The sequence below is a fragment of the Phoca vitulina genome, unplaced genomic scaffold (genome assembly GCF_004348235.1).
Source record: "Phoca vitulina isolate PV1807 unplaced genomic scaffold, GSC_HSeal_1.0 scaffold108, whole genome shotgun sequence".
Lineage (NCBI taxonomy): Eukaryota > Metazoa > Chordata > Mammalia > Carnivora > Phocidae > Phoca > Phoca vitulina.
The window spans coordinates 1,378,517-1,498,072 of record NW_022589811.1 but is presented as its reverse complement, the minus strand read 5'-3'; the positions used below and the strand labels follow the sequence as shown (position 1 = coordinate 1,498,072).

At 54.2% G+C, this 119,556-nt stretch overlaps 2 protein-coding genes across 2 annotated transcripts in view; one reads left to right on the top strand and one right to left on the bottom strand.

The window, feature by feature from the left end:
• The window catches only part of TRPV4 (transient receptor potential cation channel subfamily V member 4), a 27,738-nt gene extending 10,032 nt beyond the window's left edge, over nt 1–17,706 (top strand). The window contains exons 3-16 of the mRNA XM_032398004.1: nt 349–521; nt 4,611–4,763; nt 5,473–5,613; nt 6,176–6,474; nt 7,821–8,000; nt 9,259–9,417; nt 9,687–9,779; nt 10,205–10,278; nt 10,993–11,158; nt 11,413–11,479; nt 13,739–14,055; nt 15,093–15,220; nt 16,483–16,604; nt 17,058–17,706. Coding sequence (XP_032253895.1) covers nt 349–521; nt 4,611–4,763; nt 5,473–5,613; nt 6,176–6,474; nt 7,821–8,000; nt 9,259–9,417; nt 9,687–9,779; nt 10,205–10,278; nt 10,993–11,158; nt 11,413–11,479; nt 13,739–14,055; nt 15,093–15,220; nt 16,483–16,604; nt 17,058–17,215 — 2,230 coding nt within the window. The 3' untranslated portion in view covers nt 17,216–17,706. The remainder of the gene's footprint in view (nt 1–348; nt 522–4,610; nt 4,764–5,472; nt 5,614–6,175; nt 6,475–7,820; nt 8,001–9,258; nt 9,418–9,686; nt 9,780–10,204; nt 10,279–10,992; nt 11,159–11,412; nt 11,480–13,738; nt 14,056–15,092; nt 15,221–16,482; nt 16,605–17,057) is intronic.
• Nucleotides 17,707–25,279: 7,573 nt separating this feature from the next.
• Nucleotides 25,280–80,015, bottom strand: FAM222A (family with sequence similarity 222 member A). The gene is made up of 3 exons (XM_032398011.1): nt 79,134–80,015; nt 49,657–49,784; nt 25,280–27,962 (listed from the first exon to the last, which is right to left on the bottom strand). Exons 2-3 carry the CDS (start codon nt 49,736–49,738, stop codon nt 26,686–26,688), a joined length of 1,359 nt encoding a protein of 452 aa, XP_032253902.1. The 5' UTR covers nt 49,739–49,784; nt 79,134–80,015; the 3' UTR covers nt 25,280–26,685.
• Between the last annotated feature and the right edge of the window lie 39,541 nt (nt 80,016–119,556).

The following is a 119,556-nucleotide window of genomic DNA, read 5'->3' as shown; positions in this document are numbered from 1 at the left end:
GGATGGATGGGTGGATGGGTGGGTGGATGGGCCAGTGGTAGATGGGTAGCTGGGTAGGTGGATGGATAGGTGAGTGGGTGTGTGGATGCGTGGGTGGATGGATAGGCAAGCTTGTCTGTTTCTTTTTGTCTATTTGTTTCTACCCAACATACAGTAGGTACTAGGTAGAGTTTGTTGGGATAAAATATTCCTTTGTTTCTCCAGCTATCCCTCCCCTCTCCGTCTGGTCCCTCCTTAGGGCTCCAGCTCCCTTCACCTCCCCGCCACAACCCCTGGGCCCCTCAGGACAGAGATGTTGGGGGGGAGGGGGATGAGCCCTCCCATCACCCTGCCTTCCCCCACTTCCAGGAAGCAGCCGCAGAGTCCCAAAGCTCCTGCACCCCAGCCACCCCCCATCCTTAAAGTCTTCAACCGGCCTATCCTCTTTGACATCGTGTCCCGGGGCTCTACTACCGACCTGGATGGGCTACTTCCCTTCTTGCTGACCCACAAGAAGCGGCTGACTGACGAGGAGTTCCGGGGTGAGCCACTTAGGTGGGGATAGTGGGCGGGTCAGCCAGGGGGGGAGGGAGGCCTGGCATTGGGGGCCCCCTTTCCTCTCAGCATTGTCCCCTGAGTCGGTGGGCTGCGTTGGCCATGAAGAACACTGGATAGGGAGTGTGGTCCTGTGTGTCCTTTGCCATATTACTTAACCCCTCTGGGCTTTTGCTACCATCATTCATTCATTCATTCATTCTTTCAGCCTTTATTTATGGAAAGGTCAGTGTTGTAGGTAAGCAGACTCCACTCACATGGGTTCAAATCCCACCTCTACCACTTAAGGGATGTATGGCCTCCTTGAGGCCCAATTTTCCCACCTGTCAACTAAGGAATAATAATAGCATAGTCCTGGCAGGGTATTTCTGCTTCTGCTCCCGGGCTCTGCCCCACCCCCACACAGCTCTCGGGCTCCCCTCCCTAGGCTGAAGCCCAAGTCACCACCGCCCCGACTTCTCCCAGCCCAGAGAGCTTACCCCCCCAGCCTTGTCTGGCTCCAACCTGCACCTCAGAGCATCAGCTTCCTCCACCGCACCAGGCCTTCCCTGCAAATTGGCAAAGTTGGCCTCTGAGCCCCTTGGCCCGAGTCAGTCACCTGCTATGTGCCAGGTACCAGGGTCAGGAGCCATAATTAACTGGCCAAACGACCCCACAAATCAACATAAAATGTTAAGAACTGCGGCACCTGTTACAGAGGAGAGCCTGTCTCGAGGAGGCCGGCGGCAGCCTACCGCTCGGGGCTGACGAAGCTTCGGGGAGGTCGGGGGTGGGAGGGGTGTTTTTGAGACTTCAAGTATTTCAGCCAAATTCAGTGCTAAAGCAGGGGGACCTGGCCAGCGGTATATTTTTCACCTGTACCTTTACCAACCAGATCCTTTGAACACCAACACAATACAGTGCAGTGTCGTGACTGTCAGAAGAGAATTCCTGGGTTTAGCAAAAATATTCCTTCACGGCGTGCAGCCGGACGGTGTGGCTTGTTGGCGGCACGAGCTTAGAGTTGTGGCCCCTCGGGGCTCCTCCCTGCCCTCGGAGGGTCTCAGTGACTACGGGAGCCATTTCATTTGGAGGTGACCCACATTCAAGCCCTTGGCCAAACGGCCCCTCCTGACCCCCAAGGGCAGTCGGCACAGATGGGGACAAGTGTGGGGTTAGAGCGAACCCCTCCCCTGTGTCTTCAGCTCCGGGCTGGGCTTCCAAGGCTCCAGCTTCTCCTGGGTTTACGACCGAGTCAGGGGCTTTTCGCCTAGGCCAGGAGCCCCCAGGCGAGCGTATCCGTGTGCATGAGCAGAGGCGGCGGGCTGGGGGTGGGGGTCCCTGAAACTGCAGAGAATTGTGCATATTATTGGGGGATTAACCAAGAGGCCCATAAGGCTAAGTAAGCTGTAGGGCTGCTCACTTGCTCTGGCCCCTTCTAAGGTCCTGCAACTAATTTTGAATTCATAATTGCATATTTGATTTCATAAACAGTACCCCGAAATCGTGTAAGTCTGAGGCCCCTGAAAAACCTGGATCCACCCCTGTGTGTTGTTCTAGCCAGAGGCTCATGAGCTCATCTGATTCTCAGGGGAGTCTGTGACCACCACCCCTCAAAGTTTGACACCCTCCAATTTGGCATTCATTTAGGGCGCTTCCCCCCCCCCAGCAGCTCCCGTGGGCAGAGCCACTTCGCCACCTGGTGGCCGAGTCCTGGAACTGCGTGTCCCTCCCCGGTTCTGGGAAGATGCTGCTCTTGGCATTTCATCCCAGGACCCAGGCTGGCAGCCTCCCACCCCGCTACAGCCTGGGTCTGGGGGTGTGGAAGTCCAAATTCAAGGTCTGGTTCCACACCCCACACAAACCACTTTGGGTTATCTGTGGTTTGGAATTACCTGTGGTGACCAGCTCATCAGGTGCTGTGCTGGGCATGGGGTGAGCAACGGTGAATGAAGCAGACACAACCCTGTCCTCAAGTTGCTCGCAGTTTCCTGGGTGAGATCAACATTCATCAAGCAATCACAGAAATAAAAACAGTTATAAACTGTAATGTGTGCCAACAAGCGGCTGTGTTGGAGGATTTGATCTAGTCAGGAAAATCTGGGAGAGCTTCCTGGAAGAGGTGACACTTGAGCTGAATCGGAATGAGTTGCAGTTAACCAGTTAAAAGAAAAGGAGGAAGGACCGGGGGGAGGGTGAAGGGACAGCATGTGCAAAGGCCCTGTGACTCACTGCAACAGCGTACTCTGCGGTCACCACTCCAGCTGCTATGTGGATTGAAGGAAACCCAGAGAGACTGTTGGAAACCAGGCAGGTGTCTTGGGCCAGGGTGGTGGCAGTGGAGATGGGGAGTGGTGGAGGGACTGAATAGGACATGCTGGTGGGAGAGGGATGTGGGGGAGAAGAGAGGCCAAGGCCAAGGGTGACACAAAGGTTTCTGGCTGGAGGGGGACACCATCCTCTGAGGAGGGGGACACCATCCTCTGAGGAGGGGACATATGCGGGCTGGGAGTGGGCTTTGGGAGGGAGCAAGAAGAGTTGCAAGCTGCCTGAATTAGGAAATGGACTGACACCTCCTCGAGGCTAGAGCCGAGTGTGGGTGTGTCTGGAGAGAATCTCCAGGGCCGTTGGCCGGCATTCGGGGCACCCCCACCCCGCACTTACGCAGATGAGGAACTGGAGTCCGCTTTTCCTTCAATTCAAGGTACAGCTCCTGGGTGACTCTGGGCTGGGCGCCAGGGGTACAGCAGGAAGCGGCTCGTCGGGGACCAGGCTTGTCCAAGAGACCTCAGTCCTGGGGGCACCGGGACTGGAATTCAGGTCTCTGTGAGTCTTTCTTGTTCTCCCCACTGACTCCTGGCATCTAGGGAGAAATTCCTAAAGCACCTCTTGTGGAATAATAACTGCAACAGAATATTTACTGAGGACTTTTACCTGCCTGGCGCTGGGCTCATCAACAAACATCTATTAGCTCTTCGATTTCCTCTGTGGCCTCAATTTAGCGAGAAAGGAAACTGAGGCAGAGGAAGGGTCACACAGGAATCGGGAGTAAGGCCAGGATTCGAACCCCAAGGTGCCTGGCTCCAGAGCAGGCGTCTTCACTCACACCTGCGTCTCCCACCTGCCTCTCCTGATCCTGATCCCATTCCTGCTCTGCTGTTCCTGAGCCCCCAGCATGATTTTGCCCTGTGCCTGATTCACAGGGGTGTTCTCTTTCCGTTGACTCGTACTTTTTTTTTTTTTTAAGATTTTTTAATTTTTTGGGGGGGGGGAGGGGGGGAGGGGTAGGGGCAGAGGGAGGGAGAGAATCTCAAGCAGACTCCCTGCTGAGTGTGGGGCTCGACCTCAGGACCCTGAGGTCATGACCTGAGCCCAAACCAGAGTCAAACGCTGAACCGACTGAGCCATCCAGCCGCCCCTCATTGACTCGTTCTTTTAAGATATAAATCAAGTCGTGTAACCATAAAAATTAACATAAGGGAAAGAAAATTGCACAGGGACGTTAGTGAGCGTCCGTGGGCAGCGTTAAGGACCCGTTTGTGCCACACGGAGACTGGCTTCATGAGAGAGATCTGACATCGAGATGAAAAGGCTCATGGCGGGCCTTCAGTGCCATTCCTGCTGCATCTGTGGGGCCCCCAAAGCCCTCTCCCGCCCCTCCTAAGGTAATTTTACTGGTGTAAATGCTTCATGGGAAGGAGATCCTCTGTTCAAGTAGATGGCAAACGCTGCCTGCTGTGTCTGACTTCTAGAGCTTCCCAGTCACCATTAGCATATTAAAGGCTCTGATAAGTCCTGTAATAAATAAATAAATATGGTTGGCTTTGTTTAACCCAGGCTTCCCCACCATTTATTTGATTTTTAAAATTCCCTTCAAATTATGCTTTGGTCAATCCCAATCTCTGTAGGCTGTGGCTTCCCCACAGTTTGAAGAACTGCCCCCCTGAGTTTGTTGGACCCCCTCAGCACCATAGGGGCAGGTAGGGAATGGGCTCAGAGGGGAGGTGTGACATGGCCCCAGGGCCCTGTCCCCTGCTGCCCAGTGGTTCCATACCATGGGTTGAACGCCCCTCATCCTGATTGTGTGTCCCCCCCAGAGCCGTCCACGGGGAAGACCTGCCTGCCCAAGGCCCTGCTGAATCTGAGCAATGGACGCAATGACACCATTCCTGTGCTCCTGGACATCGCTGAGCGGACGGGCAACATGCGGGAGTTCATCAACTCGCCCTTCCGGGACATCTACTACCGAGGTGGGGCCCCACGCCGGGGCAGGGGTGACGCAGGGTGGCGGTGGGGCGCTGTCCTTGCTCGTCTGACCCCCACGCCACCCCAAGAGCTTCCACCTATGCCTCAGGTGCCGGCACACGTCCAGGGACTGATCGTTGAATGACTCCCCCTTCCAATGGTTCTAATGATCCGTGAACTTGGCATTAGGGACCTGAGATGCCATGGCTCCGGATACTCTAAGGCTCTATGATGATAGTCGTATGGGCCAACAGTGCTAAGAGACAAGCGTATCACCAGCCCCACCTCCCCGGGTCTAAATTCCGAGATTCTATGACTCAGACTTGACCTTTCCGATTCCCAGATATGAAGATTCAAAGTCTGTGAATTTTATACTTGAGTCCAAAATTCTGTGGGGCCACAATGCCTTTGTCTCCTCCTGGATTAAAGCCTCCTGTGAGTCGGACAGGTTCCCACACTTGGGATCTGACATGTGGGATCTCCTCTGAGTCCGCATCCTGCCTGCATGAGGCAGCTCGTCAGGCCCTCGTGCAGCAGAGCTCCCACACCCGGGCGGCGTCTGGAGCTCCGTTGCTGCCCTTGGAGGGAGCCGGCCAAGGCCTGGGGCTGCAGCCCCCACCTGACTTCCACACTCCGCAGCCCCCCAGCCCCTGCCCTCAAGCCTCGTCCAGCCTCTGCCCCCGCCCCTGTGACAGTCCCTCACCCCCTCCCCAGGTCAGACCGCCCTGCACATCGCCATCGAGCGGCGCTGCAAACACTACGTGGAGCTCCTGGTGGCCCAAGGAGCTGATGTCCATGCCCAGGCCCGGGGGCGCTTCTTCCAGCCCAAGGACGAGGGAGGCTACTTCTACTTCGGTGAGGAGAGGACGGTGGGGGCTGGGGGGACGTGGTGGTGTCCACAGCCCCGGCCCCTCCCCAGATACCTAGAGCTCTGCTCGCATGTCGGTGTTGGTCCCCGAGGTCTTGCTTATGAGGAGTAGAGCATCACCTGGCCTCCTGGAGCCTCAACTTTCCCATCTGTACTGTGGGGATCGTGAGAGCCCCCGGGGCTGTGATGGGTGGTCCGCCTCTGGTGCACCCGGCACCTTGTCATGCTCGTCCTTTAGTCCCACTGAAGCTGGGGCCAGGGGTCTGATTGCAGAGCCCCACCCCCCCATCACCACCATGTCCCAGCTGAACTTCACCCCTGCTTAAAGGCACACGTTATTTGAAGTTGAGGGACGAAGTCCCTCAAAGAATCCCTCACGGCCTCCACATTGCAAGGCCACACCCCACCTCTGGCACGTCACCCACAGAAATGTGTGGACTGTGTCCGGCGTCCCCGGGTCTGTCCCCTGAGCATCCGCGGGCAGAGCCCCTCCCCATCCTGGGCGCCCCCCCTTCACTGGCCTCCCCCTGCCTCCCCCCTGGCCTGCAGGCGAGCTGCCCCTGTCGCTGGCGGCCTGCACCAACCAGCCCCACATCGTCAACTACCTGACGGAGAACCCGCACAAGAAGGCCGACATGCGGCGGCAGGACTCCCGCGGCAACACGGTGCTGCACGCGCTGGTGGCCATCGCCGACAACACCCGCGAGAACACCAAGTTCGTCACCAAGATGTACGACCTCCTGCTGCTCAAGTGTGCCCGCCTCTTCCCCGGCAGCAACCTGGAGGCCGTGCTCAACAATGACGGGCTCTCGCCCCTCATGATGGCGGCCAAGACGGGCAAGATTGGGGTGCGTGCAGGCTGGGGGGGGGCACGGCCAGCCCGCCCCCCCACTCTTGCCCCTCCGCGTGCGCACACACACACACACACACATACACACACACACACACACTGGAGGGGCGACTGCTAGCATTCATTATTATTAATATGCACACCACCTCCTATCATGCCAACCACATTGTCCTGCCCCAAGAACCTTCTGTGGCTCCCTATTGTCCAGCCAGGCTACTCAACTTCATCCCAGAGCCTCTGTCCTCATCCCATGCCACCGGATGATCATGCCCCACTCCCGCCAGCTAGGACAAGCCACTGATAGAAATCCGAGTCCCAGGGCCCTACCCCTGTATACTCCCCTATCATCCACTATCAGGGTCCTAGCTTAGCCCCTAACCTGCCGAGCAGCCCTGTGCAGGTTCTCTCCATCCCTGACCTCAAACCCTGAGAGACCAGTGGCACCCCCTGCCACTGTGACAACCCCAAAAGTCTCCAGACGTTGCGGGATTATCCCCTGGGGGCCACCATGGCCCTGATTGAGAACCAAGCTTGCAGTGCTCCCGAGTCAGGAGTACCTGGGTCCAAAGCCTGGCTCAGCCGCTTCCCAGTGTGTGACTGCAGGCATCTCCCCTCGCCCCTCTGTGCCTCAGTGTCCTCGACTGCAAAATGGGGATGAAAACAGCACCCCGTGGTACCACGTGACAACTAGATAGGGTGATCCACGTCAAGCTCTTTAATGAAGGCCCTGGGATGGGTAGTACGTGCTCAGTAAATGGCAGGGATTATTATTGTTCTATTAAAAACATAGCAAAAGCTACTAAAATCGCAATTTATGAAAGAGTCTTGAGGTAATGGAAAAAGCCCGGGTTTAAATTTTGGCTTTTTGCCCTACTAACCTGTGTGGCTTTGGGCAATGCCCACCCCCTCTCTGTTCCTCAGTATCCCCTGGGGGTAAGCTGCAGATAGAGGCATCAGGAAGGACTGGATCTAACAATTATTCCTAGATTTAACATGTTAAGAAGATCCATTCACTGTTGTTTTAATTACATAAAAAAGATACTCATTCCGATTCTGATTTTTGAGGCTGGCCTGGTTCAGTCCGGCTTCAGCTGATTGTGTGGCCCTAGGGAGCACCCTTCTTTTCCCTGAGCCTCTCTTTGCTCCTCTGAAAACCAAGACGGTAAGAGTAAGAACAAGATGATGTGAGCACACAGGGCATGTTCCGTAAATATTTCCTCCCCGCTACGTCCTGCTCTCTTGGGAGGTTGCCCCGAGATGGGCTGTGATGGGCCCCTGGGGTCCCTCTGATGTGAGGGCCCTCCCCAGGGCCCCCTGACCCTCCCTTTTCCCGCTGCCGTGCAGATCTTTCAACATATCATCCGCCGGGAGGTGACACATGAGGATACGAGACACCTGTCCCGCAAGTTCAAGGACTGGGCCTACGGGCCGGTGTATTCCTCGCTGTATGACCTCTCCTCCCTGGACACGTGTGGGGAAGAGGCCTCTGTGCTGGAAATCCTGGTGTATAACAGCAAGATCGAGGTGAGCGCTAGGGCAGGAGACAGAGCCTAGGGAAGGATGGGGGTGGCTGAGAGCAGGGAAAGGACCCTGGCACGGGGAGGGGCTCTGCAACTTTTACATGCTGTGTGACTCAGGACAAGTGACCCAACCTCTCTGAGTCCCAGTTTCCTCTGTTGCACAATGGGGATAAGGATAGTTCATGTCCCGTAGGGTTGTTGGGAGGACCAAGTGAGTTCCTTTGAGAAAAGTCTGGCACCGAATAAACATTCTATGTCAGCTATTATCATTAGTAGTCGTTAGATGAAGTTTTGAAAGCTCCTTTTTTCACTTAGCAGTATTTCGCGAACATCGTTCTGCACCATTAAATATTCTTCTGCAATATCATCGCTGCGAGTAAATGTACCACATTCTAATTAACCACTCCTCTATTCTTGGTCATTTGGGTTCGTTTCTGCCTTTAACTATCAGGAATAACACTGCAATGGCATCTCTGTGGCTACATTGTTGCACAAATCCATGTTTATGAGGAAACTCAAGTCATTAACGGGACAGGATGCTGTACAAATGGGGCAGAAGATGCTGGGGGCGGGGTGTAGGTCTCCCTTCCCTCCCCGGCTCCGTGAGCTCGGAGAGATGCCTTCCCTTGCTGGAGCTCACTTCCCTCATCTTTGAAATTAGTGACTAACTTGATTTAGGTCAGGGGCGGTGGGAGGTTTAGCATCTCTGGTGCAAGCTTTGATTGATTGGTAGTGTCTGCCCGGGGATCTGCATAGAGAACTATTGTGCGGGGCTCAATTATTGATGGCTTCCCTCCCCCTCAAAGCCCCGGGGGAGAGTCGGAGAATTATGGTGAATCCAGTGTCTATCATCCTGGGGCTAAATTTCCCCATCCTGCTTCCTGACTCAGAACTTCTGAGGTTGAAGCCCAGGGATTTACATATTTTGACAAGCTACCTGGGTGATTTTGCCACCAGCAGCTTGGTACCTACCATCCGCAGGTTGGAGTGTGGGGACCATGAGAATAGCTTTCCAGCTCTGGGTCCTTCGAGTCCAGAATAGCCTGGAAAGGTCAGTCGGGGCAGAATTGGGCAGAGCCTCGAATCCTGAGCCCAGGAGTGTGGGGGTGATTCGGAATCCCCATCCAGTTCCCCGTGGATCCTTGAGTGTCGCTGAAGAGTGGGTTAGGAGGAGAAGGTGCTCTTGGGGCAGAGGGTGGGGGCTGGCGTGTTGCAGTCGGCCTGCCTGGATCCCACGTGGCCCCTGCTCGGGTCTCCCACAGAACCGCCACGAGATGCTGGCCGTGGAACCCATCAATGAGCTGCTGCGGGACAAGTGGCGCAAGTTTGGCGCTGTGTCCTTCTACATTAATGTGGTCTCCTATCTGTGCGCCATGGTCATCTTTACCCTAACCGCCTACTACCAGCCGCTGGAGGGCACCGTGAGTGGCCGGGAGCTGGACAGGAGCCGGGGCACAGCTGGGTCCTCCTCTGGGGGTGTCCCCTGTGGGAGGGACTAGAGAGAGCTTAGGAACGGGATGGGGAGGTGTCCCCCTCCCCGCCCCCCCCCCCCCGCCGCACCTAGGGGGGAAGAGAGTGAAGGAAGAGGATCCACAGGATCCAGATGTTTGGGGAGCATTGGGGATCATCTGGATCCAGGGCCGGATGTTGGAGGGGCTGGGTGAGGACCTGCGTGCCGTCTGCCCACCAGCCCCCGTACCCTTACCGCACCACTGTGGACTACCTGAGGCTGGCCGGCGAGATCATCACGCTCTTCACTGGGGTCCTGTTCTTCTTCACCAATGTGAGTGCCTGGCCCCCAACTGCACCCACCCTGCCCGTCTCCTTCCTCCCTTTATTTCCCCCTTCCACTCCCTTCCTCTGTCACCTCCTCCAGGCCTATACCCTCCTTCTCTGCTTTTTCCTCTTTCCCCAACAGAAAAGAGCCCATCATCTTGGGGTGCCTGGGTGGCTCAGTCGGTTAAGCGTCTGCCTTCGGCTCAGGTCATGATCTTGGGGTCTTGGAGTCTGCTCTCCCTCTGCCCGTCCCCCCTCACCCCGTCATGTTCTCTCTCTCTCAAGTAAATAAATAAAATCTTAAAAAAAAAAAAAAAGAGCCCATCATCTTGTCTCTGGACCACACTCTGCCTCCCTCTCTCCCCTTCCCTCCCCTCCCCTCTGCATTCCTGACAGCTCCACCCCTCTCACCTGCCTCCTCCCCTCTTCCAGATCAAAGACTTGTTCATGAAGAAATGCCCAGGAGTGAATTCTCTCTTCATTGATGGCTCCTTCCAGCTACTCTAGTGAGTAGAGGTCCCCTCTAATGAGTCGAGGTCCCCGGGCTGCCAGCTTCTGGGTGAGGAAGGTGGGATTGGGGTTGGGACGTCATCCAGATTTGGGGGCAGGGGTTGGGGGGAGGTGACTCTATTAGGAGTGGATTCACCCAGCCCTGATGGCTGTAGCCCAAAGTCAGGACAAGACCAATGTCAAGCAATAGAGTCTTCTGGTTAAAGCAAGATTCTGGTTGCCACAGAGTTATCGCCATATGCACCTTATATAGAAGTAATGTAACCTCTTATCCTGGTGATTGATTGCTAATGTCTGCCAGGAGTGCCATGAGAAGAGTGCTGCGCTTGATTAATGATGTCTGCCTGGGGCACGGGAGCAGTTGCTGCATGTGCACGACATCTTTTCCCTTTTTCTTAGAGAACGATGAGATCCACTTAGCCACAAAATCTCCCCTCAACACCACTTTCTCTAGCAATTCCAAAGGGCATCACTTTGGGATCTTTTAGGGCCTCAGGGCCATTGCACACACATTAGTGGCCAGCTAATTGAACATCATGGTTAATAGAATGCTGGGGCACCCAGTGAATCCACTTTGTTTCTCTTCTGGGGGGTCAAGAAGGCATTGGGATGTCCTGGTCCCCCAGAGGGCTTGGGGGCATGTCTCCCCCTCTGGTGCCTCATTGGCCTCTCTCCTCTCTGGGTCTTCTTGTGGTCTCTGCTGCCTGTAGCTTCATCTACTCCGTGCTAGTGATTGTCTCGGCGGCCCTCTACCTGGCGGGAATTGAAGCCTACCTGGCTGTCATGGTCTTTGCCTTGGTCCTGGGCTGGATGAACGCCCTCTACTTTACCCGCGGGCTGAAGCTGACGGGAACCTATAGCATCATGATCCAGAAGGTATGGGCTGTGGAACCCTCTGGACCATGTGTCCGTGGAGGGAGCCACACACAGGATGTGTGCAGATTATGTGTGTAGGTGGTACCCTCGGCCCTGAGGCCACGGGGCACCGTGGGGGCTGCAGGGAGGGTCTGGACATCGGTGGAGGTGGGAAGGGACAAGGGTGGAGGTGGGAACCCTGGGGATGGAGAAGTCAGGAAAATGAGAAACCATGTGTCTCATGTTTGTCTCCATATTCCCACTGGGGTCTTTAGATCCTCTTCAAAGACCTTTTCCGCTTCCTGCTGGTCTACTTGCTCTTCATGATTGGCTACGCTTCAGGTGAGCTCTGGGGAGCCAGGTGAGCTGGTAGGGGTGGAGCAAGGACCAGAAGGGCAGCCTGCTGCGGGGAGGACAATAACTAGCGTGTGCTAGGTTCTCTCTGCGCGCCAGGCGCTGGGCTGAGTCCTGTTCCATCCCTGCCTCATTAGTCCCCCCGACGGGTCTGCGAGGTCAGTGCCTTTGTTGTCCCCTTTACAGGTAAGAAAACTGAGACTTAGAAAAGTTAAATAAACTGCCCAAGTTCCAAAGCTAGGAAATGGTAAAAATAGCATAGTAGTGATTATTGCAAAAGAAGCCACCCGAACTTAGGGCCTTAAAACAACCACTGTTTATTATTGCTCACAAATCTTTGGGTCAGCTGGGCAGTGGTGCTAACCCGGGCCGGGTTCGGCCCATCTCCATGAGCTCCTGTGTCTGTGGCCGGCCATGGTTTGGCTGCCGGCTGGCCGGTCCAGCGAGGATGGCCTTGGTGGGGGTGACCTCGCTCTCTTCCCTGTGGCCATCCATCCTCCAGCCAGGTTGGGCGTGTTCCCATGGTGGTCTGAGGGTTCTGAGAATGTATGTGGAAGTGTTCAAGGTCACTGCCCGGCATCCCTTCTGCTTCACTCTGCTGTGAACGCAAGTGACAGGCCGGCCTTGATCAAAGGGTGGGGAAATAGATTCTACCTCTTGACGGAAAGACCCGCAAAGTCACGTTGAAGGGACATGGGTACAGGGAAGGGTGAATCTGAATACTTAATCTACCAGTTCAGGCCAATTCTGTCTGTCTCCAGTGTGCCTTCTCCATAATGTCATGATGCCCAGGGACCTCAGTGGCACAGGCCATGGGGGAAGGGCCAGGGATGGGGATACTGACGGAGCCATTGGGCAGGTCCCCAAGAGGTGGGTGAGCTGCCATCCAATGCCTGGTATCCAAAAGGGAGCGGCTACCTCAGACTTCACCAGGCCACATTCATGTCTGAGGAGGCTGTTCTGGGGATGAGCACTGAATCAGGATCTGATGGTGGTAATAGTTTAACCCAGATGGCTCCGAGGCTCTGCGTGGATTATTTGGGGGGAAGCAGAACGGTAGCCTCGGCTGGGGAGATAGGGACAGGACACAGCTGCCCCCTCCCAGGGTTAGGACTGGGAAGAACTAGACAGAGTGTCAGGGGATCTGCAATGGTCAAGAGTCCAGCCCTAGTGCGGTCCTAATTATAGAAACTGAGGCAGGAGCTTAGGGGTTAAATGAGCAACAGAGTGGTCAGCTTGGTTGCAGGGCTTCTCCTGATAGGGGACACTAGATCCCTTCTCTGAGGCTGACCTAACACAAACATGACACATGGGCCTTTTGTGCCCAGGGCAGACATTGCTAATGGATCACAGAGTGATTTTTCTCATAGGTCCAGATAAGGTCTCAGAATCCTTCTCGACACATGTGTGGGCAGCCGCTACACAACTGAACAGCGATAGCATATGGGTTGAAACGTGCTTGCTGTAATCCCAGGATGAAGGCCCTAGGAGGTTGTATGCCCCACTGACTGAGGGGCTCAGCCTCCTCATGCTTCCTGCCCTGGACGGTGTAGGGGCCGTTGTTGCTGCTAAACTGTGTTGAGAAGAATCTAGATGTTTCACCTGGGCTCAGCAGGAAGGGATGTGCGCCAGAATCAGTTTGAGGTGTCTGGAGGGGGGTCAAGGGCCTTAGCAGGCATGGCTCCTAGAACTATCAGGCCTGGCACCGGGTTTCAGCTTGCACCTTTCCTCTGTGAGCTGGTGTGGGCCGGGAAATGGGAGTGTGACCGAGGGCCTTCCCCCCAGGGATGCTGACCTTCCAGGCTCCCAAGACCTCTACCAGCAATAGGCTAGATTAGGGTTTCCCAGCCTTGGCCCCTTTGGCCTTTGGGGCCAGATGATGCTCTGTGGGGGCTGTCCTGTGCATGGCGGGATGTCTGGCAGCGTCCCCTGGGCCTCTCCCCACTAGGTACCAGTAGCGCTGCCTCTCTGGTTGTGACAGCCGAACATGGCCAGATGTCCCCGAGGGGAAACGTGGCCCCTGGCTGAGAACTCCTAGACTAGATCCCGGGACCTTCTTTGTTAGCAAGAGTCTGTGGAAAGAGCCAAGGCTTTGGACGCTTGGTTTGGCTCATACGCCAGGTGACCCTGGGCTGGTGTGCTCCCCTCACCAAGCCTCAGCTGTCCCCTCTGTTGAATGGGAACGCTGCTCTCCACCTGTCAATGCGTGTTGTCACTCAGCGAATGTCACCCCACCCCCTCCCACAGCCCTGGTGTCCCTTCTGAACCCATGTGCCAACATGAAGGTGTGCAGTGAGGACCACACCAACTGCACGGTGCCCACGTACCCCTCGTGCCGCGACAGTGAGACGTTCAGCACGTTCCTCCTGGACCTCTTCAAGCTGACCATCGGCATGGGCGACCTGGAGATGCTGAGCAGCACCAAGTACCCGGTGGTCTTCATCATCCTGCTGGTCACCTACATCATCCTCACCTTCGTGCTGCTCCTCAACATGCTCATCGCCCTCATGGGCGAGACGGTGGGCCAGGTCTCCAAGGAGAGCAAGCACATCTGGAAGCTGCAGGTGACACCCCGGGACCCCCGCGTCCCCAACCCTGCCGGCCACCGCCCCCTTCCAGAACGGGGAGACCTGGCCCACAGCATGCCCGCCTCGGCCTTCTGCTCAGGGCCAGCTCTGTCTTCTCATTCTGCCTCCGCTTCCCTGTCCGTAAGATGGAGCTTGGGGGCTGCCCAGGCTCCGCTGCCCCTGAGAAGCAAACGTGGCCGTGGGCCTCGTGGGCACAGGGGAGCTGCTGCCTTTGTTTCCCCCAAGTGTTCTATGCAGTTCTAGAAAGCAATGGCCCAGGGGGTCACAGCCCTCTCAGGCCACGTACAGCTCATAAACTGGGGGGCTCACAACAAACAGCGCGAGCACAAGGCCCAGGAATGGAGCAACCACATTTACGGTGCATTTCAAGGAAATGGGGCAGTGAGAAGAAAAAAAAAAACCCAAGGTCATCCTCCCAGTTCTGGGTCTCGGGGGTGGGGGGGGATGTCCGGCTGCTCTTAATCTTTATGCAGACCACTTCCTTCCCCAGGCCTCAGTTTCTCCATGGGGTGTAACTCATAAGAGGCAAAGTGGCAACCTGTGGACTGGGTTTGACCCACAAAGATTCATGTTTTCTGGATTGCCATATTTTAAAAAAAAATTCATGCAAAATTTTAAAATGAAGAGATTTCCCATAAAAATCCAAACTTCAGGCCTTTCTGGAAAGCTGGAAGCCTGGCAGGGTGGCCCACATCCCTTTCTGGGAGTGCCTGGGGGGATGGGAGGCAGGGGCCTGCTCCCCACAGGGCTTGCACTCCCGGGTGTGCCCCAGTCCCTACCCCTCCCTGGTGCTTCCCAGCACCGACTGGTGACATCGTGCATGTGTCACGGGGCTTCCTGCCTCTGATCCTGCTTCACCCATTTGTGCTCTTGCGTGGGTTTCTGAATGTATAACCCTGCTTCCGGGGCAGTAGGGATGCGCATCATTTCTGCCACGAGGGCAGTAGGTGCCGGGGGGGAGGGGGGGCAGGAGGAGGATCACCAATGGCCTGCCCACCCCTCCCCCGCTACAGTGGGCCACCACCATCCTGGACATCGAGCGCTCCTTCCCCGTGTTCCTGAGGAAGGCCTTCCGCTCTGGCGAGATGGTGACCGTGGGCAAGAGCTCGGACGGCACCCCAGACCGCAGGTGGTGCTTCAGGTGAGGTGGGGGCGGGCGGGGCCAAACCATCCTGAGCCGATCGAGCCTCCTTACCTTTCTACCCATTGCAACTTCCTGAGCCACTGAGGCCCGATGGGCCCGACCGGAGTTCAGTTCTCCCGGGTGATCTCGGACAAGTCAGTTTCCTTCCCAGCCTGGATCTCTTCCACGGATGACAGCACCACCCCCCGGGGCCAGCCGCACGGAATCGATGGACTTGGGCCATTACCCAGATGCACAGGGAATGCCCCCTTCTTAGGGGAACCCCGGGGTGAATCCTTTCTTTCAGGGTGAATCATTCTTCATAAAGTGATTGCCGGCATAGAGTACGACCGTCACCCTCACAGGGGCAGGCAAAGCCAGTTCCTCGTCGGTGAAGTGGGGACAATACCAGCACCCACCTCGTAGGCCGGCTGGGCAGTCCTGTTCAGTTGGAACCCGAAGTTCAAATCCTGACTCTCTAAGTGGTCAGCTTTGTGATCTTGTATGAACCGTGCAACAAGCCCGAGTTTCCTCATCTGTCAAAGGGGAACAGTGAATGTACCTTCCTTGCTGGGTCCTGACCTGTAGAAATGGCTCCGAATAGGGAGGTTGGATGAAAATGACAAAAAATAATTCTCCAAGGGGGAAATTAGATTGAGCCCGTTGGGGCCCCAGGGGCTGCCTGCTGCCTTGGCCAGGGCGTCCCATAAAGTGGAGGAGGGAGCGTCAAGAAGCAGGGTGTCCGCTGCAGATGAACGGATAAGCAAAACGCGGTGCACCCCTAGAAAAGATGATTCAGTTGCAAAATGGAGTGAAGTCCTGAGGCTCCAGCACGATGAACCTCGAAGACGTAATGCTGTGTGAAAACAGCCACAGTCAAGGGGCCACGCGGTGTAGGATTCCATTTATATGAAATGTCCCGAATAGGCAAATCTACAGGGACAGAAAGCAGAACACAGGTTACGGGGAGGTGGGGTAGTGAGACTTACAGCTTAATGGGTACAGAATTTCTGTTTGGAGGTGATGGGAAATACTGGGAATAGATAGCAGGGGTGGTGACCCAACACGGCGGGAGAGGGGGATATGTTTAATCCCCTGAATAGTATCCTTAAAAATGGTGAAAGTGGCAAATTGTATGTTACGTGTATTTTACCAGAATTTTTAGGGAACGGAGAGGATGTGCTGAGGGGCTGGAACAGGGAGGCTGCCTGGGGGTGGGGAAGGGATACGGTCGGGGTGGGGGCTCCCCCTGACCCTTCTGCCTGCTGTGGCCCCGCCAGGGTGGACGAGGTGAACTGGTCTCACTGGAACCAGAACTTGGGCATCATTAACGAGGACCCGGGCAAGAGTGAGAACTACCAGTACTATGGCTTCTCGCACACCGTGGGCCGCCTCCGGAGGGGTGAGTGCAAGGGGGTGGGGGGTTAAGTGGGAGAGATCCAGGGGTGCAGAGGGGAAGCCCTGGTCATCCTTGTCCCTGATTTGCTTTGAGCAGTCCTGTCCCCTTTTGGAGACTCACTGTTCACATCCGTAGAATGGGCCAGCCGCTGAGTTGTTGCCTTTGCTGCTCGTGAACGTCTGGGGCACCTCCCTTCCCCTACACTGGGTGCATGAGATGCAGGGACGTGGGCCCTCAGCCCTTCCGACCCGGGCTTGAATTCTGGCTCTTCTACTTACTCCTGTGTGGGTTTGGCGTCTTGACCTCTCTGAGCCCCAGTTTCCGCCTCCGTAAAACGGGGATGAGAATCCTCCCCCTTTAGCTGGCTGTGGAGTGCCCGGTGCACAGGAGCTGCTCAGTACCTGTGTGTGCATTCTCCACCCATCCTCATTCCTCCCTCCGCCGCGCTCTTGACAGATCGCTGGTCCTCAGTGGTGCCGCGCGTGGTGGAACTGAACAAGAACTCGAACCCAGACGAAGTGGTGGTGCCTCTGGACAACATGGGGAACCCCAGCTGCGACGGCCACCAGCAGAGTTACCCCCCCAAGTGGAGGACTGATGATGCTCCCCTCTAGGGGCTGTGGGCTGGGCAGGGTCTCTGGCCTGCAGCCCAAGCCCGTCCCTCCACCTGCCTGTTTCTACTCCACCTGCATTTCAGCGATGCCTCCCTGGGGCGTCCCCCACGTGCTCCTTTGACCTCCAGAGGCGAGGGCCGGGCGCAGATGAAGGGGAGGCCCCAGGACCCTCTGGCCCCCAGGCTCCTGCCCCCAGTTCCGCCTCCCCACCCGGGGCATGAGGCTCCTGACTGCCTGTCTCACTCCCATGGAGTCACATAAGCCAAGGCGAGGGCCTCTCTGCCCACGGGGGCTCAGTGCCCTGCCTCTCCATTATTTATTTGCTCTGTTCTCAGGAAAGTGGTATGATCCTCGACCCCAAAGGGATCTGGCAGAGGCCTCAGGATCCCATTCCAGGTCACCGCCGGCCAACCCCAGCCCCAGCCTGGGTCCTGGGCTGCACACGGCCCCCTGTGCAGCAGCGTGCTGCCTCTGCGATGGGGTGGGGCCATGCCTTCAGTGTGTTCTGTAAAAGGTCTGGGGTTTGTCGGTGCCCAATAAATGTTCATTCACTGATGGTGAAGATGGTAGGGATGATGATGGGGGGAGTGGTAATGGGCATGGGGATGACAGCAGTGAGACGGGGGAGCTCTGAAATGCTGGTGGGGGGGCAGGGATGAGAATGAGGAGCAGTGGTAGTGACCAAGGTGGTGTTTAGGGTGATGGCTGGAGGCTGGACTCAGGGCAGCGGTGGTGGTGTGAGCCTAAGAGATGTGAGTGAGATTGGAGTGGAGGGAGAAGATGGAGTCAAAGGGAATGGGGGAAGAGTAATGTTGGCTGGGGAGGGGAGCAATGCTGGGCAGAGTAATGTTAGTGGTGGGGAGAGAACATAGGTGTAGGGAGAGTCATGTTGGCAGGAAAGAGTAATGTTGGTAGGAGAGAGTAATGTTTGTGGGAAAGAGTAATACTGGTGGGGGAGAGTAATGTTGGCGCACCAGTAATATTGGTGAGGGGAAAGTAATGGTGGAGAAGAGTAATGCTGATGGGGAAGAGTAATTAATATTGGTGTGGGAGAGTAATGTTGGTGGGAAAGAGTAATGGTGGGAAGAGGAGTGTTAGTGGGAAAGAATAGTGGGGGGAGAGTAATGTTGATGGGAGGAGAGTGATGCTGGTGCAGATTAATGTTGGCAGGGGGATAGTAATGCTGGTGGATAGAATAATGGTGGGAGGAGAGTAATATTGGTGGAAAGAGTAATGGTCGGGAGAGTAATATTGATGGAAAGAGTAATACTGGTGGGAAGAGTAATATTGGTGTGAGAAGAGTAATGTTGGTGGGAAAGAGTAATGTTGGTGAGAATGAGTAATGTTGGGGAGAGTAATGTTGATGGAAAGGGTATTATTGGGGGGAAAGGGTATTATTGGAGGGAGAGAGTATTATTATTCCCCTGCAGGTGGGAATAATGCAGGTGGGAAGAGTAATGTTGGTTGGGAAAACTAATGGTGGGAGGAAAGCAATGCTGGGGCAGATTAATGTTGGTGGGGTGAGTAATGAGGGTGGGTGGAGTCATGGTGGGAGGAGAGTAATATTGGTAGAAAGGGTAATACTGGTGGGGGAGAGTAATGCAGGTGGGCAGAGTATTACTGGCAGGAAGGATTACGTTGGCGTGAGGAGCGTAATGGTGGTGTTTCTTCTCGTGTCTCTTTTTATGAGGGCGGAAACCTTTCCCGAATGACCTCCCCTCTTGTATTATTGGCCAGAATCGTGTCACGTGTCTCATGCTTCAGCCAATCAGCAGGCAGGAAGCCGCAGAGTCCTAAAGCCGAAGGACAAATGGAGAAAGGTAGTTTCTCCTGCCCGGAATCCCTAACGACTGGGCCCGCTGGTGGCTGCTGCAGGCCTTTTCCCAGATGCCCACCCTTCACCTCAACGGCCTTCCGACACCTGCTAATCTGTCGGGACCTCTGCGAGGCAGAGCTGGAGCCGGGGATGGCCCTGGCTTCCCCCGGGCCACAGGGACTGGAATGGGGGCACTTCCCGAGCAGACTGGCAACGTCAGTACCTGTGCCCTACCGTGTCAACGGCCCCCTCCCCCACTCTTCGCTCTGCCCGTGACTTTGCAAGAGAGCCTGACGGTGTTCTCCCACTGTGGGCAAAGCACAGTTTTGCATCCCTGGCTTGACTGTGAGATTTGTTTTAATCAATGGCATGTTAAGGGACATGCCTGGGCTAGTCCCTCCCCCCCCAAAGGAGGCTGAGAGCTCCACGGAGCGCAGCAAGCCTGGGTGACATCAGAGGAACCCCAAAGATGCATGAGAAAGAATCGTTCTCCCATGCCAATGAGTTTTTGCAGTGGTTATTTTTTTTTAAGGGCAGGCATAGATTTTGTGGCAATATCTGATGGATGCAGAATATCCGCTACACCCCATGTTTCAGATGAGGAAACCAGGGCTCAGAGAGGTGAAGACTCTTACCCAGGGCACCTGGCTGGGAAGTGGTAGAGGTGGGGTTTGAACGCTTGTACTCTGCCCTCAGAGCCCATTCTGGAGAGAAAACCCTCTGACCCCTGAGGGGTGACAGGTGAAAAGGCCAGGTCGCTCCTCTGCCCTGTAGACCCTCGCTGTCACCTGCCACTTACGCTGAGCCCCCCGAGATTGTCGGCTCCCATTTAGAACCCTCTCTCTCTTTGAACATACCCCTAACTTTATTCCAACCCGGATTTCTTATTATGTGCGTGTATGTGTATTTAATAATGATAAAGCACTTGTATGTCATATTTGACAGGAGGGCTTTTTTCATCTCAAGTTTAAAGTACTACTGGGAAATAATTAGCGCTACTAGAGTCAAAAACAATGGGACCCCATCAGAAAAGACAGTCTCAGAAACTCTCAGATCTTAATTGAACAATTACCTCTTATGCCTATGAATACTTCATTATTACATGCCCTGTTATTATTAGCTGTTATTATTGTTTTAGATGAATGCTGGGGATTTTTTAAAAATCAAAAGCCATTTTCAACCATACTGTTCATCTCCCCGGAACGCACACTCCTGACATTTCCGAATGTAATAACGTCGTAGCCGGCAGCCTCCACACCTCGCCTGCAAGATGTGTATTCTGATAATTTCGGTGGTTTGGACGGAGCCGTTAAAGACTCTGGGCCTCTGTTCATACTGTTATTAATTGTTGACTCCCTGGCGAAAGCATTGGCATGAGAATCAAGCACCCACTACCTTTTCATTTTTAGGAGCCCAAAGCCATCGTGGGCAATGGGGAGATCTTCGTTCACCCCAGGCTTATGAGATGAAGCAAAAGGAGGGGTGGTGGTGGAGGCAGAGGACAGGATGGAAAGGGCACTGGCCACAGAGACCCAAGCCCAGGGAAGGAGGATGGGCTGGGCATCTTCTCTTCTTGGAGGGAATCACGGAGAGGAGGAAGCAGGTGAACATGGAGTGGTAGGCACTGTGCTCAGTGTTTGGTGCTTGCGTCTCGGGAACCACATGTGGGGCCTGAAGGATGGGTGTTTGAGGCCTCTCCAGAAGCCATGTCCCCTCTTCCTTCTTCACAGCACCTGTTTTGTTCAGAGTTCTCCACTCTGCTCCACAGTCAGGGGCTTCCCTGAGCCAACCACTGTGACTCTATTTCCCTTACTAGGGATTGGTCGAGGAATTGCCATGTGAACCTGTGAGTTCTGACCTATGAGACAAAAGGGGAAGTCTGCTGAAGGAGGGGGGATTCTGGGAAAATAAGAGAAATCTAGGAAGACACTGTCTTTGCTGGGCACTGCCAGGTCTGTGATGTGATGCCTGGAACTGCAGCAGCCATTTTGTGACCATGAAGGCACTTGGTAGAATGGAAAGATGGAAAGGGGTCTTTGATGATACCATTGAGCTGTTGAATTAACTGACCCTGGGGCCACCCTACCTTAGGGCTTCTTATGATTGTTAGAGATAAAAATTTTTCTTTCTCATTTAAACCAATGAGTCAGGGTTTCCTGATACCTTGCCCAAATCGTGGAGATATAAGAATACATTTTGAACCCTATTTACAGATGGAGAAAGTGAGCCCCAGTGAAGTAAACACACTTGCCTAAGAACACACAGCCTAGATGCAGTGGAGTTAGGATTTCCCCCCTCTGTCTTAGGAGGAGAACCCTTCTAGAGATTTGGCAGGATTTTTTTTACCTAGTGTTTTGGCCTTTCCGAAGCGTGTGCACATCCATTTCTCCACCGTAACAGGCTGTAATGGGTTCTAACAGGTGACGACAGGGGAGGTTAGGTGGAGCTGGGACTGGAACCCAGGTACCCAGATTCCAGTAGAGAGTCTTCTCAGAATCTCTAGGTGCTCAGTGACATCAGAGAGTTCCGCTTGCTATTACCCCCCCACCCCCATCTCATTTGGGGATGCATCCATCTGATCTCACGGATCAGCCTTTGGCCTATGCAGGGTGGGACTGCTGATCCTGGAGATTGGCCACCAGGGGCCGCTGTAGTCACACCCAGAGGCCTCCTCAGAAGAGGAGAGAGGGAACCTGGAACCAGCCAACTTGGCCCGGGAAGAGCCCCTAGCTGAGCTCCCCATTAGGTGCACCCTGAGGCTCTAAGACTCAGGAATTCCCTCACCTCTCAACAAGGAGAGAAGGTGGCCCAGATCTGCCTCTGGAGAGGCTAGAACCTAGTTGCTGTGTGCCCTCAGGCAAGTTGCCTTCCCTCTCTGAACCTCATTTTTGTCATTTTCAAAATCAGGGTACACCCCCCCTTGTCAAATGAGGGCTTCCTTCTCTCTCCTCTAGGGTCTTTTCCCTCCTTCGGGCCTAGCACAACACCGTGAACAAAGACCAATTAGGATGTGGTGGCCCCAGAACTGAGGCCCTATGACTCCAGGTCAGGGTTGGATTCCAGTCCTTGCTCCGCCAAATGGGGAAACTGAGGGCCACACGTCACCAGAGAGAAGAAGGAACTTACTCAGTTTCCCTAATTGCAACACAAGAGGTAAGACTCGGTATTTCCTGAAGTATTTGTTCCTTGGGATGTTAATGGATAGAAACAAAAACTTAGGTGATCAAAAATATTAGGGAAACGCTGGGTTAAAGCTAAAAGGGTACCTTGCCTGCAGGACTTTTCAGAGCCTTTAATATGCTAATATAATTTGTGCGTCTCTAGGGTGGGGGGAGGGGGATACATCTGTTTCTCTAACTCTTTTAACCTGGAAACCCATTTTCCAAGGTGAAAAGCAGCTGGACCAGGTGATGACAGAAATAACACGCCTAACTTTTGGGGCATCTTCTCCCAAGCAGGCTCTGTTCCCTAGGGGACTTGACCACCTGTTTCCTATGTTCAATCCCACGTGGTTGTAATGTGCTTGTGATATCAGTCTGGCTGGGCCCCACCTTCCAGGCCCGCGCAGGGGGCAGGTGGGGCCCATGAGGGCCCTTGAAGGCAGCCCGGGTGGCGCAGGCGCGGTGTGATGTGGGACAGCGCGCACGTGGGACCCACGTGGGGGCGGAGTCCTGCCCAGCTGGCAGCCGGAGTGTAGGTTCCAAGCTGAGAAGTTGAAGTCGCTGGCTGTTGCCGGGCAAGTTCAGGGGTTGACCTTGCCTGCCTGCCCTCTCCAGGAGTGGGGAGGTGCTCTAACGGCCGGCGGGTAGGAAAGCAGAGTCAGGAAAGCACAGAGCTACCCCGGAAAGGTGAGTGTCCCCCGCACCGGCCCCTCCGCTCAGATATTTGCCCAAGCTTTCCCGCCCCTCTGATGTCTAAGATGGGGTGATGATCTTCTAGCAGTTGTTAATGACAGGAGGTGTCACCTAGGGGAGGTTATGTGGCAGCCACACGTGGCGACCACGTCGGACAGCTCAGCTCTAAGCGGTGTGAGCCCAAGACGGCTAAAGGGAGATAAGGAGCTGTGTCCCCACAGGAGACCTAGAGAAAGGCTTGCGGCTCTGCCTGGGGTGGGGGGCAGACAGATGGCAGATTCTCCCCCTCGGCCCCTTCACCCAGCACGAAGTCCTGCCCCCGGGAGCGCGGGACCCCGGGCTGTAGCTCCGCGCTGGAGCCAAATTGGCCATATTTGGGGCTTGGGGCCGGGGGCGGGGGGGTGTTCCTGTGTTTTCTGCCAAGTGCAGCGGCGCCGAGGGCAGGCTCTGAGTCAGGCCCGGCTTCTGTCCCAGCTGCTTCGCCCTTCTCCACCCTCAGCTGACTTTGGGCAAAATGATTGCCCTTCCGGGGGCCTCACTGCCCTCACCTGCGCCGTGGGGACGTGCACCTGTGCCGTGTTGAGTGGTCAGGAGGGGACTAGGTACCGTTTAGCACTGAGCCTGGGGACCGGTCTGCCTGCGGTGACCGTGGACCGTTGTAGCATTGATGGCGATGTCGTTGTCACCCGCGCTGTCCCTCCAATGTGGCAGGTAGTCCAAGGTGATTATATACATGGAGGGCAGGGGTGCTGCCCGCTGGAGGGCCTGTTGAGATCAGCCAGCCCTGCTCCCGGGGAGGAGCCCGGCCAAGGCACCGGGAGGCTGGTGCTAGGACAGGGCGAGAGCCCCAGCGGGCCTGTCTGTACCACAGGCTCCCGCCGTCCTGCGTGTGGACCCGCCGACCCAGCCCACAGAGGGTGAGGTTTTCCCAGAGCGGAGGCGGGTCCGTCCTCAGCCCGCATCTCCAAATGAGGGGGACCTGGCCTAGAGGGTTGCTCCAATCTTGCCTCCTTGCGCTCCCCCGATGCCCCAGTGGGGGTGGGCCTGGCAGTGGGCCCGGGACATGGGGACCTGGGCTACCCGGAGACCACGTTGGTGGGAACAGCTGGGCCACAGGCCACCGCCCAGCCCTAAACCTGGCTCTAGACCCCGCTGCTCTGCCCCTCCCCCAAGTTCCTGCCCCGTGCTGTTATGTCCTCAAATTCCCTGCCTGGCTCAGGGTCACTCCAGGTAGCAAAGCCAGGATTCCCCCCTGCTTCTAGTTCACGCGGGAGGCCGCCTGCCTCCAGGGCCCTCCTGGGCTGCTACGGGGCCGCAGGCGGGCTTCAGCCCTGCGTGAGGATGGAGGCTGCGGGAGAGATCTGGGGGGTCTGGAGGCGGCCTGAGCCAGGGTGTGGGTCCTGATGCCAGAACCTGGCTCCCTCTTACCGTCCTTGTGGCCGCTCTCAGGTTCTGTGTTCTCATCTGTAAAATGGGGATGATTTTGTCACACATCTGATGGTGCAGGTGTGAGGCTGTTTTGGGAGGTCAGAAAAGCGCTTCGTCAGCTGCCGCTTACATACCACTTCTGGTCACCCCCGGCGGCCTTCTGTGCAGCGCTGACTTAGTCAGCTCATCACCCGGCACAACCCCTGGGCTGCTCCCCAGGGCGTGAGGCGTGCTATGCTTGGTTCATTGACCTAGTTCAGAAGGGCCTGGCACCTGGCACCCAGGTAGGGCTCTGTGCATGGGAGGGGAGGCCTGCAGCAAACTAGGGGCTCTCCAGGTCCCCCCAGGCCAGATGGCAGGCTCCCCTGCCAGGGGATAAGGCAGAGACAGGATGTGAAAAAGAGTCCACGCCGTGGGGCTCAAACCCCAATTTTTCAGACTTGCCGTGTGACCTTAGGCAGGTCACTTCACATCTCTGAGCCTCCGTTTCTTCCTGGAACACTTACTACCTTGCAAGGATGTGGTGAGGCTCCAGGGAGATGTGGTCTATATGAAAAGGCCCAGCACAAATGAAGTGCCTGCTAAATGCCGAGCATCCTGGGTGGTCTCCTGCAGATCCGCCCCCTCCCCGGCACCCAGGCCTGGGGTGGGTGTGTGCTGGGGCTGCCCAGCCACTTTGGCCTGCCTGCAGCCGCACTGCCCCCCACGGAAGCTTGGAGTATGTCAGGCACAGAGGAGAAGCTGGGAAGGAATGTAGTGATGCAGGGGGGACACCATCCCCAGACCACCTCCGCACCATTCAGGGAACGAGCCACGGGGCCCGGGCTTGGTTCTGCCTCAGCCACTCTGCAGACCCATCGCTGGCTGTGACCCAGCGGACACAAACAGGGTACATGACAGCGTCCACCCCTAAAGAGCTGGAGAAGTAAATGACCCACAGAATGCCCAGCGCTGTGGGTGCCAGGAGGCTCCTGGCCTGCTTCCTCAGGGCTCCGCGCCCGGTCAGCAGGGGAGGAGACGGCCCATTTTACTCCTGAGGGAGGGAGGGAAGAAAGAACAAAACAAGAGCTACAGAACAATTCCACAGCTGAAACACCATCTGTGTTTTCCTTCTTTTTTCTTTCTCTTCGTTTTTAAAACAATATAGTGCAGACTGCACTTCTCACAGTAGAATATAATGGTCAATTTTAGTATAAAAAAAAAAACATTCTCAGAGATTTGTAAATGCACTTAGTGCTTGAACAGGCCTTGGAGAGATACAGTACCGCTTCCGGAGTGCCAGAGGGGCCAGGGCTCGGGGAATTCGGGCCTTGGGGACGTAACGGGGAAGGGGGGATCCCTGCCTGCCTCCCCCCCTGGACCCCTGATGGTGCGCGGCAGGCCTTGGAGGGCAGCTTGCAGGAAGGGAGTTGGATTGGGTCTCCCAACTAAAACCAGTAGGTCGCCTTCTCGCTGGCTCCTAGGGAAACCCCTGAAGAAGGGAGGGTAGGGTCCTTCTGACTGGTGTCTAAGATGGTAGGCCCACTGTTAGCCCCGGTGGTGCCTTTGTGCGAATAGGGAAAATGGCGCCCCTTCCTCAAGATTCGGAAAATTGCCATAATAAATATACAAGTCTAGGATGCAAATGGTGTCTCCTTGGACGAGGTGCCCTTGTGCAGTGCACAGCCTGTACAACTGTGTCCAGCAGCCCTGTAAGATGTGGAGAGAAGGGGGAAGGTGGTAGTACAGGGTTTGGAGAGAGTGGGGATGGGGGTACAATTCTGTGTTGGGAAGGAACGGGAGGAGGGGAAGGAGAACCTAGAGGAGGAGGGAGGAGCAGGGGGGGCTGGTAGTCCTTGGAGCCTCTATTAGAGTGGTCTTCACCTGGATTGGCCAGTGGGGGACACTGTAGGCCCTGTGACTTCCTATGCCCCTTCTCTGCTCCTTTTCCAGGAGACCGGGGAGCTCATGGGGGGGTGGGGAGGAGATGTCTGACCCCCGGGGGGCTGCTCTGACCCCACCCTTACTCTAGACTGTCACATTTCCTCCTGTATCCCACCCTGGCCTGAGCTCCTCTCCTGGGAAAGCCAGAAAGAACCATTCCTGTTTTAAGGTGGTTTCTCTCTCCCTGCCTCTGCCAGCTTGGAGGGAGGACGGGGTGGCCGTCTGCGGCTGCCCTGGGCCCTCCCCGTGTCCTAGGGCAGCCGATGGTGGGGGGGGGGCCTGGGGGAGGCAGGTCGCCCTGCTACTCCCCATCAGGTGGCCGCACGGCAGCAGCCAGCCTGGCTTCCCTGTGGGCCTCCACGGGCACCGCCCACCCTGCTCCGCGGCCTGCCTCCCCGCCCGGCGCCCTGTCTGTCTGTCCGTCTGTCCGTGCGGCCGCCGCGCAGCCCTTATCTGTAGACCGGCAGGCGGATGTGGGCGTGCTGGTGGTCGAGCAGCCGGGGCACGGCCACTGTCTCATAGCCCTTGCCCAGCATCTGCTCCTTAATGCAGGGCGGCCGGATGTCATTGATGAGATACTCCAGCGACTGCAGGCTGCTGCTCAGCACCGCCGTGTTGCACACGCTCTTGCTGGGCAGGCCCGAGAGGGCCTCCACGGGGGGCCCCGCCAGCTCCCGGGCCGCCCCCGGCCCCAGCTCGGTGACTGCCGCCGCCGCCGGGTTGTAGCAGTCGCTGGTGGGGGTCACCAGCACGCTGTTCCAGGGGGCGGCGAAGTACTGGCCCACGGTGAAGCCGGTGGGCAGCCCCATGCCGCAGGTGAGGGGCGACCCGCCGGCCCGCTCATACACCCGCCCCCCGCACGCCTCGGGGGACTTGCTGGCCACCGTGCCGCCACTGTAGGCCCGCAGCGGCTGGGGTGGCGGTGGGGGCGGCTTCTGCGGCCACAGCAGGTAATCCAGGCCCCCGTCCGCGTACCCTGCAGGCTTGGTGGCCCCAGCCAACGTCAAGGCCGCCGTGCTCCCCTGGCCCAGCTCGGCGCCCTTCCTGCAGTCGGGCAGGCCGGCAGCGGCCGAGTAGGCCATGCCGGGGAAGCCGGGCACGGGGCCGTGCTTGGCCGGGCTGGGGCGGGGACCGGCTACGGCCTGGCAGGCGGCGGGCGCGGCGCCCGGGGCCTGGCACTGCTGGTTGAGCTGGTAGAGGATGCTGTGGATGGAGGGCAGGTTGGAAGGCGGCAGGGGCAGGCCGCGGCCGGGCAGGGGGATGACGGAGGCGGCGGGGGCGGCGGCCGCGGGCAGGCCGGGCGGCGGGGCGGGCGCCTCGGGGGGCTTGGGGTAGGCCAGGGGCCCCAGAGTGCTGGGTGCCGGGTAGGGCGCGATGCCCACCTGCACGGCGGCCGGCGACAGCTTGGTCCGCTTGCCCTCGGCGCTCTTGAGCACGCTTTTGGCGGGCCCGGCGGGGGCGGCGGCGCCCGAGGAGGAGACAGCGGCCTTGACGATGGCCAGCAGGCCCTGGTAGCCGGCGGCGTGCTGCGGGTACGGGCTGTAGCGCTGGCCGCTCGTGTCATAGCCGTTGACGGTGCGGCCGAGGTGCTTGTGCTGCGGCACCCGGATGTTGGTGGGGAAGATCTTGATGGACAGCGGGCTGTTGGCCACCTTCTCGGCGTAGGCGTCCAGCTCGGCCGGGCTCGGGTAGCGGGACGAATGCATGGAGCTGGCCGCCGTCTCGCCTGCGGGGACAGGTCGGAGAGGAAAGCACGGGTGAGCGCCGCCCCCGTGACCCGGGGAGGCCGCAGCCCCGCCGCCGCCAGCTGCGGGGGGGAGGGGGGGCTCACTCTGCCTCTCCCTCCGTCGGTTCCCCACCCATCCCCTGGCTCCTCCACTTTGTTCCTTCTACGCTCCGAAGCTCCGGATCTGGTGTCAAGTAGGGGAAGGAAGCCACACGTTTTGTAAGCTGAACTTTCACGGACGGAGCGCGCTCCTGTAACAGCCGTGCGCCCGAGCGAAGGGACGCTGCCTGTCCCCCAGAGCCCCCTGCGTCCCCGCCCGAGCGCACAGCTGTCCTGACTTCTGATGGCAGTGTCCGTACAGGGAGGATGGAATCCTGCCATGCGACCCCGCCGGCATCGGCCTCTGCCACCTAGGGTGGCTTGTGGGATCCCCCGCGGGGGCGGGGGGGCGTGGTTCGTGCTTTCTCGCTGCTCCGTGGTCCTCGTGTGGGACGCGACATCACAGTGTACTCATCCTTGCTACTGCTGATGGCGCTGGGGCCGATACACTTAGCACCACACGTCCTCATGCCCACGTTATCCAGCGACTTCTGTTGGGACTATGCCTAGCAGGGGATTCGGGGCAGGTGAAGATGCAGCTCTAGGAGAAGATACCCGCAGTTTGCCAAAGAGAATGTGCCAGGCTCTCCCCCCCCCCCCCCCCCCCCCCCCGCAGAGCACAGGAGTTCTGGGGGCTCCACATGCTCAGTGATGCTTGGTGTCACCTGCCTTAACACCACACCGCTGGGAGGCCATTCCTCCTATTTCTTCATCATCCTCTCTGTGCCTCCCTTTCCTCACCTATAAAATGGGGCGATGAGGGCCTGCCGAACTCTGGGACGGTTAAGCGTGCTGCTCTGTGAATGGAGCCCAAGGCCTGGAGCGGGGGACGTGGTGTAGGCAGGAGCTGCTCTGTTGGTTTCCACCGGCTGCTCCCATGCCCATGCTCGGGCCCCGGCTGCCCAGCCCCTCCCCGAGTCTGCCTGTCACCACTGCCTTTTCTGCACACTGTCAGCGTGGGGCTGAAGGGTGCACTTTGCGTGACAGGCTGACTGTCCCACTCTTGGTCGCACAACTGGCCCCTTCCATGGGGGAGGTGGGTTGCTGTGGGAGGACGCCCCGTCTCCCATCCCAAGCCCCTCCCTGGGCCTGAGACATTCCTCGGTGCTGCCCAGGACTGTCCCTGGGTGGGGAAGGGAGCAGGGGCCTCCATCAGCTAGCTGGGAAGACCCTGGGCTTTAGAACCAGCTGGCTGGGTAGAATCCTGTCTGCTTGTGGGGCTTTGTGGCTGTGGGCAAATGGCTTGCCTGGCTGAGCCTCAGTTTCCCCACCTGTGGAATGGGGATCATGATTGTACCAGTCCTGCAGGGTGGCTTGGAGGAATGACTGTGCCAAGGGGCTGAGCAGAGGGTGTGAGGCATGCAGTCGGTGCTGGGAGGGGGTGACCTCTCTGGGTCTGGGAGGGGGCGAGGGGACCCCTCAAGGTCTCCACGGCACACTGCCTTCCTCCTGCCCCATGAGCACCCCTGGGGCCCACCAGTGACTCTCGGGGGGTACTTGAGAATGAGGCTTCCTCACTCTGAGCCTCAGTTTCCGCATCTGTAAAATGGGGGTGATGCTGCCGGGGACACTGCCTCCCAGGGTGGCTGTGAGTTGTAATGAGTTGTGTGTGGTGGGGTGGCGTTAGCAGAAGCAGGTGCTCTCTACGCGGGAGTGGTAATACCCTCCGCATCTGCCTGGGATAAGGGCCTTCCTGGGGAGAAACGGGCAGGGGCTCGGGCTGCCCTTCCTCCTGACCAGCACAGGTGGGCCTGGCATGGTGGCTGGGGTGGAGTGCTGACCCCACCACCTTCCTCAGGCCTCCTCCCCAACCGTTGGAAGGCTTCACTCCACATCCCATCCTTCCCGAGGCTCACCCCCAATCCCCTTGTTGGGCTCACAGCCAATCTGAGCAAGGTATGTGCTGTGATAGGGAGGCAAGGCATTTTGGGATGCAGGGGGGCCTCACTCAGGCAGGCTTTGGAAAGCAAGACCGCTTTCTAGAAGAAAGAGCATCCCAGTTAAGGCAATGTTCTTGAAAGGGGTGAGGAGGGAGCAGAGAAACAGATTTCAGGCAGAAGAAACAGCACAGGCAAAGGTCCAGAGGTGAGGAAGCCTGTCCCGAGTGGGAAGTGTAAGTAATTCAGAATGAGAGCAGAAGCCCAGGGCAGACAATCGCGCGCGAGAGGCAGCCTGGGAGGGCATCGGGCTGGTGCAGAGGGGCCTCTTCACTGTAGGGCAGTGGTTCTCCGCCCCCCCCAACCCCAGGGCACATTGACCAGTCTGGTGATGCATTTGGTACTCACACTTGGGTTGGGGAAGCCTCCACCCCAGCGACTGGTGTCCAGTGGGTAGTGGTCAGGGATGCCCCAGGACATCCTACAGTGCACAGGACTGCCTCCTCCACAAGAGTGTTGGAGAGGCCCTGCCCCAGGTGTTACGCAGGGGAAGGGTAGGGGCAGGCATGCGTGTTAGAAAGGTCATCTCGCTCTGCCCTGAGGTGCAGGAATGTGGTCTGACCTGGGCAGGGCAGCAGGGAGGGAAGAGGTAGGCAGCCCTCAGCATCCCAAGGAGACTGGGCCAGTGCCCCTCCATCCCTCTGTCCTAATCCAGGCTGGGCAGGTGGAGCTGACCCCTGTCAGGCCACAGGCCTCCATCCTGACCCTGCCTGGGGCAGCCCCCCCCCAAGTGGCCTAAAATAAACTCGGTGTGGAGAATGGAAATGTCACTTTGGCCAACGGGGGAATCTTTCTCCGAGATTGGATTTAAACTACATTATACAAGCAATTTCATGGGCACTTAGCGCCGCTCGGAGAGTCCCGCAAAAAAGGGACCAGCTCTTCATTTACCAGCCATAAATCAGCAGTTGCTATAATGAGCACAAAAATGTCACTTTTATGCAATTTTACAGATGAACAAAACTGGTGAAATTAACTGTGGTAACCTACTATAGTCAGCAAAAGCAGCTGCCGGGGAAAAAAATTATATCTGTGTGTATTTTTGTTCCTCTTAAACCCTCTTCCCAAGCAGGTTTCTGCCATTGTGGTGTGAAAACTCATTTGTCCTCACCATTATACTTTCATTTGGAGTTTATCTTGAGTATCCAATGAGCCACCAACTGTGAAAATGATTAAATCTACAAAATCTATCTAATGGATGGAATAAATTAGGTGTTTAAAACCTTTAAGAAGGAGGAGGAGGAGGGGGCGGATAAAAAGAGTCCTGCCTGTTACTGGTTCCCATTCACTGAGAGGAGGAGCCCATCTGGGCCCCGGCCGGTCAGCAGCGCTCCACGAGGCTGGGTTGCGGCCTCCAGCATTTGTGGGAGCAGATGGGGGCAGCCCTTTGGCTGCGCTAAGTACGGGCTAGGCTCTGCGCCCACAGCTTTTCTCGACGTCTCTTGTTTGGAGCACCTGACCCCTCTGAGAGCTGGGAGGGGTCCCCGTTTTACAGAGGAGGAAGGAGACGAGTTGTGGCATTTGGCAGGCAGCCTCCAGGATCTACCATGCTCCCTGTGCAATCCTCCTCACCTCACCTGGTACTCACCCCTGGGTACAGTCTCCTCCCAGGCCAGGCGACCCGTGGGACCTCTGAGGTCCCAGGGAGGAGACACAGTGTGACTGTCATGGACGCACTGGGCTTCCTCCTCACCCACTCGAATCACTTGCTCTGGGAGCAGCCCATGGAGCAGCCCACAGCGAGATGAACTGGGGTCTCCTGCCCACAGCTACGTGAGGTGGCCTTCTGGAAGCAGGTCCTCCAGCCCCAGTCAGGCCTTTGGATGAGTGCAGCCCCAGCCGACACCCTGACTGCAGCCTCCGGGGAGACACAGAGCAGAGCTACCCAGCGAAGCCGCCCCTGAATCCCTGACTCACAGGAACCATGAGAGAGAATACATGTCTATCGATGTCTTAAGCCACTAAGTTCTGAAGCAACCAGTTAACACAGCAGTAGATAACTAGCACCAGGCCCTCGTTGGCAGACGACGAAGGGAGCTCCCAGCCTCGGAGGCCACACAACTGGGAGAGGCGCAGAGCTGAGCTGCAGACCCGGTCTGCCTTCCTTCCAAGTCCCCTCCACCCCACCTGCATCCCAAGGAAGGGCCTTTAAGTCAGCTTGGGGGCCCAGAGAGGCAGGAGGTGAGCCCCCAGAGGCCGCAGGCCAGGCAGCTGTCACCCCTGCCCTCGGCCCGCTCCTGGAGCCTGCCAGCTGGCAGCCCACAACAGACCTCACCTGGGCCTGTGCTGCGGGTTCTTTAGTGTTGTGACTGCGAGTGCCGGGGGGGGGGGGGGGGGGGGGGGCGTGGACCCGCCCCTGCACGTGACCAGAGTCCCTTGTCTCAAACCTGGCCTGGCTGCAGTGTCTCTGTGGCCCTGGGAGTCTACAGCTCCTACTCTACCCCTTGTTCCTGAGGGGCTTTCTCCTGAGCCACCCTAGGTGCCTCAGACCCAGCCTTTCCCGCCAAGGGATGGCAGCCATGGCTTGGGGGGTCTCTGGCCACTTGGGCCAGGCTGGGCCCCCTACCCTGGAGCTTGGTGAGGGCTCTAGACTCTCCCCTGGGGGGGGCAGCCACAAGTTCAGCCCAGCTGCACAGCCCCATGTGGTCAGGGTAATGACACAGGGCCTCACAGAAGGAGCCAGCTGAGCCAGCCGTCCCCAGTGGTGAGGACGGGTGGCAGGGCTCGCAGGGTTAACGTGTGGCAGGCGAGGGGGGCAGCCTGCTGGGGGGCCCCAGGGCCTCTCTTCGATGCTACTCCCTCCCTGCCTTCCCTGATACCTCCAGCTGGACTAGGGGACCCCCCTCCCGGAGGTCCCATCAGCACCTGGGCATGGCCGCCACGGGCACCACAGCAGATCCTGGTGGCCCTGGGCTTGTCCTTCTGCCCCAGCAGACTCGGGCTCCCTGAGCTGGCCTGTTCACTGCCGTGTCCCCAAGTGTCTACAGGACACAGAGTAGGTCTCCGGGAATGTCTTACTGGATGACGAGGCTGTGTCCGGACGGATCCCTCCGGCCTGGGGGCCCCTGTTTGTGGCCAGTCACGACACGTGGCAGAACGAGTCCCAGGAGGAACTAAGCCAAGGAGGCAGCCCTGTGGAGAGCTGCCTCTCCGAAGCCTCCCTCCAGCTCCCAGGCCTTGCCTATGCGGGCCGTGTACAGGGCCTCGGAGAAGCAGCGGCGGTGAGAGCAGAGTCCCTGCCCTCACGGAGCTGACAGTCTAGCAGGGGCGACAATCCTATATACCACGTCAGGCAGCTACAGGCCCTGGCAACAAGGACAAAGCGGGCGTGCTGGTTTTAAAACCTGTCCACGAATTCTTGGGCAACTCCTCCCACAAGTAGTGGAGGTCGCCCTTCCTGCGCTCGAACGGGAAGTAACTCAGCTCAGTTCTGCCGAGGGGAGCGTGGCAGGCGTGGTGCCGGGTGGCCGTCCTGGCTGGGCGGTTACAGGCAGCGTGACTTCGCACGGAGACCGAGGTGGCTCTGTGTCGGTCTGTCGGGGTGTCCATCCCTGGCTCCCAGCCACTGTGCTCGGGGAAGCCCAGGCCACATGGAGACCACGTGTGGGCGTTTGAGCGGACCGCCGGCATCCACCACCTGATAGGAAGCAAGCCTCCGGAAGAGTCCAGCCCGCAGCCCGGTCTTCCCAGGCCAGCAGAGGCCTTCCCGACCCCGCTGCCGGCAGCGTCACGGAGCTGACACGCCCTCCCCACTGTGCCCTGTCCGTGCTCCGAGCACACCAGATGGCTGTGGGAGGCCACCGAATCCGGGGGTGGTTTGTTATGCAAGCACAGTAAGCAAAACAGCAGGGCACGGGGGGCAGGGAGAGACCCGGGGAGGGGTGCCTAGTGTGGACTCGGTGATCAGCGAAGGAGGCGTCTCTGATCACATGGCCTTTGAGGGAAGGCTGTGAAGTGAGGGAGAGAGCCACGTGGCTCTCTGACGGAAGAGCGGTCTCCGCCGGGGGACAGCAAGTGCCAAGGCCAAGGGGACTGGGGAAGCAGAGTCTACAGGAGAGTGTCATAGAAGGTGGGCAGGGTTGGGCACTGTGAGGACCTGGGCTGTCGCTCCGCATTGGAGGGCGGGGACCAGAGCAGAGACATGACCTTCCTTGAGTTTTGATGGGATCCCTCAGGCTACTGGGTGGAAAATAGGGCAGATAAAGGGGCCTCACGAAGAAGTCCTGGGAGCATCCTCATTGTCCCCACGAGACAGTACCCAGCAGGTCCTCAGCAGAAATGTGCTTTGCTGGGCCTTAAAACTCGGGTTCTAGAAGGCTCTGACAAAGTGGGCAAAGGTGTGCAGTACAGGCCTGTGGAAAGGAGGTTACAGAGGGGCTGTACCCACGAGCCCTCGGTCTCTCTCCTTCCCTCTCGAAGGGGGCGTCAAGCCAAGACTTGAAGAGAAAAGTCCCAGATGCCAGCATGGCCCTGCCTGGTGAGGGGGGCGTTTTATTCTCTGCGCTTTCCTGCAGTCGCCAGGGGCTGGCCATGACCGTGTGCTGCGTTGGGGGGGGACAGGCCCGCAGCTCTCCTTCCTCCCAGGGCCCTGCCCTTGATGTCTGCGTCATGCAGCCTGCTTCAGAGCTGCCGCCTCTTCCCCTGGCCTTGAGCAGCCCGAGGCCCTCCCTGGCTCCCCCCTGGGCCCCCGCCACCGTCAGGCTGCCTCTACTCCTGAGCAGAGCGCGGAGGGCGCTTGGCAGCCTTGTGAGAAGGCAGCATGGCGCGGGGGGGAGAGGGGGAGGGGGCGAAACGTGGGCTGAGTCACAGACGTCTGGGTTCAAATCCCGGCTCTGCCGCTCACGGTGTGGCTTCAGGCAGGCCACTACCCCTCTCTGGGCCTCAGTTTTCTCTTGGGCAAAATGGGGACGCTGCTGCTGGTCTTGGGAGAGTTTTTATGAGGGCCATCAAGGGGCCTATCCTCGGGGTGCCATGGTGGCTGGTGGTGATGAATTCACTAAAGCCCCCAGGTGCGTCTCTGTAACACCCTCCGTTGAGCCCCGGTTTGTGTGAAGCCTGAACTGCTCAGGTTGGCATTCGAGGCCTCGGCCACGTGACCCTGACCTCTCTCTGCAGCCCTCCTTCCCCACAGACCCCCTGGACACACCCACGGTGTCCCTGGGCCCCCTCTCACGTGCCGACAGCCACCCTCGGGGGAGCGTTGCCCTGGCCAGGCATGCTGCCAGATCCTCCCAGCCCTGCCCTCTGACGTCTCCTGGGTTTCAGAAGAGGAGGGGAGACATTCAGGGAACAGGGTGTCAAGTGCGGATTGCAAATGCTACTCCCTGCATGTTGTTGCTGAGTACTGGAGGACGGGGGACTGGGAATGGGCCGGGCAGGGACTGCGGTGGGTGGGGAGGCTGTGCCCGGCCCAGAGGCACGCACCCCCGAAACAGTGCTCGGAACAGCGCGCAGGGCAAACCGTACACCTGCCGGGTGGGAGGTGGCCCGAGGAACCACCGGTTCAAGAGCTCTGGTGGCACAGAAAAGATTTGTGAGCCAGATTCTGAGCCCCCGTCATCTGTCCCCCGGGCCCCCGCTCTCAGTCGCTGCGCACCATGGACGCCCTGGCTCGGGACGGGTCTCTCACCCTGACATGCTTCCCCTTGGTAACCAAATTCCCACTGGTCCTTTAGAGCTCAGCTGGAATGATGCCCCCTTGTGCTCACAACCCGTGGACACCCTCCTCATCTGGTCTGTGTCCATCGGTTCCCCCACACCCTGGTGGGAAATCCCCTGTCTCTGTCCACCGCACCTCCCAGCTCCTGGTGGAGACTGGTGAGTCTGGGGTCGGGTGGAACCGTCCATATAGAGCCTGGCGTACGGGAGGAGTTACGCACTGTGAGAATGGAGTAAGAAGCTGCTGGCTCTGATGCTCCGGGTCTCCGCGGGGACGGGCTCTGCACCCCCTCCCCCGTCCCGGGGCCCCCATGCTGTAACTGTCCCTTGTCTCCTGGGTGAAATGCTGAGGGCAAGCCCGGCTCTTTCTCACCACCCCTGACCCTTGAAAAAAAAGTGTGGAACCACAGCAGGTGCTTGCAAGGTGCTGCGGAGTCCAGTGACGCCCCTGTTCCGAGGCCCCCGGGAGGCTGCGGGGTCAGCAGCCAGAGAGAACCGGGGCTCCCGTGCGCAGGAACCAAGGCACCCACCCTGCGAGCTGGGCCGCCCTGCCCCACGGCCCCCATTAGAGTCCTGTCGGGAGATTTAAAAGGCTGGCTGGAAGTGCGGATGAACTGTTCCTGCCATTAGTTTAATGTTATGGGCCTTTTACAGGTGCCTTAAAGAGACGTGGTTATTAATGAGTATATTAAGCCAATTAAAAGCAGCCCTTTGAGTGGGGTTTAATATTGCTACAGGGAGACAGGAGAGCGGGACTTGGTGGCCCCTGGCGGCCCCCCGCCAGGAGGGGAGAAGCTCGGGAGGACGGGTGGGGGCTCTGCAGGAGAGTAGGTGCAAAGCGCGGACTCCGGCTGGGGTGGGGCCGTGGCGGCGCGATGCGCAGCGTTACGGCTTTCGGGGGCTGACCTTGGGCAGGCCGCTTAACGGGACCCTCAGTTTCTCGTCTCTGAGGGGAGATGGGGTGGACAAATCACAGGTGGCCGAGGTCCGTGCGATACTCTGCCCTGTAAGGCCCGTGGTAGTCGCTCCCCGAGGGGCAGGTAGAGGAGGGCATGGTGGTGGATTCAGGGGTGGGGGTGGGGGCGGTGGGGAGACGCCAGCCCAGAATTCCTGCTCCAGGCTCCGGGGTTTTCCGTGGGCCCCCAGGCACCTCCCATGGCCACATGCCTGCCCTCCAGGTACTGTCCAGCTGATGGCAGGTTCCTGCCGGTCCACTGGACACACTCCTACAGAAGTTGTTCCCTTGGGGGACCTGGGATTTTTTTTTTTTTTTTTTTTGACTGTAAGATGGAGCTGACTGTGGCTTTCCCCGAGGAGGAGTGGGAGGACTAAAGGTGTGCCAGGCACACAGTAGGTGCTCAGCAAATGTCATTTCTTTCTCATGCGGTTGCACATTTTGCTTGTCCTTGCCTTCGGGCTCCGGAAGCCACCAAACTCGTTACCTTGCTGAAATGGGGGAGGGGTGTCCCGGGCAATCGAGGGCACAAGGGGTCCCTGAGCACAGGGCCTGGCCCAAGCCCACAGGGAGGAGCAGTCCACATCTGAATTCCCCTTTGCTGCCGACACTCTGCCCTTGGAGGTGGCAGCCTCCTGAATGCTCAATTAACGTGACACTAATTAGCTGGTGGCACCAGCAGAATCCCTAATGAGGCCGCCCAGGAAGTGGGGGAGGTGGGGAAGGCGGCTGGGCCGGGGCAGATGCAGCTGTCCTCTGGCCTGCACTGGGAGGACTGGGGGGGAGGGACGAGGGTGGCTGCCAAAAACCCTGACCTGCCCCCAGCCCGCTGACCGGGGTGTGAATCCAGGTGCCCCAGCCACCAGCAGGGTGCCTTCAGGGGGGTGACGCAGCTCCCTGGCCTCCACCTGCCCTAAGAGAACAGACTGGGGGTTCCGTGAGAATGCATGTCAGAAATCTTGGTACATGGGTGGGTGCTCAGAGAAGGCTGGCCGCCTGCCTTCTAGCTCTTTTTGGACCAGACTAGGCAGTGCGGGGTGGCGGTGATCACTGGGCACTGCAAGGAAGGATGCTCTCATTCTCCAACCATGTGTGTGCACATGCATGCAGGCTCACACGTACACATGCTCAGATGTTTAGGGGCACGCGTGTGGACTCACAGGTGCCCAGATATTGAGGGCTGTCCTGTACACAGAGATGGGGAGGTGCTCACAGGCTCATGCGTGCATCCACAACACGCCTTCCACACCCTGGAGTGCCCAAGGGGGCCCTGCAGGCTGGGCTGGGCAGACTTTAATCCCTCACCCAGCCTGACCTTCCTGCCCCTCACGTGTGTCTCAGTTTCCCTTACCTGCTCCCTGCCTGGCCTCTGAGAGCCTACTGCTCACGGTCTCCCTGTGCCCAGCTCGCTGACTGCTGCCTGCCTGGTGCCCTTTGGAACTGCTGCCTCATCTCCCCTCCTTGTGGCCACATACATACCCCCTCTGTCTCCATCCACAACCACGTGGGTTTGACTCATCTACCCTTCCCTCCCCATGCGCCCGGCCCCCTCCCACCCTCTGCCCCTCCGCATTGCTCTCTCGCTCTTGCTCTCTGCAGTCACACCCCTGGCTGGCTGTTCTGGATACTGGTCCATCATTCGTGCTGCAGACACCCCCTCTCAATCTTTGGCTAGTCTTGACTTTTTTTTTTATGGTGCCTTTTGCTGAGTGGCAGTTTTTAATTTTAATGTGTTCCAACTTGTTTCCTTTATTGGTGCTTTTTTCCCCTCTTTCCATTTGCAAATCCTTCCTGATGGATATTCCCCGTCATTTGCTCCAAAGAATGATATGGTTTTGCATCGCATGGTACCAGATTTTTAGTCTGTCTGGAAGTCCTCATTGTGTGTGGTGTGAGGTAGGGCTCCAATGTCATTCATTCCATGTGGATAACTGGGGTCCTAGCACTGTATGTCCATCTCCAGGGATCTGCAGCTTCTGCTTTGTCCCAAACTGAGCTCACATGCACACTGGTCCGTGTCTAGACGTTCTGCTCCATGCCCTGGCTCCCTCTGTCCCCGTGCTGATCCCACCACCTCAGCCTTAAGCCAGAGCAGTACTAGTCTGGTCCCCTACACTTACATTCTTTGTCAGAAGCGCCTTGCCCATTCTTGGCCTTTTGTTCTTATCAACTTCAAAGTCAGCTTTTCAAGTTACACACACACATACACAAATGGTCAGGATGTAAGGATTGGATTGATTTTCCCCCTATTGAAATCTCTGTCCATGTGCAGGGCGTATATCTACGTTTATTTAGGTCTTTAAAAAATATCACTGAATACGCTTTTCTCCACAAATGTCATTTACCTCTTTCACCAATTTATTTTAGTTTCTTAACATAATAATACCGTAACATGGATAAAATGGACAATTCCTAGAAAGACACAAACTACCTGTCTGACTTACGAAGAAACAAAATCCAAACAGACCTATAACCAACAAAGAGCTGGAATTAGTCATCAGAACACTCCCCCCCAAGTCAACACCACAGTGAGATCCCACTTCCCAGCCAGTGGGATGGCTGGGATCAGAAAGCTGGGTGGTTAAGTTTCGGTGAAGACGTGGAGGAACTGGTGCCTCACCTGCGGCCGGCGGGCACGCACAACAGCACAGCTGCTCCGGGGACTGTTCTGGGAGCTCCTCAAAGAGTCAGAGAATGGCCACGTGCCCAAGCAACACAACTCTTGGGTTTACCCGTGAGACCAATGAAAACCTATGTCCCCGCAAAGACTTGTACACGAACATTCACAGCAGCATTACTCAGGATCGCTCCCAAAGGTGGAGCAACCCACACCCCCATCCGTGGGCACATGGTAAAGAAAACATGTAGCCATGCAAGGGAAAATTACGCAGTGATGACGAGCAATGACGTATGGGCACGAGCTACTTGGGGGCTGAACCCCAAAAACATAGGAAATGAAAACAGCCAAACACAAAGGGCCGCACGTTGTAGGATTGCATTTATCAGAAATGTCCGAGACAGGCAAATGCAGAGACAGTGGGTGAGCAAGCTGAGTATCAGGAGTCCGGAAGAAATGGGGACTGACTGTTCATGGGTGTGGCCTTTCTGTTTTGGCAATGAGACAATGTTCTGAAACTTAACGGTGGTGGTGGTGGCACAACCCTGTGAATTCACACTACGAAGTATTCACCAGTACACTCTGAATGGATGGAGTGTGTGGTACGTGTTACCGTACACGGAAAGCTGTTTCCAAAAAAAAAAAAAATTGGTAATAGTATCTTTTTTTACAATGTAATTTCCAGCTCTTTGTAGCTGGTATACGGTAGGAGCCAGCAAACCACCACATCCAGGCCAAGCCTGGCCTGCTGCCTGCTTTTGTAAATAAAGTTTTATTGGAATACAGCCACGCCGATTCACTTCCACGCTACCACATGGCCGAGCTGAGTACGTTGCCATAGAGACTGTATGGCCTGCAGGGATGAAAATACCCGAAAAGTTACAGGAAATGTTTGCCAGCTCCGGGTGCAGGGGAACACGGCGCTGTTTGTATGTCGGCCTTATATCTGCACTCTTGCTGAATTCTTTTGGGGTTTCCATGCAGCTAGTTTCACTTCTTTCTAAGCCTTATAGTTTGTTGTTTATGTTCTCTGTCTCACTGAGCCGGCCACGACCTCTGTGCACGGGGGGAAGGCAGTGATTTGGATCTTTGTCTGGCTCTGATTTTAGCAACCCTCAGGTTGCTTTGTGGTGGGTTACTCGTGGATGCTCCGTCGCAGAGGAAGTTTGCCTTCCTTCCTAGTGTAAGAGCTGATTTTTATTTGTTAAATCATAGAAAGGGGACTGACCCCATCTGGCCCTCTCCCAGCCCTTCATCTCTGAGCTTCTGTCCCCTCCTAGGCATGGTTCCTCTGGTGGGGGTGGCACTGGACCTTCCTTCTGTCCCCAGGCTGCACTCAGCAACAGCTCCATAATTGAATCTGCTACTAGAGGTTTGTTTTTAATTTTATTGGAATTTTAAATTGCTTTGTTTCTTCCGTATTTTATTAGTGTCAGTGGAAGCAGCTGCACCTGCAGGAATGCTCGTGGGGCTGCCGTTCCAGCCTTTTGGGGTCAAGGTTGGTGCGTGAGGGGTGGGAACGGGGGAGAAGAGCCTCTCCCTGCCCCTCCGGGGTTAGCAAGCCCTTTCTCCCATGAAGATGAGGGAGTGGGCTGGAAACCTTTTGTCCCTTTGTTGAGTGCGGGGCGGGAGGCTCCCACTCTCTGGGGGGGGGGCAGGTGAAGTGTTTGGGTCTGCTACCAGGCCCTGGGGGTTCTCTCTTGTTCTTACCCTCCCATCACAGTGAACAGGCCCGGAGCCGGCCAGTCACTCGCTTGTCCAAGACCACACACATGCCCCATTTGGGGCACAGCCAGGATTTGACCCCCCGGACCATCTCCGTCTCCAAGCCTTTGCCCTGGGGGCTCATGGGAAGGAAGGCAGGGTGGGCCTGCTACTCTCACCTGCAGAAGGGCAGTCTGAGGCTCAGAGAGGCTGTGCCGCTTACCCGAGGCCTGGCAGAGCAAGGGTGGCAGCTCACATCAGTCTCCTGGGGTAGCTGCCTCAGCTCTTCCCTTCCTGGATGGCAGATCCCTGAATGCCACCCCCAAACCCTCACAGTGCCTCTCTGGGGCTCTCTGCACAGCCTATACTTAAAGCAGTGCGGACTCCAAGTTTACGTATCAACACCACGATGAGAAAGTCAAATATTTATTAGCAGGGAAGGTCCTGAGCAGCTGAGAAAAACATGCTTTTGTCCCAGGTATCAGCAGGTCCTGTTTGGGACCCAGGGACTCTGGCCAGCTGGGAGTGGCCCAAGAAGTTAGGCCTGAGGTAGGGGAGGGGAAATGGACCCCCACTGCGTGCGTACGCGCGCGCACACACATCTTTTTTTCCTTTTTTTTCTCTCCAGGCCACTTTCTCTGGTCACCTGTTCCAGCTGCCCAGGCTCCTGGACACAGGGCCACCCCCACTCCTGGCTCCTCCACCTGCCTGACTTTAGGCCCCAGAGAGGGACATTGCAGCCATTTCCGGTTTGCTGGCCATGTTCTGGGCCTGTGTGGTTGCCATGCCTTGTGTAGCCTTGTGTAGAGGCAGGATGCCCTGATGCCATTTTATAAGGAAGGGAGGGAGGGCATCTCAGACTGGGCCACATCTTCCCTCGACCAGGCTTTCAACATTATTGTCACAGGTGGTCAGAGCTGGATGGCTTCTTAGGTCCACCTGACCCGACCCCTTGCTTTACAGAAGTGAGAACACTGGCCCTAAAAAGCTGACCAACTTGTCCAAGGACAGTACACATGGCCCAGTTGAGACCTTTCTCCTGGGGTGAGAAATGCAGCACAGCCTATGGTCTGGTCAGAAAGCTCAGGGAGAGCCCTTTCCGTCTCAGTTCTGCCCAAAGGCCACAGGCACAGGAGGGTCTGCCTAAGGCCTGACTGCCCCAGCGTCATGCCCAGGAGGAAAGGGCAGGAGCCTCCTCTGCCAAGTGTCCAGGCCTTGACTGGCAGCCGGGCACCCAATTCAATTTGCTTATCTCCCTTCCTGCCTCCCTCTTTCCTGTGCTCTTCAATTACAGGCAGAGTCACTGTCTTTTCCAATAAGTGCAAAGATGTCAAAGGGCCTGACTGAGCTGGAGAAGCAGGACGTCCTTGGTGGCCCTCCACACTGTCTTGTTCAAGCCTTGGAGCAGGAAGGAAGGACTCATCCGGGCCATCGTGCCCAGCCCCTGCCTCTAGCCGGCGGCATAAGTTAAAACACACAGATCCTCTGAGCCAGTAAGTCCACCCTGGGAGAATTTTTTTTTGCACAAATACACATAGATGTACAAAGATTCAGTACAGCCCTGTTCCGAATAGCAAGAGACTAGAAACAACCTAAATGTCCAACAGAGGGATGGTTTAAAATGTTATTCTTTATCCATGTAATGGAATACAATGCAGCTGTCAAAAAGAATGAGGGCATTCTTTCTATCAGATGGTGAGTAATTGTTGGGAAATATTGGTAATGAAAAAGGGCAAGGAACGAAGAAGGTGGGGGGGGATGTGAATGTTTATACAATGTGAATGTTTATACAAAAGGTATTTATTGTTCCTCCTACATGTGTATTTTTCAGAAGGGTATTTAAGAAACTGCCAACATTGGTTTCCTCTGAGAAAGAGAGTTATTTTTCATTTTAAATTCTCAAGCTTTCTGAATTGGGTGCCATGGACAATCTATTCAGTGAAGTACTTAATTTAATAAAAGAGAATATGTTCTCCCTGAAGGTCATATAAAGGAATGAAGGGAACTGTGCATGAAAAACATATTCCTTAAAACCAAAGCCCCCCCCCCACCAAATTATCTGTCATTGTCCTGTTTTTGATAAGGCAGACAAATATTTCTCTATACCCCTATCTCTGAAAGAACACCAGCAGAAGAACCTCAATTTTGATGAATGTTGATATAATACCTTCTCTTTCTACAAATACCCCAGAAGCAACATGGAACAAAAACACAAGTTCCATTTTTTGGCAAAACTAGAAGACAGCTAAATCCCTAAACAACAGCAGGTAGACAGGCTGCCCAAAGCAAACAGAGATCAAGTGGGGCTGAGGGAGGAAGCAGAAAGAGTGCCATAGCTGTGCATTTCAGAAAAAACCAGCAGCATACACTTCCCAACTGTGATGGATACACCCTGTACCAATCTAAACAAAATCTAAACCCCCTTCTTTGCTTCAGTGAAACCAGGGATGCATCAGCTGGTTATAGACCTTCCCTGGGCCCACTTGGTTCTGAAAATCAAAGAAGGTAGGGCTAAAAAGAAATCCCATGAATAAGCCATACTTGTAGGAACTGGTTTGTCTCTGAGGCAACTGGAGGGAAATAGCCGGGCTGAGAAAAACTCATCTCCTCCAGAGGCAAGTAATAAAACTGAACCAGCATGGTATTTAATCAAAAGGAAAATGAGAAAGGCAAAGCCTAATAAACGGCTGGCAAAAAAAATTAAGAAACCCCATCAGAAAAATGTAGCCACAGACAAGATGAAGATTATAGCCAAATATTTCATTGTGAGGGAAAAAACTTTGTAAACAATTGTTTCTATAAAACAAAAACACAAAGCAGATATACAAGAGTAGAAGAAAAAACTTATAAAAGCAAAACGGGAATATGGAATGTACAAGGAGAACAAAAAGTGCAAGAAAAAAGTGAGCAAAGTGAAAAGGAAGACAGGCAAAAGACAGACAATCTTTGCTTAACTAGAGTCTCCAAAGAAGGAAACTGAAATTATACAAGCCTCGGATCTGCCTGTCAAAAGGGCATGGTACTGTGTTCTGGAAAAAAGAGACTCTGAACGGTCAACCCCAAGACACATGCTAGTAAAAGTAGTAACAGGAAAGACATGAAAAGATCAAAGTGAAATATAAAGAAGGAAAAATCAGGCTTCAACTTCTCCATGGCAACATTCAACATTAGAGGAGAACAGAATATGGTCTACAAAGATCCTCAAGGAAACAAAGTGACCCAGGGATAATTTTTCACTCATTCAAGCAGAAAGTTGACAAGATATACCTTTCTGAACTTGGGGGAACTGCTGGAATGCTGGTCACTTGAGGCCTTAAGCCATATACCCATGGACTAACTGGATGATGGGAAACTAAGGTGCAAGGATTGGTGGTGAGCACTGACCCTATTTCTCTGGGAGACAGACTGAAATAACTGTGGGACTGTGGTGATGTAACCAACATTACAAGTCCTGGGAACAGAGTAATGGTATCACTAATAACAGAAGGTTGGGAAGGGGAAAGAGAGGAATGGAAGTAGAAGTACATAGATATCCTCATATTTAATAGTTGGGATCAAAAGATATATTTTTTTAAGATTTTTTTTTTTTTTTTAGTAGTCTCTACACCCAACATGGGGCTCGAAAGCACAACCCTGAGATCAAGAGTTGTATGCTCTACCGACTGAGCTAGCCAGATGCTCCAAAAGATATTTAAAACTGATGTCAGGTAGGGACACCTGGGTGGCACAGGCTTTGTTAAGTGTCCGACTCTTGATTTCAGCTCAGGTTGTGATCTCAGGGTCGTGAGACAGAGCTCCGCATCAAGCTCTGCGTTGAGCCCTGCGTTGGGCTCAGTGTGGAGTCTCCTTGAGGTTCTTTTTTCCTCTCCCTCTGCCCCTCCCGCTTGTGCTCACTCTCTAAAATAAATCTTAAAAAAGAAACCGATGTCAGGTAATGAAAGCTTAATTTGAAGAGGTGAACTCTAAGAAAATGTAGGGAGCAAAAGGAAATACATTGATTTCATCATTTTGTTCATTTTAGGGACAGTAATAGATACTGTTCCAAAGAAATAGAGATCAGGGTATTATTTAAAGTTACAGCACTAGAACAAAAACAACCTTCTTTATGATTAGTGGGTACACAGTGCAGCACAGATCACATAGAGATAGACTTCTTAAGATTTTATTTATTTGAGAGAGTGAGCAAGAGAAGCAGACTCCCCAGTGAGCAGGGAGCCCGACACGGGCTCAATCTCAGGACCCTGGGATCATGACCTGAACTGAAGGCAGATGCTTAACCAACTGAGCCACCCAGGCGCCCCGAGAGAGACTTTTCAAAGCAATTAAAATAAAGCACAAAATAGATCAGACACCTGTCATATCAATAAATGTAAATGGGCTAAAACATTCAAAAAATTTTAAAAAGCCATTCAGATTGTCTCACAAAGCTTAATCCAGCTCTACGGTATATGAGTCACATCTAAACCGAGTAATTTAGAAAGGTTGAAATGAAAGGATTGGTAAAGTTTCAAGGAAAATGTGAATCAAAAAAGCAGAGGTTACCATCTTATTAAGTATGGCCAAGAAAGACGCAATTCACTACAAAGATTTAAAGTATTACTATCTCTGTGTTAAATGACATTGCATCACCATGCATAAGGCCACAGCTGTAGATGCTGCAAGAAGAGATAGACTGGGAACAGGTGAGTAGTAGGTGTCTAATTCATTTCTCCATCCATGACAGGTAAGCAAGGATATGGAAGACCTAACTAACATAATTAATGGGGGAGATATAATTTGTATACACCAAACTTTGAATCCCCAAAATAGCCACACTTCTTTCCAAGTCCCATTTGAAAAGTCACAAAACTCACAAAAACTGATTACACCAAAAAGAAAAATTTAAGTCCAAAAAAGAAATCATGGACAACATTCTCTGATCATAATGCATTGTAACTAGAGATAATGAATTACAAAAGCACCTACTACCTGAGTGGATAGGTGGAATTCAAATGAGCCTTAGGTCAAAGAAGAAATCAAAATTAAATTAAAGAGATTTTAAAAATAATGATAAAAATACCTTCTATTGGAACCTATAGGACACAACTAAAGCAGTGCTCGGAGAATTCATAGCTTTAATATTTTTTTCTTGTTTATCAGTATAAAGAATTAAGCCATTAACTCAAATTTTTTAAGAAACAAGGAAAGTACAAAGAAGAATTAAATACTAAAAAGCATAAATTAATAAATTAGAAGGCAGAAAAGGGTAATTACTAATAAATAGATTTCAAAGATGGATCTTTGGGAAGGGGAGGTTGGTAACCTCTTGGCTAACTAACCTAATCAAGAAAAATGGGGAATGGGTTTGGGGAGGGAAGCACAAAATGTACAAGAAATAAGGATGAAATAATCATTTAAAAACGGTAAATTAATTTGTTCAACCTCATGCAAGTAAATTTGACAGCTGGATAAAATGAATACTTTTCTAGACAGACATAATTTACCAAACTCATTCAAGGAGCAGTAGAACAATTATAACCGATCAATTATTATGGAAGAATCAAAGAGCTCCCACCCCAAAGAAAGGCACTGGCCCAGACTGTTCCATGGAGGATCAACTAATCTTTAAAGAACAGATAATCCATTTCTACTTAAACTATCACAAAGCATAGAGAAAGGAGGGAAGCCTCCATTTTCTTTATGAGGCAAGCATAACACTGATCATGAAACCCAATAAAAATTGTTCCAAAAAACTGAAAACTAATCTCACAGATGAAACTGCGGCAAAACCCCTAAGTAGCCAAGCCAATCCAGCACTGTATTGAAATATTCACCATGACCAACTGGGATTCAACCAGGAATGCAAGGATAGTTTGATGTAAAGGGATCTTCTATCATTATTCCTATTACATGATTAAAGGAAAAAAACATTGTCTTCATAGACACTGAAAAGGCTTTTGGTAAGCTTCAACTTCCATTCTTAATTTTTTAAAATTCTTAATAAAACAGGAATACTCAGACACTTATTTAACCTGATAAAACATCTGCCCCTGAAACCAGCATTTTGCATGATGGGGACATCCTAAAAGCTTCTCATTAAAGTCAGGAATGAAGCAAGAGTGTCCATTATCACCATTATTTTTCATTGTTCTAAGGATCGCAGCCAACACTATTAAGTAAGACAAAGAAATTAAGGTATAAAACTTCCAAAGTAGGAGGTAAGGTTATCATTTGCACATGATAAAATAGAGTAACTGGAAAATCTAAGAAACCAAATGGAAAAACCATTACAAACAATAAAAGAATTCAGTAAGGGGGCAGGAGTTAATAGCCTTTATATAAATAACCTCCATTTCAGGAAGAAAAGACTAGCCAAAAAAAGGGGTAACTACCCAGAATTAAACTTTTAAAATATGCAAGATCTAGATGAAGCAAATATTAAAACATTCCCAGAGACACAGAAAAGTCTGAACAAACTGATGGTCCTGGAGGGCATCAACATAAAAAAATTTCTTCCTGAATTATAAATTTCATGCAAGCCCAGAAAAAAAAAAACAACAGGATTTTTGTTCTTACCCAGATGAGTTGATTCTATAGTTCAGGCAGAAAAATAGCCAATTTCCACTTCTAGAAATTTAGGGTGGGGGGCCTAACAAGGAACAACAAGCACCACCAAATATTAAAAGGTGTTATGTGCATGATACAATGCAAAGGAACCTTGAAAACATGATGCTAAGTGAAAGAAGCCAGTTGCAAAAAACCACACGCTATAGGGTTCCCTTCTTAGGAAAGTCCAGAATAGGGTAAGGGGTTTCTTCTTGAGGTGATAAGAATGTTCTAAAAATGACTAGGGTGACGGATACAAAATTCTGTAAATATACTAAAAACCCTTAATTGTACACGTCACATGGGTGGGTTTTGTGGTATATGAATTCTATTTCAATAAAGTTGTTAAAATTTTTAATGTATTATAACTCTGTAACAATTAAAACAGCATTGCCCTAATGACTTGCGTATGCTTGGATCCATACCTTACACTTTATACCATGTACTTAAAAAATTAAACCATAAAAAAACTAGAAGAAAGCCTGGGGAACTTTAAAAAAAAATAATCTCAGCATGAGGAAGGACATTCTAAGTATGACACAAAATCCAAAGGCCCTAAAAGGAAATACAGATTTCACTTCACAAAGACATGGCAGAATCAAAGACAAATGATAAATTGGGAAAACCATATGCAATTCAGATGACAGACAGAGGTCTAATTCCGCAATATACAAAGAGCTCCTATAATTCAATAAGGACAAAAAAACCACCCAATTGAAAAAACAGACCAAGGAGATGAGTAAGTTCAAAGATAAAACAAATGGCCCCAACATGAAAAGATAGTCATCCTCATTCATGTTAAACTTAAAACCACACTGTGATCCTACTTTCACTGATGAGGTGACCCAGCCTAGAAGTCTGACACCATGCTGTGATGGTGAGGGTGTGGGCAAACAGGTGTCTCACCCAGAGTCATCTCAAGATGTTCCTCAGACTACATCTATCAAAATTACAAAGGCAGAGAACTTTGACCCAGTATTTCCCTTTCTAGAAGTTTATCTTGTAGATTTATTCACACCTCTCTCAAATAAAATCTAAAAAAAAAAAAAATTATAAACACCTATTAAGAAAGGAGAAAGAGCAACAGTGTAAAAGCACAATGATGAAGGGCAACCAATCTCGTGCTATAGGACAGCGCCAACAGGGAGCTAGCTGTCCCCCTACCCTTTTTCTTACAGAGAGAGCAAGCGCACGCACATGAGCCAGGGGGTGAGAGTGGGGGGGATGACTCTTAAGCAGACTCCACCATGCCCAGTGTGGAGCCAACATGGAGCTCGATCTCACAATCCTGAGATCATAACCCGGAGATCATGACCTGAGCTGAAATCAAGAGTCGGACGCTTAACTGGCTGAGCCACCCAGGTGTGCCCCGATAGCTGTCCCCTTTGAAGAGACAATAATAGTTCATTTCTGAGAGCTGCAGTTTAAGAACCCAGGCCTATGTTGTTACCAGATCCTCTGATTTTTTTCAAGAGACATTATAAATCCAGATTATTATGCAAATCTCCCTGTTTTTCAAATGTTTCCAAATACTTCAAATTACAAAAAAGACTCTATTGTGGCTAAAAAAAAAATCAGATCAGAGGGTTTGGTATTCCTGTCCTAGATGGTCAAGGAAGACAGACCCCTGGAGATCACCAAGTCCAGCTCCCTAATTTGACACACTGAAAAAGCAAGGCCCAGAGAGGGGAAAGACATGCCCAAGATCACACAGCAAATCAGGCCCCAAGCTGGGATATCACTGAGGACTATGTGCTTCCACATTGTCCTCTTTGCCAACAGTGCCAGAAAATCATGGTAGGTGAGACAGACATGGTGCATCGTGGGGTCCCAGGCAGGGGGCTGGGGTTGGGGTCAGAGGGGACTCCTGGGAAGGAGGTCACACTCCATGGGAGTCAGCCAAAGGGGGTGGGTGCCACTGTGGGGGAGGGGGTACAGCACAGGCAAAGGCCTAGACCACGGAGAGCTCTGGGCAGGGTTGTGGTGGGTGGATGTTCTGGGGTTCCGGTGGCATTCCCTGCTGGGATCTGCCCCACAAAGGCCTGAGGTGGGAAAAGCTGGGTGTGGACTCAGTGGGCAGAGGCAGGGGACAGGGGCAGGGGCTGGAGAGGCATGGGCAGGGGGAGGGCGTGCACTCACACTTTCGGAGCTCCAGGCTCTTGCTTGGGCAGGCCAGGTGTTGGCCCGGTGGGTTCTGGGTCCTCTGGAGACAGGCCAGCATGGCGGAGCTGGGGGCCCGCGGTGGGGCACACCGAGCAGCAGGGTCCCTGTGAGGAGGGAGATGAGGTGCTTGTCACTCGGGCTGCTCCGTGCCCGCCTCCCACTTCCCCCGGCTACTTCCAGCAGCCTCCCCACTACCCAGCAGATCACTGGAGACTCTCAAAGCAGATACCCCTTCTCCCTTATCTGACAGACGAGGACGCTGAGGCCTAGAGGCACCAAAGGAAAGAAAGGAAAAGAATCCAGATCTCGAGTGGTGGATTTCCACCGTGCTGGGGCCAGAACTGACCAGTCCCACATGCCCTGGCCCTGCTCACTGTGTGGGTCACCTCCTCCAAGAGGCTGCCCCGAGGCCCCCAGGCCTGGTTAGATCCTCACCCCCTCCCTGTTTCCTCAGCAGGTTGCCCTTCCAGCCAGGCGTGGCCTGTGGCTCTCCTGTCACCACCTGTGAGTGGGTCTGTCCTTGCTCTTCAGTTTTGAGCTCATGGAGAGCAAAGACGCCATGTGGTCACCTTTGGAAGCTACACGGGGTGGGGGTGGGGCGCCCAGGAACTGCCAGTAGGCGTATGGGTGTTCCAGTGTACTGAAGTGTTGTTCTGGAGCATCCTCACAGCACCCCTACAGGGAGATATCCAGGACGGCATCCCTGGGAGAATGCGGTCTCCAACCCTGAGCAGTGCTGAGCCTGAGCCCTGAGCCCAGGTCCCAAGGGCCACCAGGGTTCCCAGAACGCAGAGCCCCTATGGGGCAAGATGAACATGGGGCAAGGTGAACACAGGGCAAGGTGAACACAGGCCAGCTGGGGCTTGCCCTGGAGGCCATGAAGAGAGGGCGGGGATTTCTCTGCAGGGCCCCTCCCTTCCTCTCTTCCAGGTAAGGAGCCAGAACCAGCAGCCAGACAGCCCTGATGTCCACCCAGCCCGACCCGAACCCACCCCCACAAGTGTCCTGAGCAGCCAAGCTGGGCCAGCTCAATCCTCTTGCCAGTTCTTAAAAAAAGGAAGAAAGACGTGGGGGGGGGGGCGGGGGTTGGGGGGGTGTTTAAGGGGAAGAAAGGGGAGTTATTTAATACTAAACAGGTGTCTGGAGCCCTTAAATTCTGCCGCTTTCTTCTAATAATGAAGTATTCATGAGGAAAAGCCTTTTTTCACTACTTTCTTAAGATACTAATTTCACAACAAGCTCCTTGTTACGGCGCAATTATTCCAATCTTGAATTTCCCCGAGACGGTTGCAGCCTCCTGTCTGTCCTGACCTCTCGGTAAATGAAAGACAATCACGTAACCACCTTTCATTATGCTCTATTTTACTTTCAGCAAAGGTACCCTGAAAGAAATGATTTACTCTGAAAGGGACTTTTATTCAGTTTCAAAACCAATTTTCTCCTATTACTGTCTCAAAAAAAAAAAAAAAAAAAAAAGTAGGGGGGTGGATGGGGGAGGGGAGATGGTTCTCACTCACCCCCACCCCCACCCCCCAATCGCCAGCCTTAATGCAGCCACGATGCAGTCAGAGCTGCGCTATCCACTTCCCGGCTTTGATTTCTGGTAATTTTAAAATATGCCATTACAATCAGGCAGAAATTACATAGTTTAAAAAGGGAATGAAGTGGGGTTTATTGCAGGGATGAAAGCCCTTGACAGAGGGAAGGAGGCACCACTCCTCGGGGACAGGGGACCTGGACCCTTTAGGACAGAGCCGCACACACACTGTCCCGCTCGGACACCTGGGGACACGCGGGCAGGACGCCATCCACGCGCACTACGTACATCTGCCGAGATGGGCACGCCGCCGTCCACCCGTACCCACAGCGCCGCGCCCCTCCGCGCCCCCTGGCGCCCTCGCGTGCACATGCAGGCTGCCCACGGTCACGCGCAACCGCGTGCGCGCCTGCAAGGAAAGGGGCCGGCGGCGCAGCCCCTCCCCCCGATACGCCGGCCCGGCCCCGCGTCCACCTCTCACTGCTCTGACACAGGGTGTGGGGGACAGAGGGGAGAGCCCGAGAAGGCCGGCCAGCCGCAGGTGAACCTCCTCTCCACCCGCAGATGGGAAAACCCAAGCCAGAGAGAGCTAGCACCCCGCCCACGGCCACCCAGCAGTGGCTAGATAAGCCTACCCCCTCACCAGCGGGTAGCCCCCAGGGCTGGGCTGGAAACCTGGAAACTACATACCCCTGCCCCAGTGCCCACTGTGTGACCCCAGGGGAGCCTCTGATCCCTCCCAGGTCATTATCCATCAGCATCCTGACCATGCCCAGCACCGCCCCCCCAACCCCTGCAAGTCCTCCTCACTTCTTGCCTTTCACTGGGTGCCAGGGGCCCAAGAAGCCCAGCCCCTGTCCAGGTCCTCCCCTGCAATTCCCCAGGGCCGCACATTCCAGCATGCTTTGCAGCTGAATGAGGCAAGCTGGGGGCTGTAATTGTTGAGGGTGAGGGGCAGGTTGCCTAATCTAGGGCCTCTCTGGACCTCAGCAGCTGCCCTCTCAGTGGGGCTCTGGTTTTCAGAGTGCTCCGATGGTGGACGCCTAAGCAGTTCTGGGAGCCGAGAGGTCACCAGCTCAGGGAGTGACAGAAGATTCCCCCGGAAGAGACAGGACCCACGTTCAGGCCTCAGCTCAGTACAACAGCCTGCATCATTTCATCACTGGCTCCTGGAGTCCCCATAGCCCAAGTGACCATCTTCACTTGAAGGAGAGAGGTTTTTCTCTCTGTGCCTCTAATCCCAATTCACTGTTCATTTTCTCAGGAACCCTGTGCCCTGCTGCTGGGGCAGGTGGGGGGGTCAGTGTGGGAGGCGACAGGAGCCAGCCTAGCACAGTGATGAGTAGGTTACCACCAGTTCCCGCATCATCCCAACCATCTACAACAGGACAGAGTCAGACCCCCTCTAACCCCAGAACAGAGCCCAACTTTCTTTGCCTATCCCGGCCAGCCCTCCTAGCCCTCCCTCCAACCGGCTGCCCCACACCCCCAAACCTTTGCCCATGCTGGTCCCTGTGCCCACAGCACTGCCACCCCAGTCCATTTTAACTCAGACTCTGGCTCAGCTGTCCTTCCTCTGGGCATCCCCCCTCACAGTCTTAATCACACCAAGTGGTAACTGCCAATTTTCATGTCTGTCTCTCTCCACTGGACTGTCAGTTTCTCAGGGGCAAGGACCATGTCTTATTTGTCTCTTTCTCCCGGTGCCTGGCAAAGAGTAATCATTTAATAAATAGGTGCTGAATGACTGGCTGAATCAATGAATCACTTATTGTCAGACGAAGTGACCAAGGCCCAGAGAAGCCAAGCATCCTGGGAAACGTCACACAGCAAGCTGGGGACAGGAATGGGGCAGGCGCGTAAAACACTCACGTTCTTCCCGTGACCCCACCCTGCCCCCTCTCTGCTTGGCATCATCCCATCTGCAGAAAGCCAGCTCCTCTGAGGCCCCACCCTGACTCATGACTCCCCCAGCCAGGGACCATCCGGGAACACTGCTCATTTTGAAATCCTATCTGCAAATCAGGCTGTTTATAAACCCAAGGTCTTTTGTGACTTTAATAAAAAAAGGGGGTGGGGGGGAGGGAGGGAGAAAATGTCGCAAGCCTCAATGATTAGAATGCTTTGGCATCATTCCTGACGTGGGGGCTGATAAGACGTCTTATCTCAGAGGCACCCCTAGGAAAAGGTCCCCTCCACCAGATAACGCCCCCAGCTGTCGATATGCCCTTTCATGGCTGAGGATTTAGATAAAGGAAATGTGACAGGGGAGGGGAAAGAAAGGAAGGAACTTTCCAAGTTCGAGGAGGAATTGAGTCTGTGCTGCTTGCCTCGGCAGAACAATGCATAGGAGAAGGATGTCTAAAGGCTGTCTTTATTTTTATTAAAAGAACAGGGAATTGGGGCCTTTGGCCCTGCCTGCCTTTTGTCATCTCTCCCTGCCTGTCTGGCTGCAGGGGTCCTTGGGAAGCCCCCAGCCAGTGGGAGGGGTTGCTCACGATAACCATGCACACATTAGTACTAATAATAGCGCTGCCCATTTATCGAATGTTCCCTCTGTGCTGCGTCCCACGTGCATCCTGTCCGTCATACCTCACCGCTGCTTCCTAGCAGCCTCTGTGGTGGGTTCTGTTTTTATCCCCATTTCACAGATTAGGAAATGGCCACAGAGAGGGGAAGTAATCTGCACAAGGTCACACAGCTTTTAGGTGTCATCCCAACCAGAGACTGCACCCTCAGCCTCACACATGTGCGGCCCCTACCCTCAGCTCCATTGTGGTGGTGGTGGGGTGCCCTCAGCCCCCAGCTCCTGGGCAGCTGGGCAGGAAGGAGCCGAGGCAAAGCCCTGCTTCTCCCCAGTGCCCAAATCCACTCTGACTCTACTCCAGCAGGGGCTGGGATCACAGGGAAGGAGGTGAGGACGGGAAGGAGGAGGAGGGGCTCCCAGGAGGCCACTTACTCATCCCATAAACATTCACGGAGGACAGCGTGTGAGGCCTGCGTTGGGCAGAACAATACTGAGAGGAATAAATCGAAGACCCTGCCTCTGGGAGAACCGTTCTGAGGTGGCTGTCATTTACCCACCCATTCACTCACTCACTCACTCATTCATTCATTCAGGCAGCAAACACTCCTTGAGCAACCTTTGAGGGCTAGCCCCGTGCCATGTGCACTGTACAAAATCAGTAAGAATATCCTGACAATCCTTGGGGCCTGCTTCTCCCTCCCTCTCCCTCTGCCTGCCACTCCTCCTGCTTGTGCTCTCTGTCAAATATAAATAAAATCTTAAAAAAAAAAAAAAAAAATGTCCTGCCAAAAAGAACATCCAGTAAGAACTGACTTCCCACTCCCAAATCCAACCCAATGAAAATGAACTTTTCTGGGGCGCCTGGGTGGCTCAGTCAGTTAAGCATCTGCCTTGGGCTCAGGTCATGATCCTGGGGTCCTGGGATCCAGTCCTATGGTGGCTTCCTGCTCAGTGGAGAGTCTGCTTCTCCCTCTGCCCCTCCCCCCACTCCTGGGCTCTTTCTCTCTCTCAAAAAATAAATAAAATCTTAAAAAAAAAAAAAAAGAAAATGCACTTTCCTGGCTTCTCCCTCCAGATGCTATTTCCCGAAAGTGGCAGGGGGGTAGAACTTTCCCTCATGCATCCTGCAGGTCTGCAGTCTGCTCCTTGCCAGGCCGGGCTGGCCTGAGAGCAGGGCAGAGTATGAGGACATGCTTGGGGTCTGCACAAGGGCGAGGCTGTGACCTCATGAAGGCCATGGCTATGCCACTTCCAGCCCTTGCCCTTCCCCACTCCTGGAGCTGCCTAGTCTGGCCTCGCTGGCTCTACCCAAGGCCAAAGACTAGCTGGGGCTTGGAGGGGGAGGTCATGCCAGGCCCTTCCCAGTGTCCAATGGGAGTAGGACTTCACAGAGGAGAGCCAGCCCTGGATGCCTCAGAGTGGGGGGCGGGGGGCACCTGCCCACACCAGTGCTCTGACTGGCTCAGTGACCTGGAGGAAGTCACAGACCCTCCCTGACTCTGTTTCCCTCACTGAATCTTGATAATCTTGATGTGGAACAGCCCAGTGGATTTCATAGGAGGGACTTCCAGCTTGGACATGAGGGAATGTTTTACGATTTGGTTTTCAAACAATCCAGTGCACTGTGTGCAAGGCAAACAGGCTAGGTCCTCTGTTGGCACACAGAGGGGGTTCTAGATGCAGTCTGTGCTTGAGGGATTTAGAAGGTTGAGTTGGGATGAGAGGGGGAGCTGTGAACATCCAGCAGTTCACATAAAGTGCTGGGGGGGGGACTGTTGGGACCCTGCTATTCCTCAGGGCCGCATAACCTTCATGGGGGAGGGGGCAGGGGCTGCCAACAGTTCTCACCCTGATCCCTCTGGTTGGACAGGAAGCCTTGTTCTCATTCCCTCTGTCCTGGCCACGGAGCCTGACCGCAAGTGCCGGGAACAATGTGAAGTGGTGATGGGAGGCCCAGGGCCTGGGGAAGAGAATGAGCACTGGATTGGGAGCCTGGGAGAGCTGGAGTCAGATCCTGGCTCTGTGGCCCTGAGTCACTTTTCTGTGACAGTCCCCAGCACCACAAGCCAGGCCAGCACGAAGCCTCAGAAAGCTCAGTCCTCCCTAAACAGCGAGGGACAGGAAATCGCCTGCCCCCGGCCAGGATGGCGGGGCAGAGGGACCCTTGCCCAGCAGTACCTTAGCGAGCCTGGGTGCACAGGCCCTCCCCCACAACAGGAGCCTCAGCTGTCTGTCTCTTTCTTCCCCTTCCCTGTCTCTCTCCCTCACCCTTACTCTGTCTGCCTCCCTGGCCTGCTGTCTCCCTTCTTTTTTCCTGCTGTCCCTCATTCTTATTCCCCTCCTGACCCCACTCTCCCCTATTCCTTCCCTCTCTCTGCCTCTCGCCAACCCCCTCCAACCCACTCTGTCTCTCTGCAAGGCAGCCAGAATAGAAGCCCACCCCCATTCCCCTCCTGCCGCTCCCTCCCCCATCCCTGTTCTGAGCCTGAGGCCTTCCAGGGGACCCTGTTAATAATTAAATGTTAATCTAAAAAGCAATTTGAGCTGCGGCTAGGCAGATCTGGTTAGAGATTACATTAGCATGGAGGAGGCGAGGGTAATTTTCTTTAACCCCTCTCCTGATCTCTCAAGCCCGGGAATCTTCAAGTCACACCGCCACTGCTGATTAAACTGGCGCAGGGCTGGGCTGTGGATAAGGGGTCTGTGAAAAGTGATTATTTCCCCACTGCCATTTGGGCCGCAGCACCAGAAGGGGATTTTCACTCTCTTTTATTTTTTTAAAGGCTGGGGTGGAGGGGCATTGCCCCCTTCAACAGGAGGCCTCATCCACTGCCAGGATCACTACCCCGTCCATCCCCATCCCCACAGGGCCGGAGGTCTCTCTAAAATGCAGATCTGGCCACAAAGCATACCTGGCTCCCTCTGTTCCCAAGACAGAGATGGACGCCAACCCCGGGCCTGGGAGACAGCAACTCTCCATTCAGTCTGGGCCCAGCCCTGGGCCGGGCACTGGAGCCAGATGTGCGGGTCGTTCTGGGCCACCAGGAGAGACCAAAAAGTGAACCAATAATCACGAAGGCCAGAGGGCAGGCAGCCGCAGCCAGAGCCCTGAGGTGAGCACGAGCTTCTCACTGCCACATGTGCAGGTCTTGGCCTGGGGAATCCCTTCTGCTTGCACCCTTCCTGAGTCTCTACCTGCCCCCATGAAATTCTACTTGACTTTCACCTGAAGCCCAGGTTCCTCAAGGGCTTGTCAGAGACACGCAAGGTGCTTGATAAATGTTTGGTCAATAATCGAATTAACGGGGCTCCTCATGTGGCTCTCTCTGATCCCTCCTCCATGGGTCCACGGTGCTGTGACCAGTGACCACGCACAGTGGGCCCCCAGGAAACCATCTCCTGAAGAAAGGATGGGCCAGAAGTACCAGGCTGGGCTCAGACAGTGACTGACAGGGACAGAGGGCGGAGGTTTGGGGCAGGCAGCTCGCCCGAGCCTTCAGCACCACGGCCAGCTCCCAGTGCACTCACCCCGGAGAAAGGGGCAGGGCGGAGCTTGGGAGCCTGGTGACGTCAGTCGCCATGGGAACTAATCTTGACGTTATCTGCCCTGGGCAGCACTCCAACCTCTGGAGACATGACAAATCAAGCACCTACTGTGTGTGAGAGGCTGAGGCAGTGACAGACCCTGACGGAGGGGATGGGGCGCCAGAGGGGCAATTACAAGGCAAGGAGACAAGTGGTAGCCATGGTGGGGCCAGCCTACCAGCTTAGGGGTGTCACAATGAAAGGACAGCCCCGCTGCCCTCATAAGGAGGGTTAACAATATCGTTCCAGTCTTTGGATCCTGATGTCTGAGCTTTATCCCTTAACTCTGATGAATAGGGCACATTCCTCTGAGACTCAGTTTCCTCCTCTTAAAAAAAGGGGTTAATTGCACAGACTGCACAAGGGGTTATACCACGGACTGTACAAATAAGGTGCCAGGGCTGTCATCGTAGTACCTGCCCAAGTGGTAGCTATTATTAGTATCGTCAACGATTACCATCAGCAGGGAGGTAGGGATCGTGCCATCCCATCTAGGGCTTCCCGAAGATGGGGGGAGAAGTGGTCCGAAGCACAGGACTGCACGCGCAAGCATAGAAAGACTTGAAAAAAATTGGGGAGTATGAAGAACTTGAAGCAGCTCCAGGAGGGAGAAGAAACCCTCTTGATGAGTAAGAGCACCCCATCTGTGTTAAGGCCAGGCAGGGTCACCAGGGCAGACGGAATAGGGGCAGGGAGCCCAAGCTCAAGGTGGCAAGATCCACTTGCTGAGGACAAGTGCTGGTTCAGGGCAGGGAGGGGCTGAGAGAAGGTGCTGGGTGGATGGAGGGCTCACAGGAGGGCTTGAAAACCACTCTCTCCCGTGATAGGGTGAGGCGGCAGACCTAGTTGGCCCTCTCCCAGAACCAAGGGTCACCCAGGAGCATCTAGGGAGTGAATGGGGGCAGGGGTCATTCTCACGAAAATGAGCCTTCGGGAAGCCCTAGATGGGGGAGCAAAGCCACCCAATCTCAGACCCCGCTATCCAGCTTCCACTCCCTGAGAGTCAGATCCCAAGGTAGGAAGTGAGGGGGGGGGATGGCACAATTGTATAAGTCACTCATTCTTCCCCTAGTTCTGGCCTGGCCTTAAGTGACAGCCAAATCTTCATTGTCACCTTCCAGCCAAGGGGTGAAGCCGCGGGCGTCAATATACTGATATCATCAGCAGGAAGGCCCCAACCCAGTATTTTTGTTGGAGCTCATGGAACCTTCTTGGAGGAGCAACATACAAGTGGAGACCAAAATGATACTGGGTATTACCAGATGACTCCGGGGATAATGGGTCCAGAAGGGGGAACACCATGCAAAGGGCGAAGGTAAGACCCATCGTGGAGCTGGGCGCTCCCACCCATTCTCTCACCTATCCCCCTGCATACCCCCAGGTCCCTGTACCCTACAGTTCAGGGTTAACTCAGCGACGGGGAAGGAGAAAATCTAATAATCAGAGCAATAATAGGAGCTGGTTTTTATTTTTAGTGTTCCCACGGGCTCAGCACTTTACAGACATCACCTCATTTAACCCACCCCACAACCCAGAGAAAGAGGATTACTATGGTCTGTGTACCCATGAGGAAACAGAAGAGGCTGGGGACGGGGGCGGGGGCTGTCCAGGGCCGCAGGGCAGGCAGTTAGTTGGTGGAGGGGGTAGGGAAGCCCAGCAGAAGAGGTGGGCCTGCGCCAGACTTAGACCCCAAGGGGAGAGAGAAAGGGAAGAAAACTGGGCCCAGGGCAGGAACGCCAGGCTTAAGAAACCAGGAGACAGAAGCCCAGGTGGGGGGATGGGCTGAGGGGAGGGCTGGTCTTGACTTTGAGCCAGGAGCCAAGGATCAACAGATGCTTCAGAGGATCAGGCTAGAACAGAAATGACTAGAGCCTTCGGGATAGGGGGCGGGGAGAAACAGGACAGGGCACTCTGGCCCAACAACACCATCAACATATTTATATATATGCTAACCCCCAGAGCCAAGCCCCACTTGTGTGTGGGCCAGGTGTCCTTTGCTGTGAGCTGGGCTGGAGGCACAGTGTCTCTAAGCCCCCATCATCTGTCCACAGGGCATTATGATCCTAGCACTGGGATGCTGGGGCCAGACCATGTGGGTTCAAACCCCAGCTCTACCCCAGGCTGGTGGTGGGACTGTGTTTATCTCTAGGGAGTTTGATTCTTCTTTATGTTTCTATTTCTAATTTTTCTACAGGATTGTGCATCCCTTCTGTGTGTGTGTGTGTGTGTGTGTGTGTGTATTTTAAGTTACTTTTTGGAAAGGGATTTCAACCACTGACCACCTGGAGGAGAGGAGCTGGACGTATTGTAAATTCTTGGCTGTGACAGGGAGCAGCTGCTCAGGGAGGAGATAGTGAGTGGCCAGGGAAGGTGGGGATGGGTGGAGGAAGAGGCAGGAGCACGAGAAGGCCCAGAAGCTTTGAAATCCAGGAGCGAAGGGAAGCAAGTCTTGTCCAGCCAGCCCTCTAGCAGGTCCTTCCTGCAACTCTTCCACAACAGACCCCTGTTCTGACCATGTGCCTCATCACATCCCAACGTCCCAGGGCCCCTGCATGTTATTCTCCACCCCACAGGGGCCAGGCTGGGCTTCCATGAGGAACTCACTTCCTTCTCCACTCAAAACTTCCCCGCTGGCTTCCCTGGCATTTCTAACAACATCCTCTAAGGCTGTGTGTGAAGCCCATCCCCACTCCCTGCCCACACTGTCCCTCTCCCCTTGCTTACCCTCGTCTTCCAACAGGTCAACCTTGGTCTCATCCCAGGACCTTTGCAGTTACAGTTTTGTCTCCATCTAAACACTCTGCCCCAGGGCTCTCCAGTAGAAATATAATGTAATTACAAATTTTCTAGTATCCACAAGGGAAATTATGTCTTTTTGTTTGTTTTTAAAAATTTTAAGTAATCTCCGCACCCAGCGTGGGGCTCGAACTCACAAGCCTGAGATCAAGAGACGCACGCTCTCCCAACTGAGCCAGCCAGGCACCCTGGAAGATTACGTTTACTAACGTATTTTATTTAACCTAATATATCCAAAATAGTATCGCTTCAACAGGTAATTAATATTTTAAAATGACTCACGAGATATTTTCTTTTTCTTTTTTTTTTCCACACTAAGTCTTTGAAAGTGGGGGTAGATTTTACATTTACAGGACTTCTCAGTTCACATGGGGTGGCGCTCTCCGTGTCAGCTCTAACTCCTCATTTGCACCTCAACTCAAACATCACCTCCTCCAAGAGGTCCTCCTTGACTGCTCCAGCCACTATCCTGTCAGGGCTGTAGTTCCTTCAGTGTCATTACCACTCTGAAATGACCTTATTGATGAATGGTTTAGCATCCGTCTCTTCTACCAGAGCACAGACTCTGCTGTGTTTGCACACTGGGGCACACGGGTGGCCAGGGTGGGCAGGTGGGAGGGGATGGGGGTGGGGCCCCACGGCCCTTGTCCGTGCACCTCATTCCAAATTCTACTCTCGGTGAGGAGAGGCGGAGGCCTGCATGTGTGTCGGGTGGGGGGTTGCTGAAAGGGGGAGGATGTACACACACACACACACAGACACACACATAAAGCCCCCCACCCCCTCCCCCTGCTTCTGAAGAGCGGGCCTAGAAGATGGGCCTCCTTTCAAAATCAGCCCGGCGCGGAAAAACAGCTGTGACAGCACAAAGCCGAGATTGAATCAGCGACGGGCCCGATTGCCTGGTGACGGTTACAAATGATCTGATGTGGAAGAGACAGGATCAGATGTGTGCAGAACAACGGCTGCTCCGAGCACCCCCCATGCCAGACAACGGGCTGCCGGGCGGGCGGGCGGGCAGGTGGTGCCCAGAAGCCTAGGCCGGAATGCGCCCATCGGTACGGGGGCCCAGGACAGGCTTAGCGCAGAGTAGGCCCTTCCTCTGGGCCAGGCCTGGCCTTGTCCACACACCTGCTCACACAAGCCCCACCTGACCAGGACGGTCACTTCCGCAAGGCGAGATCAGACACCCCCCAAACGCCCAACACCTGGTAAGAAGAAAGTCCTCAGCGTGAGACCAAGTGCTGAGTGCTGGGCAGCTGGGTGACGGCTGAATTTTTCTTCATCGGACTTGTTTCCAAATACTGAAAGATGCATTTCACTTTTATAATGGGGGAGGAAAAAGAACACTCTCCCTACTTCTTACACTCCAGCAGTCCCCAGCTTCTACCTCAGAAGGGTGGGCAGGTGTCCCTGCGATACATAGCTCCATGACAGCCACAGGACCAGCTCTTACCCTAGCCCCAAGAGGCGGGGCAGGGGATGAACCTCCGTGTGCGACTCCTAGGCTCTCAACCACTTAGTACTCAATGTCGACTCTCTCCACTACCCTGTGCGACAAGACTGGGTCCGGGGAGACCGTGGCTTGCCCAGAGGTGCACAGCAGGGAGGTGGCAGAGCCTGGGGCCTCACAGACCCAACTGTAGGCTCTTTCTACACCAAGGCCAGGAACACAGGAGATGCTCAGTACATCCCATTGAACAGAGGGATGCCCTGAGTTTTTCCTTGTCAACCACCGTTTGCGTGGCCCAGGGCTCACAGCTCTCCTCTCTGGACACCTGCCCTGGTCCCTGGGGTCTTTTCCTCATTTCACCACACAACGTACCTACCTCTTCAGTCCTATCAACCCCTCCACACATCTGGAACACAGGGGACCCCGGGAGAACCAAGTGGGTTCTCGACAACGCAGGTGGGTGAGTGGGACGTGGGCTGGGCTGCAATGGGAGCCCCACCCTTAGGGGTGTCATGGAGCCTCCAGGGCTGGGAAGCTTCTGGAAGGGGGGAGGGGTAGGGCTCCTTCCTCAAGAGGTCTGGGCAGGGGGCTGCTTCACCCAGCCTCGGGCCCATCCTGACAAGTGTGGGCATAGCCACGCCCCCTATTCTCCAGGGGCAAGCAAAGGCTCAGAGAGGCCCAGGGTTTGTCCAAGGCCACCTGGTGGGGTCTGGATGTGAAGCCAGGTCCACTGCACTCTGAAGCCTGTTGCAGAGCCATGCCAAGGGAAGGCTGGGATTCCAAGTGGGTGCCCAGTGTCCCACGGGCCACTCCAGCGATGGGTACTGGGTCACCTCCCCTGGACGCCACCCTGGCCCTGAGTAGTGGGCATGACGGCAGGCCGAGAGGCTGATTCCAAAGGGGCCGCCCTGAGTACCATGAAGTTAGCCTTCTACCACCACCACCTGGATGGCATCCTACTGGGCCTCACCCTCCAGAGCTGCAAGGTGCTGCCTGCTTTAGCCCCTGACCAGCAGTATCCAGGAAGGCTAAGGCACAAACCCAGAACCCCAGCTCTGCCACTTCTAGCAGGATTCTCTTGAGGAAGTCACCAGGTCCCTTGGGGGCCTCAGTTTCTCCATGTGAAAAATGGGGCTAGAAATAGCACCTCTGTCACCTGGCCATGGTGAGGACTAAGCTGGATGACGTGTACGTGGAGTGCAGTCACTTCCTCGGTGGTGCCCTTCTAGCTCCTTGAAATCCCGCACTCACTGGGGGCCCACTACGCTGGCAACGTCCACCCGCAACTTTCACCGTCAAGGGCCAGAGATGATAGCCGGTGGCTTCAAGAGGTGAAGGGATTTGTCCATGGCCATGCAGAGCAGGGCGAGGGGACTGGGGAGGTGCATGCGGCCCTGGCCTGGGGACCCTTGAGCTCCAAGACCTAAACCCCAACTCCTTCCAGCATAGTTTATCCTCAACTCCTGGGGACAAGCCCCACACAGGGCACGGCTCCCTTCACAAAACCTTGCCTGAGCGTCACCTGTGGTGCCGGGCTGTGGGGACCCAGAGAATCAGAACAGCAGGGATGATTAGGCACAAGCCCAGCAGCCCCAACCCTGGTCAGATGGAGCTTCAAGGGAGTCCAGGGAAGAAGCGTCACTCCCAGGAGGAAGGGGGAGCATCTTAGCCCCTTGACTGTGTGCTTGGGAACCGCACGGAGCACAGAGGCACACGATGGATGGGCTTACTGAGTCTGATGAGCCAGGCCTTGTAGGGCTCACTGAACGGTAACGTGTGGGGGTGTGTGTGTGAGGGTATTCTGATGGGGGAACCCCACCCCACGGGCAGATGCCGGAGGCAGTACTTTGCAGTTGTTCACCCACTGAATCCTCCTAACCTCCCTGAGGTAGAGACTATTATTATCCCAATCTTCCAGGAGGGAAAACTGAGGCACAGAGAGAGGTGAAGCCATTTGCCCAAAGCCATCCAGTAAGGGACTGGTGAACAGAGATTTGAACCCATATCCATTTGGCTCGGCGATCACGCCCATCACGCCCACAGTCCCTCCATCTAAGAGAACAGGGGATGGGGGCAGTGGTGTCGAAGGCCAGGCTGAGGTCTTGGCACATCATCTGCAGACCAGAGGGAGCCACAGAGGAGGTGTGGTGGTTATGGCGAGGACTCTGGAGCTGGTCTCTCTGGACTTAAACCCCAGCTCTTCCACTCACCGGCTGTGCAGCCTTGGGTAGGTCAACTAACCTCTCTGTGCTTATTTCCCCATCTGAAGGAAGGGGCACAGGACAATGAGGTTGAATTTTAGCACACAGTGAATTTCACGTGTTTATTAAATTGGAAAAAACAAAAAAAAGAAAAAGGAAAAACCCGAAGGCTGGCGGACTGAGACAGTGCCTCGCCAGGATTGGGGACAATCTGGTCGCTGGGCCTGGGGCACATTTTGGCTCAGGGCAGTGGGCACAGGCTGGCACGGCCCAGCCCAGCCTTGCCAGGGGGTGCCGGGCCTGGGGAGGGGGCGGCGGCGGCGGCGGCTCAGGGCCTTGCTGGGACACGCACCGGCATGTGCGCACGCACGGCTGTGTCTGTTGCTGCAGCAGCTTCTATGCAAACATGTTAATTTGTTTTCATTTTGTGTTTTTTTTCCCTCGCAGGATAATTGGGTGAGTTTGAAGTCTTGGCGAGGCTGCTGATTATAGCTATTTGGGTGGTGCCCTCGCGGGGCTCTGGGCCCTGCCTCCTGCCTCTGGCAGTGAAGGCGGCGTCTGGGGGTGTCTCGAGGGGTGCATGGAGTTGCCGCCGGGTTCTGGGGACCCTTGCCAGCTGGGGATGGAGAAGGCGCGACATCCTGGGACCCACCTCATGCTCTCCGCCCAGAAAACACCATATCCCCGAAGGGTGCAAAATCCCACCCACAAACATCTTTCCTTTGCCCTGTTTGCTGCAGTTAAAAAAAAAAAACAAAACTGTGACATGGTTGCCAATATGAACAAGGAAAGAAAAACGAAAATTTCACCCCAAATTCTCACTGTCTGGTTGGTCTCGAAAACAAACTAAAACTGGCAGCTAGCTCTGGAGCCTCTGAGCCCGCACTCCCTCGAGGCCAGGCGGCAGCTGCTTTGTTCATCACGTCACCTGGTCGGCCCCCCTGGGCACCTGAGTTTTCCACCCTGGAGAAGCACATGGGCTTTGGGGTCACATGGTCTGAGGCTCGGACCAAGGCTCTGCCCTCGGAAGCTGTGTGGCTTCAGCCAGTATCTGCCTTCCCGAGGCTCTTCTCCCATCCACGAAACCCCTGCCTTGCCTTGGCCTTGGCAGGATTGAAATAAGATGGCGTGGAGATTTCAGGAGCAGAGTCGGGGTGTGGAAGGGTTGGCTCCTTTCTGGAGAGGAGGGTCTGCTGGGGGTGGGAGATTCCTGCTCCCCAGGTGTCCTGCACTGGACCCCATCCCGGGACAGGCAGCCTTGTCTCTGATCTGTTTCGTATACCTTTCTTCCATTGGGCAGGGACCAGGGGTCTGAGGCCAGGGCTGCGTCTCTATCTCGGACTGACAGCCTACTATGCACCACGCTGCCACAGAAGAGCTGGGAGAGCAGAAAAGGCTTGGGGCTCCAGTGGCAGGAGACAGGGTGCGGGACCCAGGGAGGGGGGACTCCAAGCCCCACTGGGATGGAAGACAACTAGGGGAGAGTCGAGCTGGACTTACTCTGCAGAGAAGGGAGGCATGTGTGTGTTGGGGTGTGTGTGTGTTGGAAGGGGGACTATGAAGGCAGTCGCCGTGGAAGCCTCGGGCTGACAAAGGCACTGAGGAGGGAATGGCCTGGTGGGTGCGAGCTGGGGTCCCAGGTTGCTATGATATGCCGTAGGAAGCCAAGTGGCCTTTGGGGCTGCCTGTCGGTGTTCTGGGCCTCCCACAGCACAGAGGGGACTTGGTCAGTGTCTACAGTGGACAGCTGCCCAATGGGCTGGGTGGAGGTCAGGAAGAGACGAAGGGCCGGGCCTTGTGGGAAACGGTCCCCGTGTTCCCAGGACCCTTGACAAGTCGCTTCAGTTATCCGAGCCTTGGTCTGCCTTTCTGTAAAGTGGGGCTGCAGCAGGGACCCCATGAGAAATTCCCTGCCGTGTGTTTATGCTCCTAAGACTTACCCCACATGCCTGTCACCTGCACACTGCCTCAGCCTGTCCTCCTACCTCTCCCAGGAGGGGGTAGGGATGCCAGAGGGCCCAGGCCACGTTCGTGCAGCCTGAGCATGTACCAGCTCTGAGCTCAGCTCTTCACCCGTGTCCTGGCGCATCTCCCAGTGCTCCCAGTGGTGGATTCTATTCCATTCCCATTTTTAAGCTTAGGAGACGGAGACTCAGAGAAAGTTTAGCAGGAAGGGCAGCCATCAACAAGGTCCTGTTCTCCATCCCCACTAAAGTGACAGCTGCTAGCGCGGAGCCTGGCCAGGACGGAGGGACAGAATGGATGCCTGGTGCCTGCCCAGGGAACAAAGGCAGCCGGCAGCCTTCCTGAAGCCATCTAGGCAATGGAGACGGGCACCTCAAGCCGCAGCCCTGGGTCCCGGGACCAGCAGGGCACAAAGGGCAACTCCACGGAAAGAAAAGGTGTTGGAGTGCGCCAAATACGGGCCCCGCGAGCAGCTGGGAGTACGGCGAGTCCCCTGTCCTGTCTGAGCCTCTGTGTTCATCTGTAACGGGACTACTGCCCTTTCCCTGCAGGGCTGCTGGACTGTCTGGCCCGGTGCTGGCCCACAGTAGGCCTACAGCCAACCAGGGTAACGAGCGCCCTTGGCTCCTCCAGCAGCCAGAGGTCCCAGACGACAAGAGCAGGCAAATAATGGTGGAAGGTGGCGGCAAGGGAGATGACAGGCTCCCCGGCCAGTCCCCTGGGGGTGGCGGCAGCCCTCTGTGGAGGGCTCGGGCCTCCCTGGTCATACAGGGTGGCAGCGGCAGCATCCCCTCCCCCACTGAGCCCCACACAAAGGGGCCTCTATTCCCTGCTCCGAGCATTTATTCCCGGCCGGCTGGGCCACACCGCCCTCTCCTCACTCTGGGGCGGCCCTGCCTGGCCCGAGCCTACCCGAGCCTACACAAAGGCCGGTGTGTCCCCGCCAAGCCAGCCTGGCCTTAGAAGACCCCGTCTGCAGAGAGCTAGAGAGCTCAAAAGGGTCCTGGGGCAGGTTCATAGTGTGTGGCAAGGCCTCACGTCCAGGCCACGATGGTGGGAGTGGGGGCGGCTGGAAGGTGGGAAAAAGATTTCAGAGCTGATGAACCTGAATGTGGTCCAGCTGCCCGTAGCTGTGTAACCACAGGTCGGTTTGGACCTGTTTTCTCATCTGTACAATGGGGACAATGCCCAATTTTTGGGGCTCCTGAGGCTCAGTTAGGGGATGCAAGGCCTAACAGTCAGCACCTCAGGGCCAGATTAGAGGCAACTGGGAGAGCCCTACCCTGGAAGCCTGGTGGGCCCAACCCCCTGGGGAGGGAGGGGGCACAGCACCCCCGGTAGACCCCTCCAACCAGCAAAATCCACGTATGCTGGTGCTGACCCTCTCAGGCCAGGGTGCGCCCCCTCCTGCCTGAGCCCCTCTGCAGGGGGTGAATGACAACAGTTACTATTTATGAAAACACCCACTGTGTGCTAGGACTTTCAGATCCATCATCTTCTTTCAACCCCACTGCCACACTGAGAGGGTGCAGCTGGGAGGCATGATGGCGACAGGCTCCAGAGCCCAGCAAGCCAGGTGCAAATCCCAGCACCACTTTCGGCAGCGAGACTCCTCCTACCCCCTGGGGGCAAGGGCCACCGACCCTCAGAGGGCCCGAGCAACAATCCAATGGGAACAAGCCGCTCAGTGCTGTCAGCCCAGGGCGCAGCCCCAGTAAGCCTGAACTCCTCACCACCGAGCTATTAGTCCTAACTCACAGATGGGGAAACTGAGGCCCAGCTGGCAAGCCACATGTGCCTCGTGTGCAGGAGGAGGGCGATAAACCCGACGGATCATTCCAGGAGCAGGACTCAGGGTTCGAGGCCGAGTCTGGTGGACTCTTGACTCCCCCTTTTCTGCTTGAGGATGCTGCAAACATATTTTGGCAGTTTTTTCTTGTCTGACAGGCGTCCTCGGCTCGGTGGGCCTGTGGGCCGTGCGGCTGGCAGAGGGTGGGACGGGAGACCCGAGCCTGGAGCCTGACCCGTCCCCCTGGGTGACCTCCAGGAGCCCTCACCCTGCCCCACACAGTCCCCCTTCTCTCTCTCTCCCACCCGCTCTGGGCGGCCAAGTGAGCAGCGGAATACCAAGTAATTAAGTCGGCGCACACCATCCGGGCGCCCAGGAACACTGTGGAGTTTCCCTTTTATGTTTATAGCAATTGTATGAAAATGTGCAACATGGAGCGGCACCAGCTGACAAATGAGACGAAACAGACAGGATTCCGGGCCGGCTTTTTTCCGGGCCTGATTGGCATTAATTGTGAGCGTTTACAAAGCACAACTCGGCGCCTGACATTTGCTTCAAGCGAACATTTCCTTCTAATAGTTTTAATGATTACAACGGGAGCTGGTGATCACTGCTGGGCGGGGAATGGGCTGCCTGGTGCCTGGCCTGGGCTCCTGCCAGGGGTCTGTCCAGGCTGTGCTTGCCTGGGGCCCAGGGAACCCACTTTCCCCTGCTACCTGTTGCAGGAGGACTGCGCCAAGTACCAGGCCTGGGGAACCAGGCCCCCCGCAAGGGGCCCGGCTGCGGGCACACACTGAGCCCCCAGCTCAGAAGCTGATGGGGAAACCCACAGGCACGGTGATCCTGGGTGCAGACCTGGGGCAGAGGGAGGGCAGGGGAAGGAAGGAAGAGCCGTGGGATTTGGCTGACCTGGCTCTGAAGGTGGAGGGCCTCAGTTGCCTCATCTTACGACGTAGGGTAGGAAGGACCCCACAGATGCTAGCACTTATTTCTTTGCCGTGTGACCTTGGCTAAATCCCACCCCCGCTCCGGGCCCATCCTCCTTCACCTACAACGTGAGCAGCAGGGACTTGGTTGGCCAGTCACACATCAGCGTTCCAGTCCCAGCTGCATGACCTTGGGAGAGCCCTGTGGTCTGAGTCCGTTTTCCTCACCTGCGGAATGGAGTTCGCAACCCCCGCAGGCTGCAGACTGGTTCCTGGACTCCAACAGAAAGGGTGTAAAAACCCTGAATCTCTGGCCAGCCAAGAGCCTGTGTCCCATTTCCTCGTGCACAGTCCTCCAAATACCTCACTCACTCACATGTCCACTCAGTAAACATCAAGTGTCCTGATTAGGAAGCTGGGAGGAGGGGCGCCTGGGTGGCTGTTGGTTGAGCATCCGACTCTTGATTTCAGCCCAGGTCATGATCTCAGGGTCGAGAGATCCAGCCCCGCATTAGGCTCCGTGCTCAGTGCAGAGTCTGTTTGAGATTCTCTCTTTCCCTTTCCCTCTGCCCCTCCCCCAACTCACGCACGCACACTCTCTCTTCCTCTCGGTCTCTAAACAAATGAATAAAATCTTAAAAAAAAGAAAAAAGGAAGGTCGCCTGGGTGGCTCAGTTGGTTGAGTGTCTGTCTACTTTGGGCTCAGGCCATGATCCCAGGGTCCTGGGATCGAGTCCTGCATCGGGCTCCTTGCTCAGCGGGGAGCCTGCTTCTCCCTCTGCCTGCCGCCTGCTTCCCCCTCCCCGCCCCAGTCTGTGCTCCTCTCTCTCTCTCTGACAAATACATAAAATCTTAAAAAAAAAAAAAAAAGAAAGGGAACCTGGGAGGACATCACTGAACAAAGCAAAGCCCCTCCCTTGAGGAAAAGTTATGACAGATATAGATGCACTTTGGATACATTATCCTATTGACTTCTCCCCATTTTACAGAGGGAGCAACTGAGGCACAGGGAGGGAGACATGAAGTCTCCCAGTTGAGATGAGGTGGCCCAGCAATCAAACCCTGGCAAACTGCCTCAGAGGTGAGTCCTCAGACCCGCCTGATGACCAGCCCACTCCTGCCCTGGGTGGAAGCCCCTTCTGAGGGCCTGAGGAGGGCTGACCCCGAGAGTGGGGCTCACCTGCCCAGCCGGGCTGGCCACCATGGCAGGAGGCCGGACCACCCATGGGAAGGGAATCTATAGGGCCTGGACAGCCCCATCCTGCTGGGCTGGAAATGGAAGAGGAAGTCCCTCATCCATGGGCCCCATGACACCATTCTTTCCCACATTTCCATCAACGCTGGGCAGAGCCGCACAAGTCCTGCTGTAGAGGCCAGCCAAACAGCATCAGCGAGGTGGCGGCAAAACGACAGTGGGTCTTTGGACAGCTACACAGCATGTGCAAAGGCCCGGAGCTGTGCAAGACCCCCGGGGGGCGGGGGGGGGCTTCGAAATGCTGGCAGTTTGCGGAGGCAGACTGAGTGGTGATCAACAGTCACCCCTGTCCCACCCGGACCCCTTACTTTGCCAGGCCCACTCAGCAGGAAGCCCCCCCAGATGGGTCCCTGCTCTGTGCTTGGCTCCAGCCAGCAAAACCTTGGCAACTATTCCTTTTGGAGTCAGTTTGGGGTGTGGGGCAGGGAGAATTTTTTTTTTTTTAAATGGGGATTTTTTTTTTCCCTTTTGCATATGGTGGCACAGATGGGCCCATGATCCATAAAAACTGTTTGCAATTAAACTCCCACTTTGCATGGCTGGATTTGTCAGTTGTTTGAACCTCGAGTGTGGGGCTCCACACCGACAGAGAGATGGGGCTCGGGGCAGGGTGGGGCTGGATTCTGCAGGATGGGCGGAGGCCCAGGAACCTGCTCTGGGCTTGGGGCCCAAGCTGATGGGGTGTCATGACGGCCGCGCCAGCCCCCTCTCTGGGCATCCCCCAGCCCTCGCCAGGACTCGGAGTGTGGCCAGGCAGCTGGGGTGGGGCTTGGCAGGGTTTCCCAGCCCAGCAGAGACTTGGCCAGTGCCGGGTGCCCTGGCTGTGGGGGTAATGAGGGGGGAGAGAGAGGAGCTAATCACCACTCAGCCCTGCCAGAGCCTGGGTCTGGGACGAGGACAGGCAGGAGGGGGCCGGGCAGTGTGAGCCATCATGGGGGTCCAGCAAGCAGAGTGCAATGGCAGGTTCGAGGCTGAGGAGCCAGAACCACTGGCCCAGTTGGCAGAAAGGTCTAGGAGGGTGCCAGGAAGAACTGCCAAGAGCCAGCAGAACTGGCTCCTTCCTCATCCCCAGGGGAACTGGTCCAGGCTCCTGATGTGTCCGTGAAGCAGGAAGGGAAATCAAGGCAGGCACTGCGAATATCTCAGGGGCCCGGGCTGTCCGTGCCAAACCAACAGGCTCTGCCTTTGGGAGCCTTTTCAGAGGGCTTCTAAATGGGGGGCAAGGGGCCTGTACCCCTTCTACTACTCTTGGCCTCAAAATGCCAGCCCCCCCCCCCCCCCCCCAGCTGCCACCCAGGGATGCTGGCTTGTTTGGGTTCACAAATGCATCATTTGGCTTTGGGAAATCCTGAGATCGCTAATAATTGTTCCCTGATGAAAAGAAATAAAGCCCTGGTACCCCCTTCTCCCCCCCCCACCCCTTCCAAGCGAGGAAAGAAAAGTCATAAAAATAGCTTGTTATCTCACCTATTGAGGTTCCGACTGGATGTTACTGCTAATTGGGTATAACATCCTTGTCTTGTTCTCTCAGAAGCTAAATCAAGAAAGCACCACTGCTGCGAACTAATTATATCTCCGGCCTGCAGCCTGCAGCTCGTCTCTCCCTTTATTGAGTTAAAAAATGGTCAAGAACCTTCATCTTTTATCCCCCCAAGCACCGGGTACAGGCTGCCTGCCAGGCTTGGACGCCCAGCGGGAAGGTCGAGGAGGGGCTGTGGGGACAGGCGGCAAGGTGTGGAGTGCCTGGAGGGAAGCCCCGGCCTCGGTATCTGCCTGGCTCCCTCCCTCCCCCGGCCACCACCCCAGGCCTCTCTCCTTCGCGCAGCTGGGCCCGCTGGGAAGTCAGGAGCATGTCAGTCGGGGAGCATTCGTTCCATTCGTTCGCTTATTCATTCAGCACTGCTCTAGGTTAAAGCTTCCGGTAGACTGGAGATAGCCCCAAGCACCAGCTAACCTTGCCCTGGGTTCAAGGAAATGCTGAATAAATACAGTGAGATGGGCCAGGAGCTTTCCTCTGCTCAAAGAGCTGCCACAGTTCCTGACCATGGAGTCCAAATGCCAAGACCAGGCCTGGCTCCTTCCACAGTCCCCCAGGTCTCCATATTCCAGCCACATCCAGCCACACACTGGTCCCTCGACCCACACTAGGTCACTCCTGCCTACCTGCCTGTCTCTGAGCTGCTTCTCCTGTTGTTCCTTTCACCCAGAGGGGGCCCCGTCCCTTTCTTGGAAGGTCCAGCTCTGCCTGTCAGACGCCCACCAGGCCTTTAACGACACCTCCTCCAGGAAGCCTGCCCTAGCTGCCTGCCACGCTCGGCCCTGCTTCAGGCTGTGGACCTCAAGACCTGTGTGTGAATATCAGCTCAGCCACTCAGCAAAGTGCACTACCCTATTCTGCTTAATGGCTCTGAGCCTCAATTTTCTCATCTCTAAAATGGGTTAAGATTTCTTCCTAGAGGTGCTGAGAGACACACTGCGGGTGCTCTGCAGAATGATGAATGAGAGGGTATCCACGAAGGACCGAGCTCTCAGGAAGAGCTCACCAAAGGCTGTTATTATTTATGCAGGTGGAAAGCTTTTGGAATCCACCCAGTGCACTTGAAATGAGCATGCACTGGGCCACGCAGACACAGGTCTCTCAGGGAGCTGGAGGAAGGTAACGGACTCCTACATTTCAACAGCTCCTGCGACTGCAGAACCACCTACATCCACAGAGAAGCTCCCCTAGTATCCCTCATTCTGGTACCGTATGGAGATGGGCCGGAGCGACCTCTGAGCTCATCGAAGCCAGGCAGGCAAGGGGGTTCAGCACACAGGCCCCACTGATTGATTGGAGCTGCCTGCCCAGAGCCCTGGAAAGAACCCAAGGTCAGGCGAAGAACTCAGCAGGGGAAGAGGGCAGCAATTGATTGGCGATGTCTGCCAAGGGCACAGCGGTGGAAGGCAAGCCAGGCCTGCCACAGATTTGCCATCCTTGACATTTTACAGAGGACGCACCTGAAGCTGGGCTGGGGTGGGAGGTAACTTGCTCAAGGTCGTGCATCTCATAAAGAAAATAGCTGGCCCAGAACTGGGTCCCCTGGGCTCCTGCCCTAGGAGCCTCCCAGCCCCACCCAGCCCAGCGCCCTCCCGGGAAGAAGACAGGCAGAAGCTTGCACGGATAACCAAGGGGATTCTGCTGACCTGCCAGGGGGCCCTGGGCTGTCATTTTACCTTGCTGAGCCTCAGTTTCTTCATTTACGTGACAGGGATAAAAACACCCTTCCCACAATCATAGGAGGATTAAATGAGAGAACAAAACGTCAAAGCAGGAAGCTTAGTCTGGAGCACAGTGGAGGCCGGCAGTGTCCTGTGATTCCCGTAATGGGCAAAGGTGTTTGGATAGAAATCTCCAAGGCCGGCAATTAAAAATGCCTCCTCTTCCTCCACGGAGCCCTCCCTGGCTCTCCCAGCTGGTAGTAATGGCTTCTGCCTCTGATTTCCTAGCCTGCTTTGAGAGACTGGAGCGCCAGAGGGCAGGGGCCATATGTGGTTTGTCCACCGCAGTCCCCCTGCTCCTGGCACAGTGCCCGCACACTATGAATTCTTGTACTGTGGTGACGGACCCACTGCACTGTGATGGTGTGCCTGAGGCCTCACTACCTTGTAAGGCAACTGGGCTTGTTCATCTTTGCTTCCCCAGCACCTGGCAGGGAGCCTGGCACAGAGCAGTGAGCTCTCTGAATGAACGGATGAATAAAGAGTAAAAATAGCAGGTCCTGTTTACTGCCCACTTGCGACGGGCTCCTGCCAAGCCTCACAGCTGCCCTCCAAAGTGGACCCCTGGCCCATCTGACAGATGAGGAGATGGAGGTCGCGCAGATGCTGAGGGACAGGGCCAAGCTCCCAAATAGGGCCCCGGGACTGTAGGCTGGAGGGCCTGTCACCTCAACCTCTCCTGGTGCCAAGCTCAGGCCTGGACCCTGTGGGGGGCCGCCCCTGCCTTGGCAGCAAATCCTGGAGCAGACAGCTGGCGGCTGGACCGCCCTCTCCTCCTCCTCCAAGGGAGGCCCCCCTCCCCCACAGTCCGGGTCATTAAGTTCTGCATCATTAAGTCCCCGACGTCCCTGGGAGCCTGTTCACAGCCAGCCTCGGCCTTACCCCCTGACCTCCCAGGCCTTTGTCCCCTGTGCCCTCTGCACAATGGCAGGGGCTTCCCAGGGCCCCAAACAGCTGCTGTGGCTGGGATGCTGGTTTGCTGTGGGGCCGGGGTGACTGGCTGGGGCCTGTGCCTGAGCCCCCCCCCACTTCTGAAGGGCTCAGACTCACCGGGGCGCTCTGCTCACTCAAGCTCATCCCACCCACAAGCCTGGGGGAAAACTGCTATTACTTCCTTGAACAGATGAGAAAAGTGAGGCCCAGAGAGGCAAAGTGACTTGTCTGAGGACACACAGGCAGTGAGAGTGCAGGAGCCCAGGGTTCCATCCCAATCTGCAACTCCCAAGGCCCTGCAAAGCTGGCCAGACTGACCTCTACGGCACCCAGATCATCTCCCCCCCCCCCCCCACCCCTGCAGATGCCTTTGCTGGCTTTAGGTGGTTCTTCCTCTAGATACATCAAGTACTCAGCTCAGCACTCGAGGCCCTGCACACTCTCCTAGTTTTTCTCCCTTTCCTCTTCCCTCTTATAAGCTCCCCCTGCCTTTCCTGGTCATGTCCTCGAATCTCCAAGTCCCTCTGCCAGCAACATCATCATTTACTCTTACACGCTGGGCAGATCCACCCAGTCCTCAGGCCCGAGAGCAAAAGCCCCCTCTGTCAGGAAGCCCTTCATGACCAGCTACAGTTTTTCCCTCCTCCATGTCTCTCCTCCAGCCCTGCTCCGGCTCTGACCAGAATTCGAGTTAGTTGCAGACTCCTCTTCCTCCCCATGGAGGCTGTGGGTCATCTGATTGCTTAGAGCTCGGCCACATAGACGGTGGCCAGCAGGGTGCCCCTGTCCAGGCTGATGCCCAGCACCCGAGTGGAACCAGGGGATGGAGGAGGGGGTAGCTGGAGCCACGGCTCACTCTTTCATCCTCTTCTCACTGGCCATGCTGCGTCCTGCACCCCCACTTCTGGCCACCAATAGACTTCATACTTGTGCTCCTTCCTGGCTCTGTGACCTTGGGCAGGGAAGTAACCTCCCTGTGCCCATTTCCTCCCCAGTAAAATGGGGGTAGTAACAGCACCTGCATTTCTTAGGGCGATGACATACTCTCTGGGAGGTACCAGACAGGTGACCTCTACCCAGGAATGCTCACTATTATTTCTGTCTGCACCTCATCCGGGGGCCAGCACATGAATTTGGGGGTCAGAGAGACTTCGGTTCCAACCACTTACTGCATATGTGATTCCGAGCTGGTGGCTCATTCCTCCAGGCCTCTATTTCCCCATCTCTGAAATGGTACTAACTCCGCCCACACGAACCAAAGCAAGCCCGATCTCGGAACCTCTCTTTTGTTCAAGGCATGCAGTAGGCACTCCGATATTTCTCAACTAACGAATCAATGGTCCAGGTGTAAGGAATCCATCCCCCTTCCAGCCTCCTCCCCGCCCACCCCAGCCTCCAGAATCCCCTTCCCCACCCCCAGCCCGTGCAGACTAAAATAGTCATTAGGCAGATTTCAAAAGATGTCAGTAGCTTATAATTATAGTCGACATCCTTCTGAGATAAAAGTGATTACCTTGGATGCAAATCACTTAGCAACCAATCAGGGCGGTGGGCGGCGCCCGCGGAGGTGACCGGCCGGCGCGCAGCCCTCCGCCCGCAGTCCGCCCCGCACAGGCGGAGAAAGCGCACAATAGCTCTTGACACGCAAATGGGTTAACACAATAAAGGCGGCTCCGGCCGCTGCTGGGGGAGAGCAGCAATTCCCGGCCCGCGGGAGGTAATAAAGCGGCCCTTTTGTGCGCGCCTCCTCGTTCTCACCCCCGCCCCGAGCCCAGAGGAATCGCCGCCTGATTGAATTACGGTTCGTGAATATGACCAGCTCCGCTCGCTTCCTCCGGTGTGCGAGGAACTGGAAGGTGGAGGGGGCCGGGAGAGGTTTGGAGCAGGGGAGTCTGGCCAGGCCCCAGCCTCGTAGGAAGTCAGATGGGAGGGAGCCACGTGTGCTCACCACGTGGGGTGCCCTGCATAGGTGAGTGGGAGACCCAGTCGAGGGCGGCTAGAAGGGTCCCTGCCTACCCTGAAGCCTTTGATCTTTGGCTCCAGGAGGGACAGGGAGAGCCATTCAAGGCCCTGTTTTGAGGATGAGGCTCCGAGAGGCAAAGCTAGTCACCCAAGGTCACACAGCCAACACGGGTGGACCCATTCCATAGCCTGGCTCTTAACCATGAGCCACTGCCCACCAATGGGGGTTAAGCAACCCAGCCCAGGCCCTGGCCAGAGCAACTGTGAGGCTCAAAAGGGATAGGGGATGGGCAAGCTTACGAGCTTAGGTGGAATTAGACAAGTGATAAGGATTACTGGGGTGGGTGGGAGCTAACCTTGAGAGAGGAGACTGGCCAGGGTTACCATCCCTTTTAAGGGAGCCCTAACTGGATCCTCTCTCGGGCTTCAACCTCACCCAACCACCTAAGTCTCCAGGACACACCCACACCAGGGCCACCACTTCCCCTCATCCAGTACACCCCAGCACTCACAAGCCACACCCAATGCCCAGAACACTCTCTGCACTCCTCTGCCTGGTGGATCCCTATCGGTCCCAAGAGTCACAGTGCACCCCTCCTAGAGGGCCCTTGACAACATTCAGGCTGGTAAGGAGCCACGTCTACCAATGTTGCCATTGACCCATCTACATCCTTGACTTTTCACTAGCTGAGTGCCGACCTGGAGGGTCCCTGGGGTAAGTGAGTGCAGCCTCACCCCTCCCTGTGGGGAGCCAGAGGGGCAGATGACAAGGAGCCCGGGGCCAGCTCTCTCAACCTTTCCCTTGGGCAGGTTTCATGCCCCACCTTCCTTCCCCCAGTGCTGCAGAAAGGGGTAGTAGGGGTGAGGGGAGCAGGCCATCCACAAGGCCAGTGCAGAAGTTGCTACTCTGCTCAACAATATCCTGTAAGTAATGGGGAAGCAGGATTCAAACCCAGGTTTCAGTGTGGGAAGGCATCTTGGTGAGGCCAGACTCCCTCCATAGCCGAAAGCCCCCCCCCCCCCCCCCCCGTCGACTCTTGCAGGGACCCTGTCCAACAAGTGGTATAAGGCCTCCCCTCCACCCGGGGGAGGGGGTGGGAAGATCTGGGGACTCTGGAGCCAAACCCCTGCAGCTGCCTGGCTGAGCACCTGAGCCTGTTTCCTCATCTGTAAAATGGGCCACGACGGCGCATGAGCCACTCCAAGCGGGTCACTGAGATCCTCCTATACAATGCCTGGCACACAGGGAGACGCCGGGTAAGCTGGCATCCCCTCCTGCTCGTCGCCTGGTGCTATTGCCAAGCCCAGCGAAGGGAACAGAAGGAATTGCCCAATTCTGACAGCCTTTCCCTCCGCTTTGGCTGTGGAAGTGTAAATACTCCACGGAGAACCTCCAACTGCCTGTGTTTGTGGATCTCTGGCGCACACTCTGGGTTTGTTTCTAAACTGGGAAGCTTCGAGAGGCAGTGCAAACAGCCCTTCTGCCCACCTCTCCCACTTCTCCCCCCATCTGCTGTTGCTCTGTCCTTGGAAGCCTGTGTGTTTAACGACACCATTTCAGCTGGAAATATCATCTCCCTGCCAAGCCCCCAAAAGCAGCTCCACTGATATTTATTGACCTGTTAATCTAGCTAGAGAGCCTGGTAGGAGAAGAGAGAAAATGCTGGCTGCATAGAGACCGGGGCCTGGCTTCTCATGACCCCCCACACACTTCCCTCTGCTCTCACCCCACCCCACAACGAAGCAGTGCTACAGTTCTCTAACCTTTACCTCCAAATGTGATCACAGCACTTTCACCCACATCTGACAATAGTACCAATTGCTGGAAGGAACTCAGAAGAGGAATCAAAGAATGCAGCAGCAGGATACTGGCTGGGGGTTCTCTGGGCCTTCACAAGGCACAGGGCCAGTACTGGGGGTGTGGGGAAGAGAGCGCTGGTGCCTGACTCCCATCAAAGCTGGCCCCTGGCAGGGACACACTTTTTTCAGACCTTGGCACTGACGGGCCTGACTTGCCCTCCGTTCGCTTAATGAGCACCACACTGTGCCTGTCAAAATCATCTTAAACAGCAAAAGGGAAAGAGTGGGGCAGACGGGAGTCCGGGGTTGGCCAAGGCCCTTCATCCTGGGGTTGTGCAGCCGGGGAACCCCTGGACTTGAGGGGTAGCAGGCAGCAGCTCCTCTGCACCTTCCCTGGCTGGGGGAGCACACACTCTTTCCTGAGCAGAAGTAGCCTCTTTTAAGGCGCGGGGGTGGGGAGGGCATGCGGGGGTGGGGGTGCGGGGGTACATCTCTCTAGGGACCCTGGGAACTTCAGTCTGCTGGTTGGGTGTATAGTGGGGTTCAAGGAGGTGTCCTCCATAGCATCCCTTTTGAAAGCATAAAGTTGCTCTGTTTGGCAGTCCTGAGCCCCCAGGCAGTGCCAGGCTATTTGGGCAAAGCTGAACACCTGTCCTTGGGGGGAGGAGCATCAGCAGGGACAGCTGGCCCTGCTTCCCTCCCCCACCTCATGGAAGAGCTGGGGATTTAGGTCAGAGGACTGCAGTTGAGGGTGGGGGGGGCGCGGAATCTGCCTTCACCCCTCCATTACCCAAAGACTTCCAGTCTCGCCCCTGGTTACCACGACCCCACCACCTCCGGCCCTGGGTCAAAGTAAGTCGCGTCGCCACGGCAACCCCAGTGACGTCAGAGGCCTGGAAGTGACGTCACGCTGTGGCCCCACTGGGGAACCCACCATCCCTGCGAGCTTTTTTGAGGAATGGGGGCTGTACGGGAGACCCTGCTATGATCTAGCCTTGGAGGACCCAATCCTCAAACGCAGCCACCTGCATGGCTGGGACTCCACATCCACCTCGGAGCTGATGTCCGCTGAGGATCTCAGAGGCTGCTTGGGAGCACCCAAAGGGTTCCATCCTGGGTGCCCTCCTCCTTGGCCCTCCAAGACGCGGGAGTTCCCAGGGAATTTTCGGATGACGGAGTAGCTACCTTTGTTGGCTTTAGGGGTGGGGTGACCTTTCCTCTCTGGCATACGCCTCAGCCTCGCCCGGGGCTCCGTGGAGTTCCCCAACGGGCCCCCAACCTCCACTCTGGCCGCTTGGCCGGTCTAGACAAGTTGTGTGTGAAAGGGAAAGGGCTGGGGGGGAGACGAGGAGCACCGCTGCTTCAGGATTCCCAACAGCTCAGGGCCCCTTTATTTCCGATCCGGCCGCCCCGACGCCAGGGAGTGCCCCCAGCTCCAGCCCGGAACCCCGCCCCGCGGAACTCACCAGATCAGCCAGGCCGTTGAAGGGCACCAGGTCTCAGCGGCGACGACTCTCCGCTCGCCGGGTCGCAGCCATGCAGAGGTGGCAGAGGCTGCCTGACGGAGCCCCCCTTGGGGGCCGATGCCTCTCTCCGGGTGGAAAGGGACGCTGTCGGTGAGGGTGATCCAGGCTCCGACCCGCGCCGTCCGAAGTCGGGGGTGGCGGGTCTGTCCGCTCAGCGTGGGTCGTGCCCGCCCGGGACCTGGGCCGTGCGGGCGCTCAGGCGGCGCATCCTCGCCGGGGCCTGTGCTCACCGCGTCCGGCGGGCGGCGCTGCGCCTCCCCTCGGGGTCCCGCTCAGGGCTGCAGCTCGGCCCGCGCCGCTCCCCGGGGCGCCCTCTCCGCCCGCGCCAGGAGCCCGGCGGCCGCGGCCCCTCTCGCCGGCCCCAGCTGCAGCCTGTCTTTGTTGCTTGCTCTCGCTCGACCGCCCGCCCGCGGCTCGCAGCCCCCCGGTCCGCCTGGGGATGGGAGGGGGTCGTCTCCTCCGGGGTTGCACGCACCTGCAGCGGCCCCGGCTCCTCGCCGGGCACACCGGCCCCCGCAGGTTGCAAAGAGAGGCGGTGAGAACGCACCGGCCCCTCCTCCTCCGAGCCCTGGATGTGGGGGGAGGGGAAGCTGGAGAGCAGCGGCAGCCGCGGCGGCGGCAGCGGGCGGCGGAGGCTCGGATGCAGTCCCGGGGGCCTCTGCGCCGCGAAATAACCGGTCCGGGTGGCGCAGGGCGGACGTGGGAACGGCCCGGAGCACGGTACACCGGGCGTGCGAGCTCTCGAGCTGCAGCAGGGGCGGCGCGCGCCGGGCTCTCACGCGCCCATGGCCCCTGGCGGCGCGCAGGGGCTCCCGGGGCTCAGCCTCGCGCCGCCTGGCGCGCGCCGGCGCCTCACCTCGCCTCGCCTCAGGCCCAGGTGCCGCGCGCCGCGTCCCGCAAGCGGCGGGCCCGGCTCTTCACCTCCCTCGGCTGGAGCACGCAGCCTTTCCGCGGAGCCGCCGGCCCGGCCGTCCTGCCCGCTGCTCCGCTCCGGCCCGACTGACAGGCGCGAGCGCCGGCAGCGGCCGCGGCGTCTCGCCCCCCGCCCGCCCCCTAAGGTTCTGCCCAATCAGCGGCGGCCGAGAGGCGGTTACCAGGGTGACGCGGCGCCGCATCCTGCGGGGGGCGGGGCCGGGGGCCGCCACGCGCGCTTTTCGCGGCAAAATTCAAAGGCCGGCAGGGCGGCTCTCCAACCTCCTCCCCCAAGCTGGGGCGAGGCGGGACCGGCCTAGCGAGGACTGCAACTCCCGGCATGCAGGGCGCCGACGCCGGGCGGAGGGGCCCCGACTTGAGGCGCAGAGCATGCTGGTATTTGTAGTCCCTTTGTCGGGACCCAGAGGTGGCAAAACCAGTATCCTTTATTGAAACACATATCTGGGGCAAGGCACTATGCTAAGAGCATTAGCTGCATTGTTTCATTTAATCTTGAGAAGAACCCTATGAGGAATTTGTTAAAAATAAAAGCAAGCTAACACGTAATGAAGTACTCTGCCTAATGCTCACAACAACCCTGTGAGGTAGGTATTATCACCCCTATTTTACAGATGAGAAAACCGATATGGTAGGTACTATTATTATATTCCCAGCTTATAGAGGAAATTGAGGTTAAGAGATATGAAGTGACACTCTGTCCAGAGTGTTTTGCCCCAAGGCATATTTTTGGAAGTGAATGATTTTTGCGATCACATTTGAGATCTGTGGACCACTAACTATATACCCAGGCACTGTGCTGAGCTTTTTACAAAGTCCACCGCATGGTATCCACACCATATATATGGGAGGCAGGTCCTGGTATTCTCCTCCACTTAACAAACGGAGAAACTGAGGCACAGTATCACCTGGTGCCCAAATTTTGAATCCATCAAACTGTACTGCACCTTGCCTTTTACTTTCTAAGTAACTTCATAGGTTCTCAATAGGTCTCTCTGATAGCCCATGAGTGGCCTGCTTAGCAGACCCATTTTACAGCTGGAGAAATTGAGTCCTGGGAGGGACAGTTCCCTCAGTTGCCATGTGTCCATCCCACAGCAAGTTGGGGAGCCAGCTTTGCAGGAAAGACTTCAGGATCCCTACAGAAATGCAAAGCCGCAGCCAGAACTCCTCTGACCACTCTCAGGCTATGTCTGTGTGACCCCGTGGAATCCCATGGAACTTGGGTGGGATTCCATCCTTGTCCTCGTTGGCTGTTGGCTTTGGACATTTACCTTCATGGCTCTGTGCCTCAGTTTCCTGTCTGTGTATCATAATTCCTATCCGAGGGGGTTGTTGGGTGGACAAAAAGTTGCTGGAAAGGATTCAGAACACACTAAGTGCTTAATAAATGCCACCTGTAGTCATCCAGACTTGGAAGGCTTTGAAGACCCTGGTGAGTGTACCCAGTGAGATGGGCTGCTTATAGGGGCGGGTGAGGGGGGGGTTGGCTAGCCTACTTTTAGGAGCCAACCCACCCCTACCCAGAGCCTGGGAGAGGTGCCCGCGGGGGAGCTCTAGGGCCGACCAAGTAGGCCACCCATCGTCTTATCTAGGGCAGGAGCAGGCCCTGTTTCAGGCCCTAGAGCGGCTGCCACGAGTGCCATTCCCAGCAGCCCCCGGCTTCAGTGCCCTGCCCTAGTTCTCCCGGGCTGTCCCACCCAACCCTCTTGGAGTTGGAGTGGGGGTGGGGATTTACCTGGGAACTTGATCCAACCCCCAGCTGTTTCCTCTCACTCTGCTCCAGGTGCCAGCAGCCAGAGCTGCTAGTGACGTCAGGGCGGGTCGCCCGGGCAATGTACTGGGTGGACCCAGGGTGTGGACAGGTGGGGAGAATATGGTGCAGGGCTCAAGCCAGGTACACGGAGAGGAACGGCGACCACCAAAACCCTGGGAAGAAAGAGAGGGCAGGAAGTAGAGAAGAAGGCTGTGTGGCCACACCATCTATTTTCCGAAGTTTGGCATTTTTTCCATAGTCAGTTACCATGACTTGACACCTACTACGTTCAGGGCACATGCTCAGTGCTGTTTATATCACATACTTCTATCTCCTTTTACCTTCACAGCACCCCATGGGAAGTCTATTCGATTACTGTCCACATCTTACAGCTGAGGAAGGCCATGTGATTCGCACAAGGTCACACAATGACAGAACCAGGGCCCAAATGCCAGAGCCCCTGATCTTGATTTATTGCACCCTGTGCCAGCCACTAATTGACTGGGTGTGGCCTTGAGGGCAGGTTTCCTCTCCTCTTTGGACCTCAGTTTCCTCTGTTGTAAAATGGAGGGTGGGACTTACGACCCAGCCATACCAATCAGGCTCTCGTGAGCTGGCACCCCTCCCGTGACCTGGTAGCTTCCAAAGGTCCCATTGTGGTTCCAATGTACAGCCAGGGGTTTAGAAGGTCTCAAAAGGCCCCTCCATCTCTGAAGGCCTGCGAGCTCATGATGAGCTAATGGGATTTCAGGCAGCGGCGGGCTGGAAGACAGCTATAGAGGTAGAGAGCTCAGTCTTCCTCTCATACCCGTCCAGGAAGGTGAACATCTTCATAGATGATCCGCCGCAAGCCTTCACTTATACTCTCCCACACTCACACTCACAGTGCCCACCTCCCTGAGGTCAGGCCCTCCTGTCCATGCCCCCCCCCCCCCCGGCCCCCCAGTTCCCAGCCTTGATCCAGCCTCCCCTTGCTATGGTCATGTGCAATAACTCTGCATTATGTGAATGGAAACAGTGTCAAGATAGATTTGCCACGGTCCGCAGAACCACCAGGCAGGCCAGCGCTCGAATGCTGGCTCCAGCCAGGGGTTCAAGAGGCCCTGAGGGGGTTGGGGGACAGAGAGAACCTCAGTCCTCACTGTCTGTGTATCTCCTATATTTCAGCCTTGCTGAAATGCCTGCACATCCTCCCAGGTGTCTCTCTGACTTCCAGTTCTTTACCCATTCTGTCTGTATCAACTAGAATATCCTCCCTCCAGGTAGTTAACTCTTGCTCCTCCTTCAGATTTTAGCTAGGGTGCCACCTCCTCCGGGAAGCCTTCCCTGACTACTGCCCTCCAGGCTGGAGCGCTTCCCCCTTCATAGATGTATCTGGTCTGTTTTATAAGGGCCCACTTATTGGACAGTCTTCCCCACCAGCCTGAGGACTCGGAGAGGGCAGGGGCTGCATTTGAACTGTGTTAGCCCTAGCACAAGCCTGGTATACAGTCAGCACTCAATATTAAGTTTTTTTGAATTAATCTCTGAATCAATGAATAAATATGGCCCAGGTTTTCTTTGTAGTGGAAAAGCAGGGAGAGGAGGAGGAGTAGAATCAGACCGACTGGGTTTGAATCCTGATTCTTCAGGTTATTAGCCATGTGACTCATCTGCTCTGTGCCTTGGTTTTCCCCATCTGCGAAATGGGGTTAATTGTCACATAGGCACTGCTCAAGGGGTGTGGAGCCTGAAACTTTTGCTCCCACCCCCCCATGTATGTAAGGCTAGTCATGCCCGTTCCCTCTTTAAATCTGCTCATTCATTCATTCATTCAACATTTCCTAAGTACCTGCTTTGTGCCAGCCACTAGGGATGCAGCAGTGATCCAAACACAGTCCTTGACCTTGTGGGGCTCAAGTTTCATGGGGGGACAGATAAGACAACTAGCAGTTATCAGCTAGCTGAAAACATCCCAAATCTGGGGAGGGAAAGAGATCACCCAACAAATTCAACCCGAGGAGGTCCACACCAAGACACATAGTAATTAAAATGGTAACAGGGAAGGGAAAAGCACAGAGCCAGGCACCTGACCTAGCTGGTGGGCTGGTAATGGTGGAAAGGCTGATCAGTGGCCCTGTGAGAAATGACAGAAGGTAGCCAAGGGGAGGGGTGAGGGGAAGAGTGGTCTTGGCAGAGGGAATCGCCAACGCAAAGGCCTAGTGTCCCAAGTGAGGGGGCTGTGAATGTCCCAAGAGTAGAGGTGGTCAGAGTCTGAGCTGGGCTGGGGAGGGGGGTGGGGAGGCAGAGACTGAGTCTTTGTCCTGGTGGGGGGAGCAGGCCTGCCCCAGCCTCCCTCCCCAGCCCCCACCTGCCTCACCTGCCCTTGTTGCCATAATCTAGGCCAGAGCCTGGAGGGAGCCGAGCCCCCATTGGTGCACACCACGTAGGTTTTTCAGAGATAATTTAATCAGAGCTATTAATAAGCAGAAAAGAAAGAGCTCTTTATGCTCCTCCTGGAGAAAAGGGGAAAGAAGAAGCACGTGTAACCTTGTTATTCACCCAGCCCTGCCCCCCAGTACCTGGAGCCTCTCTCTAGGGCAGGCCCAGGGAGATGGGGCCAGGAGCCCAGGGGAGGGAGGGCCAAGGAGGCCCACATAGCCTCAGGGACTGGCCCCTGCCCCACTCACCTCTAGCCACTTTGGCCTCCTCTTAATTGCTGACAGATGCCAAACTGTTTCCCCCCTGAGCCCTTTGGCCAAGCTGTTCGCTCTGCCCAGAACACTCTTCCTTCCGCTCTTTGCACAGCTGGCTCATTATCATACTTTAGGTCTCAGCTCCAATGTCACCTCCTCTGAGAAGCCCTTCCTGACCACCCCATCTACAGTTATTCTCCCCAGAGGCCCCTTCTTTGCCTGCCCTCTGCAGCGCTTATTATTGTCGACAACTCCCTGCGCACTTGTGGATTGACGTGTTTATTTTCTGTCTCCCTGTCTCTCTGGTCAGCTCTGCGGGCAGGGGTTGGGGTGGGGGGAGGACTCCTGGTCATCATCTTCGGCGGTGCTGTATCGCCACGACCTCAAGTGATCATGTGCGCACAGTAGGTTCTAGGTCGATATTTGTTTATGGAATTGGAGAAGGTTCAAGATGCCTGGGGAGTTGGGATAGCAACCAGAAGGTGGTGGGGTCCCTTCCACCTGGGAGAACCCGAGAGAATCTAGGAATTGTTAAATCCCCTTATTTCATCCCTGGGGATCAGGAGGCCCAGAGAGGGGAAGGCACTTGCTCAAAGTCATGCGGTAAGTTTGGGCCCGAGGTGGGACTTGAGCCCAGAGCCCTCTTGGGGCACACAGTTTCATCTGAGTCTCATCTCACATACCAGCTCTGTGTCGAGGGGGATTCTGAGGCCAGACCCAGGCTCAGAAGGGAACGGTGCTGTGCTGCCATCGATTAGTGATGTCTGCTGAGTCAGCAGCAGCTGGAGGCTATTCCTGTGAACAGGAGTCTGAAAGAGCACTGGACTGGGAGTCTGGGATTTCTTTCCTTCAATCAGCACCACCCTCTTGTCTTGGGACCCTTCTAGATAAGCCAGGCAGCTCCCCTGGGCTTCAGTTTCCTCAACTGAAAGTTGGGACTACTTACCGTGGCCCTGCCTATTACAAGGAAGGACTGTAATGAGAAAATGGGGATAACATTTCCAAAAGCATCGAACGGGCTCTACAAAAGGTAATCAATGATGACTCGTGTAAAATAAAGTGGCAACAGTAATAGGGATACGCACCTAGCGAGGCCCCACTACGGGCCAGGCACCATCCCAGGTACTTCTGCTCCGTGATCTGTAAACCTCACAGCAAGCCCATGGAGGGGAACCACTGGCCTGTGTCACAGATGTGGACCCTGAGGCTGACGTCAGTGGCCCTGCTTGAGGTGGCACGGAGCTCCTGGGGGGGCGGCACCCGGATGTGAACACTGATGGGTCTCCCTGATAGGTTTCTGACTTAGCTGGAGGCCTTAACACACAGGAAACAGTGACCGGATGTGGGGGTGGTCCCCATGACCCCCCACAAGGTTGATCTCTGCTCTTCTGGCCCCGCTGGGCCTGGTTCTCCCAGGCTCTGAGTGGCAGGGAGATTTCCAGAGGATTAAACCCAGCCTGCCCTGCCTCCCCACCCTGGCCTGGAAAGGCCAACAGGCCCTCCCAGGCCCGCCTGGCAGAGCTCCTTTTGTACAAAAAGTTATTGACTTATCAAGGTTAAAATACATTCAGCGCAGGCCAATAAAACAGGGATACCGCCGCATCCCGGCTGTCATGCGCGGCCTGGTTTTCATGGCAACAGGCTCTCTTCTCAGGCTCCCTTCTGCACATGAAACTGTTCAGTTGTGCAAAGTTCAGGCGTTACATAAACAGGGAGTTAACAACAGCGGCAGAAATCAATGTCTGGCCAGGCATGGCCTGGGGAGATAGCATTGATTGGGCCCTACGCTGTCGATAGGCCAAGTCCCTGCTTTCTGCCCGGTTGCCTTGAGCTCCATCCCGCAGCCCCAGCCCCTGGCTCAGACCCAGAGAGGAAAGGTGCCTCCGCCCTGGTCCCGGAGCCCCTTTCTGGCTGGGATCCAGCAGGGAGGGGATCTGCTAAGCTGTCTGCCACTGTTTTGTAAACCATTCTATGGTTCAGAGATGCCATTCCATTGCCTTAAAATAAGTTCACCCCATTGTTAATAGAAAAAGCATCCCTCTGCCTTTTGAGCCATCCTCGTGACAAGGGACGATCCCATTGTCTCTATGTTTAGCCATAAAAAACCACCCATCTGTCAAGATATGCTCCAATCAGGTCAAATGGATCAGGATATGAAACCACACGGGCTGGGTGACCTGGGATAAGTCACTTCATCTCTCTGAGCCTTGGCTTCCTGTTTATTGAGAGTAACAGCACCAACTTCATGGGGGTAGGGAGGAAGAAGTGAGGGGATACGTGTGAAGCCCCTTACTTAGGGCCCGTGTCAGGAAGCTAACCCTCTGCGTCTCTCTTCTACTACACGTTCCAACAGACACCTAGATGGGGCAGAAAGAAACAGGGAATGAGGAAGTGATATTTGGGCTCAAGTCCCAGCTCCTCTGCTAGCTGTGTGACCTTAGGCAAGTCACTTGACCACTCTGAGCCTGGGCATTCATTCCCTTATATAGTATAGAAAAAGCGCCTTCACAAGAGTAAAGAAGAACAAAACAAGCTCACTGTTCTGGGCGTGCAGAAGGTGACCCGTAAAGAGTCATCAAATCAGATCCTTCCTCCAGTGTTCCAACATCAGATCTACCCACCCTCAGAGAACAGCAGCTCTCATGGGATTTCTCTCAGGAAAGGGAAGGTTCCAGAGGAAAGAGGTATCTGGAAGGTTCTTAAGGACAGGGGCCAATGTTTGTTCATCTTTGCGTGGTCAATGTTTGGTGCAAAGCCCAGGTCTACAGTAAGATCTCCGTGCGTGTTTGCTGAACAAAGTTAAACTCATCCTGAGAGCTGACTAGGCCTTCTCCATCTGGCATGGGATACCGTGGAGACAGCGGGATGGCTAGGATGATTTAGGATGGGTTTGGGGGTGCTTCTCGCCACACTGGGTCTGGCACGGACAGCCAACTCAACTGCTGAAATTCATACCTCCTTCCATGGGATGAAATGGGTACTGGGAAGCAGGGCCCAGCAGGAGTGTGTAGCTCGCGGCCACATTTCCAGGCAGGGCGGAACGAGTAGCTTTTGCCACTGAACTGTGAGCAAGCACAGTGTAAGAAGTGATTATGCCTCTCGTACACAAGTTTTCTCTTCTGCCCCAGGGCAGACGATTGACCTTTTCTGGCATAGAGCAGAACCAAAAGATGGATGGAGCCTGGGTCCTTAACTCACTCGTGGAGGAAATTTGCCCACCTGTTGACCAACAACACAGGCTTTGGACTGTTATATGAGAAATGGACGTCTGTCGAGTTGCACCAATAAGATGCCAGGGATTGTTTGTTACAGCAGTCATGGTGCTGTTACAAAATCACAGGGCTTCCCCGAAGGGACTCAGAGCACTGCCCCCCTCTCCCTGCTGCCCCCAAACGCACACACATCAGTGCAGTCCTCTCCAAGCCATGAAATTTTACAGAGCTGAGAGGAGACCCTTAATTAATAAAGCAAGTACATGAATGGGAGAATCCAGGTAGTGGATATTTAAGTGTTCATTGTAAATGTCTTTCAACTTAGCTGTATGTTTGAAATGTTTCATAATAAGATGATTGAAAAAAATATCTATTCTGATAGTTTCAAAATCTTCCAAGGAACCTTAGGGCTTTAGGAAGATGTGTCAGGGACCACTAGTTATGGTGGGGGTGGGCAGAGGAAGCTGGAAAAGGGAGAGCTCTGGGGTCCCCACTATCGCTCTCTGCCCCACCCACTTCAACTAGAGCTCGGTCCATTTCCTCGCTTTTTGATATTGGAGTTCTGCATGTGATTTTAATTTGAGAAAAGGTTTCCACTGCTCTGACAATAAAAGCCTGAAAGCCACTGAGTTCAATCCTCTGGGGGTGATTGATGGGGAATGTGAGGTTCTGAGCGGGAAGAGACTTGCACCAGGTTGCACGGTGAGCCAGTGGCTGGGCAGAAATTCACACCCAGGTCTTCTGGTTCCCAGGACAGTCATTCTCCATGGTTTTCTGGAGGTTCTCCGGGGGTCTCCACCCTGGGGGCTGCTTGGAGGCAAAGAGGGTGGGTGTGGCACCAGACAGGGCTCCTTCATATCCTGCACCCTCCAGCCAGAGCCCTCTCTGCCTTCGGCTGTCTTCTATGTTGGGGTCCAAGGTATTTGACCTAAGCGTTCTGCAGGTGGGGAGTGACTGCCTGGGAGGTGGTGGAGGGGGGCCCTGGAGAGGACTTCAGTGGGGCCAGGAGTTTCCTAGAGTGAGACCCTCCCCCTCCATCCCCACACCACCCCCTTCTCTCTAACTATGGGGAGAAGATGGATGCCGGGAGGCAGGGCTGGGACAGACCACTCAGGAATGATGGATTTGGGCCCTGACCACAAGCCCCCAGGGTCATCCAGGGCCATGGGCAGAGGTGAGAGGTCAGCCAGCCAGGGCAGGTGGATCAGTAAGGGCCAGGGCCAGGGAGTCAGCTTGGGAGTCTGAGGGCTAGTGATGGAAGGGGTGGGGTATACCCTAACTCTGGAACTCTTCTAGTACCAGCTGTCGTATTCATTCATTCACTCATTCACTCATTCATTGATTCTATTCCAGCGTGCCAGGCTTGGGCTGGGCACTGGAATTCCAGGAGAAATAGGCACCTTTCCTGCAGGGAGAGGGGCAGCAGGGCAATGAACAGTGCCACCTCACCCTGCCCCAGCGAATGATCGGTCACATGTCCTTGGGCAGGTCCCATCATCCCTCAGAGCTTCAGTTTCCCCCATTTAGAGAATGAGGATAATTGTAGTTCCAAACCGACAGTGTGTGTGACGCATGGGGCACAGAGCTCGGTGCAGAGAAATGGCAACCCTCCTCCCCAGACTGCCGATCAGAAGAGAAGAGTCACGTTACCCCATCTGGACTGTTTCCAGGGAAGATGGGTATGGGTTCAAATCTTGACTCCACATAGTAGCTCTGTGACCTTGGGCCAAATCATTTCCCCTCTCTGGACCTTGGTTTTCTCTTCTGTAAGATAAGCATAGTAATAATAGTAACTTCCTTATCTGATGGTTGTGAGGTTTCAACGAGTTAGCATATGAAAGCATAGGGGCACCGGGCTGGCTCAGTCAGTGGAACGTGCCACTCTTGATCTCAGGGTCATGAGTTTGAGCCCCACGTTGGGTGTGGAGCCTACTTAAAAAAAAAACTGGGGGGCACCTGGGTGGCTCAGATGGTTAAGCGTCTGCCTTCGGCTCAGGTCATGATCCCAGGGTCCTGGGATCGAGCCCCACATCGGGCTCCTGGCTCAGCAGGGAGCCTGCTTCTCCCTCTCCCTCTGCCTCTCTCCCTGCTCATGCTCTCTCTCTCTCTGTATCTGTGTCTCAAATGAATAAATAAAATCTTTAAAAAAAATTTTTTTTTTTAAAATATATATACATACTTACACAGAGAGAGAGGGAGAGGGAGGGAGAGAAGGAGACTCTATCACAGCAGTAATAATATCGGTGAATATCAGCCTAGTGCTAGAAGAGACCTTGCAGACCATCTAAACCTAGCCTGGTGCCTGTATGCCAAGTCTGACCCATCCGGAGGGAATGCCCAGAGCTCTGGCTTGGATTGGCTTTGCTCTCCCCTCCAGGCTCAATGAGAACAGTACTGCAGTCGATTAGCAATGCCTGCCGTGGTCGAGGGTGGGGAGAGTGATAGAAGGCATGCCTTCTACAGCCATTCCCGTGCTGGCGCAAGCCCTCCCCTTGTACAGGTGGGGAAACTAAGGCTCAGAGAAGAAAATAAGACTTGCTCAAGGCCACACAGAGAGTCACAGACATGGCTCCTGTGCCCGCCTTCCTGATTCCTCACTGGGCCCTGGTCTATGTCATTTAATCCTGTGGAGAAAAGTCATTATTTCTCCATTACATTTCTCAGCCTGTTTTCTGGAAGGGAGTTAATTGATTTAAACTTTTCCAGGATGATCTCCCTCCTCCCCGCCTCCCCTGGGCCCCCGATTCTATTATGGCTCTGCCTCTCGGAAATGAGTAGGTGGCGTCTGTGAGGACAGGCACAGGTCTCTAGGCAGGGCCTCCAAGCGGGTGTGAAGGGTGTGGACCATGCCTGGGGCTGGGTCTTCTGGGGACCTCCACAGTTAATGACAGTGACTGCCAGGATTCGAGCGTGTGGTGTTCCTCCTCCTCATAGCAGCTCCCTCTTAAGCTGTGTGCTAGGTGTGGCTCAGAGCATGTGGCTGGTCACATCCACCTAATTTACAGAAGGGGAAACTGAGGCACAGGGATGGTCCCAGACCTGGGATTCAAACACACGACCGCCTCGCCCCGAATTCTTTGTTCTCTACTATCTATAATCACTGCCTCCTTGGCTCTTGTCAAAATCCGGTCACCCCAAATGCTCTTTCAGATTCTCCCTGTGGCTTGGCTGAGGGGTGATCATTGACACCCCATTTGATGGATAAGGAAATCGAGGCCAAGCCGGGGGGGATGGGGTGGGTGATGATGGATCCTGAGCCGCACGGCGGGGGGGCGGGGGGGGGCAAGGCTCTGTCTTTGTCTGCCCCTGTGGGGAAGCAGCAGAACAAGAGAGGCTCAGAGTGGGGCTGGTGTGGCGGTCCTCCTGGCTGATTCATCTTCCAAGCTGGAATATTTATTTATGCACCCCATTTAATCAGGATATGCCGTAATTAGCGGCAGATTTGTGCCTCCTGCCTGTGGTATTATTTATTTCGGGTTCTGGGCGGCCACTTCCCTGGGCTGAGTGTGCACTGGGCCTGGATTTCAATCAGATGGGGCCATGGCAGAGCTGTCCCAGGGGACCTCACGGTGGCGATGCCCCCCTCGGAATGATAAATGAGCCCGCAGACAGCAGCAATGCTGCCCAGCTGCTCTGGGGGGCTGGCGTGTGTCGGGTGGGGAAGGGGTGTTCTCACCAGTCCCAGGATCCTGTCACCGAGGAACTCCCCCTCCCCCAGTGCCAGACAATAGCCTGGCATCCCCAGCCTCAGAAAGAAACAACCAAGAGAGACAGCACCATGCAGACCCCACCACTGTCCTGCTTCTGGAGTCCCAGGGCTTCCGGAAGCAACTTGGAACCTGTCCCTATTTCTGGCTTGGTTCACATTTTTACCTCGTCGTCTCTTGGCCTTGACGGTGAGGAATACACTCTTCTCCTCGCAGCCCCCATGGCTCAGAAGTTCCTTCTGCTGTCCAACTTGAGTCAAGGTAAAAGCATCTGCAGCTCTGTCCCCCAGGTGATCCCACGAAGGCCACCCTCTGTCGCTGTCTAGAAGGAGGCAGAAGATACAGGAAGGATGGTGAATGTGGGCGGGGGTTCTTTGGATGCTAAAGGGAGTGGAACAGAAATAAAAGCTCGCCTTTATTGATTTGGCCACCTGTGCTAAGTTTGGGTGAGTTTCTTAACCTCTCGGTCCCTCTATTTGCTCAACCATAAAATGGGGATAACAGGGCGCCTGGGTGGCTCAGTTGGTTAAGCGACTGCCTTCGGCTCAGGTCATGATCCTGGAGTCCCGGGATCGAGTCCTGCATCGGGCTCCCTGCTCGGCAGGGAGTCTGCTTCTCCCTCTGACCTTCCCCCCTCTCATGTGCTCTCTCTCTCTCTCACTCTCTCAAATAAATGAATAAATAAAATCTTTAAAAAAAAATAAATAAATAAAATGGGGATAACAGCAGGAGCTACCTCCTGAGATTACTATGAAGGTTAAGAGTAAATACACTCAGAGCCCTCAAAAAGTACCCGACACACAGTAGGTGCTCAGTAATTGTGCACTCTTGTTATTATTTGGTGGTTAATTATTACACTAACCTGGCAAGTCAGGTCCACACCATTTTACAGATGAGAAAAACAAGGCCAGTGACCAGTGCCTTACCCACGAGATGGCCCTCATTGTCCTCATTTTACAGCAGGGGGTGGGGGGACCAGGGTCTGGAACACCAGGGAGCCCCTCCTGGGCTGCATCTAGCATGGTGAGGGCTCTGTGGATGGTCCCCTCCCCGGCTTTGCCCTGGGACTCTTCCGGAAGGTGGAGACAGAGGTACTGACCTCACTGGGTGCTTTGGGAATCAAGCAAAGGCATCTACAGGAGGCACCCAGCACGGGCCTGGCAGGGAGAGAAGCCCGGTCCGGGGTGTGAAGCTCGTATTCCGGCCACAGAGGAGCTGAGGCCTAGGGTTGGCTCAGACGTGCTCCAGGCGAGTGTTTGCTGAGTGTGTAAAATGATCACAGCGAAGTTGGCACAGCTCCCGGGGGTCCGATGCCAATTAGGCCAAATGCCCACAGGGGGATCCTGTTGTTGCTGGCCTAGTTGGGACGGGGTTTGTGGCCGAGCTTCCGCCAGGGACCGCTGCTTCCAGGCCAACTGCCCTAATGAGGTCAGTGAGAGATGAGGCTGCAGCAGGTGTGGGGGGGCCTGCACCTGGGTCTCGTTCTGCAGATGAGGAAATTGAGACTCAGCAAAGACAGGTGACTTGCTGGGGTGGGGGCACAGGTTGTAAACCCTGGAGGCTGTGGGAGGGCCGTGATACACAGCTCCCTGATGCCCATATCCACCAAGTTGCTCCAGATCCAAAGTAGTCTTTGCTGTGTGGCCTTGGGCAAGTTACTCAACCTCTCTGAGACTCTCTGGCCTCAGGTGCCATAATGGGAATACAACCTGCCTGGGGATGGGCATGGGGGCATGGTGGGTGTGAGAAGCACCCTGCTGCTCAGAGGATTCTGATCTTGAAACGGAACAAAGGAGTTTTGTGGGGGAGGTCCCTTCTGTGTCTATACCCTGTCCCTTCTCACTTTTCCCAGGCTGTTCCCTCTGCCTGAAATGCCCTTCCCTAACTTCTCCTCATTGTTTGGGTCCCAGCCCAACTGTCACCTCCACCAGGAAGCTCTCTCGCTGCCCCTCCTCCACATATGGTTGAGTTTCACTTCTGTGCTCCCTGGGCTCTCCTTGATCACATTGGACTGTGTCACCTGCTTCCTCGCCATCAGTTTTTGGGGGATCAGGGACCCCAATTATCTGGTTTACACTGCAGCCCTGGTGTTCAGCATGGGGCCTGGCACATGGTAGGTGCTCATAAACGTTTGTGTGTGTGTCCCCCTAAAATTCATATGTTGAAAACCTAACGCCCAAGGTCATGGTAGTAGTGGGAGGTGGGGCCTTTGGGAAGTGACAAGGTCCTGAGGGCCGAGCCCTCGGGAATGAGATCTGTGCCCTTAGAAAAGAGGCCCCAAGAGCTCCCTCACCCCTTTAGCCACATGAGGACACAGTGAGAAGTCTGTGACCTGAAAGAGGGCCCTCGCCCGACCGCGCTGGTCCCCTGACATCGGACATCAAACCTCCAAAACTATAAGAAACAAGTTTCTGTTGTTTATCAGCCCCGAAGCTCTGCTAATAGCAGCCTGAACAGAGTAAGACACATGCCCGCCTCTCCCAGTTCAACCTGGGTCCCCTCTTGGCAGAGAACCAGCAAGCTGGCAGCTAGAATGATCACAGCTCAACTCGAATCCCCGTCTCAGACGCCGCACGGATGGAAAGCCAGGTTCTCAGCTCTGGGAGCTCAGTGGCTCCTGAAGCTGCCGTGTGTACTTAGGGACGACGCTAGGATGGGGCAGGGGGATACATGCAGGCATGGTCTGTCCCACAGCTGCGCCTCCTCACCCAAGGGAGGGCCCTGGCATCAGCTCCCAGTGTGCAGGCTCCAGGGACCCTCATCATCTGGCAAGCCTCTTCCTCCTTCCCCTTCCTCACGGGTGCTCCGCTCTCCCTATGGAAATTTCCACTGGGAGAAGAGCCGAGAGTATCCACGGTCATTTACGGAGCACCTACTACGGACCAGGCTCTGGCTATTCCTGCCCTCATGGGATCCTTCCCACTGCCCCCTGTTTTACAGGTAAGGAAACTGAGACTCAGGGAGGGAGAACAGAGACCCCAAAACATGCAGCTGCGAAGTACTGGACCCAGGACTTGAACTCACATCCTCCCCACCCCACCTCTGGAAACAGCATCACTTTGAGTGATGGCTCTGTGGCCCCTCTGACGTCACAGAAAATATAAATCAAAACCCCCCTCCCAACTGGGGACCTGGGGCATGAGGGCAGAAGGGGAGGTTATTTTGGGGGGAGTGAGAGCCAGACAAAGAAAAGCAGCCCCCTGGAGAGACCAATGATTAGGATTATTGCAGCCTGATTAACAGTAATAATCACCCAGGAGAGGTTTTGAGCCCACCAAGGCCTCCCGACACCTGTCTTAGGACGAGTTCAAAATGTAGCTCCATTTTACAGATAAGCAAACTGAGGCTCAGGAAGGTGAGGTGGTTTTTTGGAAGGCACCCAGCTTGGAAGTGGCAGTGCTGTGATTTGAATCCCAGTAATGTCCAAGCTTATGCTCCTTGGCCAGGGGCATTGTCTGGAGATAATCAGGAAACGTTTGTTGACTGACTGACTGACTGACTGAAGGAAGGAATGATTTAATGACTGAATGGCCAGCTCTAGGATGCCTACCGGGGGCTGGCAGAGGCTTGAGAGGAAACTCCAAGTCCAACCCAGGCCCCTCCCGACCTCCCACGGGGCCTTGCCTCCCACAGGGCGGAGGTGGGTGGCCATCCGGTGGCAGAACAGGGTTAGGGGCCTGACGCCCCACCCAGCCTCCATCCTGCCCCTGAATGCTCACACTGTTTGTGACTTATTGTTTAACTTTACAAGCTCCTTGGCTTTTATGAGGGTTATTTATAAAGCTCTGGGCTTTGATCCGCAGCATAAAAAGCAAACTCCTGTGTCTGAAAATGTCACCAGGGATTAGGGAGCCTTTGAAGTTTCCTCCCTCCAGGCAGCACCCGCCCAGTTTTCCCTCCAAAGAGCCTCTCAGCCTGGGAGCCCTGGCCAGGGCCTGGGGACCCTCCTTTGGGGTGGAAGTGGTCCCCTGTCCTGATGACTGACAGGTAGGGGGTCCCCTCCCCACCCCCGGAGCACTCCACCCAACTGGGCACTGTTCCCAGTTCCAGTCAGGACTGTGCCTTCCTGATCTCCAGATGTTGGCAACATCTGTCTCTCACGTTTATGGACAGCCAGAGGCTGCTCTCTCGCATCCCTGAGCCCAGGAGTAGGGACTGTGGGGGTTTAAAAAAAATGGATTATTATTACTGGCTTATTAGGAGGGAGGGGGGCAGGGAATATAAATAGGCAGGTAGGGTAGAAAGAACAGCTCTCAGTGAGGCAGGTGGCTATCCCCTCCCTCCTAGCCCTGGGGTGGAACCTTCTCCCCTGCCTGCTAGAGAGGGGCCCCTTATTTGTTTCTCCCCTTCTCTTCAGTCAGGTGACAGCTGGGGTAGTTTAGGCTTGTTCATGGCAGGGGGGCAGGGGAGAGAGGGACCCCAGTAGCCAGTCTAGAGAAGCAGCAGTGTTCCCTGCTCCCCGCCTGCTTGCCAGAGGGAGGAACAGGATGACCCGGCCTGGGTTCATTCAAACATTCCCAGTGGCCTGAGTGTGTCTAGGACTTCCCCCCCCCCCCCCCCCCCCCCCCGGATCTTGCGGGACCTCCAAGCACCTCAGTAGCGAGCCAGCGTGGAGGTGAAATTGCAGCTTGTCCCCGCTCTGAGCTGTGTGAGCTCAGGCAAGCCCTTGCCCTCTCTGAGCTGCCTTTGCCCTATTTCCAAAGTGGGGGGCTTCATACAAGGTCATTCCCAGGAGCATGGGGGATGCTTGGTAGCCCTGGAAGGAAGCAGTCCTGTCTTCCTTCTTCAGACCCAGAGAGGGCGAAGCTGGGGCCCCAACAAAGAGAATCTTCAGCCAAAGCCCTCTGTCTGGCTCTCTGCCCAGCTTTCTCCCAGACCCAAGGCCTGGCCTCAGCTGGTGGAGGAGGCGGCAGCCATGACCTTCCACGGTGCTGGTCTCACTGCCACCATCTTTACCTAAAAGCTTTTAAAGGTCACGGAGGAGGGAATGTGGCTCCTCCGTCTGTGGGGGGAAGGCAACAACGTGGCAGCGGGTATGTGCAGGGCAGGGGGCTGAGTGCGTGAGGGTGAGGGAGCCGGGAGAAGCGCTGTGGGAAACCGGGGTGCTGGAGGCGGGGCCACGTGAGCAGGTAAGTGAACAGGTATGTGAGGAGAAGGGACTGGTGAACAAATAGAGAAATTGTGGTCCACTCATACCTGGAGCACTACTCAGAGATACAAACGAACAAACTCCTGACATAAGCAGCAACATGCCTGAATCTCAGAAACCAAACCAAACCAAACCACAGTATATTTGCACCTGCTAAGCCAGCTGCCTGCAAAGCTGCTTCCCTTACCCCCCACCCCACCTCTTTCCCCTTTATGTGGCTAAACTCCCCCTCAACCTTTTGAGTCAGACTCAAAAGCCCAAGTACTGTATGATTTCATGTGTACGAAATTCCAGAAAAGGCAAAAAAATAGTGACAGAAAGTAGATTGAGGGTGGCTGGGGTGGGGGAGAGAGGCGCAAAGTGTAGGGATAGGAATGGACCACAAAGGGGCAACAGGGAAATTCTGGGGGGGATGGAGATATTCTATACCTTGATTATGGTGTTGTTTACATGACTGTATTCATTTGTGTACAAATTGTATGCATTTGTATACATTTGTATACTCATCCAGTTGCTCGCTTACCATCAGCGAATTTTGTTGTGTGTAAATTACACTTCGCTGAAGCTAAATAATTAAAGTAGCAAAACCCACAAGCAAATAAGAAAACTACACGTCACAGAAGAAAATTAAAAAGTAAACAAATAAAACTCTCTCCTACCTTCAACTCTTCTCCCCAGAAGCAACAATGCATCCATTCATTAAGTCACCAACCAATATTGACTATCCACTATGTGTTAAGCACCATTGCAGTTATTCTTAATAATTGTAAGTATGTATGTGTGTGTGTGACTTTCTGGAAACACTTTTTGGGTATAACTTTGCTTTCAGGTGAATGTGAACAGACAACAGTCTATTTTGCACATTTTGCTCATCCAACAGCCCAGCCTAGAGAAAGTTCTTCATGAACATATTCACATCTCCCTCGTGCTTTTTAAAGGCTGTGTGGGGGTCCATTGAATGGATGAACCAAATTTATTAAACCTGTCCCATTTTTTAAAAGATTTTATTTTTAAGTAATCTCTACACTCAATGTGGGGCTCAAACTCACAACCCCAATATGAAGAGTTGCATGCTACACTGAACTGGCCAGGTGCCTCTAAACCTGTCTTTTCTGGACAATTCAGTAGGTTCTGTGTTTCATTTTTTTATATATACAGCATTTTTTATATATATATTTAGGTGTGTTTCCACTCCTCTTAGAAAATGAACCCAAACCTCCACTCATGCCGACAGGCTGCACAGTCCTGCCCCTATCAGTTCCTCCAACTTCATCTCACTCTGTGCTCCAGCTGTGCTGATCTCTCTCTCCTACCACAGGGCCTTTGCACCTGCTATGCCAGCTGCCTGCAAAGCTTCCTCCCTCCCTCCTTCCCTTTCACCTTCCTACAGGAAGGAAGCACTACTTCCTCCAGGGAGGAGGAAAAGAAATTTCTTTTTTTTCTTTTAGAGTTTATTTATTTATTTGAGAGAGAGAGAGAGAGAGAGAGAGAGAGAGAAAGCATGAGCAGAGGGGAGAGGGAGAAGCAGGCCCCCTACAGAAGAGGGAGCCCAACATGGGGTTTGATCCCAGGACCCTGGGATCATGACCTGAGCAGAAGTCAGATACTTAACCACCTGAGCCCCAGAAAATTTGTTTTGCTAAGGCACCCCAGAAATTTGTTTTCCTAAGACCCTGTGAACAATGCCTGTCTCCCCTACTAGACTATGAGCCTCACAGAGCAGGTCTTGGGTTGGACACTGGTGTTCCAGTGATTGGTGTGCAAGTGATTGTTTAAGGAAGCAATCCCATGGGAGATGAAGAGGGGAATGGGGGAAGGAGGACAGGGAATGGGAGAAAGCCAAGTAGGGTACAATTTTAGGCAAAGCCCCATGGAGGGTAGCTTCAGCCTGATCTCACCCAGGAGCTTGGGAGCGTGAGTGACACCACACAGTTATCTTGACCTGAGGCAGGGGAGCTGGACTTCCACCCACGGCCTGCCATTGACTAAGAACTGCCCCAGCACTGGGGGTGAGGGGGCGGTATAGCCCCCCTGGCTCTCTGCACGTGCCAGCAAAGTGGCTCCAGCAGCCAGAGGCTAGTTCTTTAAAGGAGCCACAAATGTAGTAGGCAAATGGAAGAAAAGCACACAGAAGCTGGTGGAGAGGCACACAGAAATGACCAAAGGGACCCTAGGGGACCTGAGCAGGGCACTAATTGTACCCACTGCACGTGACGTCTATTTTCTTCACTATCCCAAGCACCTCGTATAGTGCTTGGCACAGAACATGCACTCCAGAAAGACTTGGTCAATAAGCCAATGCATAAAGGAATACATGTGAGTTTATTCAGAAGGAACAGCCTCAGCGAAGGCATAAGGGAAGGCTCAGAAGTGGAAATGGGCAGTGGTGCTTGTATTAGTCCAAGGAGAACCAATTGTTACATTGTTAGGAATTGTGTGACCCTGGTGTGAAACACAGTATTTGTGACACCACATTGTAATTCAATCCAGTTCTGATGCTTAACATCCCAGAGGGCCTCAGACTCCACTGGTGAAGGGCCCATGTATCCCAGCAAGACTGCAAGTTCAGGGGACCCTACACTCATGACCAAATGGATACAAATTCAGGGGAGTCCCAGAACCCCCTTCATGTCTGATACGTTGCTGGAACAGATCAGAGAACTCAGGAAAGCACTATACTCGAGATTATAGTTTTGTTATAAAGGATAAAATCTGGACCAGCCAAATGATGGGTGGGTTCTGGGAGGGTCCCCAGCTCAAAGCTTCTGTGCCCTCTCCCCATGGAATCCGGGCTCTTCACCCTCCCAGCACATCCGTGTGTTTACCATCCAGAGAGCAGTAGTGAGCTTTGGAGTCCGGAGTTTTTACTGGGGTTCCATTACCTAGGCAAGGTTGACCGAATCCTTGGCCACATGATTGAACTCAATCTCCAGGCCTCCCCCCGTACTTGAAAGCCCTAACCTTCTGATCACATGGTCAGTCTTTCTGGTGACTGGCCCCATCCCGAGTCACCCCATCTCTTAGCATAAACTCAGGGGTGATCCAAGCGGCTCACGAATATATAACAGACAGTTCTATCACTTCAGAAAGTCCGAGGATTTAGTCTTCTTCCCGGGAACCAGAGACAAAGGCCAGCCACATTCTTTTTACACAACACACAGTGATTATTGACATTTAAATTACATAAACTTACAGCTAAATCAATCATTTTATAAACAGTAGTAAATACTCAAAACTCATCATCTCTTAATGTTTTACTACATTTTGCTACTGTCTATGCCCTTGAAGTTATTTTTACCCATTGCATCTCCTCGGGGAAAAGACTACACAGTAAGATCTGTGCATCTCTCCCCAAGCCCACGCTTACCAACAAGATGGTAGGTTTGAAATCTGAGCATCTGACGACTGATAATTGGTCATTGGCAAGTGTTGTGAATCTGGGCTTAACTCTGCGTTGAGCATCTACACTTAGCAATGGAGAAAATATTAACACAGAGGAAACCTGAAAGTGTGCTGTGTTTATAGCCATTACCTAGGAATAGCACAAGAAACCGAGAAGATGTTCTTTCAGTATTCAAAAATTATTAGGCAATTCCGCAAAGGAGTTGCTCACGTCACCGACACATGAATGAAGTTTTGATGTTCACCTTCGCCGTCCCGCTATCAGCCTGCCCCTTAACACTGAAGTGAAAATATCAACCCAAATTCAAGTCTGAGCTACACTTGTTCATCACTTCCTACCATAGGTTGGCTATTGATACCAGAGCTTGGCAAAAATCAGTGAAAGCATTTTACGAGAATCAGCTGGTTCTAGGAATTTACAATAAAGACGATTGTATATTTTGCTATTAAGATTGTGTGCCACACATCAATATCAATATAATATATATCAGTAGGAGTTATATTTATGCACATACACGCATGATGCAGACACTTTTTTCCCCCCAGAGAGCTGGGAGTAAGCCACTGTGATCCAGTAGGTTGGCTGGGGCAGAAGGGCCGGCATGCCTGAGGAGCTAAGGTTGGAGAGACTAGGTACAGTTCAGACAGTGGCAGAAGCCTGAATGGCCGGCTCAGAGAGGGAGACAACCTAGTCTAAGTCCCACAGCCAGGAAGTGGCAGAGCTGAGTTAATCTGAGGGTCAATATCGGGGCCCTCCCTTTGTTCTGGGTCCTCTGCTGCCCCTCCTGCCCAGGGCTCCAGCTCACATTTCAGGGGCAAACCTAGAGTGGTTGGGGTGTGCGAAGTTAACCCAGCCCAGCCTGGGAATCCCACAAACAGAGCCATTCGGCCGATCTCTGAGTGCCAATTAGTGGGGCATGAGCCTGATTAGTCCCTGTGGCATGGCGGATTTGGGGGAATTAATCAGGCCAGAGGTGGTGGCGGGGAAGAGGGGGGGATCAGAAGGTGAGGGGAAAGGGGGCCATGGGTGCTGAGTGCTGGAGGACCTGAGTGATCATTCCTTAGAAGTGGCCATCGGGCCTGCCTGGGGAGGAGATGCCGGGGGCAGAGGCATATTCTGGGGGATCAGGAGGGCCTGCCCGCCCTTCCCTAGAAAGATGGTACCAGGTTTCAGATCCAGGTGGCTCAGGAAATGACCACAGATGAGGTCCTGCCTTCCATGCCTGGAGTGTAGAGGAGGGTGGAAGATGGGGGCTAAGTGGGGTAGGAGGGGATGATCTAGGGCAGCTGAGTGGAGCAGATGAAGTCCCATCCCCCCTCCTTGCCCTGCCCCAGCTTCCCTGGGAGAATGTCAGGAACTGACTCCCACCTGCTGAGGCTGGGCTGGCTATTCCTGGTACGGAGACCCCCTGGGACCCCACCTCGAAAGTGTCATCTTAGAAGTGGGGCAGAGGTTCTCAGCACCTGCTGATGTGTTTCCATCAGGAGTTCAGGGAGCTCATGTGAGGGCTTTGTTGGCATTAGGAAAAAGCATCCTGTCTGGGCAGACCGATCAGGAAAAATCACCCTTCTGGGTACAAGAATTACCAAAAGGCTGCATTTTCTCTAGGCTTTTGAAGGCTCTTGGTACAAGCCTCAGCTAGTGGACATCGAGCTGAATTTCAGATACATTTCACCTCCAATCTCACTGCCTCAACCAGGTGCCTCTGGGTACAGAACTGAACAAGTACAGCCCGCAGCCCTGTTCCCACCTTAGGACCCCCAGGCATTGCCTCAGGTCCCCGCAACACCATGGACAGAGCATGGCTCCAGAAGCAGCTAGCACTGGATCTGAATCCCAGCGCTGCCTCTAGCTCTGTTTGCCCTCCCACTCCTCTGCCCCGACCTCGACTTCCTCATCTCTAAAACGGGGCTGCTAACAGCTCTTCTGTCCCAGGGCTTGGGGACAATTGAAGGAGATGACACGTGGGGCCCCCCATACATCTTTGGGCCTGAATTCCCTGGCACCAGCCCAGATCCTGGCCTGCACCCTCCTGAGAACTGGGTCTGCCTGTCTCTCTCTCTGTGTGGCAGGCGAAGAACCGGGCTGGGGTCTGATGACTAGTAAAGCTGGTAAATGGCCTGAGGACGGGGCCTGGAGTCTGGGGCTGGATAGCATGCAACGAGAGTCTGGACCAGGCCCTCAGAGTCCTTGGCTTTTTGGGGGTCATGGACTCCTTTGGCCATTTGATAGAAGCTATAGACTCTCTACCCAGAAAAATGCATCTGCACACACACAGTTTTGCTATATTATTTCAAGGGCTTATGAACACAGTAAAACCTATTCATGGACCCCAAAGAACTCCCACCCTACAAGCTGCAGGTTCTGCTCCCCCTCCCTCCAGAGGGGTCATCAGGGCACTGGATTCTTCCCCAGAGCCAGAAGAGAAGAAGGAAGGAAGGAAATTGGCATCTAATGAGCTGACTTTACATGTATTAATTCATCAAAGGCTGTCAGCAAACCCTGAGGTATAGTAACTAGTCCCTTATGACAGATAAAGAACCTGTCCCAAAGAGTCCAAGAGACTTGTCCAAGCTCATACAGCCGGTGACAGGGCCAGGACCTGCATCTTGGTTGTCTGATATCAAAGCTGTTCTAGTCAAGGTGGAGGCTTTTTCCTGGTGGGCAAATGCCCTGGTTATGCCTTTGCAGGGAGAAAGAAGGGAGTCAAAGGCCTGGTTTTCCTGCTCCTTCTGTCTGTTCATCTATCCATGTATCCATCTCACCTATGCATCCATCCATTTATCCATCCATCCATCCATCCATCCACCTACCAACCTGCTCATCCATCTATCCATCCATCCATCCATCCATCCATCCATCCATCCACCCACCTACCAGTCCACCTACCAACCTGCTCATCCATCTATCTACCAACTACAAATCCTTTGTCTGTTCATCTATCCGTGTATCCATCTCATCCATCCATCCATCCACCCATCCATCCACCCATCCATCCATCATCCATCCTTCTATATCCAACTATGTTCCCTTAGCACCTCCTCGGTGTGAATTTCTATAGATAAAGATAAGAAGAAAGCATCATCTTTGCTTTTAAGAACTTCTGGTCTCCAGGGGAAAATGAGATACATAGTTAAGATTATTTTCTCATATGTGTCTTCCCCGCCCTACCCCAGGGTGTCAGGAAAAGAAATGTGGGAAATGTTGCCTATTAGATCCCCCTCTGGGTGATTCACTACTCACATTATTAGCACATTAAAAGATCTGACAAGTCCTACAGTCAAGATCTCTTTTCAACCCTTTTCAACCACTATTACCCCAAATGACTTGTCTCTAGAACCTATTTTAAGAGGATTGCCTGTTAAAAATCCCATGGAATGAGATTGTCTCAGAATAGATTTTGGGAAATGCTGATAAACCAAGGAAGAATGAACCAAGTGTCACTTAAAAACCACAGAGTAGTATTGGATTATAACCCAAAGTATAAAATAAATATCCATGAGTCCAAACTGGTATAAATAAATGACTGAATCAATAAACAAAAGGGAGAATATACAAATCCCCTGTGCAGAAGAATTCCAAATAATTTATGTAGATACTCTGCACTCCAGGAGGGGGAACATAACTCCCCGGTCCTTAAGTCTAAAGAGAACAGTATGCACAGAAGGGGAAAAGTCACTTTCCCGTGAAGAAGCCAGACAAATGCTACTCCAGCCACATGATCATGATTAAGATCAATAGCGATATTTCAGATTCATAGTACATACCCTTGACGTGATGAGAGCGGCACTTTACCACTGTGGTCTTCCTAAAACACATTAACCTCAGTCAAATTATGAGAAAAATATCAGACAAATCTCAGTTGCGGTACATTCCACAAAATACCTGAACGGTACTCCTCAAGATTGTCAAAGTCATCAAAAACAAGGAAAATCTGAGAAACTGTCGCAGCCTAAGAAGAAGCAACAACTGAATGCACTGTGGTACATTCAGGTGGGATCCTGAACAGAAAAAGGACATTAGGTAGAAACTAAAGAAATCAGAATAAAGAATGAACTTTAGTTAATAATAATGTATCAATATTAGTTCATTAATAGTGACAAATGTAGGATGTTAATAGTAAGGGAAACGGGGTGTGGGGCATATGGGGAATCTTTGTATTATCTGTGTAATTTTCCTGTAAGTCTCAAATTGTTCCGAGATTAAAAATTATTTTAGGGGCACCTGGGTGGCTCAGTTGGTTGGGCGGCTGACTCTTGGTTTCGGCTCAGGTCGTGATCTCAGGGCTGTGGGGCCAAGCCCCACAACAGGCTCTGCGCTGAGTGCAGAGTCTGCTTGTCCCTCTGTCTCCCCCTCTGCCCCCCTCCCTGCGTGCACGCTCTCTCTCTAAAATAAATAATCTTTAAAAAAGTATTTTAAGAAATAGTAAATAGAGAAATGAGTAAATAAAATTTAACAAGCCAAGTACAGAACAGCCTGAAGACGCTATGTCCTGGTTGGGAGAGGAGATCTGAAATCAGAGAAGCCTGAGTTTTGTAGCTCACCCACTGTGTGACCTTGAGCAAACTACTTAATCTTTCTGAGCTCACTTCTTCATCTGTAAAATGGGGATTTTAAAATGCCGACTATTAATTGATTTGGATTAAAGGAGGCAATACATCTAGAGTACCAGGCACCAATAAACATTGTGGGACTGTTAGATTTACTACCTTGTTATTTTTGGCAGGTAAGTGGAGGATCTGGGAAGGCTGCAGGGAATAGGGATATTGGCACCCACCCTTGGAGGACTGGTAAAATATGGATGGGGTTGGGAGTGGGAGGTCAGTTTCCCTCCAAGCGGAGAAGTCTTTTCTTCTTCTATCCCTAACTCTTACCCTTTGGTTCCAGAGCAAGGCTAAGAGGCCTGGGAGGAGATAGAGACCTCACAGATAGGCTCCTGACTTCCCACCCCAGCTATGGCCCTGGCTTGCCCTTCTGTCTGCCAGGGTCTCTGGGCTAAGTAATCGCTAATTCCTCTCTGATGAAGCACCTGTATCTGTAAGCAAATGAGCTGGCAGGTGGCGGCCCGGATAAAATATGACCTGCTCAGCAGGGGATTTGCTTACCAGTCGGGAGGCAGCCCATCCTGCTGCCTGCAGCCTGGGGGCCTCCTGGATAAAGCATAAATCACCAGTACCCACAGGGCAGGTGGGAGGGCAGGAGGCACCTGGAAGAGTAAATGCCCCTGCTCAGTCCCAGGCCGCAGGCCTATGAACACTTTCTCAGTGGCTTGGAAAAGAACCAGGACCCGGAATCAGGAGACAAAGGGAGTTCATTCTACCTCCACCACAAACTTGCTGTGGAGCCTTGGGCAAGTCACTTTGCCCTTCTGGGCCTTAGTTCTCAACCCTCTCAAATAAGATGTGTTCTTTCCTTCATGGATCTGCTACAAAGAACATAGAAGAAACTGTATGGAAATACACCATATTTGTTATAATCTTGACTACTACTGTGTTGTTACTATGTTGCTCTCGTGGAAACCCCAGCAAGCAGAGCTCAGGGGCTGTTAAGTTTCTGGTGGGCTGGTAGTTTTAGGGAATTACCTTCAAGGCTATAGTATCCGTTAGCAGAAAACTGATCAGAGACTTTTCCAAGGAGACAACAGGATGTAGGGAAAAGCAGAAGTACCAGAGGCATCAGAGCTTGGTTTGGATTCTACAGCTGCTGCTTGTTAGCTGAAGGGACTTGGCTCTGTCACCTTTCCTTCTGATCCTCAGTTAACTGATCTCTAGAGCAGAGTGAAGAATACGATCTTTTCGGTTGTGGTTTATAAAGGTATACATGAGATCACATTCCACAGTGCCTGGCTCATAAGCAGCTTCCTGATAAAGGCTAGTTCTTCAAGGCTGAACAGGGTTTACAAATCAGATTTCCTAAGTTTCTACTTGGCTCTTTGCAGAGACCTCAGAAAGTCTTGGGGCGGGGGGGGGGGGATCTCCAGGCCTCTGTGAGCTGAATCACTGCCCCCCGCCCCCAGTCCCCTGCCAGGAGACTTCTGCAACTTGGACCTGGAAGACCCCTTGGGAAGTGCTCTAGCCTGGAGGCTACGGGGACTGCATGATGAAGACGGAGCAGTTTGCTAATACCATGTGGCTGCTGTAACAGTCTGTTAATGCCATTTACAACGTGCTGTAATTATGTCTCACACATGCTGGCGGCTCAGCTAGCAGGAACATTCCCTGGGAGGGGCCTCAGAAAGATTCCTTTAGCAGGATGGGGGGTTGGGCTTTCTCAGGAGGCTGGGGGCTAGGGGGTTGGAAGCCACTCTGAAGGAGGAGGAGTTCTTCCCCTGGTGCAGACCTACTTGGATGCCCTGAGCACTTGAGAAAGAGTCCACACCGGCTTGGACCAGCGGTTCCCACCCAGAATTGTTATGGAACTTTGGGCAAGTCTTGGTTCCTCTCTGGGCCTCAGTACCCCCTTCCGTAAAATAAGGATGTGGGGAGAGATAAGAGAAATGTACTAGAGCAGTCGTTCTTAACATTTTTTTGTAGCATCTCCCTAGAAAAATGCACATACGCACATCCAATCACAACGTATCCTGCATTTTCAGGGGGCTCACGGGCCACTGAAGTCCATGATAAAGCGCCAGTGACCCCAGGCCAAGAATCTCAGTCTAGATCATTTCATGGACCCACTACCGATATGTTTCAGCCTATTTCTCCATCTGCGTTGTGAGGTCACTATCTGCTGAATGTTGCTGCATGTTGTTTGAGACATAGGTATTCATGACGGTTAGCTGCTCACTCCAGATTGGGCTCCTTATCATAAAGTGCCCAGAGTTGTCTCTTAAGGTTTTCTGCCTTGAGTTTAACGGGCCAGCTAATTTCTACAAAGCTGCCCAAACGGACATTCCAGGATCTTGCAAGTAGGTGATGTGTATTACCCTTGAGGTTTGGTAAAAAGAGCTCAGCTTTGGAGTCAGACAGGTCTGAGTTAGAGTCTCTCCATACTTCCTTGCTGTCAAACCACCAGCTTCTCTGAGCCTCCCTTCCCCCTTCCAGGGAGTGCTTTGTCATGAGGGTTAAATGCATCAATGCCCCTCAGGTGCCTAGCGCAGGATAAGCACCCAACACATGCCATCATCACCACCACCACCACCACCACCACCACCACCACCACCATCACGCTCAGCTCAGACCCTCCTCTTCCTTTCTGGAGGGAGCTGAGAAGGAGTCTTGGGGAAAAGCTCTTGGGAACGGAGAAGCCTATTTCCAAGTCATTAGTCCCCCAGTGTCGGGCTGCAGGATGGATTTTGATCAAGAGCGGGGTGACATTTGGCAAAAGTTGCTGATGAGGGATTGAATGATTAATCGTCATGACAACCGGGCTGGAGTAATGACAGGGATGCGATGGCGCCCGAGTTAAACACAAAGCGGCCCCGCGAGCCGGGGCGGTAAATTACTAGGCATGTCACCGCTGCGCTTTTGGAGAAAGCGGCCGTGCGTTCCTAATGAGAGGTTAACTGTGTCCCCAAAGTAATTACAGCCGATTGAAGAGGTGGCTGGTAATTAGAGGATTAGTGGTGATGAGGCTCACCTGCATGGTTGCCATGGTGACGGAGGGTGGGTGGGGTAGGGAGGGGAGGACGGTCCAGACTCCTCCCCAAGGCAGGTGCCAGAGACCTCTCTAGTGGTGCCAGCCTTGGTGTCCACGACTGATGGGACAGGCCCAGGAGAACTGGGGGGCAAGCGCCAAGGTCCTGCCTCTGATGGCTGGGCCTCAGTCTTCCCATCTGTAACATGAGGGCTCGAACCCATTCAAGAACATGGAATATCAAAGCTGGAATTCTGGAGAGCGCTGGTCTAGTCCCGTGACATCTCTTTCGGACTCCAGATAAACTTTAATCTGCCACCTTCCTCCCAAGCCTGGCACTGCTGGGACCTAGGAAACCGCACACAAATTCCACTTCTTGGCTGAGTGACTCAAAGTCAAGGGTCTGAGCATGAGCCTCCACTTCCTCACCTCTAAAATGGGGAGAACAATGGTTCCTGCTTCCAAGGGTTGTCTGGAGAAAGAAGTGAGATCATAACTGCAGAGCCCCTAGGACAATGCCTGGCCACTGCAAGAACTCTGTAAATGTTAGTGGTTACGGTCGCCTTTATAAATACCTCTTCTTTCCCCTGACCTGGCGTAGCTGGGGACAGGGAGGGGTCAGGGGCCTCAACCTTTTTTTGGGGAACGGGCTGAGCCTTCCCACACGTGACAGGTGACAGGAACTCCAGGTGAAGACAGTAAGCACACACTTTTTGCTCACCTGCTGTGCATCCTTGGCCAAGTCTCTTTGCGTCTCTGAGCTTCCTGATTCCTGTCTGCCTGCTTGCCTGTTCTGTTGGGAGAAAGGAATAAAATGCTGGATTTGTGGCACACGTAGTATGTGCCAGACCCTCACTTGGTACTTTATAACTATTATTTAATTCGATTCTCCACATAACCCATAAGATAATTATTTTGTCCATTTTTAAAAAGATCTTATTTTTTTTAAAAGATTTTATTTATTTATTTGTCAGAGAGAGAGAGAGAGAATTAGCAGGGGGAGCAGCAGACAGAGGGAGAATCAGTTTCCCCGCTGAGTAAGGAGCCTGATGTGGGACTCGATCCCAGGACCCCGGGATCAGGACCTGAGCCGAAGGCAGACAGTGAACCGACTGAGCCATGCAGGCGTCCCAAGATTTTTTACTTTTAAGTAATCTCTACACCCAACGTAAAACCTTGAGATCAAAAGCCACATGTTCTACTGACTGAGCCAGGCAGGCGCCCCTATTTTGCCCATTTTTGAGAGGAGAAACCAAAGGCCCAGGAAGGTGGAGTGACTAGCCCAGACGCACACAGCTGGAGTGAGAGAGTTGGGATTTGAATCTAAATTTCTTACACTCTCTACCATATGAGGAAGCCTCTTTACATCCCAAGGAGCCAGGACCACCACCTCCACCTAAGGGGCTGGGGCACCCCAAAGGCGAACCTTCCAGAGAAGTCTCCCTGGGATTAGCCAGGGCTGTTATGACATCACGAGGCCGGGACTATCGCTAGGACATACTTGTAGGCAACAGCCCCGGCTGCTAGTGGAGTCTGCGTGTCTCAGGGTCTGGATCGAGAGGCCGAGGGGTGGGGATGGTGCCAGCGAAGTCCCCCAACTGGTCCCTGGGCACGGGTCTCAGGGAACCACTGAGCACAGTGGTTTAATTATTCCATCCATAAATGATAAGCCTCGTTCATTTCCAGGCCTTCATGACAAATTTATGTCCTTATTTAATGTGCTCGCTGCTGACCTTCTCTGGGATGGCAGGGAAACCAGGGTGGGGGAGGGGGGCCTTTCTGGAGGGTGCGGTGGGGCACTCTTGCTGCCCTAGCTGCTGGGCCTTGTGTCCTCTCCTGTCACCCGCAGGAGAGATCGAGGCCTCTGGCCTTTTGCAATTTGCAAACCCGTTTTTCTCTGCTTTGCTTCTTCGGGGAGGTGATGGAGTGTGAGCTAAGGGCAGGGCCTCTGGAGTCCGAAAGACCCTGGTTCAAGTCCAGATCTGCTACTTTTGAGCCGTATGACCTTATGCATGCGTGCTTCTCTGTCCCCGCCTTCTAGACGAGGTTAAACAGCTGCAAATGTTCTGTGTGTAATAAATACTCAATATAGGCTAGTGGTTATTGCTGCTTTGGGGTTTTCACATCTGATTTTATTGACTTATTTGTCTTTTGGAGCCACTGCTTGGGGCCTGGTGACCCTGGAATGGGCCACGTCTTAAAGTAGAAACACACCCAGATTTGGCCACGAGGCCCTGCTTCTGCTCTGAGAAGAGAAGGCTACAGAAATTGCTGGCTGCATGAGCCCAGCCCTGAGCAACCGGGAGCCTGGTTCCAGCATTGGTCCCACCTCCAACTCTAAGCTGGCCTTGGTGACCCCCACCCCGCCCTCAGTTTCCCTATTTGTCACAGGGCCTGCCGGCATAGCACTCAGAGTTGCCACGGGCCAGATGTTCCAGCATAATCGAGGAAAGGCAGAATCACCTTTTTGGGGGGGCCAGTTTCTGGAACCTACACAAGACCCCCCAGCCTAGATGGCTGACAGGCTCTGAGTGGGGTATGGGTGCAACTCACTGAACCACAGGACCTTAGAGCCGACCGGGAGCTCAGAGAGCACCTCCTCCAGCCACACACTTCACAGGTGAGGACGCTCATAACATGCTCACCATATATTAAGTGCTTACTGTGTATCAGGCAATGCGGTCATAGCTCGCCCTCTATTCATCTCATTCAGTCCTCATCACCACCAAATATGGGGCTAGGTATGACCGACTGCATTTACAAAGGAGGAATACAGAGGCCCAGGGAAGGCCACACAGCACCACCAGCCTCCAGGTCCAGACCCTTCCCCACGTGGATGCACCATGAGTATTTGCATGTTCTTGCACTTGACATGCCTTCTTGGGTCTGTGCATGTTTGTGTGGAGGTGCCGATATAAGGAGATGGGCATGCCACCTGCACACGCAGGTCCTGCCTGCGCGTATCATTCCTGGAGCACTGGTCCTGACTCCCTGTCCAGTGCTCTTTTGGCCAGACCCGGTGCCATTCCACAAAGAGCCGGTTGGAAATGGAGCCTTTCAGCTTGGGGCGTGCCTGGCTTCCCACAGTCTTAGGGAATGAGTTTAATTTGCATACTGATTTGCATGCCAGTGCAATCACTCCCTCAGCAGGGCCTGGGCAGGGAAAACAGCGTGTGCTGGTTCCTACGCTGCCTATACTCCACCCATCAGCCATCCATCCGCGGTGCAGTCTCCACGAGTTGATCTCTATCATTACCCCCACTGTGTAGATCACAAAACTGAAGTTTAGAATTTCTGGGCTAAGGTCATGCTGCCAGCCAGTAGCAAAGCCAGGATCTGATGCTTGGTTAGAGAAGCCATATCCAGTGGCCATTCCCCAATTCCACCCTGCCTGCAAGCCTTGGGGTGGACACGGAGGAGTGAGCCATCGGGAGGGGCTTCAGGGAGAAACCATAGAGCCTCAGAAGGTTCCCTTTGTGCGTGTGTGTTACAAGTGTATGGGTATAGAAGGGTGTGTTTAATCATCTTCCAACAGAATGACTCAGCCTCTTATGGGACAGGCACATAAACAACAACAATAATAAATGGCATAGCAAACACGTATCCAGTGCTCATGGTGCACCAGGCAGGTGAGTTCTATTACTGTATTTAATCCTCATGACAACCCTGGGAGATGGCAACCTTATTGGTCCCCTTTCACAGATGGGGAAACAGAAGCACAGAGAGGTGAAGTAACTTGCTCAAGGTCACACAGCTGGTAAGTGGCAGAGGTGGGATTCAAACCCAGGCCATTCAGGTCCATGGTTCATGGCTCCAACCATACCACTCGCAAGTTGTGCTGCTCCCAGTGTGATAGGACATGTGATGGTGTGCAGGCGTGTCTTAGCTTGGGCTGCAACAATAAAATGCCATAGACTGGGTGGCTTAAACAACAGAAATTGCTTTTCCCGCAGTTTAGAGTCCAGGAAGTTCAAGATCAAGGTGCTAGCTGATTCAGTTTCTGATGAGATCTCTCTTCCTGGCTTGTAGACAGCTGCCTTCCTGCCATGGACTCACATGGTCTTTTCATGGTTTGCATGCATACAGAGAGACAGAGCTCGGTCTCTGGTGTCTCTTCTAATAAGGGCACAATCCCTTCATGACGGCCACAGCGTCATGACCACATTTAGCCCTTAATACCTCCCAAAGGCACCATCTCCAAATACAATCACATTTGGGGTTAGAGCTTCAACATATGGAGTAGGGAGAGGGAGGCACAGTCAGTCCATCACAGTATGCATGCGGCACATGTGTGCACACGTACACACATGAGGATGCAAGCACACACTAATGTATTTGCTTTTCCATGTGCATGTTCATATGAGAGTACCTGTGGGTATATAAGGATGTAGATGTATATACATGTGTTAGTGTGTGCACGTAGGTGCATGCAAGCCTGCACGTGTGTACATCTGAGCATGTGTATACGGGTCTATAGGAGGTTGGGGAACTTCAGCTCAGGTCAGCCTCTCTGCCAATAGCCCCATAAAAGCTGGGGTCACACAAAGGGGGCTCGGGTGGGGCTTTAGGTAGCTAGGGCCTAAGAGCTAGTGCTCCCTGGATCGGCAGGGGAGGGAACTCCCCAGCTGCTCACGCCCGTCGCCCTGGCCTCCAGGAGACATTAATAATAGATCAGCAAATTCCAAATGTAAATAGGGCAATCAGGCCCGAAAACACAGACATTCATCACCCAGATACAAATTATGCTGCCGGCCCTGATGTAATTACCGGAGTTCAGCTCGATGCATCGAACCACCCCACCCTGTGCCCCAGTGTGTTGCTTTGTGCTGGTGTTCTCCTCACTGAGGACGCTCATCCACCTGACCCCAGAGGGTCTCTCTGGCCACAGCCAAGCGTCTCCCAGCTGTCTTAAGCAGGTATGAAGACAGAAAACCCCTGGGATTCTTGGGCTTTGATGACAGAGCTCCAAAGGTCATGGGGCAGACATCAGACAATGAGTCAGATGCCTGCTTCTGGCTCTTGTTTTGAAATAATTTGCTGTGTGACCCTGGACAAGTCACTCACCCTTTCCGAGTCTCAGTTTTCTCTCCTATCCAAAGACACTAACAATACAAGAGCTAACAATACAAAACAAGACAATACAGCTTAGGGCTTTGCAGTCAGAAGGACCCAGTTTCAGTCCCATCCTATCACTCTTGAGCTGGAAGACCTTGGGCAAGTTTCTTCCCTACTCTGAGTCTCAGCTCCTTTATCTGTAAAGTGGGTATAAGAGTGCCTATTGCATAGGATTATTTTGAGGAAAGAATGAAATAAGATTTTTCTTTTAATTGGTGAATTTAACCCATTCACATTTATTGTGATTATATTATAATATCATATATAAAATATATATCAATACATAGAAAAATCTATATCTATATATAGTGATTATATAATTATGTGTTTTATGGAGGACCTTTTTCTTGCCACATTTGTTCATGTTTCCTATTTATTAGTCTTCCTTATGTTTCTTTCTTTCCATTGGCTGTTGTATTAGTCATCTATTACTCCAAAACTTAGTGACTTACCACAATTACCATTGAGTATCCGATAGTTTCCATGGGTCAGAAACCTGGGAGCGGCTTAAGGTGGTTCTGGTTCAGGGTCTTTCAAGAAGTTGCAGCTGTGATGTCGGCCAAGGTTGTAGTCTCATCCGAACCCTTGATTGGACTGCAGTTCCACTCCCCAAGGTGGATCCTCAGTTCCCTGTGTGGATTCCCCCCATGGGGCTGCTCGAGTGTCCTCATGATATGGCAACTGACTTCCCCTAGAGCAAGTGAGCTAAGAGAGCAGAGCAAGGGTTATAATGTCTTTGGTGGCTGAGCACAACAGGGGGATGCCGGGATGCAGGGATCACTCGGGGCTAACTTGGAGCCTGGCTCCCACCCCTGCCTTGTGTTGGATTGAATGATAGTGCATGCAAAGCTCTCACCCCAGGCACTGGGAGAAATTCATTAATCCCTGTGACCCCAGTGACCAGCACAGTGCGTAGCACAGACTAGACATCAACAAATAATGGGATGGCGAGAGAAGGACTGTAGCAGAATCTGGTACCCTCTCTGCAGAGCCGTTTCCTAGAGGCCAGTGGGCCAGTGGCTACTTGCAACCCACATCCCCCTTCCTTGCCACTGCCCAGGCTTTGGCACAGGGCGAGCTGAAGCCACGGAGGGCTAGGAGCTCCTGCCTTCTCTGAAGCAGAGAAGAGAGTCTAGACCAAAGGCAGTTTCCAGGCCTGTCTCGTCCCAACTTTACATTGATCAGTAATTAAACACAGCCTCCAATTACTATAACGTTTGGCGAGGCACCAAGCTCGCGTGAAACCTTGCAATAAACATCTGCTTTATAAATTGCCTCTCAGTGCAGTGCACCAGCAGGGTTCTTGGGGGTTGGGGAGAGAGAAAAGCAGGGAGCTGGGGAAGGGAGGAGAGGTTAGGGAGGGAGAGGGACAGAAGGAGAGGGGAGATGGGGGCCTTCTAAGTGGTGGGAAGTGAGGCCTGATCATTCCTCTGCGGAATGCTCCCTCACCACCCTCCCAGGTGGGGGCCCTGAATTTACCCTAGAGCTGGGAAATCCTTGTCTCCTGAGATTGCGTCAAGAGCTGCACACATATCTACTGCAAATTACTTTTCTGTTGCTTTTTCTTTTTCTAAAACCCACATAACATCCCACTCACCTGTCATTTACATTTAGAGGGAGAAACATAAAGATTTATTAGCTCTACTAGCAGCCTCTGTCAGGGGTGAGATATTCTTCGGGCTGCAGAGGAAGAGGAGGGTCAATGGTTTCTCACCACTGCCCTGGAGGCCCAAACCACTAGACGCACTGTCCCCTGAGCCAGAAGTGGGCCTGTGCACCCCACTCTGTCTCCTTCGGGGTCTTGCTCATGGAGACCACAAGGAAAGGGGAACCCCAGGATTGGAGGTCCAATGGAACTGGGCTGAGGAGGGCTGGCTCAGCTCACCTGAGACTTCGGGCAAGTGACTTTGCCTCTTTGGGCCTCTGTTTCTGCACCTGTGAAATGGACATAAAACCCATGGCAGTTTGAGAGGATTAAGGGAAGGGGGGTAGTAGAGTGGGTGGGGCAGGAGCTCTGAAGCCAGGCAGGCCTGCTCTCTGGACACTACCTTTTCCTTTTCAGCCTCCTCTGAAAATGGGAAGGTAAGAGTGCCAGCTCACAGAAGTGCCACGAGGCCTCAGCCGGGTGGGTTCTTCAGTGCCAGGGAGCCAGGACTCTCCAAGGCCTTCTGGGCTCCCCTCCCCTGCCTTTTCTCCACCTCTTCTTCCCACGGTCTCAGAGTCCGTGCTCCACCCCTTGCCTGATGCACAAGACCTGGGCTCTCCGGAGAAGACAATTTGATGGATCTGCTGTCCCCACCACTGTCCGCTCTCCAGCCAGCCTGTTTGCTCCCCCAGCACTGGAGGAGGTCAAGGACTTCCGGTGGCTGGGGATGGGGGTGAGGGAGAGGACTGTCCCATGCCAAACTGCCCACCTGGGGAACCCCACAACTGCCCAGCACAGCTGAAATGAAATGAGATATCATGTGTGTTAATACCATTATGATCCAAAACCGCACCTGGGAGCTGTGGGGCGTGTCCCTCTCCCTTACTCCACCCACCTTGGCCAGGTAAGATGCAAGGCCAAGTGTGGGGGCCACCTCCCATCTCTACACCCACATGAGCTGCCAAAGCGCCGGAGTCCACCATTAGGAACCCATTCGTTGGCATTAGCATTGACGCTTGATCTTTTTTAAAACTGAAAACAGCCCCCAAAAGGCTGGCCGAGGGAGTCCCCTTCTACCTTTAGCCAGAGATCATTGACGAAAAGACCTAATCTGAGAGTTAGTGGGGTCGTTCATCCTAGTGCCGGGGTCGTGGTAAATATTTGATGAATGAATGCATGAGTGAATGAAGCCTAAACGCCGTCTGGCACCGGCATCGCTCTGGGGATGTTCACCGCACGGGAGTCCAGCCTCGCTGCAAACTCTTTCCCGACACGAGAAACTCACTGCCTAGAGGGCAGCCTGGTCCGTCTCTAGACAACTCCACGCACTGAAACGTATTGCATATGTCGAGCTCCAACTCACTTCCCTGAAACTTCTCTAGGGATCGCCTTGCTCCTGCAGCAGGGCTCGGAGGTCAAAATCCCAAATCACAGAGAAGCCGTTGCCAGTAAGTTTTGCAGAAGCTTGCCCTGCCATGTCAGGATGTTTATCAATGAAACCGACATAGCAGGGGAAGTTTCATTCCAGTGAAGCTGTCAGCCCAACGCAGCACGCAGGTGCTCCTGTGTGGGAATATGGCAGGACTGTAACAGGAGCTCGGCTGGAGCCAGGTGCCAGGCACTATTTAAATGTTCTCACCTGTATTGCCTCATCGACTGCTCGCAGCCCTCCAGGGAGGGAGGTGCTAGGGAATGGAGACTCAGAGAGGTCAAGTGACTTGCCCGAGATCCCACACCTGCAAGTGATCAGGGCAGGGATCTGAGCCCAGAGGGTCTTGCTCCAGAGTCTGGGCACCTAAGTCTTACGCTAAACTCCAGCCATATTCACTTGTGAATCAGGATTTTCCTGATACTGGGCCACTCAAACCAGATGCAGAAATAAATTGGATGCGGGGTTGAGACAAGACAGTGGCTGTCATCCTTGACTCCCGATTTCAAATGTTTATGTCTGTCAAAGCAGCTTCATTGTTCTTCCTAACTGGCTTTATGAATAAATATATCATTTAGCACACTTTTGGTTGTGACAGAAAATCCAACTAGCTGGAGCATAATGGCTCCAGCAGCAAAAACCTCCAGGGGTGGGGCTGGCTTCAGGCACGGTGTGATTCAGGGGCTCTTGTGATGTCCAGAAGGCTCAAGTTTTTGCCGTCTCTCAGCCTTTCACAGTATTGGCTTCATTCTTAGACTCTGACGGTGAGCTCTGGTGGCTCTAGGCTTACCTCATCCCCAACCTTGGGCTCAAAACCAGAAGAGAAAGACCTTCGCTCCCTCTCCAGTCTGTGTGGGAGTCACAAGACTGACTGGCCCACACTGGTCACAGTCTGGTCCCTGAACCCTTCCCTGTGGCAGGGAGATGCCTTGGGCATTGGGTCCATGCCCACCTCTGGTGTGGAGGGGGCCGAGAGAGGGGGTGAAACAATCCCCTCAAAGGAAGATCGGGGTGTTGTCACCAAAAGAAGGAGACAGGATGCTACAAACATCCACTGGGTATAAATGTCACACTTTGAATGCTACTCAAATGTTTTAGTTCCTGTTTTATACATACTGGGTTTCCACCTAAGATTTTACTTGTCAATGGGACACCTGGGTGGCTCAGTCGGTTAGGCGTCTGCCTTCGGCTCAGGTCATGATCCCGGGGTCCTGGGATCGAGCCCCACGTCAGGCTCCCTGCTCGGCAGGGAGTCTGCCTCTCCCTCTGCCTGCCGCTCCCCCTGCTTGTGTTCTCTCTCTCTGTCAAATAAATAAATAAAATCTTCAAAAAAAAAAAAAGATTTTGTCAATGAATTACATACCTAAAGCCTAATGAAGGACCGCTGGCCTATAACATTTTAAATAGCTTCATAGCGTCTATAACGAGGATGAGCATTAATTCAGCAACTGGGACAGCATACGAGGGTTTGCCGTTGCTCTCTCTAGGATAATAACAATATCATGATAAAGTTACTGGTCACTGCATACTATTAGTATCTGATATTGCTACAAGAAGTTGACGCTCAAAGAGGCTAAGTGACTCACCTAATATCACTCAGCTGGTAAAGGGAAGATTGAGAATAAGAGCCAAGTCAGCCTGACATCAAAGCCAACAGGTTCTTTGTTCAAAAATTTATATTTTTGTATGTATGGATATAATGGTTGGTTGTTGTGGAAAAAAAAAAACAAACCCAAACCCAATTCAAACAATAGGGAAAGATATAAAGGAAAAAATTAAAACTACCCCCTTATACTGAACATTTTAAAGGATTTTAAACTTTTAGAATTGTAAGAGTCATACTGCACCCAGTCCAAAGTAAACTAAACCAGCACATAAATATATGGAATGAAACCCCAAAGCTGTCCCCATTCCCCATTCTTCAGTCTCACTCTCTAGAGAGAATCACTGTGAATTGCTCTTTGCATATATTTTTCATGCACATCAAGCCCACGTATGCTTCCTTTTACGTAAATGGTAGCACACTAGAAACTCATGTAGTTGGTGTTTTCCGCTCAGTAATAGCTCGCATACTTCCTCTGCTGGTCTGCACGGAACTAGCTCATTCTTTTTCCTAGCTGCGTAGTACTCCACTTAAATGGCTGCACTATAATTTACATTTAATGAATCCCCTGTTGATGGACACTTTGGTTGTTTCCAGTTTATGCTTTGTTTTTTTGTTTGTTTACTTAAGATCGCCATGAATACCCCCATATTTTCTATTTGCCTGTTTGGATGCACAAAGTCTATTCTAGGCTGGAACTACCTGCCACATAGCCCTCAGCTACGTGGCCACATTCCCCGTGCCAGGTTTGGCATCCTCACCAACCTCTGCTTGGGGGACCCCTTGGGGGGGCCTCCTCTCCTCATGTTCCAGCCAGTCTCTGCTCTGTCGTCTCTGAAGGCCCAGCTCAGAGCCCTCAATGTCTCTCTATGATGAGATAATTTACATTTTCTGTCATTTCTCTTTTTCAGCAAAAAGGGGGCACTTAAAGTGAAATATCTCTGGACACACTGTTAACAAGGATTCATGAAAGTGAACTGTTCACCTTGTCTGTCGGTGGCTGGTTATGAAAAATCAATAGCACGCAGAGGATCCCTGCTCGTCGCGTCTGAGCTTGTCTGTTTAGTGGTGTGGACAGGGCGGGAGCTGCCCGGCTTCCTCAAACACACCCCTGGGAGGCTGGGGCATTTGCAGGTGTGGGGCTCTTGGACCCGAGTGCCGGCTCAGCTCAGAAGTCAATGCAGAAAATGCATCATTTGGTGCAGAGAATGCTGTCCAGCCCTACACCCCTCATTGCTTTCTTCCCCAATACCACCGTGAGAGCATGGCTCGAATGCCACATCTTCTAGAAAACCCTTCACTCGTTTACTCACCAAACACACACGGAGGCTCCTGCTATGGGGCAGGCCTGCACTGGGCACCTAGAGGTGGCTCAACGTGGTCCCTGCTTTCTGCATGATGAAGCCAGACAGGTAAACAGGAACTCACCCCAGGGACAGGGTGACACGGCCCAGGGAGCATGGGGATGAACCAGACAGAGTATAGGAGAAATGTCCTGTGGAGCAGAAGGAACAGCACATGCAAAGGCTCAGAGGTAAGAGGAGGGAGGGCAGGTGGGCCTGGGGGCATTAGCAGTTTGATTTGACTGGAACACACATGCACAGAGAGGACATGGGATAGGAAGGGGACCAGTGGCCCTCCACCGAGGGCCCAGCAGACCCCGCTGAGGAATGGGGACCTGATGGGGGCTGACACCTCTGATGGCAGTATTTGGAGTGAGTTTTTATTTCTCTTTGAAATTGTCTCAAATTTCTTAATTTTTCTATAATGAATCTGTGTTACCTTTATGATAAGAATTTTTAAATAATAATAAAAATTCCACAGAAGGAAAAAAAGGAAGAATGAGAAGTAATGATGATAATAGTAGCACTGGTAATAGTAATAGTGGTAATAATGGGAATCGTGGAAGTAATAGTGGCAGTAGTAATAGCAATAGCAGCAATAATGAAAGGAAAAGTAGTAATGGTGGGAGTAATACTGATGGTAGTAATGGTAATAGTAAATACTGGTGGTGGTAATAATAATAGGAGAAATAGTATTGGTAGTGGTGGTAGCGATAGCAATAGTAGCATTAGTAATGGTGGTAATAGTAACAGTAGCAGTGGTGGTAAGAGTGCTAGTAATAGTAGTAATGGGGGCAGTAATAGTAGTAATGGGGGCAGTA

Excerpts from the sequence above, each read along its gene's own strand:
- FAM222A (XM_032398011.1), bottom strand. The coding sequence starts at position 49,738 with ATGCTGGCCTGTCTCCAGAGGACCCAGAACCCACCGGGCCAACACCTG. Across the intron at positions 27,963-49,656 it reads GAGCCTGGAGCTCCGAAAGT|GCGAGACGGCGGCCAGCTCC; the intron begins GTGAGTGCACGC and ends CTGTCCCCGCAG.